Source organism: Cervus elaphus, chromosome X (genome assembly GCF_910594005.1).
Source record: "Cervus elaphus chromosome X, mCerEla1.1, whole genome shotgun sequence".
Lineage (NCBI taxonomy): Eukaryota > Metazoa > Chordata > Mammalia > Artiodactyla > Cervidae > Cervus > Cervus elaphus.
Window position 1 is genome coordinate 121,422,306 of NC_057848.1, and position 144,179 is coordinate 121,566,484.

Below are 144,179 nucleotides of genomic sequence, written 5' to 3' on the forward strand. Positions count from 1 at the left end.
AACAATAGATGGGAATAGCAAAGTGTATTATAATCCAATACTACATTATGTATTGAGGTGAGGTGAGAGATCCCACATAGGTCATCAGGGTGTGTGATCAGTTTTGTCTGACTCTTTGCAGTCCCATGGACTGTAGCCCGTCAGGCTCCTCTTACCTGCCAGGCTCCTCTGTCCACAGAATATTACAGGCGAGAATACTGGAGTGGGTTGCCATTTCCTACTCCAAGGGATCTTCCCAACCCAGGGATTGAAACTGTTTTCTTATTAAGATCAAGACAAAGGCAAATATTTCCACTCTAGTCACTTCTATTCAACATTGTACTGCAGGTTCTAGTGAGTACAATAAGACAAGAAATAAATAAAATGGAAAGAAAGAAGCAAAACTACCATTTCTTACAGATGACATGACTGTCTATGTATAAATGCTTACAGGATCAAAAATAGCTACTAGAACTTATAAATGAGCTTTGCAAAGTTATAGGATACAAGATCAACATGCAAAAGTCAGCTGCATTTCTCTATCCTAGCAAATAACTATTGGAAACTTTAAAATAACTAATATCATTTAAAATAATATAGACATATGAAATACTTATGAAATTTGACAAAATGTGTAAAATTTGCATACTAAAAACTAGAAAACACTTCTGAGAGAAATGAAAGAAGACCTAAATAAATGGAAAGATATATCCTGTTCATGGATCTGAACACTCAGTATTATTAAAATGTCAACTATTTCCAAATAGATCCATAGATTCGATTCAATCCCAATCAAAACCCAATCAGGCTTTTTATAGTAACTGACAAGCTGATTCCAAAATTCATTTGGAAATATAAAAGACTCACATATGCCTAAACAATTGTGGAAAAGAGTAAAGTTGAAGAACTTATACTATTTGACTTCAAGACTTATTATAAAGCTACAGTAATCAGTGATGTTATGATAATACAGAAGTTACAGTGCCAATAGTGGTACTGGCAGTAAGACAGACAAACAGAAACACAGAACTGAAGTACTTCCAGAGGGACTTCCCTGGTGGTCCAGTGGCTCAGACTCCGCACTCCCAATGCAAGGGTACTGGGTTTGATCCACAGTCAGAGAACTAGCTCACACTTGCCACAACTAAGAGTTTGGATGCCACAACTAAAGATTCTGCATGCCACAACTAAGACCCGGTGCAGCCAAATAAATAAGAATTGAAGTATTTCCAGAAATACAACCAATCAATTGATTTTAACACAAATGACAAGGTAATTCAATGGTGGGAGGATGACTTTTTTTTAAACAAATGGTTCTGGAACAACTGGACAGCCATATGCAAAACAAAATGAACCTAAACCCTTTCTTAAGACCATATACAAAATTAAATAAAAATGGATAGAACTACATGTAAGAACCAATATTATAAAATGTCTAGAAGAAAGCAAAGGATAAAATCTTAGTGACTTTGAAATTTGCAAAAATTTCTTAACAATGACTCAAAAAGCATGGACTATGAACGAAAGTATAAATACACTGGACTTAACTAAAATTAAAAACTTTTACTCTTCTTTTATTCAAATGAAAAGGCAAACTTGGGAGCAAATATTTGCAAAATATATATCCAACAAAGGACTTACATCTAGGATATATAAAGAGCTCTTACAATTGTGCAAAATAAAAGATACATCAACCAAGATGATATAGATTGTAAATAAGCACAAGATGCTCCATAGCATTATAGGAAAATGTAAGTTGAAACCACAGTGAGATACCATATCATTCTCACAAAAATGGCTAAAATTTAAAAGGAATAATTATACCTAGTGAGGGCAAAGATATGAAGCAAATTGAACACTTACATACTGCTGGTGGGAATGTAAAATGGTTTGGCACCTTGGAAAATAGTTTAGTAATTTCTTAAATAGCTAAATACACACTCAAAATATAACAAAACTATTCATTCCCAGGTATTCACACAAGAGAAATGAAAGCTATGTCCACACAAAGACTTGCATTCAAATGTTCGTATCACTTTTATTTGTAACAGCCAAAAACTAGAAACACCACGGATTTCTATCAACACATGAATGGATAAACAAATTTGGTATATCTATACAATGAAATACCACTTAGCAGTAAAAAGTAATTAATATAGACACATGTAACAACAAAAATGAATCACAAAATAATTATGCTGAAAGAAGCCAAACAAAACAAGGATACCTACAATATGATTCCATATATATAAAACTGTAGAAAATTCAAACTAATTTGTAATGAAAAACAGATCAGTGGTTGCCTGTGGATGGGGGGGAGGGTGTAGGAAGGGAGAGATGGGTGTCAAAGGGTCATAAGGAAATTGTTAGGGGTAATGGATATATTCATCGTTTTTATTGTAGTGATGGTTTTAATGGTACATACATACGCCAAAACTCACCAAATTGTACACTTTAAATAATTTCCATTTACTATATGTTATTATACCTCAATAAAGTTGTAAAATATATTTTGGAGACAGTGAGAGAAATTTGAAAATGGACTGGATATGCAATATCATATTTGATATCATATGAGAACTAGATTGATAATGATAATCTATGTATGGGGGTGAATGTCCTTATTTTTAGGATATGGATGCTCAATTATTTGAGTATAATGTTCTAATGTCTGTAATTTGCCATCAGTTACTCAGGAAAAAATTTATGTATACACTGTTGAATCTAGATGAAAGTTATGTGTTAATTGTACTGTTCTTTTGATGTTTGTACATGATTGAAAATTGACATAATTAAAATGTAGGGAAAACACAATATTGTTATATTGATTTATTGCCCATCCTCTTAGGAAGAGAGCCATGATCTTTATTACCCTAGAATGTAAGTAAATCTCTGTGAATGTCTCCAGGGAGGGAGACATCGTCTATCTTCATTGTCCTGAAATGTAAATAAATCTGAGCACACTGGCTATTAATGCCTAGACATTAAGAAACATGAGAGATTCATGGAGAAGAGCCAACCATAAACAACCAAAAAGAACAATGATATGAAATGAATGTAGAGCAGTATGAAATGGATGAAGATGACAAAGACACATTACATATGCACAACTGATGTCCATGAAGAAAAGATAGACCAGATTAAAAAGTTAAGCAAAACAATTCCCTGAAATAAAAGCCATGAATCATGATTGGAACAGCTGACTATAACCCAGTCAAAATCAGTTTACAAAAATCAAGACTAAGGCACACACTTCTAAAGATCCTTAACTTCAAGCATAAAAAAAGAATCACATGGCAGAAACATACAAGAAAAATAGCAGGTTAATCTAAGACTTCTCAATGGCACCACTCAATTTTAGAAGAGTGATGCTTACCAAGTTCTCAGGAAAAAAAAAGTGTAACATTAACAATCAGGGTTCATTTGGGGAAGTGGATTAATTATGAGTATAATGAAATAAGGAATTTTAAAATGTGAATTAGATCATGCACAATTGTGGGAGTAGCTGGGGAAGTAAAGGTATGGAAGGGGAAGCTGGAAGATTAGAGAAGTCACTAAACCAGTGTTTTTGAAACACTGGCATGGGTGGATAAGTCAGTGCTTGCAAGAAAATCTGAGAAGCCAGGCACATTCAGCTGCTTAAGTAAGACTGTGAAAGGGGAGCTGATGAAGAAGTCTATGAAGAGCTGTTGCCTTTGTGGGCTGCAGCCAGGCATTGACCGGCAGGCCGAAGGCCACTGTAGGTCAGCAGGGCTGGGAGACAAGTGAAAGTTGCTCAGTCTTGTCTGACTTTTTGCCAGACCATGGACTCGACTGGTCCATGAAGTTCTCCAGGCCAGAATACTGGAGTGGGTAGCCGTTCCCTTCTCCAGGGAATCTTCCCAACCCAGGGATTGAACCTGGCGTCTTCTGCATTACAGGCAGATTCTTTACCAGCTGAGCTACCAGAGAAGCCCTGGCTGGGAGATAGAAAGGGCTGAATACAGAGTGGAAGAGAGTGAAGAAATGTTAAGACCTAGGTATCTCTGCATTTGTCCTTCTCTGAATCTAATCTCAAACTTTTGGAGTAATGGTTGCTCCTTCATTTTGACCTCCCAAATCTCATGCAATTTCTACTTTTGGCTGACTCTAACTTGGAATCACAAAGGACTCTTGAAAACACATTTCTAAGTATAACCTAGACAATAGAGTAATGCAGCCCAATAGCCTAATATTTTTTTCTACTGGAAAAATTCTGTGGTCAAGTACCACCTGAGTTCAGAAATCCCTTCAAATTTGCTCAGTTGTTTTCCTTAAATTCACTTCTAAATAACACCACAGGTAATAATGACCTCCTTGTCACAAAATCCAAGAACCAGTTTTCCATCCTCATGTGAATTGACCTTTAGTCTGGAAAGTTCCTCCACTGAAACCTTTCTTGGAAACACTCTGTTGTCTATGAGTCACTCTCTCATCTGGTATGTTTTCTTCTCTCTGGCTGCTCCTTCCCATTATCCTCTATACATGAATCTTTCTTGGCCTGGCCCTCAAAATGTGGTAACAAGCCTTGGTCCTTGGCCTGCTTTTCCCGTCACTCTAAACATTTTCTTTAGGTAGTTGGAGACTAAGACACCACAGATAAAGCCCTCAAATCTTGCCCAATCATAGAGAATGGTAGGGGGACCTTGGCAGACTCAGGAAGTGGTGTCTATCTAGTATTCATCAAGAACTCCCCACGCTTTATATAGAAAAATGCATTAATTTATTTTGAGTAATTGTGTACCCCCAAAGATATGTTGAGGGGCTTCCCCAGTGGCTCAGCAGTAGATTCCACCTGCAATGCAGAAAACGCAGGTTCGATCCCTGGGTCGGGATGATCCCCTGGAGGAGGAAATGGCAACCCACTCCAGTATTCTTGTCTGGAGAATCCTGTAGACAGAGGAGCCTGGTGGGCTACAGTCCACAGGGTACACAAAGAGTTGGACACAACTGAAGTGACTTAGCAGTAGCAGCAGCAAATATATGTTGAAGTCCTAACTGCCAGTACCTCAGAATGTGAACTCACTTGATAACAGAGTCTTTACAGAAGTAATCAAGTTAAAATGAGGTCATTAGTGTGGGCCTAATCCAGTATGACTGTGTTCTTATAAAAAAGGGAAAGTTAGACACAGAGACAGACATGCAGAGGGAACACGACGTGGAGACACTCAGGAAGAAAATGGCTGTGTGACTGGAGTGATGCATCCACAAGTCAAAGAATACTTGAGACTATCAGAAGCTAGGAGAGAAGCAGGAAACAATTCCTTCTCTAGTGCCTTCAGAGGAAGTGTGGCCCTGCTGACACCTTGATTTCAGACTTCTGGCCTCACAATACATTTCTGTTGAAGCCACTCAGTTTGTGGAACTATATTATAATAGCCCTAGGAAGTTTATACTCATCTCACGTTGAAACTATGAGATATGTACTACTGTGAATATCCTTTACAGCTGAATAAATCAGTACAGAGAGATTACTAACTTGCTTAAGGTCACAGAGCTAGTAACTGGTAGAGTCAGGATTGAAACCCTAGCCATTGGTTCCTGAGCCTATCTACACAGCCATTATGAAAACTGCCTCTTAATATTTTAAACAGCATTGCTAAGTTGAAAAAGGGGTGTATAAATAAATCTTAATATGCAAATAGTTGAATAAGTTATTGCATATCCACCCTGCAAACTATGATGCAATTATTCAAAAAAGTTATTATTCAGTAATAAAGCAAGCAGAGATAATTGTGTGACATGATCCCATATTCGAAAGTCAAAGAAGAAAACAATCCTTATATAGCTTTTATCTGATTATAAGCATGTAACATATGTTTATCTATATATAATTTATATGAGCACAGATTAAAACATGAAAGCGTTCATAGTAGTTAATTAGTATTTGTTATCTGTTCTGGATAAATAGTGGAGGAAAGTCAGTAAATAATAAATGTATTAGGTAGCTTTTTCTGGGTAACAAGCCTCCCAAAACTTAGTGGCTTAAAACAATAAACATTTTAATCAATGATTCTGTGAGTTGTCTGGGATCAGTGGGGTCGATGGCAGACCTTTTCTAGTCTAAAAACAGATTGCCCTAAAATTCAGCAGCTTAAAACATTTACTCTCTTGTGGTTTCTGTGGGTCAGGAATTCAGGCAAGGCTCAGAAGTGTGCCTTTGGCTGAAGGTCTTTCATGAAGTTGCAGTCAAAGTGTCAGCTAAGCCTATGGTCATATTTGAAGACCAGATTGGGAGAATATGCTCCCAAACTCACCCACATGGGTCTTTCCATAGAGCTGCCTCATGCTTCCCCTAAGGTGAACCAACTGAGAGTGAGAGCATCCAAAATGGAAGCCCCAGTCTTTCTGTAACCTAATCTTGGAAGTGACATCCCATTACCTCTGCCTCATTCTATTCACTAGAACCAAGTCATTAGCCTGGTGCAAACTCATCGGAACAGAATTATACAAAGGTGTAGATACCAGGAGGTGGGGATCATGATACAAGGTCGTCCCAGAGGCTGCTGACCACAGCTGGCTTGACCATGGTTACATGGATATAATGGCTTCATTCACATATCTTGCAGGTGAAATCTAGCCGGTTTAGGGTACTTCAATTGGGATGGCGCATCTCTGCTCCACTGCTGCTCCATAAGGTCTCTCATAGCATAACTCAGGCTTTTCCACACTTGGGCTCAGGATTTCAAAGAGCAGCAATAGTGGGCAAACCTCAATGTGCAAGTACTTCTCAAGCCTCTGCTAGTGTCATATTTGCTAATATCCCGTTGACCAAAGAAATGACCAAATCCAGTTTCAAGGGCTGGAGAAATGGACTCTACCTCTTGGGTAAAGTGGTAAAGTCATGTGGAAAGGGGGCATATATTCTGATAGTAGCGGCCAAAGGAGACCATCCAGACATCTGGATTCTGGATAGAATGCAGACACTTGGAAAGAGCTTAGCTCCCATTCTTACAATTAGAAAAAAATCCTGGTAATCTACAAAATCATAACTTTCCTTGAATTCATCAGGGAGCTAATGTCATAGGGGAACAAATTAGTTTGATATATAAGACAAATGCCTCAGAGAAGGCAGGAAGTTATCACTGGGTTATCTGTGGCAGAGCAGGAAAGAAGATGGGTCCACCACACCAGAAGTAAGAATTCAGCAAGAATCTTAAAGAGGATATCAGAGCTCTGAGAGCTGGGGACATAGGCCCCCACTTGCAGGTTCTTCTCCATAGACCTCCACTGGTTGCTCATAAGAAACATCAGGGGTAGGGTGGGAGACTGGAGAAAGCCTATCTCAGTGGTGTAGGCCTTTAGGGGCACAGCTGCTGATACAGAAATGGCCAAAGCCCTGATGGGACCCTACTCCCTCACAGAATAAAAACCTTAAGCCACTGGGTGAAGTGCAGCAAACCTTGTTGCCCCCAAGACATAGTTAAAGATCTACTGTAGCTAGAGGAAAGGAAAAGGAAAGGGCAGGAATCCTCCCTAGGTTCAGACCATTTAAAGCCTTCTATTAATACTAATGGGAAGGGCAGGATCACTGAAAAAGCTTCACCTTCCAAGATCTAGGGATATAGGGCCTGTCTAAGACTGAGGCTGGCCCCAGACAACTCCTGCCCTCCCACTTATCAGGTCACCAAGACCCAGGTAATAATAAAAGTCTGCTACTAAGGGAGAGGCAAGAGGTAGAGAGAGAGACTCTCCACGTATAAGCACATTAAGAAAGGCCTAAAGGCAAGGGTGGTGCAGTAATACTGAGATAAATTATCTGGAAAATCAGTGCCTACTGGAAGCACAAGGTAACACTAGAGAAGTTTGAAGTCATTGATACATTGCAGGTAAAGAGAGCAATAACAACACCTAAACACCAGAACAAATCCTGACTAGCTGGCCTCAATTCCCCTATGCCAATGACCTATAAGGAAAGTAACATGTCTACTCCCAGGAATTAAATATTCACCTCAGTTTCTACTATCCTACATATAACATCTGGCATTCAGCCAAATATTACATGCAAAACAGCAAGAATAAACAATCCACTGTCAAGAGACAAAGCAATCAACAGATCCAGGTTCAGTTGATCTAGTTGTTGAAACTGTCAAACAAGGAGTTTAAAATAACAATGATTAGTATGTTAAAGAGGGTAGTGGAAAATGTAAACAACAGGTATGAACATGTGGGGAATTTCAGCAGAGATGAAAACTCTTTCAAATTCAAATGGACAATCTAGAAATAAAAAGAAAACATAACTGAGATAAAGACTGCCTTCAATAGGTTCATCAGTAGATCTGACAGAGCCAGGGTAGAGGTTAAAATCAGTGACCTTGAAGATAGGTTAATAGAAATTATCCCAACTGAAACACAAAGCAAAATAATGACTGAAAATAGGCATACATATAGGGATGGAAAATTGTAGTATTTTCTATCACAGTCTCTCTTCCGATAATAAATTATTTACATTATCACACCAGGCAAAATACATTCACCCCCATTCCAAGACCTCTAAGACTTCTATATCAGATTCAGATATGGTTGAGGTTCCTTGGGTGCAGATTCTCAGTTTTTTTAATCCAGAGACCTGTGAACTAAATGACAAGTTATATGACCGCCTCCCAAACCCAACACACACATACTCACACACGTGCATACACATAAATATAAATACAATAGTGAGATAGGGACAGGATAACTGTAACAGATACTTCCATTCAAAAAGGGAAGGAAAAAGAGGCATTTATCAATCACTGTTCAATAATAATTCTGAAATCCCACAGAGCAAATACTGTCAGGTCTCTCTGCTCCAGGGGCAAAAAGTGTTTCTTGTTTAGGTCATAGTTCTGCCTGGGAATGGCTTCCCAGTCCATTTTAGTACACTGTTCTTGGATCTTCTCTCTGAGACGGCCTTCTTTTCCCATAAGAAATGGCCCATGTTTGCAGCTGAGTAACTTTCACAGCTTGCTTCCTGTTCACAGAAGTTAAGAGAGGGGAGTCCATTTTTCACTTTGGACTTTTCCAGTCTTTTTAAGTCCAACCTGGAGGTAGTTTTGTTAGTAAAACTCTGTTAAAAATGTTGCAAGTTTTCTATGAGTCTGGTTTGTATTTACTATATGTCCCAAACGCAACATCAACAATTTTTTTTAACATGGGCCCCTCTCTACTTTGAACAGTGAGTCAGGCTATTGGGACACTGTTGACAAGTTTTTAGGAGATGTTTAGCTTAGCTGACAGGGTCTCCCAAACACCAACTTAAAATATTTTACACATTTTATCAAAGGGTCTTAGAGCCACATCTATGATTTGATCTCTACTCTGGAGGTCACTTTTTCACCTTGAGAATATTTTGATGGCTGGAGAGACTGGAGATGTGAGACAGTTATTTTCCAACTCAGCCAAGTCCTGTTTTTTTGGGTGTTTCTTCTGAACTCTGATTGCAAATGGAACAGTTATTTACTTAGTTCATATTTTTCTTTCTGCATTTTATCATATGCAGCTAAAAGAAGCAAACAGATACTTCAACATTCTGTTGGAAATCTCTTTAGCCCGATCCACAAGTTCATTTGGTATATTCTCTATCTTTCCACAGAGTATGGTAGCTGTTTTGTTATTTTTTCCCTTGTTAGACAACATGGACTGCCATCTTCTGCAGACTTTCTTAACAGTTTTCCTCATTGCTTTTCCAGTCTCCGCCTGCTGCCCAGGCCCAAAGTTGATGCCACATGTTTTATATTTTGATACAACACCCCCAGTAGGTGTACACTTTTATGTATTACTCAGCATTTGCTGTGTAACAGACTACACCAAACTTAGTAGCTTAAAACAATAATCATTTTATCTATCTCATAATTCTCCAGGTTGGTTGGGATGACTAGTATGGCTCTTCTGGTGTGGCCTGGCATGGCTGGGGCTGGAGGTTGAAGAAGGCCTTACTCCCACATCTGGCATTTGGTCTAAGGGGCTTCATCTGGGTTGGTTCATCTCTGTTCCATGTGGTTTCACATCCCTTAGTAATCTGAGCTTCTTCACATGAAGGTCTCAGAATTCCAAAGAGCGGCAAGAAAGGGTAAGTCTCAAGGCAGGCTTTTCACACCTCTCCAGCATCTTCTTGAATCTCTTTGTTAATGTATATTGGCCCAAGCAATTCACATGGCCAAACTCAGAGTCAAGGAGTAGAGAGAGAGCTCTGCCTCTTAATAAGAGAAGCAACAGTAATATTAAAAACAGGGGTGCATAAAAGGATGGGAGAGAGCTGTGGTTATTTTTGCATTGTACCACAATGAAGGAAGATAGAAATATGATGTCACGGAAATCAACATATATGACATGATTATATTTATGTGTTTGTGTAAAATTATATCAGCAGACGAGTGTATGTATAAAACCTTAATGAATTTAAAACTGTGGATTCACATGAGCAAAATATTCAGTAGCAAACATATTTGATAGACACAAATACATTAAATAAAAAAAAGAATTTCAACTCAATTATTCCTCCCATTGTGCAATGTGTTTTGCTACAAACAGATCTGAGAGCAGGTCTACACATCAAATATATTATTTTGTTGCCCTACCTTTCATTTTGTTGTCACTTTAAATTGCTTAATACAACACAATAAACATTACTGTCATTTATATAATTTTTCATAATCTATAAAGAATTTGGTAATAATTTGCCTTATAATACTTTCTACAGGAAGGCTTTTCCTAATCTCTCAAACTGATAACATTTTCCCCAGTATGAATTCAATTATATTTTGTGAGGCTGTGCAAATATGGAAATTCCTCATCATTCAATGCATTCTTAGAGGGTCTCTTCTGAATAATTTTTCTCATCTCAGGTGAAAGAGCCTGACAAATTCTTTTTATTATGCAATGCATTCAATATATGATCTGTCTTGGTTAAATTTTATAATACACACTTAGACCTGATTTCTGTGATAAGGCTTTCTCATTTTCAAGAAACAGGGTTACTTTCATGTATGAATATTGCGATGCATACTCAGAACTGATTTCTGAGTGAAGCCTTTTCCACAGTCACTACATTTATAGGGTTTATCTCCAGTATGAATTGTCTGGTGTTTATTGAAATTTGATCTGTCTGTGAAAGCTTTCCCACATTCTGCACATATATATGGTTTCTCTCCTGTGTGAATTCGCTGATGTACTTTGAGGTGTGGTTTCTTTGAGAAGGATTTGTCACAGTCAGAACATTTATAAGGCTTCTCTGTAGTATGGATTCTCTGATGTGTAAGTAACTCTGACTTCTGGATGAAGGCCCTCCCACAATCAGCACAAACAAAGGGTTTCTCTCGAGTATGAATAGTCTGGTGTTTATTGAAATTTGACCTATCCGTGAAGGCTTTCCCACATTCAGCACATATATAAGACTTCTCTCCAGTGTGAGATTTCTGGTGAGTATTCAGATTTGACCTGTTGGTAAAGGCCTTACCACAGTCAGTGCATATGTAGGGTTTCTCTCCTGTGTGAATTCGCTTATGCATCTGGAGTTGTGACTTAGAAGGGAAAGATTTCCCACAGTCATTGCATTCATAAGGCTTCTCTCCAGTATGAATTCTTTGATGTGCAATCAAGTGTGCCTTTTGGATGAAGGCCTGACCACATTCAGTACATATGTAGGATCTCTCTCCTGAGTGAATTCTCTGATGCATTCTGAGTGTTGATTTTTGGGTAAAGGCTTTCCCACACTCACTGCACTTATGGTGTCTCTCTCCAGTATGAATTTTCTGATGTACATTTAGGGCTGAGTTCAGGGAGAAGCCTTTCCCACATTCACTGCATTGATAAAGCTTTTCTCCAGTATGAGTTGTCTGATGCCTTAGGAGAGATGACACTTGGAAAAATGATTTTCCACATTCATGACATTTATAGGGTTTTTCTCTAGTATGAATTTTCTCATGCATAATTAATTCTGAATTCTGGATGAATGCCTTTCCACACTCAGAACATATATATAGCTTTTCATCTCTATGAACTCTCAAATAAATACTGAGTAGTGGCTTCTGTGTAAAAACATTTACACATTTCCTAAGTTCATGAGGTTTATCCATAGTATGAATTCTCTGAGGTGCAAAGAGTTGTGACCTCTGGGTGAAGATCTTCCCAAGTTCAGTACACATATTTGCTTTCTCCCCAACAGGAAACTTCAGATTGTGACGGAGTGCTTGTTTGAAGCCGAAGACTTTTCCACACTGATTGCTGTCACAGAATTTCACTCCAGTGTGTGTATTTTCATGGTTAGTATAAGAAGAGCTCTGGGTGAAAACTTGACTGTGTCCAATAATTTTATCAAAGTTCTTTGTTGCATTGCTTTCACTATGAATATGTACATCTAAATTATGCTTTAAATTCTTCCCAAATGAGTTACATTTATGGGGTCTTTTCTGTGAAGGAATACAATTTGGGCCTGGATGAATAAATTTTCCACTGTTTTTATATTCATAATCCCACTCTGTATTCAATATTTTCTTATTGGTGAAAGCAGCATGACTCAGAGGTTTGTTCTGCTTTTCCTGGTAGCTTTTTATCTGTTCAGCATCTTGCCACAGTACTTCTAAAATGGAATACAATGAATCATCTTTTGCATCTTCACCTTCCATTTCACCATGAAATGAAACTTTTCCAGAAATTCTTTTTTGTAAGGTTTTAATCCCAAACTTTCCATCTAAAAAGAGAAAAAAAGTAAAATGACACAAAGAATACATAGCAGAAGATTAAGAGGTACACTTAGGTTAATCCAAATTGGTCACAGAGAAACCAGTAAATCTGATGATGATGAGGATGACAATCATGACAATAACAGAAAATAAATAAGTAGCACTTATTATGTGCTAAGCGCTTACATTATTTGGTGGTACAGGCATTGTTCTACAAAATATATACATATCAACTCATTTAGTCCTTTCAAAAGTCTTATGAAGTATCTTATACACCACTGTAGATAAGGAAAGTGAAGTTCAGAATAATTACACATATATTCAGTATTGGAGATTGGAGTTCAACATAAGCAATCTAGCTCTGTTTTGGCGGGGATATCAAGTAAGGTGGACTGAAGATTAAACAGAGAAGGGTTTTAAGGGGAAACATCTGTGGAAAGCCTAGGCTTGAATGGGTAACTGAGTCTAAGTCCTCATTAGCTTTCCATTCTAAATTCTCACTAATCTCACTGCTTCTTGCTTATCACCATCAATATCAAATTAATGTGATAAAAATAGTTAAGTTTGCTAAGAGAGTAGATCCTACAAGTTCTCATTACAAAGAAAATCTTTTCCTTTTCATTTTTGTATCTATATAATATGATGTTAACTAAACTTACTGTGGCAATCATTTCACAATATATGTATGTCAAGTTATTATGCTGTACACCTTAAACTTATACAATGCTGTATGTCAATTATACCTCAATAAAACTAAAAAATTAATTTATTCATGTCTATAGGAAAAATACTGTGGTCATAGCCATTTTGACCCATACAAACAATAAATGGATGTCTATACTCCAACTCTCCATCCAAGTGTAACAGTTTCCTTGGAAATAAAATTAAATATATTTAATAAGAAGTACAAAATGAGAGTGATGAAAAGCCATCTGTGGTAGAATGAAAGCTGACCACTACAATCTGTTTCACCATTCTTTTGCATTAATGGATTAGTAACCAGGAATATGGCTGCCCAGTCATATGACATTTCTCAGCCTCCTTTGAAAATTGTGACCAGGTGACAATGTTCTCCACAGAATATGAGAGAAAACGTTGGGTGCCACCTTCAAACCAAAGCATTGAAACAGTAGGCATATTTTCTCTATACCTTTTACCTTCATGCTTACTAAAACCTGGATTTGAGAGCAACATGGATTCAAACATGCAGATGTCACAAAAATTCAAGAGATGGTGGAGCTGAGTAATGGATTCATGAATAAGCAGAAGCAGCTAGGTTTTCCAATGGCCTGTGATATTAGAGACTTTATATGTAAGAAATAAAATTCTATACTTAAGTCATTATATCTAATGCTGTCTTTATTACTGTGAATTAACACTGTGTGAATTAACACAATTAATACACTATTCTTGCCAAGAGTGAATCACAGATTTTCCATTACCAATATAGTTCATTATTATATTATATTCTCAATAATATATTGAGAATATATTATAATATATTATTCAATAATATATTGAGAATATATTATATATATATATTGAGAATATAATATATTATTCAATAATATATTGAGAATATATTATATTCTCAATAATAACTGAAAAATGGAAGAACTGTACACTATCTCATCAGCAAGAGTTTTTAGATATTGAGAATGCTCGGAGTCATCAAATCCAGTTTTCCCCTGTTAGTCAGTTAGATACTGTACTCTCAATATATGTCCAGTCCAAAAATCTCATCCTCTTATTCTTAAGTTGCATTGTATTCTCATATATTTGGCTTTAATTTATTTGGAAGTTACTAACCCCTGGATTCCTAGGCTAGATTTCAGACGTGGTTTTACTTTTCACTTTATTAAACACTTAAATGTATATAAAATGTCTAAGTTGTAAATAAAACATAACTTCTAACCCATTGCTGTATTGGACAACAGTTAGATCACCAGTACCAATATTCATCATAAACATTTGCTTCTGCAGTGAAAAGCTTCCTGAGCCCTTTACTGAGCCCACAGATTCAGTGAACCGTACAGAAATGGAGAGTCATCTGTTTAGAAAGAGCTGAGCATGCAAGCTAGCATTCTCACTGCCACTCAATAAAATGGCTCACAAAAGTCCAGTTTATTCTCAAATAAAAGGAAAGGTTAATATCCTCTTCCTCCACTCCTGCTTTTATCTTTTGTGTCATTTAAAAATATCTGTGTGCTTAATTAAATGGTTTTGTTGTTGCTGTTCAGTCGGTAGGTTGTGCCCGACTCTTTGTAACTCCATGGACCATAGCACATCAGGCTCCTCTGTGTTCCACTATCTTCCAGAGTTTCCTCAAATTCATGTCCGTTGAGGCAGTGATGCTGTCTAACCATCTCATCCTCTGCTGCCCACTTCTCCTCTTGCCTTCAATCTTTTCCAGCATCAGGGTCTTTTCCAATGAGTTGGCTCTTCACATCAGGTGGCCAAAGTATTGGAGCTCCAGCTTCAGCAACACTCTTCCAATGAATATTCAGGACTGATGTCCTTTAGGACTGACTGGTTGATCTCCTTGCAGTCCAGGGGATGCTCAAGAGTCTTCTCCAGCATAATTCAAAAGCATTAATTCTTCATTGCTCAGCCTTCTTTATGTTCCAACTCTCACATCCATACATGACTACTGGACCATAGCTTTGACTATATGAACCTTCGTCAGCAAAATAATGTCTCTCTGTTTTAATACTCTGCCTAGGTTTGTCATAGGTTTTCTTCTAAGGAGCAAGTGTCCTTTAATTTTGTGGCTGCAGTCACCATCCACAGTGATTTTGGATATCAAGAAAATAAAATCTGTCACTGTTTCTAATTTTTCCCCTTCTATTTGCCATGAAGTGATGGGACCAGATGTCATGCTCTTAGTTTTTTTTTTTTTAATGCTGCATTTCAAGTCAGCTTTTTCACTCTCCTCTTTCACGTTCATCAAGAGGCTCTTTAGTTCCTCTTCACCATCTACCATTAGAGTGGTATCATCTGCATATCTGAGATTGTTGATATTTCTCCCAGCAATCTTGATTCCAACTTGTGATTCATCCAGGTTGGCATTTTGCATAATGTACTCTACATATAAGTTAGATAAACAGGGTGACAATATACAGCCTTGTTATACTCCTTTCCTAATTTTGAACCAGTTCATTGTCCCATGTCTGGTTCTAACCATTGCTTCTTGACCTACACACAGGTCTCTCAAGAGACAAGTAAGGTGGTCTGGTATTCCCATCTCTTTAAGAATTTTCCACAGTTTGTTGTGATCCATAGTCAATGGCTTTAGTGCAGTCAATGAAGCAGATGTTTTTCTGGAATTCCCTTGCTTTCTCTATGATCCAACGAATGTTGGTAATTTGATCTCTGGTTCCTCTGCCTCTTTGAAACCCAGCTTGTACATCTGGAAGTTCTCTATTCATGTACTGTTGAAGCCTAGCTTGAAGGATTTTGAGCATAACCTTGCTAGCATGTGAAATGAGTCCAACTGTACAGTGGTTTGAACATTCTTTGGCATTGCCCTTTTTTTGGGATTGGAATGAAAACACCTTTTCCAGTCCTGTGGCCAATGCTGAATTTCCCAAGTTTGCTGACATATTGAGTGCAGCACTTTAACAGCATCATGTTTTTGACAATTATGATAATGCTGATACGAACATTCCTGTACATTTATTTTAGTGGATGTATGTGCTCAGTTCAGTTCAGTTTAGTCGCTCAGTCGTGTCCGACTCTTTGCAGTCCCATGGACTGCAGCATGCCAGGCCTCCCTGTCCATCACCAACTCCCGGAGCTTACTCAAACTCATGTCCATCGAGTCAGTGATGCCATCAAACCATCTCATCCTCTGCTGTCCCCTTCTCTGCCCACTTTCAATCTTTCCTAGCATCAGGGTCGTTTCCAGTGAGTCAGTTCTTCATATCAGGTGGCCAAAGTATTGGGAGTTTCAGCTTCAGCATCAGTCCTTCCAATGAATATTCAGGACTGATTTCCTTTAGGATTGACTGGTTTGATCTCCTTGCAATCCAAGGGACTTACAAGAGTCTTCTTCAATACCACAGTTCAAAAAGATCAATTCTTTGGTGCTCAGCTTTCTTTATAGTCCAACACTCTCATCCTTACATGACTACTGGAAAAACCATAGGGTTGACTAGACAGAGCTCTGTTGGCAAAGTAATGTCTCTGCTTTTTTTTTTTTTTTTTGTCTTGTTTTATTTTGTTCTCCACTTCTTTTTTTTTCATTTATTTTTATTAGTTGGAGGCTAATTACTTTACAATATTGTAGTGGTTTTTGTCATACATTGACATGAATCAGCCATGGATTTACATGTATTCCCCATCCCGATCCCCCCTCCCACCTCCCTCTCTACCCGATCCCTCTGGGTCTTCCCAGTGCACCAGGCCCGAGCACTTGTCTCATGCATCCAACCTGGGCTGGTGATCTGTTTCACCCTAGATAATATACATGTTTCAATGCTGTTCTCTCAAAACATCCAACCCTCGCCTTCTCCCACAGAGTCCAAAAGTCTGTTCTGTACATCTGGAGCCCATTATACAGAGTGAAGTAAGCCAGAAAGATAAAGACCATTACAGTATACTAACACATATATATGGAATTTAGAAAGATGGTAATGATAACCCTATATGCAAAACAGAAAAAGAGATACAGATGTACAGAACAGACTATGTCTCTGCTTTTTAATACGCTGTCTAGGTTGGTCACAGCTTTTCTTCCAAGGAGCAAACGTCTTTTAATTTTATGGCTGCAGTCACCATCTGCAGTGATTCTGGAGCCCCCCAAAATAGTCTCTCACTGTTTCCATTGTTTCCCCATCTATTTGCCATGAAGTGATGGGACCGGATGCCATGATCTTAGTTTTTTTAATGTTGAGTTTTAATCAAACTTTTTCACTCTCCTCTTTCACTTTCATCAAGAGGGTCTTTAGTTCTTCTTCACTTTCCGCCATAAGGGTGGTGTCATCTGCATATCTGAGGTTATTGATATTTCTCCTGGCAATCTTGATTCCAGCCTGTGCTTCATCCAGCCTGGCATTTCACATGATGTATTCTACATATAAGTTAAATAAGCATGGTGACAATATACAACCTTGACATATTCCTTTCCTGATTTGGATCCAGTCTGTTGTTCCATGTCCAGTTCTAACTGGTGCTTCTTGACCTGCATACAGATTTCTCAGGAGGCAAGTAAGGTGATCTGGTATTCCTATCTCTTTAAGAATTTTCCACAGTTGTTGTGATCCACACAGTCAAAGGCTTTGGGATAGTCAACAAAGCAGATGTTTTTTCTGGAACTCTCTTGCTTTTTTGATGATCCAGTGGATGTTGGCAATTTGATCTCTAGTTCCTCTGCCTTTTCTAAATCCACCTTGAACATCTGGAAGTTCATGGTTCACATACTGTTGAAGCCTAGCTCAAAGGATTTTGAGCATTACTTTGCTAGTGTGTGAGATGAGTGCAATTGTGCAGTAGTTTGAACATTCTTTGGCATTGCCTTTCTTTGGGATTGGAATGAAGTTGACCTTTTCCAGTCCTGTGGCCACTGCTGAGTTTTCCAAATTTGTTGACATATTGAGTGCAGCACTTTCACAGCATCATCTTTTAGGATCTGAAATAGTTGAACTGGAATTCCATTGCCTCCAGTAGCTTTGTTTGTAGTGATGCTTCCTAAGGCCCACTTGACTTTGCATTCCAGGATGTCTGGCTCTAGGTGAGTGATCACACCATCATGGTTATTTGGGTCATGAAGATCTTTTTTTGTATAGTTCTTCTGTGTATTCTTGCCACCTCTTCTTAATATCTTCTGCTTCTGTTAGGTCCATACCACTTCTCTTAAATAAATGCCTAGAAGTGACATTCCTGAGATACAGAATAGCTATACATTTAGCATTAGTACATACTGCCAGTTTCCCAAATTGACTGAAAGAATTTACATTACTACCATCAATGCATATAAATTCCAGTTGCTCCAAAATCTTGATAACACTTGATATTGTCAGTCTTTTACATTTTAGCCATTGTTCTGTTTTATTTATGTGTGTAGGGTTGTCTGATTGTGGTTTTAACTTACATTCCCCTGATTAATAATGATGTTCAACCTTTTCATATACACAACTATCATGCAGATACCTCTTTCTAAAAGTACCTGTTCAAGTCTTTTACCCATTTCTTTTTCTACTGGGTTGTCTGCCTTTTTCTTTTTGACTTCTACAAGTTCTTTATATATTCTGAATGTAAGTCATTTCTCAAATCTAGGTACTGTAAATATCTTCTCCCAGTTTGTGGCTTGCCTATTCACTTTCTTAATGATATCTTTTGGAGAAGAATATATTTTTTTTACTCTAATATAGTTCAACTTACTATGAAATGAGGTATAAAATGTTATTTTTTTGTTTTTGTTGTTATCCAAAAGAACTTCCCTGGTGGTCCAGTGGTTAAGAATCCACCTTTAAATTCAGGGGGCATGGGTTTGATCCCTGAATAGGGAACTAAGATTCCAATTCCACATTCAAGATTCCAATTCCACAAACCACGGGGCAACTTACAGAGAGCCAACACACCACAACTAGAGAAAGCCCACATGCCACAATGAAGACCCAGCACAGCCCAAAATTTTTTTTAAAGTACTCTTAATAAAAAATAACTTGTACAATACTGGGATTCTTTAAATGACAGGAAGGATTCACCAATGAGGAGAGGTTTTAAATTAGAGGTTAAAGTTCTTTAATGGATAAAAAGATCGCTAAAACTTCTCTGTTTTTGACATTTCTTGTAATTTTTGTTTTTCTAGGACTGTGTCCATTTCATCTCAGTTATCAAATTTGTTAGCATAAAGTTGGTCATGATATTTTCTTAATATTCAGTGGTGCAATTACCCCTGGTCACCAGAAACAGGTGCTCCAGGGGTATCCCCTGTGTGGCCTGCATGTACCCACCTATGGTGGTTGGGCCATAATTGGTGTGAGAATGCTGGTGGATGGATTGGCCCCCTGGAGCAGGAGCCACTTTTCAGGGGGCACTAGGGCCAGACAAGGCAGCTCACTGGGTGCAGTGTGATGTGTCTTCAGAGGAATACTGGATGCATGGTATTAGTGAGGCTGGTGGAGAGTGGAGAGTGACAGAAATGGTACCTGCCAGCACCAGGCCAGCTAGGTAGAAGGAGAGTGAAAAAATGGTGCCCACTAGCACTTCTGTCCCTAGAGAAAGTTTCACCAGATCCTTGCCCCTCTGGCACATGCTCTAAAACTAGTCAATGAATCTCATTCTCATATAGCCCAGGCACTTCCAAGCTGCTGCCTTTGGGACTCAGAGAGAGAAAGTCTGTATGTGAGCTCATCAAGAGTAAAATCTTAGTTTCTGACAATCATCCAGCTCTCCCAGATGTAAGTGCCACTGGTTTTCAAAGCCAGATGTTGTAGGGATTCATTTTCCTAGGGCAGGTATTCTGGGCTGAGAGGCCCAACATGGGATTCGAACCCCTTGCTCTTCAAGGGGGACCTCTGCAGTTATGATATCCCTCTTGCTTGCAGGCTGTCACACTGGGTGTGTGGGTTCTGAATAGACTGTGTCTCTGCCCCTCCTACATATCTCAATGTGGACTTTTCTTTATATCCTTAGATGTGGAAAATTTGTTCTGCTAGTCTTCATGTCATTTTCAGAGATAGTTGTTCTCTATGTAGTTATAGTTTAGGTGTGTTCATAGGAAGAGAAAGTGTTAGTCACTCAGTCATGTCTGCTCTTTACAACCCCATGTACTGTAGCCCATGGAATTCTCCAGGCAAGGATACTGGAGTGGGTAGTCATTCCCTTCTCCAGGGATTTTCCACACCCAGGGATCGAACCAGGGTCTCCTGCATTGCAAACAGATGGGGGAAAATGGAAAAATGGCAGATTTTATTTTCTTGGGCTCCAAAATCACTGAGGATGGTGACTGCAGCCATGAAATTAAAAGACACACACTCCTTGGAAGAAAAGCTATGACAAACCTAGACAGCATATTAAAAAGCAGAGACATCACTTTGCTGACAAGGTCTGCATAGTCAAAGCATGGTTTTTCCAGTAGTCATGTATGGATGTGAGAACTGGCCCATAAAGAAGGCTGAGTGCTGAAGAATTGATGGTGCTGGAGAAGGTGCTTGAGAATTCCTTGGACTGCAAGGAGAGCAAACCAATCCTAAAGGAAATCCTAAAGGAAATCAATCCTGAATATTCATTGGAAGGACTGATGCTAAAGCTGAAGCGCCAATACTATGGCCACCTGATGTGAAGAGCTGACTCACTGGAAAAGACCACCTGATGCTGGGAAAGATTGAAGACAGGAGGAGAAGGGGACAGGGAAGTCTGGTGTGCTGAAGTCCATGGGGTTGCAAAGAGTCGAACACGACTTAGTGACTGAACAACAAATGGGAAGAGATGAGCTCAGGATTTTCTCTTGATCTAAAGCAATAAATTTCTATCTGGGTGGTACTTCATCCCACACGTTCTGATGTGTCATACTTTCACTATCATTCTGCTCAAAATATTTCCTAATTCTATTATGGATTTTTCTTTGACTTATGGGCTATTTGTATATATGTTGCTTACTTTCAAAACATTCAGGTATGTTCTAATTATCTCTCTGTTCAGAGATTTGATTTATTTCAATAGTAATTACAGAACATATAATGCATGATTCCAACCCTTTGAAATTTGTTGCCATTAGTTTTATGTCCCAAAATACGGTCTATTTTTGTTAGTGGGCCACATGCACTTGAAAAGAATGTGTATTCTACAGTTGTGGGATGTAGAGAACTATGTATGTCAATTAGGTCATACTGGTATATCATGTTCAAATCTTTACAGATTCTTTTGTCTGTAAACAGACAAAAATCAGTTACTGAGATAGGAATGTCAAAGTCTCTGATTATGAATATGTATTCCGTTTTTCCTTCTGTTAAATAAATAAATAAGTATTTAAATAAGTAAAATGATAATACAGGAATATTATGAGACAATTAAATGTTAAATATTGACCACTTAGATAAAATGCACAAACCTCCTGAAAGAAAAATTATCAAAGCAAGAAGAAATACGAATATCCCTAGATCTAGTAAAGAAACTGAATTTGAAATGATAGTCCCATAAAGAAAACTTGAGACCCAGATGAGTTCACTGGTAAATTTGTTACTAAAACTTTCCCATCAAGAAAATTTGAGGGCCGATTGTTTCACTGGTGAATTTCATGAAACAGTAAAAAAGAAGTAAAAATCTTCCACAAACTATTTCAGATAATAGAGAAGGGAACACTTCACAACTCATTTCTTTATGGCCATCATAACCCTAATACCCAAACCCGACAAAGATACTGCAAAAAAAGAGAAAACTACAAACCAATATCACCCATGAAAAGTGCAAATATTTTTTTAAATATCAGTAAATAGAATCCAACAATATAATAATAAGGATAATAAATCATAATCAACTAGTATTTATCTCAAAAATGTAAGGTCAATTTAAAATTATTTATTGAAATAAAAAATTTCAATTGTTTATTTATTGAAATAAAAAATAAATACACATATTAACAAAATAAAAGCAAATAACTCATATGATCGCTCTAATAAGATGAAGAAAAAGCACTTGATAAAATCCAACAAATAACGATAATAAGGAAAAAACCTCTTAAAAATTCTAGGATTAGAAAGGAACTTACATAGCCTGATAAAGGGCAGCTTCAAAAAGTTACAGCTAACATCATACTTAATGGTACATTTTTTTTGCCTCAAATATCAGAACAAGGCAAGCATGTCCACGCTCACCACTTCTATTCAACATTGAGCTAAATAAAGGTCTTTGACTGTGAAATAAGGAAAGGAAAAGAAATAAAAGCATGAGATTAGAAAGGAAGAAGTAAAAGTGCCCTTAAAGTGATGCTTACTTACATGAAAAACCCCAAGGAATCTATAAGAGAATTAATAGGTGGATTTAGAAATGACTGCTAGTGCAGGAGACACAGGTTCACTCCCATAAGGAACTAAGATCCCACAAGCCATGGGGCAATGAAGCCTGTGTGCCACAACTACTGAGCCTGCACCCTAGAGCACACGACTTGCAACTACTGAGCCCACACACTGAAACTACTGAAGCCCGAACACTCTAGAGCCTGTGCGCCACAACAAAAGAAGCGACAGCTACAAGAAGCCTGCGAGTAGCAACGAAGACCCCACACAGCCAAAAGTAAATAAATAAATTAATGCCTCAGGATATAAAGTCAATGTACAAAAATAAATCTCTAGCAATTTATACTAGCAATAAATAATCTGAAAACATTTTAAAATGCTATTTATAATAGTATCAAAAACATTAAATGCCTAGGGGTAAATTTAATGAAGGATACATAAAACTTTTATATGAAAATTATAAAACATTGCTGAAAGAAATCAAAGATCTAAATATATGTAGAAAGTTGCTATATTCACAGATTAGAAGGCTCAATATTGTTAAGATGTCAATTCTCTTAAAACTGATCTTAGAATTCATGCCAAACCAAATCCCAGCAAGTTTTTTTCCAAAAAATTAAAAACTGATTATAAAATTTATATGCAAATGCAAATGACCTAGAAGAGTCAAAGTAATTTTTTAAAAAAGTCAACCTGGAGAACTTACTCTACCTGACTGCAAGACTCATTATAAAAGCTATAGTAATAAAGTATGGTGGAGGACGAGGAAGCTTGACGTGCTGCAGTCTGTGGGGTAGCAAAGAGTTGGATATGACTGAGTGAATGAACAACAACAATTAAAATAGGGGTCTGCCAAAAGGACAGTGTGTTAACTATATTTTCTTATTTTCTGTATTCTTGATGCTCTAGCATCTGACGCCTAGCTGATCCTGGAGAGACTGCCTCTCCCAGACCTAGTTATTTCCTAGAGACAGCAAGTGACTTCCCTGTAAGTATACCTACTATATGCAAACCAACAAATCCAGAGCCCATATCCACCAACTATCTCCTTTTTCAAGATCTCACAGGTTGAGCCACTAGACCCCTGCCCTAATCACCTCAGGCTGGGTACCAGGCAACTAAGGATAGTCTCTACACTACACCCCAGAGTCCACTGAAATTACTCAAACTAGCTAACTCTAAACCTTTCCAGCCTGCTTATTCTACCTCACCCATCCTTTCCTATGAAAATCATAATAAAGGCTGTTGCCCATGCTTTTCCCCTACAACTTCTACCTCCTGACTGACTTTAGTGCTCCCTGGTGTGACTCTGCATGGTGTGGTATGCCTTTTCCTCTTGGAAGCTGTTACAAACTATTTTCAATGGCAGTTGTCTCCAGATATGTTGGCCTCACCATACCTGAATAATAATAAAACCTTCATTTTAAAATAGAAATGGCTCAGTGGTAAAGAATCTGCCTCTCGGTGCAGGAGACACAAGAAACTTGAGTTCAACCCCTGGGTCAAAAAGATCTCCTAGAGGAGGAAATGGCAACCCACTCCAGTATTCTTGCTTGGAAAACGCCATGGGCAGAGGAGCCTGGCAGGCTACAGTCCTGTAGCCCATGGGGTCACAAAGAGTGAGACATGGCTGAGTACAAGCACAAGTTGAGCTGAGTTGAACAGCTCAATTAAACAGAACAGAAAGTCCAGAAATAGGTTCACATATGTGAAATCAATTGATTTTTAATAACTGTGCCTAGGAAATTCAGTGGGAAAAAAGTCTCCTCAACAAATGGTTCTGGAACAACTGAATGTCGTATTGAAAAAAATGAACATCAACCCTTACATTAAACACAAAAATGGATCATAGACCTAAACTTAAAAAGCTAAAATGATAAACTGCATAGAAGAAAATATGAGAATATCTTTGTGACCTTGCAATGTTGTTCAGTCGCTCAGTCGTGTTAGACTTTGCGACCCCAGGGACTGCAGCACGCCAGGCTTCCCTGTCCTTCACCATCTCCTGGAGCTTGCTCAAATTCATGTCCATTGAGTGAGTGATGCCATCCAACCATCTTGTCCTCTGTCATCCCCTTCTCCTCCTGCCTTCAATCTTTCCCAATATCAGGGTCTTTCCTAATGAGTCAGCTCTTCACATCAGGTGGCCAAAGTACTGGAACTTCAGCTTCAGCATCAGTCCTTCCAATGAATATATAGGATTGATTTCTTTTAGGATTGACTGGTTTGATCTCCTTGCAGTCCAAGGGACTCTCAAGAGTCTTCTTCAATATCACAGTTCAAAAGCATCATGGCACTCAGCCTTCTTTATGGTCCAACACTCAAATCCATACATAACTACTGGAAAAACCATAGCTTTGAGTATATGGACCTTTGTTGGCAAAATAATGTCTCTGCTTTTTAATATGCTGTCTAGGTTTGTCATAGCTTTTCTTCCAAGGAGCAAGGACCTTGCAGTAGGCAAAGATTTATTAAATAGATGATAAAAAATACTAAAACCTTTTTTAAAGATGATAAACTAGACTCTATAAAAATTAAAATTTTTTTCCTTTGATAGGCACCAGTAAGAATAAAACTGTAAGGTACAGATTGCAACAAAATATTGGCAGTACATATATCTGGCTTAGAACTTGTATCGAGCAAATATAAAAAACTCTAATACCTCAATAAGAAGAGGACACACAACCACCCCCCCCACCAAATGGGAAAGATATTTCAATAGACACTTCACAAAAAATGTACAAATGATAATAAGCACATGAAGATACTTAACATTATTACTCATCAGAGAAATGCTGCTTACATTCATAAGATACCATTACATATCCATTCTAATAGCAAAGTTTAAAGAGACTGATGATAACAAGTATAGGCAAGGATTTGGGGCAATAGAATTTCTCATGTATTGCTGTTGGGAATGTAAAGCCATTTTGGAAGACAGTTCGGCAATTCTATGAAATTATAAGAAAGGTAAGCAAACACTGATTATAATATAAGAGCAACGCTAACCCTAGGCATTTACCCAAGAAAAATGTAAACATATGTTCACACAAAGACAAATCAGAATGTTTACTGCAACTTTAGTCCTAATAACCAAATAATGACCACTTGTCATTAACAGGCATAGAGATAAAAAAATTATAATGGAACAGTATTCACTATTTAAAAGGAACTATTTAATAGTCATACCATGGAATAGTATCCACTATTTAAAAGAAACAAACTAGTGATATACTCAATAACATGAATGAATTGCAAAATCATTATGCTGAACAAATAAAGCCAGACCCAAAAAGGTACATATGGAATGATTCCATTTATATGCAACCCTAGTAAAGGCAAATCTAGTCTATAGTGACAAAAAGTAACTCAGTGGTTGCCTGGGGCCGAAGTGGTGTTGAGTATTAACTACAAGGGGCATGAAGGTGCATTTTTGTGTGATGGAGTATCACAACTGGGGTGGTGCTTATACCAGTGTGTACCTTTGTCAAAACTCACCAAACTCTACACTTAAAATGGATACCTATTATGGTATGTAAATTATACCTTAATAAAGTTGATTTTAAAAGAAAATGCTAGGTGACAGGGATCATAAAGTGAGAAGATGGAAGACAGGCATGGAGATTAGGGGAGGTGAAGAGAAGTAAGGAATCTGAAAGCAATATCTACGAAGAGAAAAGGAGGTGGGGCTGGTTGTAGATGACAGTTTGTTGATATCTTGGAGTAAGAAGATGAAAACAAGAGAGAAAAGAAGCTGAAAGGGAACCAGGTAGAACAGGAGTGAGGCAACCAACTGATCTTCAAAGAAGGCAAATCCATTAAAACCTGAATGTATACAATAAGGATCTAAGACCTTGGGAGTGGGGTTTCAGTACTAAAGCATAAAAATATGATGGAAGGAGAAAACATCCAAGAAAGCCAGATCCATAGCGAGGAAATCTGGCATATGATCCAGAGTATAGGTACTGTAGCAATTCTCCTGGAGGGAAACTAAGCCAAGAAGACAGTTGATAGCAGTAAGGGAAATACAGGGAAGAGCAGTTCGGTACCTCAGAGGTCAAGGAGTTTCTAAAGTTTTGAACCTTCAAGAAGGGCAGCAATCACAGCATCTTAAAGGTATTGGTCTCAAGTATTTCCATGTCTCCCTTCTGCCAGGATCACACTCACCTGAGCAGCTGTGATGTAGGGTTTTTTCCTTCAGTGCCCAAGGCTCCTCTCCTTGCTCCAACTTGAATATGACCTCTGGTTTGGGAACTTCATACCCTGTTAACAGGAAATGATAGAAAATGGGGTCCAGCTAATTGCTTTCCATGTGTTCCTTGGAAAAGTAACATTTCATTGGAAAAAGAGTAATAAGCATGAATGGGCAAAGGGACCAAAGAATCTCCGGCAAATCAAGGACGACACCATCACACACTTCAGATGTCCCAGAGCACTTAGCAGCTGAGAATGGAAACAACCTCACTGAGGTTCTGTGTTAGTTCCCTGGGGCTTCTGTAAGAAAGTACCAAAAACTCCCTGGAGAAAGAAATGGCAACCCACTCCAGTATTCTTGCCTGGAAAAGTCCATGGACAGAGGAGCCTGGCGGGCTGCAGTCCATGGGGTTACATGACTGAGCATGCGGGCATGAGGGTGGAGGGAGGTGGGTTGGTAGCAATAAACTGATAGAACTTAAAAAAAAAAAAGAAAGAAAGTACCAAAACCCCGGTGACTTTAAACAACAGAAATGTATTATCTGACATTTCTGGAGGCTAGAATTCTGAAATCAAGGGGTTAGCAGTGTCATGCTCACTCCAGCAGATATAGGGGAGAATCCTTCCTTGCACCTTCTAGCTTCTTCTGTCTGCCAAAATCTCTGGTGTTCCTTGGCTTGTAAATGTATTTTAATCCAGTCCCACAGCTATCTTCTCCCTGTGTGTCTTCTTACTGTCTTTCCTCTATGTGTGCCTATTTCTGTGCCCAAATCTCCCTTTTTTTAAAAACAAAAGTAACGATACCACTCAGGTTAGGGCCCACCCCAATGACCTAATTTTAATTTGATCCCCTCTGTAAAGATACTACTTTCAAATAAAGGCACATTTTCAGGTACTGGGGGTTAAGATTTTGACATCTTTTTTTGAGGGGGCACTATTCAACCAAATAAGAACATGCCCCTTGATTCCCCCAAATTCACATCTTTCACATATATAAATACATTAACCCCATACCAATATCCCCCAAAGTCTTAATTATCCCAGCATCAACTCTTAGGTCTAAAATCTCATCTAAACATCAACCCAGAGTCTCAGATCTCATCATCTAAATCATCTGAATCTTATGGGTAAGGCTTGTGTATGAGTCATTCTGGGACAAAATTCCTCTCCATGCATATCTATGAAAGCAGATACGTCATCTGTTTCTAAAATATTCCAAACACAATGGTGCCACAGGCATAGGACAGATACTCCCATTCCAAAAGGGAGAAATTAGAATTTAGAAAGGTATGGCAGGTCTCAAGCAAGTCTGAAACCGAGCAGGGCAAATTCCATTAGGTTTTAAGTGAAAGCGAAAGTCACTGAGTCATGTCTGACTCTTTGCAACCCCATGGACCATACAGTCCATGGAATTCTCCAGGCCAGAATACTGGAGTGGGTAGCCTTTCCATTCTCCAAGGGATCTTCCAAACCTAGGGATTGAACCCAGGTCTCCTGCATTGCAGGCAGATTCTTTACCAGTTGAGCCGCAGCTTGACAATAATCCTCACTGGTTCAATGCTCTGTCCTCCAAGCCCACCAAGATGGTAGCCCCATCCCCTCAGCCCTGGGCCAGGAGTGGCACCACTTACTATCACTCCTAGTGGCCCATTAGCAAAAATTGTTTCCTGTACTGGCGATCTTATGCTCTGCTGTTCCACATGCCTTAGTTCCAAAGGGAGGAATACTTCTACCAAGAGACACAACACTGATTCTATTAAACTGGAAGATAAGTCTGCCACCTGGACATCTTGGTCTTTTCATGTCTCTGAATCAACAGGCAAAGAAGTGAGTTACCGTGCTGGCTGGGGTGGTTGATCCTGACTACCAAGGGAAAACTGTGGCCTGCTATATCACAATGGAAATAAAGAAGAGTATGTCTTAGTGCTTGTTTCAGCAGTGAAGTGAAAGTCACTCAACCATGTCTGCCCTTCAGACTTGCCAGTCCCCACAACTGGGTGGACTGGTTCCTTAAAATAAATCTCTCTCCCCTACTTTGTCTTTATGTACACACATGCATGCACAAGTGTGTGTATTCTCTCTATATGTATATACCTATATCCTATTGGTTCCATTTCTCTGGAGAACCATAATACAGAGTTTGATACTAAGGGTGACTCTAGAGTAGTGGTCCCCAACCCTTTTGGCACCAGGGACTGGTTTCGTGGAAGACATTTTTTCCACGGATGGGGGTGGGGGGATAGTTTTGTGATGATTCAAGCGCACTAGGATTTGCGCTCTTATGAGAATCTAATCTGACAGGAGGTGGTGCTCAGGTGGTAATGCCAGCAATGAGGAGCAGCTATAAAGACAGATAAAGCTTCGCTTGTTCGCTGCCTCTCACCTCTTGCTCTGTGGCCCAGTTTTTAACAGCAGGCCATGGACCAGTACCAATCCATGGCCTGGGGGTTGGGGACCCTGCTCTTGAGGAACAGAATCTCAAGTATGAGTTTTCTGAATTGGTTATGGGATTTCTGGAATTGATTCTTTATTCTGATTAAATTCAAAAGCACTAATGACTATTTCCAGTAGTAAGGAGAGAGGTGTGACAGGACAAAAGAGATATGCAAACTATCCAGAGGGATCCGGTGGAGAGGGAAGTGGGAGGGGGGATTGGGATGGGGAATACATGTAAATCCATGGCTGATTCATGTCAGTGTATGGCAAAAACCACTACAATACTGTAAAGTAATTAGCCTCCAACTAATGAAAATAAATGGAAAAAAAATAAAATTAATTAAAAAATTTTAAAAAAAGAGATATGCAAACTATCAACATTGGATACTCCTAATTGAATGCTCATAAGAGGTGAGGTTCTGGATGACCTTGTATTTGACACTTGGAAATTTTGTCAAACTTACAAGTATAGTAAGATTGTCTGGTTGCTCCTAATTGCACTGGACAAAGTGGGGAAAGAAAAGGATGAGCTCAGGGGTCTGATTTTCCAGATCAAGCATAACATGAATGACCTAAAAATTTCTGTCTGTCCTGAAAATAACTGTTAGCTTCTGGAGCTGCAGAGCTGAGCTTACTGAAAACCAAACCCAGAGTCTCAACCTGTGAGTGGCTAAATTACAACATAAATTGAATCCCCAACCTCACAGGGTGTCTGCTGTTAAAGGAAGGCATTGATGAGGAAGGAACAGGATCCTGAAAAGTGGAATGGGAACATATGAGGACACTGAACCTCTAAATTTTGATGAGTCTTTGCCAGTAGAAGCAGCCCTTCCACCTTCAACTGAGAAGTTAAACCCCTGTCTGCCTGAGGAGCCTGCAATGGCCTCCCCTGAGGGACTTGCCTTGTAAGGCACTGTTGATTCCCCTCAGGACCTACGACACCACCTGTCTTTGCTTCTAGACCTATAACTAAACTTAAGTTCACCAAGCCCCAACTCAAGGAGATCAAACCAGTCAATCCTAAAAAAAGAAAAAAATCAATCCTGAATATTCATTGGAAGGACTGATGCTGAAGCTCAAGCTCCTGTACTTAGGCCACCTGATGCAAAGAGCTGACTCATTGGAATAGACTCTGATGCTGGGAAAGATTGAGGGCAGGAGGAGAAGGAGGCGATGGAGGAGGAGATTGTTGGATGGCATCACCAACTCAATGGACATGAGTTTGAGCAGACTCCAGGAGACAGTGAAGGACAGGGATCCCTGGCATGCTGCAGTTCATGGGGTTGAAAAGAGTTGGATATGACTTAGTGACAACAACAAAGGCCCAAAGGGTAAGGTACAAAGTGTGACCCAGGAGGAGATATGAGATACTCCAAAATGATTGCATGATTTGTCCATTATAAGGACAGAAATCTGGGTGATATGTGTGGGATAATGGAAGGAACAAAGTTGGATCAGACTGAAATTTTTAATATGTGCACACTAAGCAGATTCTGAATTTCATGTTGCCACTTGAGGGGTTAGGAAGGGTACAAACAGTATATTTGGATGGTTGGCTGGAACACAAACCAAATTGCAGCCCACATAAATGCAGCTGGAATTCCAGGACTGCTTTGGTGTACTACAGAGAAAGGTATCTGAAGGCTTAGGGAGATTGGAATGTTAAGAGTAGATTTATCATGAAACATGTGCTCACTCACACCAGGATGGTCCAGAGACACACCAGTCATGACAACTGTGACAAATAAATTTGTTAGGGGGCCCCTGATAATCTATGATTGTTCTTCACTGTACGTCAGAAATTTCAGTGGGAACTGCTGCCACTGAACTGGAAAACCTAATTGCAGTGGGAGTAATTGGAACCTTGGGTGAAGTGAAGTGAAATGAAGTGAAGTGAAAGTTGCTCAGTCATGTCCGACTCTTTGTGACCCCATGGACTATATAGTCCATGGAATTCTCCAGGCCAGAATACTATAGTGGGTAGCCGTTCCCTTTTCCAGGGGATCTTCCCAACCCAGGGATTGAACCCAGGTCTCTCCCATTACAAGCAGATTCTTTACCAGCTGAGCCACAAGGGAACTTCAAACCTGGTGTGGCATGGGCCAAATGGAGGCACTGGATTGCCAAATACAAGGTGGATGTGGTTAGCACAGGGTCAGAGTAGTAATCAGAACAGTCCAATTCACAAATAAGAGTAGGAATTTTTATAATACTGTTTTAATTCATGCTACAACTCATTAGACTTCAAACATCTTTCAAAACAAACCTTTACCTTGTGTGTGTATGCTAGGTCACTTCAGTCATGTCCAACCCTTTGCGACCTCATGGACTGTAGCCCACCAGGCTCTTCTGTCCATGGGATTCTCCAGGCAAGAATACTGGAGTGGGTTGCCATACCCTCCTCCAGGGGATCTTCCCAACCCAGGGATCAAACCCCTGGGTCTCTTACATCTCCTGCACTGGAAGGTGGGTTCTTTACCACTAGCACCACCTGGGAAGCCCAAATCTTTACCTTGGTGTTTCATTATTTAAGAGATAACGTTCTTTGAAGCCAGCAGAGTTAGGACAGTCTAAGAAAAGCAGGGCAGAAACAGTGTATGAACATTTGCAAAGGACAGTTTTCAGATATTTAAGAAACTATGCTACACACCCATATATTTATGTGTTATATGTCTATACCTCTCTCCTTCTAACACTATATGAGAATGGGGGGATAGCATTAAATATAACACCTGTTTCAGAGTGGTTCACCTGCTCACAGACATGCATATAAACAAATTAACAGCAAAAAAAAATAAAAGAATATTGAGTATTTACTATACACCAGACACTGCCCTGGGCACTTTAGATGAATTAATCCATTTAATCTTCAAACCAACTCTCCTCTTATTCCCTGTAGCAGTCAAGGAAGCTGAGCCTTGGAGAGGTAAAATTCCAATCACACAGCTAGTAAGTGGCTTAGTTATTCATACAACAAGTGGCCAGTAAGAGATTTAAACTTCTTTCTCTTATGCTATCCTACTACCAAACAGGAAAAAAAGTGTACATGTCTTTAATATATATTAGATATGGATGAACCAAACCTTCTGTGCTGTCAAAAAGGTCTGATTCACAGAGACTTGTGAGTTTGGCTAGTTGATCATGATTTCCATAGGAAACAAATAAGTGGGCAATCTACTAAAATCTTACTTGATCTGTACAAGGAAAAGAGTTCTAGGTCAAGTGAAAAGAAGTCTAACTTGAAACATACAAACACAGAGTCCCAGCTCCTCAATCAACTCTCAGACTTGAGTCAGTTTATACACTGAGAATGAACACTTCTGAATGAAGGAGAGGCTGGGACCTTGGAGGAACGAACACATGACACTGCCAAAAATTTACACCACTAATATTTCTCCCAACTTTTCCTAAAAGGACCTATAGCCCTTTACCAGGGTACCTCTGCATTGGGGAAAAAAGTAATGAGGCTTTCCAGATATTACCAGACAGGACACTGGCTCTGATCTGACACTAATTCCAAAAGACCCAAAACATTACTGTAGCTCACCAGACAGAGTAGGGGCTTATAAAAGTGAAGTGATCAATGGAGTTTTAGCTCAGGTCCATCACACAGTGAGCTCAGTGGATTCCTAAACCCATCTTGTGGTTATTTTCTCTGGTATAGGAATGCATAATTAAAATACTCAGCAACTGGCAGTATCCTCATGTTGGTCTCCTGACCTATGGAGTGAGGCCTCTTGTGGTGGAAAATACCAAGTGGAAGCCATTAGAACTGTCTCCATCTAGGAAAACAGTAAACCAAAAGCAGTATTGCTTTCCTGAGGGATTGCAAAGGTTAGCGTTATCATCAAGGACTTGAAAGATGCAAGGATGGTGATTCCACTACATTCAACATGCCTATTTGGCCTGTGTAGAAGACAGATGGATCTTGGAGAAGGACAGTGGATTATCATAAACTTAACCAGGTAGTGTCTCCAACAGCAGCTGCTATACCAGATACAGTTTTGCTGCTTGACCAAATGAACACATCCTTTGATACTCGGCATGTATATATTTATCTGGCAAATGCCTTTCTTAAAAACAGTACTGTTAGCAAAGACCAACAAAAGCAGTTTTCTTTCCATTGGCAAGGCCAGCTATATACCTGCACTGTCCTGCCTCAGAGGTAGCTCAACTCTCCAGTCCTATGTCATAATTTAACATGTAGGGATCTTGGGCAATTTTCCCTTCCACAAGACATCACATCACATGTCTGTGTGCTCAGTCGCTTGTTATATCCGACTCTTTGAGACCCCATGGACTATAGCCTGCCAAGCTCCTCTGTCCATGGGATTCTCCAGGTAAGAATACTGGAATGGGTTGCTGTGACCTCCTCCAGGGGATCTTCCCAACCCAGGGATCGAACCCATATCCCTTACATCTCTTGCACTAGCAGGCAGGTTATTCACCACCAACGCCACCTAGGAACCCCACACTGGTCCATTACATGGATATTATGCTGATTAGACTTAGTGGACAAGAGTGAGAAATTACTCTAGACATATGGATAAGACATCTGTGTGTCAGGAGATGGGAAATGAATCTGAAAATAAATTTAGGGGCTTTCTATCTCAGTGAGATTTCTAGGGGTTCAGTGGTGGGGGGCTTGTGGAGATACTCCTTCTAACCTCTTGAAGAATAAGTTTTGCATCTGGCTTTTCTATAAGTAAAAAGAGGGCCAACACCTAGGGCCTTTTTGGACATCAAAGGCAACACAGTCCTTATCTGGATGAGCTACTCTGGCCTATTTACTAGGTGATTCAAAAAGTTGCCATTTTGAGTGGAGATCAGAATAGGAGAAGGCCCTGTGTGACACGTCCAGACAGCCATACAAGCTACCCTGCCACTTGGGTCACATGACCCATCAGATCCAGTAGTGCTTGAAGCGTCAGCGACACAGGGATGGAGCCTTTGGCAGTTCCCCTGAGATGAATCATAGCACAAGTCCTAGGATTTTGGAGTTAAGCTCTGCCATCCTCTGCTCTCCCTCTGAGAAACAACTTTTGGTTTCCTATGAAGTCTCAATTTACTCACAGAATTTAAGAATTTTAGTTAGTGGAGGAAAATAAAACTTACCCAGGATTCCCTCAGTAATGGTGAGTGAACACAGAAGAAGGCAGTGCTGACAGAAAATGTGGCAAATGGTAGACCTGACTTCCAGTGCTGCTTGTAAGGGGCCCAAGTTCTTCTGATGGAGGCTCAGCCTATGGATGGTGTGAGGCCAGGAGCCACCCTTGGAGCACTGAGACTGGGTCTTCCCAGAGTTTAATTGCTTGAGAATGTGCCCAAAGTGGGCAGTAAACTCCATGTAATCTAAATATTGTTGTTGTTTAGTTGCTAAATCATGTCTGACTCTGTGCCCACGGACTGTAGCCCGCCAGGCTCCTTTATCCATGGGATTTCCCAGGCAAGAACACTGGAGTGGGTTTGCCACTTCCTACTCTAGGGGATCTTCCCCACCCAGGGATAGAATCTGCATCTCCTGCTTGGCAGGTGGGTTCTTTACAACTGAGCCACCAGGGCTTGGTGTAAGGCTAAATAAAAGGAAGCAAAAGTGTTAGTCGCTCAGTTGGGTCTGGCTCTTTGAGACCCCATGGACCTGACAGGTTCCTCTGTCCACGGAATTCTCCAGGCAAGAATCCTGAAGTTGGTAACCATTCCCTTCTCCAGGGTAATCTTCCCAACCCTGGGATCTAATGCCAGGTTCCTGCATTGCAGGCAGATTCTTTACCATCTGAGCCACCAGGGAAGACCGAAAGCTAAATACTGGAACACAACTGATAGTCAACAAGTACCATAAGGGAAAGCTGAAGATAGAGTTCAACAGAGCATGTCACTGTTAAGAGATGTGACCTCAGATCCTATGTGGTGACCTTACACCCTCAACCCTGGGTGGTGGCCTTGCCCTCTTAGCCCTGGAATCAATTGGGTGGCTCACCTTCTGGAAGCAAAGAGGTGACAGCTTGTCACCCTGCATCTTCCTAGGCTATGCTCTCTGGGCCTGTGGTGGCAGTGAGAGCTCTGCTGGCTTCTGAACCATTTGGAGGGTCACTCATCGCTTTTCTTAAAAGATATTCACAGCCAAATAGCTTTCTTTACTGGCCTGTTTCCTGGCTGGAGAATCCCAGAAACCCAGCCTTCCTTCCTTCCTTTTTCCTGCCTCTGCCCTGTTCATCCCAAGCTGGCAGTGTTTCTGCTGAGATGGCTGACTGGATCTACAAGTCACATGTCTAATCATTTTAGCAACTGGTTCTACAGCCACACACTCGGTGCCCTTTCCAGAGTACATCTCGCTTTTTGCCATATGGATAGGCTGAAAATTTTCAAAATCTTCATGCTATAGTTCCTTTTTACTAACAATTCCTTCTTCAAATTCTCTCTTTCCTCTAGCATTTTACTATAAGCATTAAGGACAAATCAAGTCTCGCTTTTAATACTTGGCTTAGAAATCTCCTCAGTTAAATATCCCAGTTCATCACTTACAAGTTCTTTCCACCAAAGAGAACAAAATTCAGGCAAATTCTTTGCCACTTTATAAGATTTACCTTTATACCAATTTCCTACAACATATGCCTATCTTCCATCTGGCAGTGTGTGTGTGTGTTCACTTGTATCCAAATCTTTGTGACCCATGGACTGTACCATCTGAGATCTCACCAAAAACACCTTTAACATTCCTACTTCTACCACAGGTTTCTTTGAGGCAATCTAGACTTTTTCTATCAAGTACCTACAAATCTTTCCAGCCTCTACTTGCTGCCCAATTCAAAGCCACTTCCATGTCTTTTTAGGTGTTTCTTATAATATCACTCCACTTCCCAGTAGAGAAAGTTGCAGTTTCCTAGGGCTATTTAACAAAGTACCACAAACTGGGTGGCTCAGAACAACAGGAATTTCTTGTCCTGCGGTTCTGGGGGCAGGAAGTCCAAAATCAAGGTGTCAGCCAGGTCATGCTCTTTCTGAAGGTGCTAGGGAGGGAAACGTTCCATGCCTCCCTCCTCGATTCTGGTGGCCTCAGGCACCTCTTGTCCTATAGATGGATCCCTCCAATCACATGGTCATCTTTTCCTTGAGTGCCTCCGCACGGTCTCTCTTGAGTGTTTGTGTTTGTGTCTACACTTCTCTTTTTCCTAAGAGTGCCAGTCATATTGGTTTAGGGCCCAACTAGTGACCTTGTTTTAGCTGGATTACTTCTGGGAAGATCCTATTTCTAAATAAGGTCACAGTCAGAGACAGTGCGGTTTAAGACATTAACATGTTTTCTTGAATGGACAACACTTTACCCATAAGGTTCCTCGCAGATTCACATTCTGGCTAGGCTTACCCAGTGAGAGGAGGTGGCTGTAGATTTCCAACATCACATCCTGGTACAGGCGCCTCTGTGCAGAGTCCAGATGCTGCCACTCCTCTCTGCTGAAGTCCACAGTCACGTCCTCAAAGGACACTGACACCTGTAAACACAATCCCATTCAGGGTGACCGAGTCAGCATGGGGGGATAGGGGAAAGAGGAAAATGCTTTTAGGATTTTTACCATAATACCCCATAGGCTATGCCTTTAAAATACGTACTTACGTGTAATGTATAGAATAAAAATATCTACTCATAAATTTCTGCCACCCATTGTATATGAGCCTTTCATTTTAAAAAATGAATTTTCATTAGTTTTCTATAGTATCATATAACTACTTATACATAGTAGTGTGTATAGCTGATTCACTTTGCTGTACAGCAGAAACTAAAACATTGCAAAGCAAATATACTCCAATAAAAATAAATAAAGTGATCAAAAGGGGAAAAATGATAATTTTGTCTAGGATTTGAAGTTTATCTTATTTAATTGCTTATTTAATGGGAAGTTAGTGTTTTATTGCTTTTTGAAGGTGGCATGTATGTTTGTGCTGGGTCTTTGTTCCTGTGTGGGCTTTCTCTAGTTGTGGCAAAGTGGGGGCTACTCTCTAGTTGTGGTGCAAGAGCTTTTCATTGCAGTGGTTTCTCTTGTTGCAGAGCATAGGCTATAGAGTACACAGGCTTCAGTGGTTGGGGTTCACAGGCTCAGAAGTTGTGTCTCCCGGGCTCTAGAGCAAGGGTTCAGTAGTTGTGGCGCACAGGGTCAGATGAACGCGCTCCCCTGCCTTGACTAGCAGACTATTAACCACTAGACCACCAGGGAAGTCCAGCATGTACACTTTTTTCTCACTTTACATAGCTCCCTGTACTACTGCTCTCATTTAGCCTTCAAAAATATATGCATTTTCTCTTGATGCCCTTTGTTTGATCAATTTTAATTCCACAGTTGTCAGAAAACACACACTGTATGATTTCAACATATGGTCTATCTAGAAGAATGTTTCAGGTGTCCCTAGAAAAGAATATATATTCAGCTACTGATAGGTTCAGTGTTCTCTAATATTTAAATCAACTTGATTGAGTGTTGTTGGTTTTATTTTTACTCATTTGTCTTTACTCATTTGTCTTCTACCTCTTCAACCAATTATTTGTCAACTTTTGTTAAAAACTGAAACAGAAATGTTAAAAGTTTATATGGCTATGCAAAGGAACTAGAATACACAAAGCAAGGATTAGCTTGGAGGATTTATACTATGTAATATTAGGACTTACTATAAAGTTACAATAATTCAGACAGAATGGTATTGATGTAAGTAGAGACACATATATCAATGAAACAGAACAGAGGGTCCAGAAACAGATTTGCACACATATGGACAACTATTTTTTGACTAAGGTGCAAAGTGCTTCAATGCAGGAAAGGAAAGTCTTTTTTAAAAACTGCTGGAACAAATAGGTATAATAAGTTTTGGAGGAAAACACAAACCATGATCCACACTTCACACCATATACAAAAATTAACTCAAGTGTTCTCACCACATTCACAAGCACACACACACAAAGTAACTCTGTGTGGTGATGGATGTGTTAACTAACTTGATTGTGGTATAAAAACAGACATACAGATCAATGGGACAGAAATAAACCCACACATTTACGGTCAATTAATTTATAAGAAAGGTGCCAAGAATATAAAATGAGAGAAAGAACAGTGTCTTCAATAAATGGTTTGGGAAAATTGGACAGCCACATGCAACAAAATGAAACTGGAACATTCTCTTATACCCCCACAAAAGTTAATTCAAAATGGATTAAAGACTTAGCCATAAGACCAGAAACCATACAACTTCTAGATGATAACATAGGTGGTAAGCTCCTTGATGTAAGTCTTGGAGATGAATTTTTGGATTTCACACCAAAAGCAAACACAACAAAAACAAAAATAAACCGTGGGAATATGCCAAACTAAAAAGTCTATGCACAGCAAACAAAGCCTTCCACAAAATGACAAGGCAGCTTATTGTCTGGGAAAAATATTTGCAAAGCCTATGTCTGATAAGGGGCTAATATCCAGAATATGTGGGGCTTCCCTGGTGACTCAGATAGTAAAGAATCTGCCCACAATGCAGGAGACCCAGGTTTGATATCTGGGTTGGGAAATTCTCCTAGAGAAGGAAATGGTTACCCACTCCAGTATTCTTGCCTGGAGAATTCCATGGACAGAGAAGACTAGTGGACTACAGTCACTGGGGTTGCAAAGAGTGGGACATGACTGAGTGACTAACACAACAACAACAACAAAATTCAAAATATGTAAAGAAATCATACAACTCAACAGCAAAAAAAAAAAAAAAAATCTGATTAAAAAGCAGTAGAGGATCCGAATAGACATTTCTGTAAAGAAGACACACAAGCCCTACCTCTCTCCTCATCCCTTCCCCTGCTGCTGCAGCTCTCCACGCTCATATTCCCGACATTAACTCCAAGGCGGCAGCGCACAATCACTGGCCCACTCACTCGCCGAGCACTCGGGGTTTGGTCTCACTACTCCAGTGAAATGGTTCTTCTCAACATCACCAGCACAAAAACAGACTCCCATCCCAATTAGATGTCTTCGCTGCTTAATGCAGACTCCTGCCCTTAGTGTACCTAGTCCTTTTCCTGCTCAGTGGAGCGTCAGGACTGCCAGAGTCAGAAATAAAAATGGAAGGAGGAGCCAAGATGGCGGAGGAATAGGACGGGGAGACCACTTTCTCCCCAACAAATTCATCAAAAGAACATTTGAACGCTGAGCAAACTTCACAAAACAACTTCTGACCGCTAGCAGAAGACATCACGCGCCCAGAAAAGCAGCCCATCATCTTCGAAAGGAGCACACCTCTCTCCCCACAGCACGACTGAACAAGCGAACCTAAACAAGAGACCACCTCCGCCCGCCTGTGTCAGGGCGGAAATTAGACACTGAAGAGACCGGCAAACAGAAGCCAAATAAACAAAGGGAACTGCTTCAGAAGGGACCAGTGCAACAGATTAAAATCCCTGTAGGTAACACCGATTACACCAGAAGGGGCCTATAGATATCAAGAAGTGTAAGCTGGAACGAGGAGCTATCTGAAACTGAACCGAACCCACACTGACGGCAACAGGTCCAGAGAAATTCCTAGATATATTTTTACTTTTTTTTTTATTAAAAAAAATTTTTTTCTTTTCTTTAATTTTTTTCTCTTTTATTTTCTTTTAAAATTCCCTAATACTCCCCCATTACTCCTTAAATTTCATTTTCATATATTTTTACTATTTTTTTTAATTAGGAAAAAAATTTTTTTTTGTTTTATTCTTTTTCTCTTATTTTCTTTTAAAGTCCTCTATTACTCTTCTATTACTCCTTAATTTTCATTTTCATTTCACTATAACCTTGCAAAAAAAAAATAAAGGGAGAAGCCCTATTTTTAAACTGAACTTCACATATATTTCTAAAATTTTTGTGTTTTTGTTTTTAATATTGTATTTTTAAGAGTCTAACCTCTACTCTAGGTTTTTAATCTTTGTTTTTTAGTTTTTGATATCAATTTTGGACATTTAAGAATCCAATATTCAGTTCCCATTTTTACTCAGGAGGGTGTTGTTACTCTCTCCCACTTTTGACTCTCTGTTTTCTACCTCAGAACATCTCTGTTTCCTCCTTTCCCCTTCTCTTCCCAATCCAATTCTGTGAATCTCTGTGGGTCTCTGGGCTACGGAGAACACCTTGGGAATAGAGAACTGCATAGATCTGTCTCTCTCCTCTTGAGTCCCCCTTTTTCTCCTCCTGCTCATCTCTATCTCCCTCCTCCCTCTCCTCTTCTTCATGTAACTCTGTGAACCTCTCTGGGTGTCTCTCACGGTGGAGAATCTTTTCACCATTAACCTAGAAGTTTTATTATCAGTGCTGTATAGCTGGAGAAGTCTTGAGACTACTAGAAGAATAAAACTGAAATCCAGAGGCAGGAGACTTAAGCCCAAAACCTGAGAACACCAGAATGCTCCTGACGACACGGAACATTAAGTAATAAGAGACCATCCAAAAGCCTCCATACCTACACCAAAACCATCCACCACCCAAGAGCCAATAAGTTCCAGAGCAAGACATACCACGCAAATTCTCCAGCAACGCAGGAACATAGCCCTGAGCATCAACACACAGGCTGCCCAAAGTCACACCTAATACATAGACCCATCTCAAAACTCATTACTGGACACTCCATTGCACTCTAGAGAGAAGAAATCCAGTTCCATGCACCAGAACACCGACACAAGCTTCCCTAACCAGGAAACCTTGACAAGCCAATCGTTCAACCCCACCCACTGGGTGAAACCTCCACAATAAAAAGGAACCACAGACCACCAGAATACAGAAAGCCCACTCCAGACACAGCAATCTAAACAAGATGACAAGGCAGAGAGATACCCAACAGGTAAAGGAACATGAAAAATGCCCACCAAGTCAAACAAAAGAGGAGGAGATAGAGAATCTACCTGAAAAAGAATTTAGAATAATGATAATAAAAATGATCCAAAATCTTGAAAACAAAATGGAGTTACAGATAAATAGCCTGGAGACAAAGATTGAGAAGATGCAAGAAATGTTTAATAAGGACCTAGAAGAAATAAAAAAGAGTCAATTAAAAATGAATAACACAATAAATGAGATCAAAAACACTCTGGAGGGAACCAACAGTAGAATAACGGAGACAGAAGATAGGATAAATGAGGTAGAAGATAAAATGCTGGGAATAAATGAGGCAGAGAGGAAAAAAGAAAAAAGAATCAAAAGAAATGAGGACAACCTCAGGGACCTCTGGGACAATGTGAACACCCCACCATTCGAATCATAAGAGTCCCAGAAGAAGAAGACAAAAAGAAAGGCCATGAGAAAATACTTGAGGAGATAATAGCTGAAAACTTCCCTAAAATGCGGAAGGAAATAGTTACACAGGTCCAAGAAACCCAGAGAGTCCCAAACAGGATAAACCCAAGGCGAAACACCCCAAGACACATATTAGTCAAATTAACAAAGATCAAACACAAAGAACAAATATTAAAAGCAGCAAGGGAGAAACAACAAATGACACAAAGGGATTCCCATAAGGATAACAGCTGATCTATCAACAGAAACCCTTCAGGCCAGAAGGGAATGGCAGGACATACTTAAAAGTAATGAAAGAGAATAACCTACAACCTAGATTACTGTACCCAGAAAGGATCTCATTCAGATATGAAGGAGAATTCAAAAGCTTTACAGATAAGCAAAAGCTGAGAGAATTCAGCACCACCAAACCAGCTCTTCAACAAATGCTAAAGGATCTTCTCTAGACAGGAAATGCAGAAAGGCCGTATAAACGTGAACCCAAAACAACAAAGTAAATGGCAACGGGACCATACCTATCAATAATTACCTTAAATGTAAATGGGTTGAATGCCCCAACCAAAAGACAAAGACTGGCTGAATGAATACAAAAACAAGACCCCCATATATGCTGTCTACAAGAAACCCACCTCAAGGCCTCCCGATTCTTACCACAGGCTGTGTTCTTACACTGACTGTATAGAAAGAGGAGGCAGAGTAAATCCACCCCATATACACCTCAGCCCAGGCAGGCCCTTTACCTGGTCTGTATTGTGAATGGGGAGACATGGAGGTTAAAAAAAAGAAACCCATCTCAAAACAAGGGACACATACAGACTAAAAGTGAAGGGCTGGAAAAAAATATTTCACACAAACAGAGACCAAAAGAAAGCAGGAGTCGCAATACTCATATCAGATAAAATAGACTTTAAAATAAAAGGCTGTGAAAAGAGACAAAGAAGGACACTACATAATGATGAAAGGAACAATCCAAGAAGAAGATATAACAATTATAAATATATATGCACCCAACATAGGAGCACCACAATATGTAAGGCAAATGCTAACGAGTATGAAAGAGGAAATTAATAGTAACACTATAACAGTGGGAGACTTTAATACCCCACTCACAACTATGGATAGATCAACTAAACAGAAAATTAACAAGGAAACACAAACCTTAAATGACACAATGGACCAGCTAGACCTAATTGATATCTATAGGACATTTCACCCCAAAACAATCAACTTCACCTTTTTCTCAAGTGCACACGGAACCTTCTCCAGAATATATCACATCCTAGGCCATAAATCTAGCCTTGGTAAATTCAAAAAAATTGAAATCATTCCAGTCATCTTTTCTGACCACAGTGCAGTAAGATTAGATCTCAATTACAGGAAAAAAATTATTAAAAATTCAAACATATGGAGGCTAAATAACACGCTTCTGAAAAACCAACAAATCATAGAAGAAATCAAAAAAGAAATCAAAATGTGCATAGAAACGAATGAAAATGAAAACACAACAACACAAAACCTATGGGACACTGTAAAAGCAGTGCTAAGGGGAAGGTTCATAGCATTACAGGCTTACCTCAAGAAACAAGAAAAAAGTCAAATAAATAACCTAACTCTACACCTAAAGCAATTAGAGAAGGAAGAAATGAAGAACCCCAGGGTTAGCAGAAGGAAAGAAATCTTAAAAATTAGGGCAGAAATAAATGCAAAAGAAACTAAAGAGACCAGAGCAAAAATCAACAAAGCTAAAAGCTGGTTTTTTGAAAAAATAAACAAAATTGACAAACAGTTAGCAAGACTCATTAAGAAACAAAGGGAGAAGAACCAAATTAACAAAATTAGAAATGAAAATGGAGAGATCACAACAGACAACACTGAAATAACAAAGGATCATAAGAGACTACTACCAGCAGCTCTATGCCAATAAAATGGACAACTTGGAAGAAATGGACAAATTCTTAGGAAAGTATAACTTTCGAAAATTAAACCAGACAGAAATAGAAGATCTTAACAGACCCATCACAAGCACAGAAATCGAACCTGTAATCAGAAATCTTCCAGCAAACAAAAGCCCAGGGCTAGATGGCTTCACAGCTGAATTCTACCAAAAATTTAGAGAAGAGCTAACACATATCTTACTCAAACTCTTCCAGAAAATTGCAGAAGAAGGTAAACTTCCAAACTCATTCTATGAGGCTACCATCACCCTAATTCCAAAACCAGACAAAGATGCCACAAAAAAAGAAAACTATAGGCCAATATCACTGATGAACATAGATGTAAAAATCCTTTACAAATTCTAGCCAACAGAATCTAACAACATATTTAAAAAATCATACACCATGACCAAGTGGGCTTTATCCCAGGAATGCAAGGATTCTTTAATATCCACAAATCAATCAATGTAATACACCACATTAACAAATTGAAAGATAAAAACCATATGATTATCTCAATAGATGCAGAGAAAGCCTTTGACAAAATTCAACACCCATTTATGATTAAAACTCTCCAGAAAGCAGGAATAGAAGGAACATACCTCAACATAATAAAAGCTATATATGACAAACCCACAGCAAGCATTACCCTCAATGGTGAAAAATTGACAGCATTTCCCCTGAAATCAGGAACAAGACAAGGGTGCCCACTCTCACCACTACTATTCAACATAGTTTTGGAAGTTTTGGCCACAGCAATCAGAGCAGAAAAAGAAGTAAAAGGAATCCAGATAAAAGAAGTAAAAGGAATCCAGATAGGAAAAGAAGAAGTGAAACTCTCACTGTTTGCAGATGACATGATCCTCTACATAGAAAACCCTAAAGACTCTACCAGAAAATTACTAGAGCTAATCAACGAGTATAGTAAAGTTGCAGGATATAAAATTAACACACAGAAATCCCTTGCATTCCTATACACTAACAATGAGAAAACAGAAAGAGAAATTAAGGAAACAATACCATTGACCATTGCAACAAAAGGAATAAAATAATTAGGAGTATATCTACCTAAAGAAACAAAAGACCTATACATAGAAAACTATAAAACACTGATGAAAGAAATCAAAGAGGACACAAACAGATGGAGAAATATACCGTGTTCATGGATAGGAAGAATAAATATTGTCAAAATGACTATACCACCCAAAGCAATCTATAGATTCAATGCAATCCCTATCAAGCTACCAAAGGTATTTTTCACAGAACTAGAACAAATAATTTCACAATTTGTATGGAAATACAAAAAACCTCGAATAGCCAAAGTAATCTTGAGAAAGAAGAATGGAACTGGAGGAATCAACCTGACTGACTTCAGACTATACTACAAAGCCACAGTCATCAAGACAGTATGGTACTGGCACAAAGACAGAAATATAGATCAATGGAACAGAATCGAAAGCCCAGAGATAAACCCATGAACCTATGGACACCTTACCTTTGACAAAGGAGGCAAGAATATACAATGGAAGAAAGGCAACCTCTTTAACAAATGGTACTGGGAAAATTGGTCAACCACTTGTAAAAGAATGAAACTAGAACACTTTCTAACACCATACACAAAAATAAACTCAAAATGGATTAAAGATCTAAATGTAAGACCAGAAACTATAAAACTCCTAGAGGAGAACATAGGCAAAACACTCTCCGACATAAATCACAGCAGGATCTCCTCTATGACCCACCTCTCAGAATATTGGAAATAAAAGCAAAAATAAACAAATGGGACCTAATGAAACTTGAAAGCTTTTGCACAACAAAGGAAACTATAAGCAAGGTGAAAAGACAGCCTTCAGATTGGGAGAAAATAATAGCAAATGAAGCAACAGACAAAGGATTAATCTCAAAAATATACAAGCAACTCATGCAGCTCAATTCCAGAAAAATAAATGACCCAATCAAAAAATGGGCCAAAGAACTAAACAGACATTTCTCCAAAGAAGACATACAGATGGCTAACAAACACATGAAAAGATGCTCAACATCACTCATTATCAGAGAAATGCAAATCAAAACCACAATGAGGTACCATTACACACCAGTCAGGATGGCTGCTATCCAAAAGTCTACAAGCAGTAAATGCTGGAGAGGGTGTGGAGAAAAGGGAACCCTCTTACCCTGCTGGTGGGAATGCAAACTAGTACAGCCACTATGGAGAACAGTGTGGAGATTTCTTAAAAAACTGGAAATAGAACTGCCATACGACCCAGCAATCCCACTCCTGGGCATACACACCGAGGAAACCAGATCTGAAAGAGACACGTGCACCCCAATGTTCATCGCAGCAGTTTATAATAGCCAGGACATGGAAGCAACCTAGATGCCCATCAGCAGACGAATGGATAAGGAAGCTGTGGTACAGATACACCATGGAATATTACTCAGCCATTAAAAAGAATTCATTTGAATCAGTTCTAATGAGATGGATGAAACTGGAGCCCATTATACAGAGTGAAGTAAGCCAGAAAGATAAAGACCAATACAGTATACTAATACATATATATGGAATTTAGAAAGATGGTAATGATAACCCTATATGCAAAACAGAAAAAGAGACACAGATGTACAGAACAGACTTTTGGACTCTGTGGGAGAAGGTGAGGGTTGGATGTTTTGAGAGAACAGCATCGAAACATGTATATTATCCAGGGTGAAACAGATCACCAGCCCAGGTTGGATGCCTGAGACAAGTGCTCGGGCCTGGTGCACTGGGAAGACCCAGAGGGATCGGGTTGAGAGCGAGGTGGGAGGGGGGATTGGGATGGGGAATACATGTAAATCCATGGCTGATTCATGTCAATGTATGATAAAAACCACTACAATATTGTAAAGTAATTAGCCTCCAACTAATAAAAATAAATGGAAAAAAAAGAAAAAGAAAAAAAAAAAAAAGAAGACACACAAATGGCCAACAGGTAGTAAAGTGCTCAACATCACTAAGTATCAGGAAATGCAAATCAAAACCACAGTGAGCTATCACCTCACACTTGTTAGAATGGCTATTATGAAGACAATAAATAACAAGTGTTAATGAGAACATAGAAAAAAGGGAACTCATGCACTGTCAGCAGAAATGTAAAATTGGGCTTACTGGGTGGTTCAGTGGTAAAGAATCTACCTGCAATGAGGGAGACCTGAGTTTGATCCCTGGGTCAGGAAGATCCCTTGGAGGAGGACATGACAATCCACACCAGTATTCTTGCCTGGAGAATCCTCATGGACAGAGGAGTGTGGCAGGCTACAATACAGTCCACGGGGTTACAAAGAGTCAGACACAACTGAGCAACTTTCACTTTCATTATGCAGAACAATACAGAGCTTCCTCAAAGATTAAAAACAGAACCACCATATGATCCAGCACTTCTACTTCTGGGTATCTACCTAAGAAATGAATACATTAACTTAAAAAGATAAATGCACTCTCATGTGCATTGAAGTATTATTTTTTTAAAGATTGGGTTTTATTTATTTTGGTTATGTTGGGTCTTAGTTGCATCATGTGGGATCTTTGTTGCATCATTCAGGATCTTCCTCAAGGCATTTGGGCTCAGTAGTTGTGGTGCATGGGCTCTCTAGTTGTGGCAAATGGGCTTAGCTGCTTTGCGGCATGTGGGATATTAGTTTCCTAACCTGGGATCAAACCTGCATCCCCTGAATTGCAAGGGAAATTATTTACCACCACACCACTTGGGAAGTCCCTACAATATTATTTACAATAGCTGAGATATAAAATCAACCTAAGCATCCATAAACGGAGAAATGGATAAAGAAAATGTGGTATACATACACATACACAATGTTATTTAGCCATAAAAGAAGGAAATCTTGCCATTTGCAACAACATGGATGTACCCTGAGAGCATTATGCTAAGTGAAATAAGTCTGTTCAGTCGCTACGTCATGTCCAACTCTTTTCCAACCCATGGACTGCAGCACGCCAGGCCTCCTTGTCCTTCACTATCTCCCAGAGTCTGCTCAAACTCATGTCCACTGAGTCAGTGATGCCATCCAGTCATCTCATCCTCTGTCACCCCCTTCTCCTTTTGTCTTTAATCTTTTCCAGCATCATGGTTTTTTCCAATGAGTCAGCTCTTCTCATCAGATGTCCAAAGTATTGGAGCTTCAACTTCAGTATTGGAACTTCAGCATCAGTCCTTCAGTGAATATTTAGGATTGATTTCCTTTAGGATTGACAGGTTTCATATCCTTGCAGTTCAAGGGACTCTCAAAGAGTCTTCTCCAGCACCACAATTTGAAAGCATCAATTCTTTGGCACTCAGCTTTCTTTATGTTTCAATTCTCATTTCCATACATGACTACTGGGAAGACCATAGCCTTGTCTATATGTACCTGATATATGTGGTCCACTGGAAGAGGCAATGGAAAACTACTCCAGTATTCTTCCTACGAGAACCCCATGAACAGCACAAAGAGGCAAAAAGATGTGACACTGGAAGATGAGACCCCCAAATCCATAGGACCCTTTGCTACTGGGGAAGACTGGAGAAACAGCTCCAGAAAGAATGAAGAGGCAGGTTGTGCATGCATCTGGTGGTGAAAGTAAATAATGATGCTATAACAATATCACATATAAACCTGGAATGTTAGTTCCATGAATCAAGGTAAATTGGAAGTGGTCAAACAGGAGATGGCAAGAGTGAACATTGATATTTTAGGAATCAGGGAACTAACTAAGATGGACCAGAATGGGAGAATTTAATTCAGATGACCATTACATCTACTACTGTAGGCAAGAATCCCTTAGAAGAAATGGAGTAGCCCTCATAGTTAACAAGAGTTTGAAATGCAGTACTTGAGTACAATCTCAGAAACAACAGAAAGATCTCAGCTCGTTTCCAGGGCAAATGATTCAATATCACAGTAATCCAAGTCTATGCCCCAAACACTAATGCTGAAGAAGCTGAAGTTGAATGGTTCTATGAAGCCCTACAAGACCTTCTAGAACTAAAACCAAAAAAAGATGTCTTTTTTCATCACAGGGGATTGGAATGCAAATGTAGGAAGTCAAGAGATACCTGGAGTAACAGGCAAATTTGGCCTTGGAGTACAAAATGAAAGCAGGACAAAGGCTAACAGAGTTTTCTCAAGAGAACACACTGGTCATGGCAAACACTCTCTTCCAGGAACATAAGAGACGACTCTACACATGGACATCACCAGATGGTCAATACTGAAACCAGACTGATTACATTCTTTGCAGCAAAAAATGGAGAAGCTCTATATAGTCCACAAAAACAAGACTGGGAGCTGACTGTGGCTCAGAACATCAGCTCCTTATTGCAAAATTCAGACTTAAACTGAAGAAAGTAGGGAAAACCATTAGAGGCCATTCAGGTATGACCTAAGTTGAATCCCTTATACAGTGGAGGTAATGAATAGATTCAAGGGATAAGATCTGGTAGACAGTGTCTGAAGAACAATGGACAGAGGTTTGTAACACTGTACAGGAGGCGAAGACCAAAACTACCTAAGGAAAAAAAAAATGCAAGAAGGAAAAGTGTTTGTCTAAGGAGACTTTACAAATAGCTGAGGAGATAAGAGAAGCAAAAGGCAAGGGAGAAAGGGAAAGATACCCAACGGAATGCAGAGTTCCAGAGAATAACAAGGAGAGCTAAGAAGGGCTTCTTAAGTGAACAATGCAAAGAAATAGAGGAAAACAATAGAATGGGAAAGACTAAATATCTCTTCAAGAAAATTGGAGATATCAAGGGAACATTTCATGCAAGGATGAGCATGATAAAGGACAAAAACAGTAAGGACCTAACAGAAGCAGAAGACATTAAGAAGAGATGGCAAGAATACATAGAAGAACTATACAAAAAAGGTCTTAATGACCTTGATAACCATGATCGTGTGGTCACTCACCTAGAGTCAGACATCCTGGAGAGTGAAGCCAAGTGGGCCTTAGAAAGCATTGCCACGAACAAAGCTAGTGGAGGTGATGGAATTCCAGCTGAGCTATTTCAAATCCTAAAAGATGATGCTGTGAAAGTACTGCACTCAACATGACAGCAAATTTGGAAAACTCAGCAGTGACCACAGGACTGGAAAAGTAGGGCAATCCCAAAGAAGTGCAGTGCCAAAGAATGTTCAAACTACTATACAGTTGCAATCATTTCACATGCTAGCAAGATAATGCTCAAAATTCTTCAGGCTAGGCTTCAGCAGTATGTGAACCTAGAACTTCCAGTTGTACAAGCTAGTCTTAGAAAAGGCAGAGGAACCAAATATCAAATTGCCAACATTCACTGGCTCATAGAGAAAGCAAGAGAATTCCAGAAAAACATATACTTCTGCTTCATTGACTACACTAAAGCCTTTGACTGTGTGAATGACAATAAACTGTGGAAAATTCTTAAAGAGATGGGAATACCAGATCACCTCACTTGTCTCCTGAGAAACTTGTATGCAGGCCAGGCAGCAACAGTTAGAACTGGACATGGAACAATGGACTGAATTAAAATTGGGAAAGGAGTACGAAAAGGCTGTATATTGTCAAAACTTTGTTAACTTTTGACTCCTTCCCCTTTTGTCCACCACCTACTCTTGCCTCTGGCAACCACCAACTGTTCTCTGTATCTCTGAGCTCTGTTTGTCTTTTGTTTTTCTTAGTTCCACATAAAGTGAGATCATATGGAATTTTCTTTCTCTGTCTGACTTATTCCAAAACAATCAATTCTTCAGCGCTCAGCCTTCTTTATGGTTCAACTCTCACACATGACTACTGGAAAAACCATAGCTTTGACTATGCGGACCTCTGTTGGGAAAGCAATATCTTTTTAATATTTAATATGCTTTTTAATATGCTGTCTAGGTTTGTCATAGCTTTCCTCCCAAGGAGCAAGTGTCTTTTAATTTCATGGCTGCAGTCACTGTCTACAGTGATTCTGGAGACCAAGAAAATAAAGTCTGCCACTGTTTCCCCATCTATTTGCCATGAAATGATGGGACCGGATGCCATGATCTTAGTTTTTTGAATGTTGAACTTTAGCCAACTTTTTCACTCTCCTCTGTCACTTTCATCAAGAGGGTCTTTAGTTTTTCTTCACTTTCTGCCATAAGGGTGGTGCATATCTGCAGATAACCTCATCTGCATATCTGAGGTTACTGATATTTCTCCAGGTAATCTTGATTCCAGCTTGAGCTTCATCCAGCCCAGCGTTTCTCATGATGTACTCTGCATGTAAGTTAAATAATCAGGGTGACAATATACAGCCTTGACGTACTCCTTCTCCTATTTGGAACCAGTCTGTTGTTCCATGTCCAGTGCTAACTGTTGCTTCCTGACCTGCACACAGATATCTCAGGAGGCAAGTCAAGTGGTTTGGTATTCCCATCTCTTTCAGAATTTTCCACAGTTTATTGTGATCCACACAGTCAAAGGCTTTGGCATAGTCAATAAAGCAGAAATACATGTTTTCCTGGAACTCTCTTGCTTTTTTGATGATCCAGAGGACATTGTCAATTTGGTCTCTGGTTCCTCTGCTTTTTCTAAAACCAGCTTGAACATCTGGAAGCTTATGGTTCACATACTGTTGAAGCTTGGCTTGGAGAATTTTGAGCATTACTTTATGAGTGTGTGAGGTGAGTGCAACTGTGTGGTAGTTTGAGCATTCTTTGGCATTGCCTTTCTTTGTGACTGGAATGAAAACTGACCTTTTCCAGTCCTGTGGCCACTGCTGAGTTTTCCAAATTTACTGGCATATTGAGTGCAGCACTTTCACAGCATCATCTTTTAGGATTTGAAATAGCTCAACTGGAATTCCATCACCTCCACTAGCTTTGTTCGTAGTAATGCTTCCTAAGGCCCACTTGACTTCACATTTCAGGATGTCTAAGTTTGCTAAGCAACTGACCTTAAAACAAGGAGATTGTTTGGACTGTCTGGGTGGGGGCAATGTAAAGAGTCCTTAAAAGTGTAGGAGTGAGACAGGAGAGAAGTTTAGAGTGATGTAGCATGAGAAGAACTAACTGACTTTTGTTGTTATTAAAGATGAAGAGAACAATATCAAGGAATATGTGTGGCCTTTAAAAGCTAGAAAGAGCAGAGAAATTGATTTTTCCCTTGAGCCTTCAGAAAAGAACCCATCCGGATTTCTCTGGTGGCTCAGTGGTAAAGAATCTGCTTGCCAATGCAGGAGACAAGGTTCAACCCCTGATCTGGGAAGATCCCACATGCCCATGTGCCACAACTACTGAGCCCACGCTCTAGAGCCTGGGAATCACAACTACTGAGCCCATGTGCCGCATATAAGGAAGCCCACACACCTGAAGCCTGTACCCTGCAACAAAAGAAGACTCCACAATGAGAAGTCCACATACTGCAATGAAAAGTAGCCCCCACGCACCCCAACTAGAGAAAAGGCAACACACCAACGAAGACCCAGCACAGACAAAATAAATTAAAAAAAAAAGGAACCCATTCCTGTCAACATCTTGACTTTAGCCCAGTGAGATCCATTTAGGACTTCAGAACTACAAGATTTAAAATTTCTGCCACTGACTTTATGGCAGTTCGTTACAGCAGTGATAGAAAACTAACAGAGGCAAATTAAGAAGATTTGAGAAAAGTCTTTGGAATCAGTAGTGGAAATGTTAACCAAATTGTATGTTCAATAAATGATCCTTCACTTTATTGCCAGTCAATGAGGAGAACACTGACTTGATGGACATGAGTTTGAGCAAGCTTGGGGAGTTGGTGATGGACAGGGAAGCCTGGCGTGCTGCAGTCCATGGGGACACAAAGAGTTGGACACAACTGAGCGACTGAGCAAGAATAACATCTCCATTACAGCTTTTGTGTACTGCTACATTGCCAGTGAGCAGTAATATTATGAAAATAATCTTTTCTGAGCAATAGTTCTCAACAGTGGACTTAAAATATCCAGTAAACCATGTTGTAAACAGATGTGCTGTCATCCAGGTTTTGTTTTTCCACCTACAGAGGACAGGCAGAGTAGATTTACCATAATTCTTAAGAGCCCTAGGGTTTTCAAAATGGTCAGTGAGCACTGGCTTCTTCTTAAAATTACTAGCTGCATTAGCCCCTAAAAAACAGCCAGCCTGTCCTTAGAATCTTTGAAGTCAAGCATTTCTCTCCAACTATCAAAGTCCTAGATGCTGTCTTCCTCTGATATAAAGCTGTTTCATGTACAGTGAAAAACTGCTGTTTGGTGTAGCCATCTTTATTAGCTTTCTAACTAGATCTTCTGGATAAGTTGTGGCAGCTTCTACATTAGCACGTGCTTCTTCATCTTGAGCTTTTATGTTCCAGAGACAGCTTTCCTTAACCCTCATGATCCAACCTCTGCTAGTTTCAAACCTTTGTTCTGCAGCTTCCTTCACTTCTCTCAGGCTTCACAGACCTGAAGAGAGTTATGGCCTTGCTGTGGATTAAGCTTTGGCTTAAGGGAAAGTTGTGGTTGGTTTGATCTTCTATCCAGACCACTAAAAGCTTCTCTGTATCAGCTAAAAGGCTGTTTCTCTTTCTTATCACTTATGTGTTCACTGGAACAGCACTTTGAATTTCCTTCAAGAACTTTTCATTTGATTCACAACTTCAGTAACTGGTATAAGAGGCCTGGTTTTCAGCCTGCCTCAAATTCTGATGCACCTTCCTCACTAAGTTTAACCATTTCTAGCTTTTGATTTAAAGTGAGAGACTCTCCGTTTCAATTGAACACTTAAGAGGCAACTGTAAGTTTATCAACTGGACTGATTTCAATATTATTATGTCTCAGGGAAAGAGAGGCCTGAGGAGAGGAAGAGAGACAGGAAGCAGGGCAGTTTGAACACATATTAATCATTTAAGTTTGCCATCCTAGACTCATGGATTGATAGTAACATCAAAGATCACTGATTACAGATAATCAAAACAATTATAATAATAATGAAAAAGTTTGAAATATTGCAAAAATTACTGTAATGTGACACAGAGACAGGCAGTGAGGAAATGCTACTGGAAAAATGGTGCCAGCAGACTCGCTGAATGCCAGATTGCCCACAAACCTTCCATTTGTTAAAAAAATAAAACACAATACAGAAGCAGACACAGAATGCAAACTTAATGGCTACCAAAGTGGGGGAGGTTAATTGGGAGTATGGGATTAACAGATGCACATACCATACCTAAAATAGATAAACAACAAGCACGTACTATATAGCACAGGGAAATATACTCAATATCTTGCAATAAACTATGATAGAAAAGAACTGAAAAAAAGAAAAGCTCATTTTGAACTCTGTGGGAGAAGGCGAGGGTGGGAGGTTTCGAGAGAACAGCATGTATATTATCTATGGTGAAACAGACCACCGGCCCAGGTAGGATGCATGAGACAGGTGCACTGGGAGGACCCAGGGGAATCGGGTGGGGGGGGGAGGTGGGAGGGGGGAATCAGGATGGGGAATACATGTAACTCCATGGCTGATTCATGACAATGTACGACAAAACCCACTGCAATGTTGTGAAGTAATTAGCCTCCAACTAATAAAAATAATTGAAAAAAAAAAGAAAAGCTCACAATATCTGCAAAGCACAATAAAACAAAGCACAATTAAAATGAGGGATGGCTGTACTAAGAGTTGGGGAAGGTCAGAAATGGTTTGCAATACTTACTCAGAGAATAGTTTCAGAGGTGAGCATCCATACACAGGGCAGGGGGAGAGAAACTCATGACCAGTATGAGCAGAAGCCAGGCACATGGTTCCAGCTTTGGCTGGATGGTTGAGCAAAGAGCAGGAGGGGATGAGAAGCTTGTTGCAAAAGAATGGGAAGAACTGATATGTCTTACGGCTCAGTCCCTCTACAGTCTATCATGCCTACCTCAGATCCATTGAGAAACCACACCAAAGGACTCAAGAGGTTTTCTGCAGTAGATCCTGCAAGCTATAATTCCAGTTTCTTGGGGAGATTTCACCAAGACAAACTTCTGTAGGAAACCACAGATGAGGCAGTGACTGGCATCTGGGCTCTTACGGTCCTATTTGGATCTATAACGCTGATGAAGACGACCTACTGCCAAGTGAGAAACTAATCCAAAATATTCTAGATAAATTTTTTGTTCGTTTTAATTTGTTTTTAATTGAAGGATACTTGCTTTACAGAATTTTGTTGTTTTCTGGCAAATATCAACATGAATCAGCCATAGGTGAACATATGTCCCCTTTCTCTTGAACTTCCCACCCATCTCCCCTTTTGAGATCAGCCCCACTGCCCTGAAAAATTTCCGTAGACCTTATCTTAAAAGTGAGCAAAAACTTAAGATACAGTATTACAGATGTGTTTCAGGATGTGTGACCCCCAAATATGCACCTTGTTATATTGAATACTTTAAAATGAAGGACTTTGAGAAGACAGTAGAAGCAGTGAGGTCACTCTGACCTTTCCCCGTGCCTTTCTTCCCTGAAACAGGTCATTAAACCTTTATGTGAAAGGTTCCCTGCTTACACTGAGAGGAAAGGAGCATCCTTATCTCAGAAAACCAAAGGGACCCTAAGAAACACTTTGTGCTAAGTCTCTCCCAGTTTATTAAACTTCCCTCACACTCTCTGACTTATCATATTCCTCCACAACCATCCAGTCTTCACCAAATCCAGCCCATAACTCCTGAAGTCTAACTGTTTCTTTGTGTCTTCCTTTTCTTATGAAGGCTCCCGTGTCACATAAAGCTTACAAACAAATGTGTATGGTTTTCTCCTGTTAATCTGTCTCTGTCAGTTTAATTTTTAGATCCTGCCAGGGACCCTAAGAAGGTGGAGAAAGCCTTTTTCCTCCCCCATTATCATGAAAATGGGTAGCAAATGTCCCAAATTAAAGTGAACAACTTTAAAGGTTGCCATTGCAATAGTTCCCCTTCATGGATCACAGCCTTGAGAGTCCTTTGGACTGCAAGGAAATCAAACTAGTCAATTCTAAAACAAATCAACCCTGAATACTCATTGGAAGGACTGATGCTGAAGCTGAAGCTCCAATACTTTGGCTACCTGATGTGAAATGTTGACTCACTAAAAAAAGACCCTGGTGATGAAAAGATTGAAGGCAGGAGGAGAAGGGGACGACAGAGGATGAGACGGTTAGATTGCATCACCAACTCAATGGACGTGAATTTGAGCAAACTCTGGGAGATAATGGAGGACAAAGGAGCCTGGCGTGCTGCAAACTATGGAGTCACAAAGAATGGGACATGACTACAGCAACAACTGCACTAGTAATGCCTAAGCTAGCCAATGGGTATGACTAGAAAGCAATATGGCCATGGCTACAGAATCAATAGATCAAATTGCCAACATCCAATGGAGCATCAAAAAAGCAAGAGATGCCAGAAAAACATCTATTTATGCTTTATTGACTATGCCAAAGCCTTTGACTGTGTGGATCACAATAAACTGTGGAAAATTCTGAAAGAGATGGGAATACCAGACCACCTGACCTGCCTCTTGAGAAACCTGTATGCAGGTCAGGAAGCAACAGTTAGAACTGGACATGGAACAGACTGGTTCCAAATAGGAAAAAGAGCACGTCAAGGTTATATATTGTCACCCTGCTTATTTAACTTATATGTGGAACGCTGGGCTCGAGGAAGCACAGGCTGGAATCAAGATTGCTGGGAGAAATATCAATAACCTCAGATATGCAGATGACACCACACTTATGGCAGAAAGTGAAGAAGAACTAAAGAGCCTCTTGATGAAGGTGAAAGAGGAGAGTAAAAGAGTGGGCTTAAAGCTCAACATTCAGAAAACTAGGATCATGGCATCCGGTCCCATCACTTCATGGCAAATAGATGGGGAAACAGTGGAAACAGTGGCTGACTTTATTTTTCTGGGCTCCAAAATCACTGCAGATGGTGACTGCAGCCATGAAATTAAAAGATGCGTACTCCTTGGAAGGAAAGTTATGACCAACCTAGACAGCATACTGAAAAGCAGAGACATTACTTTGTCAACAAAGGTCCATCTAGTCAAGGCTACAGTTTTTCCAGTGGCCATGTATGGATGTGAGAGTTGGACTATAAAGAAAACTGAGCGCCAAAGAATTGATGCTTTTGAACTGTGGTGTTGGAGAAGACTCTTGAAGAGTCCCTTGGACTGCAAGGAGATCCAACCAGTCTATCCTAAAGGAAATCAGTCCTGAATATTCGTTGGAAGGACTGATGCTGAAGCTGAAACTCCAATACTTTGGCCACCTGATGCGAAAAGCTGACTCACTGGAAAAGACCCTGATGCTGGGAAAGATCTTTGAGGGCAGGAGGAGAAGGGGACGACAGAGGATGAGATGGTTGGATGGCATCACCGACTCAATGGACATGGGTTTGGGTGGACTCCGGGAGTTGGTGATGGACAGGGAGGCCTGGTGTGCTGCAGTTCATTGGGTCACAAAGAGTCAGACATGACTGAGTGAACTGAACAGAATCAAGGCATCCTCAAATCTGAAAGAGATGGCATCAGTCACAAGGACCTTGCCATCTGATACAGAGCTTTGGGCATACTGAAAACAAGAGATCCTTTGGTTGAGGCCCAAGCAACTGTTGCATTGTTGTAAACTAAACATAAAGACGTGCCTTCTGGCCTGTAGCCGCCCTCTCACTCAACACCTTGTCCCTCCCTTCCCTTGTATTCTGAAATTGACTGCTTTGAAGAAATTATTGGGGTGGAGCAGGGGGGTCCCTGTTCCCAAGAGGGACCAAAGGCCACGCACCCCCCCCCCGAGTATGTTGGAGAACTCTGGAGAAGGGAGAGATCAGACTTTTAAGGCTCTGTTGGATACAGGCACCTAAGACCATTTTATCTGATCTTGAGAAGGTGAGGGAGTACCCAGACTCAGTTCATGGGGTTTAGGTACAGATAAGTGTAAAGTGTCCCTGGGGGTTGAAGTGGCCTGTTAAGCCAATTTAATGTACACTTGACCCTTGACCAACATGGGTTTGAGCTGCACGGGCCCACTTATAGATGGATTATTTTTAAAAAATCTATTGAAAAAAATTCTTGGGATTTGCAAGAATATGCAAAACTCACAGATGAACCTTGTAGCCTAGAAATATCAAAACGTTTAGAAACTGTTAGCTATGTCCTGAATTCATCAAATATGTGTAGATAACAGTCTTTCTTGCTATTTACTATCATAAAATATACACAAATCTATTATAAAAAGTTGTAATTTATCAAAACTTATGCACACAGTTACAGTAATACATGCGACTGTTCACAGTCAAGAGAAATGCAAGCACATGGAAAAAGTCAGCAATAAATTATAACTGCATAAATTTAACTGTCATCCATACTGTACAACTGCAATCATTTCATACCCACCTCCTTTTGCAATTTCGATGAGCTCAAGTGATGCGGGTATCTGCTTAAAATACCATGTGATATGTGTGATATGTGTAATCGTCTCTGTGTGAGCAGTTTGTCTCTCCAACAAATTGTGTATTGAAGTAACAAGTCATCTTCTGTGGTTCTCATGTATTTTTCATTGTGCTTAGTGCAATATTGTAAACCTTGAATAACACCATGAACCAAACCAAACCACTAGTGATGCTGGAAGTGCTCCCAAGAAGCAGAGAAAAGCCACTGCATTACAACAAAAAGTTGAACTGTTTGATATATGCTATAGGTTGAGGTCTGCAGCTGTGGTTTCCCACCATCTCAAGACAACTGAATCCAGCATAAAGACTACTGCGTGTTTTTTTTAAAGAAACTGATGAAGCTGTCACTGTAGCTATACCAACAGGCATGAAAACCTTGCACATTTTGTGAAACACCTTATCTCATCTTGAAAATGTAGCTTTAATGTAGATGCAGGATTGCTCTGAGAAAGGCATACCAAAAGCCTCTCTATACGATTCAAGGAAAAGTAAAGTCTTTCTACAACAACCTGAAGCAAAAGGAAGGTGAAGAATCTAAAGCTGGAGAATGTAATGTCAGCAAAGAAAGGTCTGATAATTTTAAGAAAGAGGTTTGTTTGGCTTTTAAAATGTTAAGATAAGAGAAGCAGCTTGTATCCACCAGGGGGCAGCAGATGAGTTCGATATCATGTAGAAAAATCACTGAGGAGAGGGGTATCTGCCTGAAGAGGTTTTGAATACAGACAAAAGTGCCCTATTCTGCCGAAAATATGTGAAAAAAGACATTTATTAGTAAGGAAGACAAGCAAGCACCAGGACTGAAGGCAGGGATGTCAGGATTGACTGACGGATGCTCAGTGGTGTCGGACTCTTTGCGACCCCATGGACTGTATAGTCCAAGGAATTTTCCAGGCCTGAACACTGGAGTGGGTAGCCTTTCTCTTCTCCAGAGGATCTTCCCAACCCAGGGATTGAATCCAGGTCTCCAGCATTGCAGGTGGATTCTTTACTAACTGAGCTATTAGAGAAGACTTAAAATGTCAAGATGAGGGGAGAAGCAGCTTGTACCCACCAGGGGGCAGCAGATGAGTTCCAGATACCATGTAGAAAAAACCACTGAGGAGAGAGAGGGATACCTGCCTGAGCAGTTTTTGAATACAGACAAACGTGCCCTATTCTGGGGAAAAAACTCCAGAAAGGACATTTATTAGTAAGGAAGAGAAGCAAGCACCAGGATTTAAGGCAGGAATGGATAGGCTAAGGCTATTGTTTTGTTCAAAAGGAGCTGAGTTTATGAACAGGACTGCCCTTAGCTAAAAAGATGCAAATCCTGAGACCTGAGTGTGTTAGTCTCAACTCTTTGAGATCCCATGGACTCTAGCCCTCCAGGCTGCTCTGTCCATGGGATTCTCCAGGTAAGCATATTGGAGTGGGTTGCCATTTCCTTCCACAGGGGATCTTCCTGACCCAGGGATCTAACCCGTCTCCTGCATTGCAGGCAGATTTTTTTACCATTTGAGCCACAAGGCAAGCCTTGATGGGAAAAGATAAACACCAGCTGCCAGTCTTTTGACTGTATAATAAGAAGGCCTGAAGAACCAGATCTCTTTTCCTGGATTGGTTCCATCGATACTTTGTCTCTGAGGTCAGGAAGTACCTTTCCAGTGAGAGACTGCCTTTTAAAGTTCTTTTGACCTTGGACAATATACCCTGGCCACCCAGAACCCCAGGTGTTAAACCTGAAGGCATTAAAGTGATTCAAGTGCCCCCAAACAATATATCTCTAGTTCAGCCTCTAGATCAGGTGGTCATAAGAATTTTTAAGGCTCATTACGCACAGTCCTCTATGGAAAGGATTGTCAACACTATGGAAGAGAACTCCAGTAGAGAGGACATCGTTAAAGTCTGAAAGGATTACATTATTGAAGATGCCATTGTTGTTATAGAAAAAAACACAAAAGCCATCAAGTCCAAAACAATAAAATCCTGCTGGAGAAAATTGTGCAGATGTTGTGTATGACTTCACAGGATTTATGACACAGGCCATCAAGGAAATCAGGAAGTTGTGGATGTGGCAAAAAAAAAAGGGGGGGGCAGAGGATAAGGATTTCAAGATGTGGATCTTGGAGAAATTCAAGTGCTAACAGACACCACACCAGAGGAGTTCACAGAAGACTACTTGATGGAGATGAGTGCCTAATTCCCAACCAATGCCTGACAATGAGGAGGAATAAGATGATAAGACGTAGAAGAAGCAGAGTTAGAAGACAAACTGACATTTAGACAATCTGGCAGACTCAAAACTGCTTTTGACTTCTTTTATAATATGGAATCTTCTATGATACAGGCACTGAAACTAAAGCAAATGGTGGAAGAAGGGTTGGTACGGTAAAGAAACATTTTTGGAAGAAAGAAAAAGCAAAAAACTCAGAGATCACGATGTGTTTCCATAAAGTTATACCATGTATGCCTGCATCTTCTGCCTTCCCTTCCACTTCCTTCACCTCTGCTGCCCCGGAGACAGACAGATGAACTCCTTCTTTTCCTCTTCCTTCCCAACCTACTCAACACAAAGAGGAGCATGAAAACCTTCATGATGATCAACGTCCACTTTAGCAAAGAATAATCAGGCCTTATGGTTATCAAACATATCTGTTGTGTATGTGTTTTGCATGTCTTCATGTGAAAAACTAATAACTGTATGACAAGAACTGTATGGGATGTTTTTTGGCCATTCTCATCTTCTAGGTATGCATCATATAGAATATTGTGTGCAAGATGTATTGCAGTGGACAGCCTATCCTTACATAGGCAGAAGATGAGTGATATTCAATATAAAATTATTACTGTGTTAGTTTTCTTACTGTTTTACAACTTTGCTCTGAAAGAATTACATTATTGTATGGTAGACCTCACTCTCTCTTGTAAATGGGAAAACTACATATAAGCCAGTCATCAGACTTGTTTTTTAAAGTAAAAATGCTTCTGATACTGATTATGAATACGACTATAATACTGTATGCCACAAAGATTTTATAACAATTCACTCATTAGCGTATAGGCTGAGCTACCATAAAGCAATCATACTGCTGTTTCTTCATTATCAGAGCATGAATCATAACTGTAAATAAATATGAATTTCTTTTTCATGTTATCTTTTGTCATATCTAGTGTTAATAAAACCACTACAATATTGTAAAGTAATTAGCCTCCAGCTAATAAAAATAAATGAAAAAAAAAATAAACTGCACTCCACTAAAAAAAAAACTATAATGTTTGTATCACATAAAACAATACTGATGTAGCTACTGACAAATAACTCCTCTTCTAAACAGATGACATAAACTTACAGTATCAACAAATACAGGACAGTACTGTGAATGCTTTTTCTCTTCCTTACGGATTTTTTTTTTTTTGATACTGCCTCGTTTCTTTATTCCAGGCTACTAGAGGGACAGTGATGGCATTTCCTGGCTTGACAGAAGGTAAAAACCTGGTCTAGAAAATAAAGACCATCCTAACTGACACTGCAAATCCAAACAAGACCTAGTTCCCTTAGAGGGACAGAATATCCAAGCACCTACCATGGCTTCTGGAGGCTTCTGTGTAGCTTCCCTGAGACAGGGCTGGAGGAGAGGTACAGGGTGGGAATGGCCTCTTTCCTGAGCTGTGGGGGTGGCGGCTCCAGTCCCCTTCTGCTCTTGACTGCTTTCCCAAGAGGCCAAAAATACTCTCCTGCTGGCGGCCATGGTGCATGGAGGATACTCCCCGACCCAGCCTCAACACAAGACAATCTTGCAGGGGTGGCTTCTCTAGCAAGAGCACTTGATCGCCCTCCCCACCCCCAGTGATGGGAGACCAAGGTTTTGTACTACTTTATTCGACAACCTATTTCACACATCCACTGTCTTATCTAGCTGACTCAGTGGGTTAGTGTGTCAATACCTGGAATTGTCTCAGGGTCACATGGATCCTGGTTTCCAAGCATCTAAAAAACGGCTACAGACACTTGGGTTGTTCACCACACACCTGTGTCCTTGTGCATGATTTGTGAGGCAGAGGTGACCTGCAGTTTGAACTCAGAAACTGTGAAAATCAAACCCCAAACCAACCAACCTATTAATAGCTCTTGTTGGGTGGGAAGCGGCTGGCAAGCCCACCCCTTCCGTATTTGGCTTGCTCCTGGTTTGGAAAATGACTTCTCTTTCTAGTGAGAATGGGAAGTTGGGCGGCACAAGGGAAAGGCGAATGAGTCAAGTGTTCAGAAACATACGGTCACCCTTGTTTGGGGGACTGTTACTTCCTGAACTCCTCACAAAATATAGCTCACTCTTGCTGGCCGAGGCAGTCTCAGGCAAGATAAAACTTTGCTGCATGAAATGAACTTAGGGAGCCTGACACCAAAATCTTTTTTAAAAAGTGGGAGAGGGAGGTGGGAGGAGGGTTTGGAATGGGGGAACACATGAACACCCGCGGCTAATTCAAGTCAATGTGTGGCAAAACCACAATATTGTAAAGTAACTAGTCCCCAATTAAAATAAATTAATTAATTTTTAAAAGTGTAGGGCGGAAAAACCTCCTGCACCACACATGTAAGCTGCCAATGCTGGTGTGTGCTCAGTCCTCTTGGACTCTTTGCGACCCCATGGACTGTAGCCCATCAGGTTCCTCTGCTCATGGGACTGATTCTCCAGGCAAGAATATTCGAGTGAGTGGCCATTCCCTTCTCCAGGGGATCTTCCCGACACAGGGATCGAACACACATCTCCTGTATCTCTTGCATTGCAGGTGGGTTCTTTACCAGTTAGCCACCGGGTAAGCACCAACTCCCCTCCCCCAAGTAAATAAACAGAACACCAAGCCACAAAAGCTACCCAAGGGGCTGGTGGCTCGGGGGCAGAGTCCAACCCACAGCAGGGCAGAAGGAGCAGGTGCAAATGTGCCAGAAGGGTTGATTCTCCCACTTTGCCCCCTCAGGGCCTCCAGTTCTAATACTGCCCTGGGTGGCTGGGTCTATCTGGTTTGATACATAAAAGGTAGAGGCCAAACCCAACTCTCAGTTTCTTGTGTTTCTAGTAGGGGAGGAAGGCTTCAATCCCTCTGCCCCAGGGCAGAGGCAAGATTCTCTGAAACTCAGGCAGACAGGACGTGTGGGAGGTTGAGCATCTTCTCCTTATGAAGCATGAGTGTGCTAACCCCTATAAAGAGTCAGTTCTCTGAGCATGTGGTCTGGAAGCTTCTACCACCAACATCGCATTAATTCTTGTCCGCTCTCCCTGATAAGGGGAGGGGGCCATGGAGGCCCATGAGCTCTTCCCTGGTTTCCAGCCACGAGAAGTAGTCTCCAGAGACAGGGTGGGGACAGGTGTGGGCTCTGCCCCTCCTGGGTTCTCCTCCCCGACCCCTTTCAGTACAGCTGGATGAAAGCCTCTAGCTCTTAGGGAATGAAGCCCTTGCAAGGGATCTTGTTCTTGTCCAGAGTGCAGGCTGAAATGCACTACAGGGTCAAATAGTTGAAGGGCTGAATGGTGCTCTTGGCCAGCAGCTTCTCATGCAGCAGCTCGCAGGCTGTTTTCTTAAAGGCGGTGGTGGTGTCCATGTGGGCCCCCGCCTCTATCAGGGCATTCATGATCCCCAGGCAGTTGTTCTCCTTTGTGATGTGCACTGGGGGTGTTGTCAAAATCGTGGCTGTCTGGGTCGGCCCCACAGTCAAGGGCACCTTGACCACCTGGATAGAAGGGAATCTGCCCACTTAGAAGTGAATCACGTTCGTGGTTGGTGTCCACCGCCATGTGCAGGAGTGAAGACATTCTTGCTGTGACGGGCACACTTAAGCAGTAGCTCTGGTGCTTCATGTCTTCCTGGTTGGGCTTGCACTCCACTTTCTCCAGCAGGTAGAGCAGGTGGAGGGTGATGGCCAGGGCCTTGGTGAACTGGACTGAGTCCCTGGCCTCCTTGGGCCCGCTCAACTTCCCAGACCTTTGCACAGCACCCACATTAGATCTGCAAAGCCAACTGGTGTACTCAGGCTGCCCCTGGGCCAAGTGGTTCTGGGGCACTTAGGAGAAGAGTTCATCAAAGGATAGGAAACTTCTGGCGGTCTGAGGCTCCAGGTTGTTCTCCTGCATGTCCAAGGTGTACTTCCACTAGTGGATGCAGCAATAGACACTGTCCGAGTTGGCCTATACCACATCCTGGTAGCGCATATAGTGGGAAGTGTCGGGTGGGAGGGACCAGGACCGCTCTCAGGTCAACAGTGCCTGCATGTGCTTCTCATCCCCCTGCGTGATGAGCGCCTCCAATTCCTCGGTGGTGTTCACCTCCCTGGAATAGTCAGAGGCGAGGACTCAGGTTTAGGCAGATACGTGCCCCCTGGTGACGCAGCTCCATGGCCCCTACCAAGAGTTTCAGGACCCTGAGCAGATCCTGCTTCTTGGCCATGCAGGTGGCTCCCAGAAACTCCAAGGCTGCTGGGCAGCTTCCCAGCTGGTGCTCAGGTGTTCCTCCTGGGAAGAGCTGCAGCAGCAAGCACGCTGGGGCGGCACACATGCCTGGCTGGTGGAGGGGCCTTCTCAGGCCATCCCTGGCCGTGTCTCCTCCCCAGCAGGCTGCTCCTGGCTTAGGTCTTCCACGATGCTGATGTGGTCCATCACGTGGGCAGCCAGAGGTGGTGTCATGCCATAGCCATCCCATTCCCTGTGAGCCTGGCACCCGAATAGCAGCTGTAGGACACCCGGGCTGCCGGCCTTGGTGCAGTCATGCAGGGCCACATTGTCCTTGATGCTGCACAGGTTCACCTGGGCGCCCTGCAGTATTAGGTAGCAGGTGATCTGGCGGGGGCCTGTGTAACAGGAGATCATGAGGCATGTGTGCCCGCACCGGTTGGTCACCTCCAGGTCCACCTGGTGTTCACCTGCTGAGTAGTGCCCCACCTCCACGTGCCCACTGAAGCAGTCAGTGCGCAGGTGCTTTGTGCACGTGTGCATGGTGCAGCTCACCAAGGCCCCACAGCACAGCAGGCTCTGCACCACGTCCCAAGGCGTCAGTGGCCGAGGTGGCCCAGGGCAGCTGCGCATCCTTGATGGTCTTGTCATTGAAGTGTACCAAGCCGCCTGCCTCCAAGCTGGCGCCGCACAGTCCACTTTACTCAACCACATCTAGATGGCTGTAATGGGAGGTGATGACAAGCGGCGTCCCCACCTTAACCCCCCACCCCTGTCCCCCACTGGCCAACTCGCCCGTCAGCTTGTCCAGCTCCTCCCTGTCCAGCCACTAAGCAGCCTCTGAAGCATCTACCACAGACTGCATTGTATATGGTGGTGTGGAGGTCCACCATCTGGGCCTTCGCCAGGATGTGGGCTGCCACAGGGAAGGTTGGAGGGACAGGGGACTGAGGGTTGAGCCCAGAGGGGCAGGCTGCAGCCTTCACCATCTCTCCTGCTGCCATCCTAGATGCATCTCCTTATCAATTTTCTTAATAACATTTTTTTTCTCCAGCTAACCTTAAGAATACAGGATATAATGCATGGGTGTGAGTGTGTGCTCAGTCGTGTCTGACTTTGTGGTTCCAGGGAGTGTACCCTGCTAGGCTCCTCTGTCCGTGGAATTTTCCAGGCAAGAATATTGGAGTGGGTTGCTATTTCCTTCTCCAGGGGATCTTCCCCATCCAAGGATAGAACCCACCTACGTGGCCCATCTACTACACTGGCAGGCGGCTTCTTTATTGCTACCACCCAGTTAATGCATATAACATACAAAATAGGTGTTAATCAACTGTGTTAACCGTAAGGCTTCTGGTCAATAGCAGACTTAGTAGTTAAGTTTTGGAAGAGTCTAAAGTTATACTTGGATTTTCCACTCAGAAGGGGGTTGATGTCCCTAACCCCCATGTTGTTCATGGGGCAGTGGAACTGTCATTGCTGCTTCCACGACCTCATACTTCACTGGGACAGTGTTTTGCATGCTTGTTCTAGGAATGCTGGATAAAGACCAAAGGGAATTCTCCGACTAAGGGACTGCCACGTGCAGAGAGATGACAGCAGAGTATGCAATTGACTCCCCAACCTATCTCCCTATCCTCTCTCAGGTGTCTGAAGAGAAACAGCAGAGAATCCCTGGAGGACAAAGAAGTCACGGCCTTGATTAGGACTAAAATGCAGCAGGTAGATGACAACAGTAAAGCATTAATACAATGGCCCAGTATGGCCAGTGGAAAAAACTAGCACGGGGTGCAGGCTCACTGTGGATTACCGCCAATGGAACGTATGTTGCTCCAGTGGCCCTGACCACTGGAGACTTTGTGGCTGTAAACGAACGGACAGCACAGACTGACGGCACTGGGAGTGCTGTGTCACTGCCTAGGCCTTCTTTTCCGTCCCACTGGACTTGGAAGACACTCCTCCATGGGGCGCTTGTGCTCCTACACATCTTGCTGAGTGTGACAGGAAAGCAAGGCCCCGAGTGCTGTTTCCCTGGCATGTCTCAGGTTTGTGCTTACAGCAAATGACTTGAAGGCTGGTTTCCAGGCTGCTGTTAGGCAGCAGGTTGCCCAGGCTCAGGGGTCTTTCCTGTAATGCAACTCAGTGCACATGCAGGCATTTGTCAAGGATGATCTGAGTCACCCCTGTGGGAATTTGGGCTTAGGGAACTCATAGCCTATAAGGTTAAAGAAAAAGGAACCTTCCCTGTTGATATAAGAGAAAGAGACCTTTTCCTCCTTCACTTTTCTTAGAACATTTCCTTGAGAAAACTGGTATTTGTAAACCTTCCTCTGCCCCTTGGATATGTATGTAAATTTTAAAAGGGTAAATAAGACTTCTGTCAGCATTACAACCCAGGAATATTTTTCTTATGGGCCTGGGAGCCATCTCCTTGAAATATAAACACCAAAGAAGACAGTGCTCTGTCTCACTGTCATCCTGGGAGCTTAGCCTCGGGGCCTGGCTCTAAGCTGGAACTACCTGCTTGTAATAAAGAGACAGGAGAATTCTGATTTGCCTTTGGGTAAAGGCAATTAACCTGGCTTCCCAGGTGGTGCTAGTGGTAAAGAACCCATCTCCCAATGCAGGAGCTGTAAGAGACACAGGTTCGATCCCTGGGTCGGGAAGATCCTCTGAAAGAGGGCATGGCAACCTACTCCATCCAGTATTCTTGTCTGGAGAATCCCATGGACAGAAGAGACTGGCAGGGTAAGGTCTACAGACTCTCAAAGAGTCAGACAAGACTGAAGTGACGTAGCAGGCAAACAAAGGCAATTAACTAGCACAGAAGGCCATTCCCATTACTAGCTGATCTTAGGATGAACTATGAAAGAATGTAGAAAAAACAGTGCTCTCAGGTCCTCTTACAGGACCACTAGTTGTCATTCATCTTAAGAACATGCAGGTACTAGACTGTATCTGCTCAGTTAAACAAATAGTTAATTTCTTGCTGTCTTTGCAGTCTGGTTAGCAGGTTGCCCATGATGCCAATTACTGTCTGGTTTAATACTCAGTAATGAAATCATTCTGTTTCTATTCTGTATTTGTGGAGAAGATGTCCTGCGTTGTCAGGAGATTGTATTTTTAATTTTCTGCAACAGTATGCTGATGAGGATGGGATGGCCTTAAAGTTCCTGAACTGAGCAGACCAGTGAAGGTGAATTATCAAATGCCTCCCATTTAGCGCTTTGCTCTTTTCAAATACTACCTGGATGGATCTCACTCTCCAAATTCTAGATTTTCTTTTTGAGTAAGCATGCATAATACAGGACCTAAAAATCCATCAGGGTCACCAACAGCTTTAGGTGGGAAAGATGGGAAGCCCAGATGTTGCCTGCAGATCTTCTCTCTTGAATGGCCCATACAGCTCTATATGACATTTGGAAGGGAATCCATTTGAAAGGAAAACGCAGGCTTATATTGGCCTGAGAATGCTTTCTTTAATTTGCATGAATTAACACATAACAGTGGTTTTTATTAGGACCTCATTCTCAGGATTCCCTGATGGCTCAGATGGTAAAGAATCTGCTTACAGTGCAGGAGACCTGGGTTCGATCCCTGGGTCAGGAAGATCCCCTGGAGAAGGGAATGGCAACCCACTCCAGTATTCTGGCCTGAAGAACCCCATGGACAGAGGAGACTGGCAGGCTACTGTCTTTGGTGTTGCAAAGAATTGGACATGACTGAGCAACTAACAATTGCACTTCATCTCCAGCAAAGGAATTACTCATGTTTATAGGATGAATATCATCCTAAGAAAAAGGTTAAAAATCATTTGGGAAGATGGAGGAAATGGGAGAATTAAAGTCACTTTCTCTTTCAACAAACCCTCCTCCTCATTTCTCTACTGTCTCCCCTCCTTTTGCTTCCTTTCCATGGCAGTTCTTCATCTTCACGCCTCAATCTGACCCCTAGTAAGGGTGAAGCTATGATCTTCGAGATGGGCTGTTAATCAGATTTCCCTGCAAAGAGGGACAAGGAGGCAGTAATGAATTATCTGCCCCATGTGAGGTGTGTGTGTGATGTCATGCTCTAGCTCTGATTCTATTCCGTGCTTAGCCTAGATTTTGACCTTCAAGATTATTTTCTTATCCATGAACTGTATAGCTAGGAAAGCAGAGATGACAAAGCAATATTATCAAGGAATAACTGGGACTTGGATAAAAGAATGTGTCCCCCCCCACAACCTCCCATGGTGGCTAAAGGATGGAGAGTGTTTGCAGCAGTCACTTAGAATAGACAAACAATAAAGGTGCTAGGCTGAAATATACAGTATGGGAAAGGAAATCCAACAGTCATCTAATTCTACATTTTTCCTGACTCAATGACAAGACAGCTGACCCTCCCTAACCACTTTGCCAATAAAGCTGATGCCACTAAGTAGTTACCCAGACTTGAAGCAGAATGTATCTACATGCCCTTCAACTCTCCAAGATTCTTCATTGAGGCCTTCTTTTCCTGTGCCCAGGGAAGACCCACAGAAGTTTGCACAAGAACTTGGCAGTGTGTTTTCAGTTTATAGCCCCACACATGGGGATGTGCCCTGGTTGCTACACAGAATTCTGCAACCAGCAGGATTTGGTTGTTTGATTCAGCAGCAGGCATGTCAGGACTGGAAGGTGACCTATCACATCAGAGGGAATTGTGGCCAAAAGACTCTGACTATATGCCACCTCCCACAACCATGGAAGAACTAATGTCTTGAGGGGCCCACTGAGAGGGCCTGCAAATGGCCATACTTGAAGTCTTTCTGCTAAAAGTGAGCTGGGAGAAATCACAGCAGTATACTTGGAAGACTAGTGAGTTCCCTGTTGATTTTCATCGGCAGTTTGTTGATACTTTCTCAAGATTTATCAGCATGGATCCAGGGCAGTGTTCCTATCTACTTTTCTATTATATATTACAGTCTATTATATATTACAGTCTATTATATAAAACTTAGCAGCAGCTGCTCAATTTTGGGATAATCTAGAGAAAGTGGAAGAAGAAAAGAAGCAGTTAAACATCTCTTTGTGATCCCATGGACTATAGCCCAGCAGGCTCCTCTGTCCATGTAATTCTCCAGGCAAGAATACTGGAGTGGATTGCCATTTCCTACTCCAGGGGATCTTCCTTACTTCAGGGGATCTTCCCAACCCAGGGATGGGACCCAGGTCTCCTGCACTCCAGGTAGATTGTTTTTCATCTGAGTTCTGGGATAGGCATGTTTGGCACTTGGTTTTAACTATTTTTCAAGGGAAGAACCCCTACTCTGGACAACATGTGAAGGGGGCTGAGGTATGTGGAAAACCTGTATGCCATTATTACATGAGGCCAAGACACTTAAGAGGGGCTGTAGAAACAGACTCCTGAGAATGCAGACCTTGCAGGAATAAGGAATCAGGAAAGGCCAGGACAAATCCCTCAGCTAGGGAATAACAGTCAAAAGGCTCAAAATTAACTTATTGAAGGAATCTTGGAGGTAGAAACTGGTGAACCACAAGTTTCCATACCTTGCCCTCAGGTTAATCTATGCTTGCCTTTTCTGATAAATATCAGTGCTGGAAAAGACTCTTGAGAGACCCTTGGACAGCAAGGAGATCAAACAAGTCAATCCTAAAGGAAATCAACCCTGAAATGTCATTGGAAGGACTGATGCTGAAGCTGAAGCACCAATATTTTGGCCACCTGATGCAAAGAGCTGACTCATTGGGAAAGATCCTGATGCTGAGAAAGATTGAGGACAAAAGGAAAAGGGGGCAGCAGAGCATGAGATGGTTAGATAGCATCACCGACTCAAGGGACATGAATTTGAGGCAACTCTGGGAGATACTGAAGGCCAGGGTGGCCTGGCGTGCTGCAGTCCATGGAGTCACAAAGAGTCAGACACAACTTAGCAACTATACAAAAACAATTGGTGCTGTTTATTCTGCAGTTTCCTGAGAAATTTGTCACTTTCCATCTAGTGGTGAAGTTTGACATTTCAAATCAGCCTTCTACTCGCTCCTTTTCTTCCAGTTTCCCACAAAGACAGGTCCTCTGATGACAAGTATGCTTTCTCACCTTCTCCTGTAAAACTACTAGCAAGAGATCTGCTTGCAAATTTTCTGTGCAAGATAAAAGCTACCATATTCTGTAATCTAGATGGAATGCTTATGGCTATCCCAACTGGTCTGGTTATTTATGTGCCTTCAGAGAGGAAAGGGGCATGGAAAAGAGGGTTGTGCTAGAAAATTACCCCAAATGGAAACAAATCAATATATGACTTTGGGCCCTAGAGAACAACAATACTGGTTTAATTCAAGATACAGAAGCTTAAAAAAAAAAAGATACAGAAGCTTACTAAAAGGATAAGCTATGGCCATGTGTAAAACAATATCCTTTGTTGAAAGCCCAATTCAAGGGAATAAAATCAGTTATAAAAGAATTAGAAAAGCCAGGAATAATTTTAAAAAGGGAATTCACCCTCTTATTCACCCATACTTCCAGTAAAGAAGGAAGGTAAATTTGATGAAGATGGACAACCACCATGTAGATTCATAGAGTTTAGAGAAGTAAATAAACCTGTTGCTCCATTAACTGCTTCAATTTCTAGCCCTACAAGTTATTCTGACTTTGGGACCATAGTCTGTAAAGTTTTTCTCAGTGTTTTGCTCTTTTTTATGTTTCTGTAGCTAATGAATGTAAGTTCTTATTTACTTTTACTTAGTAATATGTGCTAAGTTGCTTTAGTTGTGTCCAACTCTTTGCGGACAGTCCTGTGGACTGTAGCCCTGCAGGCTCCTCTGTCCATGGGATTCTCCACGCAAGAATACTGGAGTGGGTTAACATGCCCTCCTCCAGGGGATCTTCCCAACCCAGGGATTGAACCTGCGTCTCTTACGTCTCCTGCATTGGCAGGTAAGTTTTTGACTATTAATACCACCTGGGAAGCCCTGACTCCATTATTTATGGCAAAGAATTACTTGTGGGTTCCAAGACTCTCTATTGTTTTCTCTAGCCACTCAGAGGTGAATCTGGCTCATGGAGGGATATCTATAATTATTCATTATGTAGATGATTTTATGGTAGCCTCCAAAACTGAAGAGTAACACAAAGCTGGCATTTTGGCTTTGTTACAATTCCTTACTTCAGTGAGGCACAATGCCTCCCTAGACAAATTCAAATACTGCCAAACTGAAGGAAAATACTTGTGCTATCTGTTGTCAGGTAAGGCTGTAATTTAGTAGATCAAGGAGCCTACTACAATAAAAAGACTTAAGACAATTTGGGGCACAGGTAGGGCATTGCAGACAGTGGATTCCAGCTTCTGCAGAGAGGGCAAAACTTTTGGTGGAGTACTAACCTAAGGCTCTGATTTGGCCCCTAGAATTTGAAGAGATTTCTGAACAGCTGAAACTGGCTACAGTCTCTCCCCCAGCTTTGAGGATTCCAAATTTTGAAAAACCTTCCCACTTGTTTTGTCATGAAAATAAAGGCACTGCTAGTGGAATTTTAACTCAAAAGGTAGGATTAGACTATAGACCAAAGACACCTTTCTCAGTTCTTCTGGAGACTGTGACACTGTGAGTGCATGGATGCCTCCAACTGGTAGTAACAGCCACCACACTTAGTGAAAAGACACACACCCTTGCCCTGGGTCACTTACTTGTACATCTCACAGGCTGTGACAGCTATCCTACAAGTGCCTAAGATTCAGCAGTTATCACTATGCCATTTGACTAACTGAATAAGCATTACTATCCAATCTGAATCTTGTACTTGGAAGATGCAATCTCTTTTTTTATATTCCTTTAAAAAAAACTTTATTAAAGTATAGTTGATTTACAGTGTTGTGTTAATATCTGCTGTACAGCAAAGTGATTTGGTTATACACATATGTATTCTTTTTCATATTCTTCTATTATGGTATATCACAGAATATTAAATATACTTTGCTGTCTTATACAAGAGGATCTTGTTGTTTATCCATCCTATATATAATAATTTACATCTGCTAACCCCAAACTTCCAACCCTTCTTCCCTCCCCACTCCCACCCCATTGGCAACCACAGCTATGTTCAAAAGATGCAATCTCCTAAACCCTGCTACTCTATTACCAGCTCCTAACCAAAGAAACGACCACAAGTGTACAATGGTGGGTCTGGCAGTCCAGTGGTTAGGACTCCAAGTTTCCACTGCAGGGGGCATGTGTTTGATCCCTTTTCAGGGAACTAAGATCCCGCATATTGAGTAGTATGGCAAACATACAAAAATCCAAAAGACAAACAAAATAAAAAAAGACCAAACAAGCGTACAATGATAGTAGCAGAAGACACTAGGCAGCAAGTAAATTTTTCTGATACTCCTGTTCAAACTGCATACATGAGGGAATTCCCTGAGGGTCCAGTGGTTAGGACTGCGCTCACACTGTGGGGGGGGTGGGGGGGCAGGTTCAATCCCTGGTTGGGTAACTAAGATCCTGCAAGATGCGTGGTGCAGACAAAAAAAATTGCACACTTGATAATGTTTACTGATGTGCCACACATCCAAGATGAAAAGGGTCCATCTTGAGGCTTCATATGCTGGGGTGACTGCTCAATAAATCTTGGAAGATTACGTTTTGCCTAGAATTTAATCTGCACTAACAGCCAGGTTAATTTGCAGCTCTAGGGCTGCAAATCTTGGTTCAAGACCCAAAGAAAGCCTACATACTGATAGTAAATATGTGTTTGGTGTCTGTTGTGTAATGAGACAAATTTGAAAAAAAAGGGGGGGGGGATTCTTGACTTCAGTGGGAACTAAAATATCTCATGGAAAATCAATATCCAAGTAATTAGCAGCTTCGAAGCTACCTGTTCAGACATCAGTAATCCATTGTAGAGTCCACATAGGGCAGAATGACCAAATTTCTAAAGGCAATGATCTTGCTGACAGAGCTGCAAAAGTCACTGTTAAAACATAGCCAATTCAACTTAGAAACCCCACTTCTAATACAACAAGAAACTTTCATTCTGTTTTAAATAATATGCTTTCTGAACCTGTTGAGCTTGCAAGTGCAGGGGGTGGGGCCCCATGGCTTCCCCCTATGTCTCCAGGCCACCGACCTGTGGAGTTCAACCCTGACTTCATAGTGCGCATGATACTCAAAGTGGAGTGGGCGGCACTTCTGGAGGTTGTGGACACCCTGCATCTGATCGAGGTGCCTAAAGAGCTGATTCAGGGATACGAGCATAACGAGGAATTTCTGAGAAAGATGCACCACGTGCTGCTGGAAGTGGAGGTGTTGGAGGGCACCCTGCAATGTCCAGAGTTGGGACATCTACTCCCCATCAGCCGTGGGATCCCCAATATGCTGCTGAGCAATGAGGAAACTGAGACTTAAACTGTGCCAGGCACCAGTTTTTCACTCTATGCTTGTGTGTATCTTTGTTTATACATATCTTGTTTGCTAGTCCTATCCTGTGTATCCTTAACCCTTGACAGTGACACACCACACACACTGTTTTCGAGCTCGATATTATATTTTTTTCTCATTAAAGGTTCAAAACCATAATAATAATAATAATAATAATAAGCCTCCTAAAAGGAAATGAACAAATGGGTTAAGAAAAAGGCTAAAAAGAAGTTTGACTATACTATGGAAAGTACCTAACAATATAATTCTTATTCCATGGTCTGTATACTTGGCTGGTATCATTGTGTCATCAACAAAATCAGTTAAGTAAGAGCAATTTTAAAGGCATGAGACTCTCACTACAACTATCAAAAAGATGAACTTACTCAAAATGTATTAAAGAGATGTGTTATCTGTCAGCAGAATTCTGTACAAGCTACTCCCATGGTAAGCACCAGACGCTTCCCCATGCAACTTAGCCAACAGGAACTGCTAGTAGCTGGAGTTCATAGAAGCGATGCTGGCAGAAGGTTTTGTCTACCTATGATGTGTATGATGTCAGAATCGCCTGAAGTTTCCCTTTCTTCAAAAAGACAATGCTCAAGCAATGGTAAAGATTCTCTTAATAAATATAATTTACACCTTAGGGATACCAGGCATATTGAATCAGACAGAAAGTCACTTTATTTCCACCGTTGTTCAGGAATTATAAAATGTTTTTTTCAGATTTCTATAAGCTATCATATACCCTATCATTCTTAATCCTGTGGACATGTATTAATACAACAAATGAATCTAACTCTGAAGAAACTTACTGGCCAAGATTCAGCAACCAATTAGGGTAAAAAGGCCTACAACTTTACCACTAGCTTGTTAGAAATTAGAGCACCCTTGCCAGCAAGCATGAAATCACTCTCTTTGAACTTATAAATAGCAGGTCTATAGATTTTGGTCTGAGACCATGTCCTGTGCCTAATTTAATCGAATCTTCCCATAATCACACTCAGGTCTTAACAGGGTTTCTCTTCCTCAGAAACTCTGAGACACGAAGTCATAAAAACCTGGAAGGACTCCCTGGAAAAAGTCTGCCACATCTATCAAAAAGGAGATCTCATCTACATAAAAGTGTCCCAGGAAAAGACAGGCTGTCCTCACACTGGGAGAAACCTTTCCAAGTGCTCATTCCCCATGTAGGCTGTCCAAGTTAAAAAAAAATGGATCCATGCTTTTCCTGTGAAGGTAGCACCTCAGGAGGACTGGACTGTTGCTCCCACAAAGGACTTGAAATTTAAGTTTTCTAGAGTGATTCATACTGGTGTTGAGCTCAACTGAAAAGAGGTTGAAGGGTAGCAGAATACGCCACTTTGGCATAAGGATTATTTTGAGCTGAATGCAGTTGAGAAGAAGCAGGTACAAGAAAAGCTCCCTGCCCTCCCATTTGCCTAAAAGCAAGATAAAAATTTTCATGGGAGACTGGGACTCACATATATACACTACTATTTATTTAGAAAATAGATAACTAATAAGAACCTACTGAATAGCACAGGGAACTCTACTCAACATTCTGTAATGACTTATATGGAAAAAAAATTTCAAAGATGGGCATATGTATGTGTATAACAGATTCACTTTGCTGTACAGTAGAAACAAACACAACATTGTAAATTGACTATACTACAATAAACATTTTTTAAAGATATAAATTTTCAACAATGTCTCTCTTCTCTACCAGGAGGACAAAAGTTAATCATGGAGCTCTATGGTGACCTAAATGGGAAGGAAATCCAAAAAAGAGGGGATATTATGTATATGTATGGCTGATTCACTTTGCCACACAGCCAGAAATAACACATTGTTTTTGCAACTATATCCAATAAAATTTTTTAAAAAAGAAAAAAAAAGTTAATCATGGGAGGCAACTTTAGATCCTTTCAGCCTGGAGATGGCACCTACATAACAAACTTTATTAACTAGCCTTTATTTACCATTAGTCTCCTCCCATATATTTACCTTCCCACTGTATGCTGCCCTTGGAAGATTAAAACTGCTTTGTTTTGTCCTGTCATGTCCCCATAAATTTACTGTTTTTTGTTAAAGATGCTATATGAGCAAGCGTTGTAAACCACAGCTTTGAGTTACTACTCATTGTTCCCTGGGTAACGGCCATGTATACTTGAGGTATATAAGTTAATAAACTTGTTTTCTCATATTAATTTGTCTTTTGTTAAAGAGCTCTCGGCCAAGAACTTAGAGTGGAAAGAAAATTATTTTTTTTCATCCCCTACAAGCAAACATTACTATTCTCATAGATGCCTTGCTGTCCTTGTCATAGGAGGATTATTTCAATTACCTAAGAATCAAATTTTACTAGAAAACATATATCACACTGTTTTTTTTCTATGCTCCAACTAATGGTCTCCACAATTACATATTTCTGATAAATTCCATACTGTAATCCTAGAACAGACATAATCTGGACTTAAAATTTAGAACAACCCAATTATTGGCAGAGTAAAGGTGGAACCATCTTCATGAGTAATTTTTGATAATACCAAAGCAAAGTAACTAATATGAATCAAGATACTCCAGCCCTAAATTTGACACAAAAATGTTTTTGCTAACTACTTTGATTGGAAGGATCTTTGTAGAAGAATTCTCTTAACTATACTACAATCAAGAGAACTGTTGCTCTCTCACCTTTACTACTGTAGGAGATTGGTTCAATAAAACTACTGATAGCTTGTAAAGACAGTCATAGTAAATTGCTTGTCTGTGCTAAGTCTCTTCGTCGTCTCTGACTCTATGCTACCCTATGGACTGTAGCCCACCAGGTTCCTCTGTCCATGGGATTCTGCAGGCAAGAATACTGGAGTGGGTTGCCATGCCCTCCTCCAGGGAATCTTCCTGACTCAGGGATGGAACCCACATCTCTTGTGTCTCCTGCCTTGGCAGGTGGGTTCTTTACTCCTAGAGCCACTTACCTCATACAAACTGGTGAGAAACCTACCAACATACTCATACCTATATCTATATCTACATATACATATATATATAAAAGAGATCTCCCTACTACGTATGGAACATGGCAATGCCCTGAAGCCTACTTTAGTAGCCCCGCAGGATTATTGGTGGATAGCTTCTCTTAATATATCTGAGGCTACTACCAGTCTTCAAAACAAGACATGTATCTCTTGAGCTCTCTCATTATGAAGTCTGTGTAAGGGACCTGTTTGGGGCTGTACAAGAGCAAAAGGAGGCTTATTAGAATACAATCCTGGAAGAAACAGGAACAGGCACAGGTACAGCTAACTCTTTGGACAGTAAGACTTTGAATAATAAACTTAAGTGTTTTGGAATAATTAAAAAAGCATATAATACAACTGCAAACTGGATGGAATCATGTCATGCAAAATGTTTAAAAGCTGTGGAACCTCAAGTCAAATAAAAATTGAAAACATATGGGAATTGGACTCTTTGGAATGATGTAATAATAGAGCAAAAATCACCATATAGGTCTCAGAGCCACTCAACTGGACAGTCCAGAAGCAGTTAGTTATCAAATAACTCCAGAATATCATCATTAGTTCAGAATTATAGCACTATTCATATTCAAAGGAACAAACACTCAGTGAATTAGTGTTAGACTATGGCTTTACCAGTAGGGATAGAAGGATGGTGTGAAATCACCCAATTAATAGACGAACAGAAATCTAGCATTTATAGCTGGCAATTGCAGCAGATAGGTCTTATGACACTGAATTAATTTTAGGATGCATGTTCTCTCCAGTCCTGGTACGGATAAACAAAAGAAGATGCCTATTATTCATGGAGATTTGCATGCCTGTTACTGATTTGGACTAATGCAAGCAATGGCTCAGAGGCTGGGTTCTTCCTCAAGACTTAAAATAATTAAGTGAAAGTGAAAGTCACTCAGTCATGTCCAACTCTTTGTGATCCCATGGACTATGCAGTCCATGGAATTCTCTAGGCCAGAATACTGGAGTGGGTAGCCTTTCCCTTCTCCAGGGGATCTTCCCAACCCAGGGATCGAACCCAAGTCTCCCGCACTGCAGGCAGATTCTTTACCAGCTGAACCACAAGAGAAGCCCAAAAATAATTAAAGCCAAATACATTAAGCACTGAAAGTTCAATCTGTACCCTTCAAAGAGTGTTTCATAATAATATACTAGAAATGACTATGGGTGTCTTTGTGTTTTGCATCTGGGAAATATTATCTGGGGAGATGGAACCATTACTGCATTGCTAAGTTATGTACGTGTGATGCTGATTATTGAAAGACAAGAATTCAGGAGAAATTCATTGGACCTTATAAGAAAAAACTCAATTAAAAATTAATTATCAGGCCTCCAGAGAGCTACTCCTTGGGCTTGGATTGGGTACGACTTCATAAGTTTTATTTTTTTTTTTTAGTTGTTCAGTCATGTCCCACTCTTTGTGACCCCATAGACTGTAGCCTGCCATGCTTCTCTGTCCATGGAATTTTCCAGGCAAGAATACTGGAGTGGGTTGCCATTTACTTAGGAACCCTTCAAAGGAGTGCTTAAGGAATGCAAAGGAGTGCTTTAGGAACTACAAAGTAGTACTTAAATAAGTAATCATTTGAAAGAATAAGCAACAAAGATAACATAACAATTTATAAAAGTAACATATGAGTAATAGAGAACTTCTTCACAATTGCTAATCAAGAATGTGCTATAACCACTGGTAAGACATATTTAAAGGTTTTTTCCTCCAACATGTATATTGCACTTTGTAAAAAATTGCGGGACAGTTGCTTTACAATGTTGTATTAGTTTCCTCTGTACAACAAACTGAATCAGCTATATGTATACATATATCCCCTTCCTTTTGGACCTCGCTTCCACAGCCTTCCCCCAATCCCATCCATCTAGGTCATCACAGAGCACCGAGCTGAGCTCCCTGTGCTATAGAGTAGGTTCTTTGCACTGACTTTATTTTTTTATTCCCCCCCTCCCAGTGTAAACTTTATTATACAGCTTTGCTCCTTACACCTAGTTGACACCTGCAATATCTGTAAACAAAAACCTTAGTTAACAAAGATAGGAGTGGACAGACAGTATTGTACCATAAGCTATCGTAGTGGAGGTCCCTTCAAACATTAGACATATTTGTGCTGTCAGAAGAGAACATGATGTTTCTGATCCTTGCAGCTGTTGGAAGAGAGGTATCAGGAGGTGCAAAGATGCCTTAGAAACGTAAACTTTCTCTCTGGTCTGTCAACTATTTTCAATCTGAGAAAGGTAAATGGTCTCTCTTGTCTTTCTTTTTCTTTTCTAAATTTATTTATTTTAATTGGAGGCTAATACTTTACAATATTGCAGTGGTTTTTGCCAAAAATCAACATGATTCAGCCACGGGCACATATGTGTTCCCCATCCAGAATCCCCCTCCCACCTCCCTCCCCATCCCATCCCCCAGGGTCATCCCAGTGCACCAGCCCTGAGCACCCTGTCTCATGCATCAAACCTGGACTGGTGATCCGCTTCACATATGATAATATACATGTTTCAACACTACCCTCTCAAATCATCCCACCCTCGCCTTCTCCCACAGAGTCCAAAAGACTGTTCTTCACATCTGTGTCTCTTTTGCTGTCTCACATATAGCGTGATCATTACCATCTTTCTAAATTCCATATATATGCATTAGTATACTGTATTGGTGTTTTTCTTTCTGACTTGCTTCACTCTGTATAATAGGCTCCAGTTTCATCCACCTCATTAGAAATGATTCAAATGTATTCTTTTTAATGGATGAGTAATATTCCATTCTGTATATGTACCACAGCTTTCTTACCCATTCGTCTGTGGATGGAAATCTAGGTAGCTTTCATGTCCTGGCTATTGTAAACAGTGCTGCAATGAACACTGGGGTACACGTGTCTCTTTCAATTCTGGTTTCCTTGGTGTGTATGCCCAGAAGTGGGACTGCTGGGTCGTATGGCAGTTCTATTTCCAGTTTTTTAAGGAATCTCCACACTGTTCTCCATAGTGGCTGTACTAGTTTGCATTCCCACCTACAGTTTAAGAGGGTTCTTTTTCTTGGCACCCGCTTCAGCATTTATTGTTTGTAGACTTTTTGATAGCAGCCATTCTGACTGGCATGAGATGGTACCTCATTGTGGATTTGATTTTCATTTCTCTAATAAGGAGTGATGTTGAGCATCTTTTCATGTGTTTGTTAGCCATCTGTATGTCTTCTTTGCAGAAATCTCTGTTTAGATATTTGGCCCATTTTTTGATTGGGTGATTTATTTTTCTGGAATTGAGCTGCATGAGCTGCTTGTATATTTTTGAGATTAAATCTTTGTCAGTTGCTTTGTTTGCTATTATTTTCTCCCATTCTGAAGGCTGCACTGACTTTTAAAATTCATCCTATGGTGATTTTCCTAACTGCTTAATTATGCTATTATATGGACTTGCTACATATTTAGGTGGCCGCACACTGCCCAGACAAAGGTAGAAATTACAATGGAGATAATTAGAAAAGTGTGTTATTATTATAAAAGGGAAAGTGCAAGGATTTTTAAAAATGGAATTTTCCCTGTTACTGAAAAAGATCTTCTGCCTTTTCTTAGAGTATTTCCTTGAGAAAACTGGTATTTGTAAATGCTTCCTCTGCCACTTACATGTATATCAAAATATATGGAAATCTTTTAAACAGTTAAATAAGCCTTTTGTCAGCATTATAACCCAGGAATGTTTTTCTTAAGGACCTGGGATTTTCTTAAGGGTCTTCTTAAGGGCCACCTCACTGACATATAAACATTAAGGAAGATGGTACCCTATCTTCCTGTCACCTTATTCTAGGTGCGTGGCTCTAAGCTGGAACTCTCTGATTGTCATAGAGAAAAGAGAAGTTCAATTTTGCCTTTGGATAAAGGCAATTAACTAGCACAGATAGCCACTCCCGTTATCAGCTGAACTTAGGATGAACTATAAAAGAAGGTAGGACAAATCATCCTGTTAAGTCCTCTTGCATGAGGACTCGATAAATTATCATGTGTCTTGAAAACTAGCATGTAATGGAATCTATATGCTCTGTCACAGAAAAGGATGAATGAGATTTCCTTCTGTCTGTGCAATCTCTTTAGCTAACTGCTTGTGATGCACACTGTGGTCTGCTTTGATGCTTGTGTGCTGGGCTGTGTTTAGTCTCTTAGTTGTGTCCAACACTTTGTGACCCCATAGACCGCAGCCCATTAGGCCCCTCTGTCCATGGGGAATCTCCAGGCAAGAATACTGGAGTGAGATGCCATGCACTCCCAGGGGATCTTCCCAACCCAGGGATCGAACCCAGGTCTCCAATATTGCAGGTGGATTCTTTACCATCTGAGCCACCAGGGAAGCCTAAGAATACTGGAGTGGGTAGTCTATTTCTTCTCTGGGGGACTTCCCCACTCAGGAATCGAATGGGGTCTGCTGCATCGCAGGTGGATTCTTTACCAGTTGAGCTACCCAGGAAGCCCTGCTTTGATGCTTATTCAATAACAAAACCATTTTCTTTCTATTTTATATTTGAAGAGATTTCATGGGTTGCCAAGAGCTTTAACTTTTTTTCCCCTAAACTGCAAACATGCTGACTATGGCTACTGATTTTTCTGCAACTATGAAGTATCTCATCACTGACTCAGGGGTCTCATGGCCTCTGTCAACATACTTGAAACTGTGGCACACCAGCGTGTTAGCTTAAAATCTCAGCCCCTTCACAGTTCTTCACACCAGCACCATGACGAGTTGGCATTCACATGGCAAGACCTTCCATACACACTGGCAGTGCTTTCCCAGGGGTAATGAGAGCACCATCAGTGAGTGGGTCAGACTTTAGCAAGACTGCCTCTACCCTCTGCTGTCCAACCTTTTCACTGTATAGATGAAGTCTTGGTTAGCCAGTCAGAAGCCTTAGTCTCACTGGCTCCACCCTTAGTATTATCATGCCTTTGCCACATCAGAGGTGGCTGGTAAGCCCTGACAAAATGCAAATAAATTGTCTGGGACCTCTGGATGGATTCATGATGCTCTGTTCCTCTTGCAGTCAAAGAAGACCTACCTCTTTGAACCTTACGCAAAAAAAGGAAGTCCAGCACCATCCTGGGCTCTTTGGGAAAAGGAGACAGTATGTGCCTTGCCTGGACATTCTACTAGATCCTTCATATTTGCTAAACTGCGATGTCCCTTGAGTGAGGCCAAACCAATGGGCCAGTGTAGGACTATCCGGCATGCTGTGGCACATTCTCTGCTCTCTATCTTCAGGGTCCTCAAAGCCTCAATGACCCTGCTGAGTTACCAGTCTGTGTAACTGACGGTGTTGCCTGTTGGGGCCAGTAGCAAAGGGAAGCCCATCTGGAAAAGCTCCTTAGGGTACCAGCTTTTCTTCTTCCTTACACAGCTACTACCTACACCCCTTATGAAAAGCAGCTATTAGCTTTCCACTGGGCCCTTGTCCAAACTGAACACCTGACCCATGGAGTCCATCTAGCCTGACAGTCCCATCTGGGGGTAGGTCAATTCAGACTCGATGACTGACAAGGTTGGAAGGACTCAACAAGCCTCCATTTGTCAAACGGAAAGAGTATATTCAAGAGCACAGCTGGCCCAGCTCCAGCAGCATCTTGGCTTCAGAGGAAAATGGGACAGCTATCCCTTTGGGGGAAAATTTATTTCCCACTCTGCCAACCATAGAGCAAGGCTGCTGGGCTTTGTGGGGCACTTGATTCATAGATGATTCCTCAAATGCCTGAACCTGATCCACTAACCACTGGACTTAGCTGGAATCTAACATTCTCTTCAACCTTAGCAGAACTGAGAATAGATGTGGGCGCTCCCTTCAGCAGGCAGAACTCAAGGCTATTCTTATAACTCTGGCCAATACTCCCTTTGATAATCTACTGACTCTGAAGCTGCAGCCAATGTCCAGTTGTTCAGTCTCCCACTTGGAAGACTACCGGCTGGGAGGCTGGATGGCCCTCCTTAGTATGGTGAGTCATGGAAACAAATCGAGGCTGCTAACTGAATGGTCTGGATCACCTATGTAGGTCTCATGGTAAGGGTCCATTCTCTGATACCATTGACTAGCAGCATACTGTTGATGGAGCTCTCAGGGCCCAGATCACTGCTATTGCTTTTCTGCATCCATCATCACGTGGACATGGCAACAAACACATCCATCATCACAGAATGGGCACAAATTACAAGACCATATCTTACTGATGCAGAACTTACCATGGCCGGCCAAACTGTGACTCCTTCTAAAAAAATGGTCTGTTGGGATGAGGAAGAGCACATTGCATGAATTGTGGGCCTGCCTGCTCCTGGCACACAGCATCGCATCTCAAGAACCCGTTCTCAGGGATTTCACTGTATGCTCTTGCATACAACTGTTGATATTTTTTCACGTTGAAGTGTTGCTATTTCAGTCTGCTCAGCTGACGCCAGCCACTCCACTGTGGCCCTTAGAATTAATCAGTGTCAGGTATTCAGGATCCTGGACTATTTACTTGCAGCCTGAGAGTGGTATGCCTTTTACTGCAAAAGTCACGCAATGACAGGCTGATAGTCAAGGTATCTGACGGACTTCCACACTCACTACCATCCAGTGGCATCTGGTATGGTCAAGCACTGGAACGGCCTCCTCAAAAATGGACTCAAATTAGGAACTGATCAATCAAACCTATGTAGTAGGAGCCCTAAAAACAATAATTGGTACCCTCAGGAGAAAATATGGCAGCCCAGACAGTTCAGTGTGACTAAATGCTGCCTTAGGGGATACTAGAAATGCATAAAAACAACACAGTGCAAATGCCAGTGCTAAAACAACACAGGACAGAATAGAGCTCTGATTCAGTGGGTTCCTGTTAAGGGGAACACAGGAGGAAGTTCAGCATCCATAAACCCGGAGCCTGGCTGGGGGCAAGCCCCTTGAGCTTTTTATCAGTTAAAGAAAAAGGGAAAATACAGCTAGTTGATGAGAGAAAGTTCTTCTTTATAGAAACATTCCAGCCAATAAATCCAGAAGGAATGACAGAATTAGAATATTATGATTTTGTAACTCCTAGTGAATTAATGATCTAGGCAATGATAAAAATCAATCATCAGATAAAAAACTAATGAGGAACCTAATAAAGAATGGATCAGGCTAACAACCTCTAATATCACAGAAAGAATCAACCAAACGTTTCCTGGAAATTTTCAGATAATTCTTTGGCAGACTCTCCAGGATGAGATTACAAAGAGGCTCTTACTTTCTATGTATTATTAAGCACTTTTTGCAATAATAATGATCATTGGAAAAATAAACTTTCTATGTTTAAAAAAATTTTTAAATGGACTCCAAAGGATTTCAGAGTCTACCACCCTTACCTGCTTCTGGTTCATACACCCTATTATGGCAGTTGGGTCAATGAATATGGCTGGAAAGGAATCAGCTCTTTTCAGCTACTCCCTGGGTAGGTAACTAAGATCAGGGGTAAAGGGACATATTTTGACAACGTGGGATCCCCTGTTGAACATCCTGGATATAATCTTTCTTTCACCGAGTGACCTAGACCAGCCTGGCTGCTAACCCTCTGGATGGCAGCCCAGCCAGCAGTGGGGGAGCCTGAGAGACTGAAATTTAATTCTGGTTCAGCTACCTGGATTCTCCCGTTGGATGGACACTGTCCTAGATCGAAAGACTAATTACTACTTGGTTCAGTACACTGCTTACCATGTCCCCCTACAGCGACCCACACAGGCCAAAGTACACAACCTAACGGATCTCTGTGAATTCATGAAAAATGTCCTTGTCTCTCTTGTACATGATCCATTCAGATAAATGGTCTGGTAAGTAGTAGGAGAAAACTGGGGGGTTAGGTGAATTCATAGCTACGAGAATGGGCCATCATGATTTTGTGTCAGTAGAAGACGAGCAACAACACAGAACCTGAAGAGGAAACACCTTAGACCTCAGAAGTACAGGAAAGTGAAAGGCATTAATGATCTTTGCCTTTCAGAACCACCCCCTGGAGCCTTCCTCACAAAGAAGAATGTCCTGGCACATCTCCCCCAAATTGCAAGAGCCTTAAAGTTAACTGACTGTCAGGTCTTCCAACACCTATGACTGGGATATTATCACCATTCCCCTTTATCTTGCTAAGAAGTCTGTCACAAACAGCAGGGAGGGCCCCAGCTCCTGCATCGAACACTCAGAACACCTGTGAACACCTCCAAATGTCTTCCTGAACCATTGCCACTGGCCATCGCTCAGCAATTCTATGGGGCAGAAGAATGCCATGTGTCTGATGGCATGGACATCTAGGACTAGACTCAAGTTTTCAGACAGAACTGACAACCTGTGACAATGCTGAACTTCACCTAAGCCCCCAAAACAGTGACAGTCAAGAAATCCTCACCCCTCATCTGTGTTCCTTTTTCAGAAATGACTTACCACAAAGAACCATTCTTCCCACATGACTTAGGTCAGCCTGGCTGTCCACTCTCTCCCATGACCCCACACAACTTGGAAATGACTCCCTTGTTTACCTGTGACAAGGCCAAATGCAGAGCTTTCTCCTTGTGCCTGAATCTGTGGACAAGGCCAGACACAGACCCTTTAACTCCCCATTATCTGTCTCATGAATGATTAACTGAGATTAGGCATTTGGCTCCCTTACATATTTACAAATGATGCGACCAACAAGGGCTTAATTTCCAAAATAGCCAGACAGCTCATACAACTCAGTAACCAAAAAACAGACAAAAAGCCCAAACAAAAATAGGCAGAAGACCTAAACAGACATTTCTACAAAGAAGACATACAGATGGCCAACAGGCACATGAAAAGATGCTCAACATCACTATTAGAGAAATGCAATCAAAACTACAATGAGGTATCACCTCACACCAGTCAGAACGGCCATCATCAAAAAATCTACAAATAGTAAATGCTGGAGAGGATGCGGAGGAAAGGGAACCATAACTGTACGCATGTTTCTCTAACATGCGTAATATAGATAGGTCTAACTATATTGTTCTCCTCAACAACAATAAGAGAACCATAGGATTCTTCACTTTTCCTTTAACTCACTCTCCAACTACCTCTTATGTGTCCCTCTTCATTTTAGTTCCAATTTGTAATGATATACATTCATATACATTTGCATTGTAATTTTTCATTTAGATAACAGAAACAAGCACTGAGGTCAAAAATATACTTGAAGAAAACTTTATCACGCTAATCGAAAATGCAAAGATTACTTGAAGAAAGTACAGACATACATTGTACTTTAGTAATAAATCTGAATTATTAGAAAGAGACAAATGGCCCTCTTAAAGTACAAGATTAATACAAATTCACTGACAACAAGAGGATTCTTATTAAATTTGGTAAGCAGACTATAAATTGTGTATGGAAAATAAAACAGTCAAGGAAACAGTAAATTTCTGAAAAAGAAGAGTAATCAGAGACTTAGCCCACCTATTTATTAGAATAAACTATAAATGCAAAGGAATTAGAATCATATAGACTATGACCATTAGATCAATAGAAGAAAATAAGGTTCATAAATACACACACAATTATATATTATAATGTGTGTATATATGATGAAGTGCAGCACGTTAGTGGGGAAACTCTAGGTTATTCAACAAATAGTGATGGGACAAACGTGTAACCATGTTGAAGAAAATGAAGACTGATCCCCAGCTAAGACTTTACAACAACCATCAAAAATCAAGACTGTCACAGAAGTAAAAGCAAAACCAAAGACATGAAAGCACTAAAAAGAAAATGCGGAGGACTTTCCTGGTAGCCTGGTGGTTAAGATGCCCTGCTCTCGATTCATGGGGCACGGGTTTGATCCCTGGTCAGGGAACTAAGATCCTGCATGCCACATGGCATGACCCCCCCCAAAAAATAAGACAGAAGGAAAAAAAAAAGAAAGTTGCAGTAATTTTATTTTTAAATATAGATGAGCAATAGGGAAGGCCATCGACTTATGGCACAAAACTTGGAGGACACAAAAGATTGATCAGCACAATTTTGTGAATCGCATGAGAAAACATCAGAATTTTTCTTTTAAAAGGCAATTGAGAAGTTGAGGGAAAATATTTGGGACGCACATAAAAGACAAAGAGCCACTGTCTTTAATATATAAAGAGCAACAACCTAATAGAAAAATGGGCAAAGGAAATTTAAAATCAGCTTAGAAAAAATAATATAAATAGGTCTTTAAACACAATTACATGTATTCAACATCAGTCATGATACAAGACATGCAAATTAGATCTGTAGTAAGATACCACGTTTTAACCTATTACATGGGCCAAAAAGAAAAATATGACAAGATGCTGTTCTGTCTTGAGTATGCTGAAAACAGGCATTCTTATACAATTGAAAAAACCCACAAAGAAGGTCATTTTGCTATAACAATCAAAAATCAACCCAGGGATGGAACCCAGGTCTCCTGCATTGCAGGTGGATTCATTACCATCTTAGCCACCAGGGAAGCCTGGAAATGTCTTAAATGTCTGTTAACAGGGGGCTGGTTATATTGTGATATATCCATATAACTGAATAAGATTCATCCTTGAAAAGAATGAGGCAACTTCTTACATCTATTTATTTAATTATCTATACATTTAATTATCACTAAGACATTAATAAATGAGAAAACTGTTAGAAGTTTAGAAATGGATACAGCTCTGTGTGTGTGTGTGTGTGTGTGTGTGTGTGTCCTTGTAGCTGCCCTTGGAAAGGGTATATGGGAGATTAAGGTCAAAATTGGAGGGCATGTATTCTCTTTCAAAAGATTTTTACAAAATATAATATTCACACAAAAATCCAGCAACCTAAATATTTGGCCTAACTAATTATTCAAGGCAAATACCTACCTAATTCCCACTCTGGTCTGGAAACAGAACATTGCCAGCTCTTTGCCCAGGAGCCTCCTCATGCCTGAGGTCAAAGAGTTGGACACGACTGGACGACTGAACAACAACAACCTGGTACACTAGCCAAGGATTTCTCTTGGGTATTTTCTAGAAGAGTTTCTTCATATGGTCTACACATGCTTTGATGAAGAAAGCTAAAATGTTTTCCAAAGAGACTGTACCAGTTTACACTCCCACCAGCAGTCTATGGACTGCTCATATGAGCTAATACATCAGCAACTATATGTGCTGAGATGACTATATGAGCTACTGATACAAACCCTTATCCTTGCTAACAGTTGTCATTGTCAGGCTTCTTAATTTTAGCCATTCTGGTGGAGGTATGGTAGGATTACATTGTGGTTTCACTTTTGCATTTCCCTGATTTCCCTGCATTTCCCTGAGTACCGTCTCAGGTGTTACTAGCCATTTGGATTTCTTCCTTTGTCACACACCTATTCAAATAACCCCTCTGACTACAGGGTCATCTGCTTTTTCTTACTGTTCTACTGTTCTTTATGCATCCTGGGTACAAGTCCTCTGTTGTCTGTCTCTTCTTCCACTCTGCGGCTTGTGATTCTCTTTTCAATGGAAATAAGTTATCATGGAAGTCAGGACAGTGATTACCTTTGGAAGTAGGGAAATTCTGGAATGCTAGCGATGGACATTTTCTAGACCTACACAGTGAAAAATTACTGAGCTGTACATGTCTGTTTTGCACACTTTTCTGTACGTATGTTATATTTCACAACAAAAATATTTTTTAAAAGATAGGATCTAGGACCCACTAACTCCATCCCTATTGTACAGTCAAGAGAGGGTGGACACACAGACATGACATGAACAAAAACGTTCATGGCAGCATGGTTTATAACTCACATTCTATTTTACCAAAAGATTTAAAATGACCAAAAACTGATAAGAATTTGTTTTATGGGATACCTTTCCTGAACTAAAAAAAGAAAAAATAACAGTGTGCGCTCAATGGCTTTTACTTACATAAAGAAATTCATGCAGAGAAAACTAATTTGGTTATATGTATTAAAGAGAGGTAAACAGCGAGTTCCCTGGTAGTCCAGTGGTTTAAGACTCTATGCTTCCACTGCAGGGGGCGTGGGTTCAATCCCTGGTCAGGGGACTAAGATGCCACATGCCCTATGGTGCAGCCAAAAACTAAATAAAAATAAAAAATAAAGAGATGTGAATAGATAGGAAAAAGAAGAATTTAGACTGTATATAGCTTTTCATGTTTTAAAATGTTATATAGATTTAAAATTTTGTTTTTGAGCCATCTGACTATATTGTCATTTAAAAATTAAATTTAAAAACTATTATATTAGTAGTTGAATAATAATATTAGTATATTAGTAGTAGAATGATAAGATACTAAACAAAAATTCTGAAAAGAAAAAGAGCTATTTACAACAAAAACATGGGCTTCCCTGGTGGCTCAGTGGTAAAGAATTCACCTGACATTGCAGGAGACATGGGTTCAATCCCTGGTCCAGGAAGATTCCACATGCCACAAAGCAACTAGGCCCGTATGCCACAACCATTGAGCCTGTGCTCTAGAGCCCAGGAACTGCAGCTACTGAAGCCCATGCACCCTAGATCGCCTCCTCCACAGCAAGAGAGGCCACTGCAATGACAAGCCCGAGCACTGCAAGTAGAGAGTAGCCCCCACTCACTGCAACTACAGAAAGCCCTTGTAAAGCAACAAAGACCCAACACAGCCTAAACAAACAAATAAATAAAATTATAAATATATAAACATATGTATAGTTGTTATCATAATAGAGGCCATCTTGGGCTTCCGCACTGACCCTGCCTAGGGCTATACTGTGTAGTAAGTCTCTTCTCTGTCACCAAGGGCTTTGCATGGATAGTTAATAGATATTGCTTAATGATCAGTAGATCTTGTGGCCTCTAGGCTCTATTAGTCTTTAAATAATAATGAAGACCTTCACTGAGGTATTCCCAGTGCCCATAAGACTACTTGCCCATTCGTAAATCTTGACTTAGGAATGCACGTACCCCACCCAGACCCTGGGTTAACTGTGAAATTGTCCCAATCGTCCCTCAGCTATATAGGAGGCAGTTGTGAATGCTTCTGGTTCATCGACCCCCTGATCCCACCCTGTAAGTTACCTATAACAATAAACGGATCCATTGATTATAATATATAGAGTTGCCTGCCTCACTTTTCAGTCTCAAGATACCATCCCAGTATCTTGAGTATTCCTCCATCTTCCAAAAATATAGAACAGCATTAATGAGAGACACAGAGATGACTTGCGAGATAGTTAAAAAAAAAAAAAAAAAACTTTGAGGAAGGAGAGCAAAAGAGAAAGAAATGGAAATCAGTAGAGCAAAGAATTTAAAATATGGAGGATCAACAACTAAAATAAGAGATTTTGAAAAGCAGAAAAAAATGTGTGTATGAGTGGGAAAAGGACTAGACTTGAAACAGGTTTGTAAAATTCTACACAAAAATGATTTCCAACCTAGAATTCTACACTCAGCCAAAAAGATAAATTTATTATCAGGGCCAAATAAACATATTTCCATGGTATTTATTACTTTTTATTTTTATAAAGGTATTTATACTGTTGGTCCTTTATTTTTTTTTCTTTTCTTTTCTTTTTTCCATGGACCGGAACCTGGTGGTCTGGAGAATTAGAGAGAAAGAGGCTGACATCCCCTGGTTTACGCGGAAAGCCAATAGAGTCCTGTTCTTAGGGCTCGCGCTGCTGCACGTAGGCACCGGGCGCCCTCTCCAGTGGGTGAAGGCACAGTGCGCCTTCTCGAGAGGGTCTTAGAAGCCCTGGCAAGAAAGGGAGCTGAACGGGCCTCCTCGCTCCAAGGAATTAGCCAGAAATAGAGAGAGAGAGAGACGAAAGAAAGAAAGAAAAGACAGAAAGACAGACAGACAGAAAGAAAGACGGAAAGAAAGGAAGGAAAGGAAAGGGAGGGAGGGAGGGAGGGAGGGAGGGAGGGAGGAAGGAAGGAAGGAAGACACGGGGACCAAAGCTCTGATGGAACAAAGGTGTTTTAATCAACATGGCATGGGCATATATACTGTCTTACAAGGTGGTTATTCTCAGCAAAGACAAAGATTAAAATTCCAGGCTTACAAAACATAAGATGATCCCTATCAAAGAGAGAGTTGCAAACAATCACCTTTTACCATTTGGCTCATAAAAAGGAAGAGGGTAAAAAAAAAAAAAAAAAAAAAAAAAGGAAGAGGGTACTTATCACTGTAATGAGAAATGCCTGGATTCCTCAGCCCCGGGAAAGGCGTGCCTCTCCTCTTAATTGCTGAATATTCAGGAATCAATAAGGGCCAGAGGGTTCCTGACAGATCCAAAACAGCACACAGGAACCCTCTTGTTAAATGCTTCCTGACATTATACAATTATATATATTACCTAACTACATTTTACATGACATTTTCAGATATGCAAAGCTTTGTAAATTTCACTTGTCATGCATCCATTTTCAAGGACGTACTGAAGGATGTACCCCACCCCCCAAATTAGGGGGTAAACCAAGAAAGAGGAAGACACAGGATCTAGGAAACGAAGGAAAAAACTGTATTCTCAGGGAAGGGAATCTGATACAAGACAGAGGTAAAAAGGATTTCCTGATAGATGGCGAACAGTAGACACCAAAATCATAGCTGTGCGTGAAGGTGAGAGAGCAACCAGACCAGCCTTCAGCAAGTCAACAAGGTCCAGGAGAGATTTTTTTCAAAGAGAAGACACTGATACCCAGAGTTGAGATAGCACTCCCCACTATTACTTGCTGTGTTAACTTGGGCCAGATAGTTCTTCTCTATGCCCCAGTTTCCCCTTGGAGAAGGAAATGGCAATCCACTCCAGCATTCTTGCCTGGAAAATTTCATGGAGAGAGGAGCCTGGGGGGCTATAGTCCATGGAGCTTCAAAGAGCTAAATAAACCACAGCAGGATCCTATATGACCCACCTCCCAGAATATTGGAAATAAAAGCAAAAATAAACAAATGGGATCTAATTAAACTTAAAAGCTTTTGCACAACAAAGGAAACTATGAGCAAGGTGAAAAGACAGCCTTCAGAATGGGAGAAAATAATAGCAAACGAAGAAACAGACAAAGGATTAATCTCAAAAATATACAAGCAACTCCTGAAGCTCAATTCCAGAAAAATAAATGACCCAATCAAAAAGTAGGCCAAAGATCTAAACAGACATTTCTCCAAAGAAGACATACAGATGGCTAACAAACACATGAAAAGATGCTCAACATCACTCATTATCAGAGAAATGCAAATCAAAACCACAATGAGGTACCATTACACGCCAGTCAGGATGGCTGCTATCCAAAAGTCTACAAGCAATAAATGCTGGAGAGGCTGTGGAGAAAAGGGAACCCTCTTACACTGTTGGTGGGAATGCAAACTAGTACAGCCGCTATGGAGAAGAGTGTGGAGATTTCTTAAAAAACTGGAAATAGAACTGCCATATGACCCAGCAATCCCACTCCTGGGCATGCACACCGAGGAAACCAGATCTGAAAGAGACACGTGCACCCCAGTGTTCACCGCAGCACTGTTTATAATAGCCAGGACATGGAAGCAACCTAGATGCCCATCAGCAGAGGAATGGATAAGGAAGCTGTGGTACATGAACAGAATGGAATATTACTCAGCCATTAAAAAGAATTCATTTGAATCAGTTCTAATGAGATGGATGAAACTGGAGCCCATTATACAGAGTGAAGTAAGCCAGAAAGATAAACACCAATACAGTATACTAACGCATATATATGGAATTTAAAAAGATGGTAATGATAACCCTATATGCAAAACAGAAAAAGAGACACAGATGTACAGAACAGACTTTTGGACTCTGTGGGAGAAGGCGAGGGTGGGATGTTCTGAGAGAATAGCATTGAAACAAGTATACTATCAAGGGTGGGGCAGATCACCAGCCCAGGTTGGATGCATGAGACAAGTGCTCAGGGCTGGTGCACTGGGAGGACCCGGAGGGATGGGATGGAGAGGGAGGCAGGAGGGGGGATCGGGAAGGGGAACACATATAAATCCATGGCTGATTCATGTCAGTGTATGGCAAAAAACACTGCAATATAAAATAAATAAACAAATAAAAAAGTAAAGGTAGGAAATAAAGTGTTATTAATTTTTTAGAAAAAAAAAGAGTTGGATACAACTCAGCAACTAAATAACAAACAACAGTTTCCCCTTATATAAAATGAGAATAAAAATGGTACCTACTTCTCCAGATTGTAACAAAGATGACTTAGTAGATGTAGTGTGTGTTTAACAGTGCTGGGCTCATAGTAAACATGGTATGAGTATTTATAAGTGATGTCACTATGTGTGTGCCTGACTCTTTGCAACCCCATGGACTGTAGCCGCAGTGGGTTGCCAGTCCCTTCTCCAGGGGATCTTCCTGACCAAGGAATTCAAAGTGAGTCTCACACTGCAGGCAGATTCTTTAACGTCTATGTCTGAACATACAGAGAGGAGATTTAAATAACTAGAAAGAATTTGGAGTTGATTTATTGATATGTATACAGTAAAGCAAAGAAATGATCAATCCATTGAAAAATAGTTAATTCCAGGGAAAAGTAAAAGTTGTGAAGAAACAGTAAGCATGGATACTACATGACTCAACCATAAACAGTCACAATAATAAACACGATAGATCTAATCAGAATAGTGATAGAGGCAAATGTGTATATGAGTAGAGGTGCACGGAAAAGCTAAATCTCTACCTTTCATAGTGGAAAGTCAATAGATAATGTTCAAAACGAAAAAGAAATCCATTAAAAAGTTTAAGAGAGCTTGCTTCTAGGGAGCTGGAATCTGGGCGAAACAAATCAGGGAAGAGTCATTGTTTTAAGAAGACTTTGAGAACTCTTTGGCACCTTTTGTCACTTATAACTAAACTAGAGGCTAATTTCAAATTACAAAGTGGCAAAAAATATTCACAGAAATATTGGGTTAACCAAAAAGTTCATTTGGGTTTTTTTCATAACATCATACAGAAAACCCCAAACAAACATTTTGGCCAACCCAATATATGAGAATGATAAAAGTTTATTAAACTTACTCTTCAAAAAAACTCTGTAAAAATCCTTAAGTTAATATAAATAAATCAACAATGGACAGAAAGAAATTCACATACATAAATCAGCAATAAAAGTCCCCTGATTATGTTGCTTGATTAAAAAAAAAAAACTCATACAAATTAAAATAATGAGATATTATCTTTCATTCTGGAGAATTTCTGTCCCTGGGTGCCTCTTCCTACTCCTTACCTCACAGGAGTTGTCACGTCCCCCTGTAGTCAGGGTCAGGGACGGCCCAGCAGCACTCCGATTGCCTGGCATCTTCCTGCTGGGCTTTACCCCCAGGTTCTCTTGCTGACAACTCTGCCCTTCCCAGGAACCCGAGGTCAGGTGGGCACCTGTGGACTTAACCACAGCTGCTGATGCTGGAAATGGAAGATCTTGCAGCCTTCACCACAGGGTCTGTCCCAAGGGCTAAGCAGAGATTCCAAGAAACCTGGAAAGACAGTGTTCACATGATCAGTTATTCTGCATTCACCCCACAAGTGCTTCCTGAGAGCACCAAAGTATTGTTATGGCACGGAATACTGTGGAGTAGACAGTCACATCAACCTATTCAACCTATTCACATCGACCTATTCAAGTCACTCATCAAAAGGGAATATGAGTGTGACCATGAGACTTAGACTAAAACTAACAAAAGCTTCATTTCTAGCTCTGTCATCCTTTAGCTATATGAATATGAAAATGTTTCTTCAGGTTTTCTTTTCCCTAAAACAAATCAAAAATATTTATTTCAAGGGACTGTGAGAATTAAATGAGTTGATGTTTTTTAGGAACTCAGCAACAGACTGGCCCAGATAAATATTTAATTCATATTAGCAAGTATGGTTATTACAAGGAATCATGTAATATGAAGAAGGAGGTATCTCATTTAGTGTGTACATCAATCACATTATTTGTGTCCCGCTGTAATTATTATTATCTCACAGTATGCATATAGAAACAGAGGTTCAGTGATGTTCAATTGAAGTCCGTCTACCTGGCTTCAAAGCTCACATTCTCAATGGTATACCACATGGTACTTATATGTGGGAGGCTCAAAATAAACATGGTTCTATTATTAAACAGATGTTGAAAACATTATAATTTGGAAAAAATTATTAAGTAAAGTTCTTAAGCCAGAAGATATATGCCATAAGGAAAGTACTAACAGTCTGGGACTAAAATTTTTAATTACCACAATAACATCCAGAAGGAGAAACTGTTTCTCCAGTTGAGGGAACTAGGGAGGGGAAGGTGTCTCCCTGTCCAAGCTGAGGTACAATTTCATTATGATCAACTAATCCAGGCACGAAAGATTTAGTCATCCTTGTTGGGAAAGGGAAAGTACCACATAAAATGAGGAGGAACTTAAGATAAGAGAAGTTAAGAAACAAGATGAAAAAGAAACAAGAAAGTAAACAAAATAAAAAGTAAAATAAAATGAAAAGTATGAATAGGTTAAATTTTAAACACGTAAAGAAGACGTTGTGTCAGAGAAAGAGAGAATATGCTTTCTTTTCTTATGCTTATAGAACTTTTTACACAATTCTATCAAATAACATAGCCAGAAAAAAAACCTGGTAGATGTCTGAATGTTATAGTATAAGATGTTATACTGTAGTATATACTTATATACTATATGTATATACAGTATATATAAGCATATAGTACGTAAGATGTTATCTTCTAGTATAAAATGTTCAACGTCATTATGCCTTAGGAAATACAATCAAAACCAAAAATGTTCTATTCATTAGCAAACCATTTCAAATACACTAGGATGGCTAAAAAAAAAAGACAGTAACTAACGCTGGTGAGATGTGAATAAACTTGAGCTCTCAGACATTACTGGTAAAATTTTAAAATGGTAGCCACTCTGAAAAATAGGCTGGCAGTTCCTCAAAATGCTACCCATATACAGTCATCATATGACCCAGCAGTTCTACTCCTAGTATCTACCAAGAGAAATGAAAGGCCATGTCCACTCCAGAACTTGTGCACAAATATTCACAGCAGTATTAGTCATAGTAGCCAAAAAGAGGAAACCACTTAAATGTCGACCAACTGATGAACAGATAAACAAAATTTGCTGTGTGCATACAATGGAATATTATTTGGCAATAAAAAAGAAGTACCAATACATGCTGTAACATAAATGAACCTTGAAATCATTATCTTAAGAGAAAGAAGTCAGTCGCAAAAGACCACATATTTTATGATTTCATATATATGAAATGTCCAGAATAGGCAAACACATGAGACAGAAAACTGATTAGAAGTTCCCTAGGGCTGGGGATGTAGGGTGGCATGAATGATGAATGTCTGCTAATGCGTGAAAAGTTTCTTTCTGGGGTATTGAAAACATTCTAAAATTACACTGTGGTGTTGACTAAACAATTCTGTGAATGTACTAAAAATCACTGAACCGTACACTTCAAATTGATGAATTTTAAGGTACTGAATATATATATATATATATATATGTATGTCTCTTTTATATAACTAAATAAATAAATCTGCTTTAAAAGAAAAAGAAAGTGAAAGTCGCTCAGTCGTGTCCAACTCTCTGCAACCACATGGACTATCCAGTCCATGGAATTCTCCAGCCCAGAATACTGGAGTCAGTAGCCTTTCCCTTCTCCAGGGGATCTTCCCAACCCAGGGATCAAACCCAGGTCTCCCACATTGCAGGCAGATTCTTTACCCACTGAGCCACAAGGGAAAAAGAAAAAAGAAAAAGAACACTTTCCTAAATAACCCAGGATCAAAGTCAGAAATCAATACAAAGGCTACACAATTTTTACCAGAAGTCATGGAACATGCTAAAGTTGTATACAGAGTGAGATGTATATATTTTAATGGCTTTACTTTTAATTAAAAATAAATATAACAGGTGCAGATGGCGTCACCTGGAGCTTGAGCAGCTGCATGAGGGTCTTTGATACCCATGGCCATGGACAAACCAAGAGGGCAGAAGTCCAAGAATGTATTCCATAGAGCAAGGTAAAAAATACAGCAAAACCAGTTACCACTAATTTAAAGAAAATACATATTGTGAGAGATGAAAAATCTAATAGAGTGGGAAAATCTTCTGTAGGTATACAAAAGGAACTTGCACATTTCTCAAAAAGTTTTTATCTTTAATCTCTATAGAAACAGCTGATTTTTCAGCAGTGTCATAAAAATGAACCAGTTAACAGTGGTGAAGCTACAAGATTAATGGCTCAGCTGTAATACACTGGTGATGTATCAAATTGCCCCCAAAGACCAACAAAGTAAACATTCTATACAAATAAATAGATAAAACAAAAGAGAGATAGATACATGTCTTTTTCAACCCTGGTTTCCTCAGGGTATATGAGGTGGATGAACCTAGAACCTATTATACAGAGTGAAGTGAGTCAGAAAGAGAAAGATAAATATCGTATTCTAACACACACATACAGAATCTAGAAAAATGGTTCTGAAGAATTTATTTACAGGACAACAGTGGAGAAACAGACATAGAGAACAGACTTAAGGACATGAGGAGAGGGGAGGAGAGGGTGAGATGTATGGAAAGAGTAACATGGAAACTTACACTACCAGATGTAAAATAGATAGCCAACGGGAAATTGCTGTGTGGCTCAGGAAACTCAAACAGGGGCTCTGTATCTACCTAGAGGGGTGGGATGGGGAGGGAGATGGGAGGGAGATTCAAAAGGGAGGGGATGCACGTATACCTATCTATGGCTGATTCATGTTGAGGTTGAGGTTTTCTCATGTTGAGAAAACAACAAAATCCTATAAAGCAATTACCCTTCAATAAAATAATAAATAAAAAAATGAACAAGAACAAAAGAGAGCTAAGTATTCACTCTAAAACATAGAAAAAAAAACAAGGGGAGGGGTGCAAAAAAAAAAAAATTAAGCAAACCCCCGCCAATGGAAAACAGTAACTAAGAAAAGCCTTAAATAAATCAAAAGAATATAATAGGAGTTAAAAGAAAACAAAGAGCTGGTCCTTTAAAATGACCAATGTCATAGATAACTCCCTAGCAAATGAAATAAAGAAGAGTTAAAAGACATATATATTCTCACACACACACACACACAGGCACACACAAACACATATACAGAGAGGGAAGACAGAATGAGAATCATTCCCAGATAAGGCAGTGTTTCAAAGTAGTTATTGTAGGATATTATGCATAACTGTATAGCAACATAGTTTGTATTGATGTGAAACAGGTGCTTCCCTAGCAAAATTTAAATTTACAAACTTAATACAGGAAAATACAGATGGAACAGAATAATGAATGTGGAAGAGACCGGGGAGGGGGGGCGGGGGAAATGACATAACAACAAATACAAATAGAAAGATTCAAAGTTAAAAAGAAAAGGCGCGGTCCACAGATCTCAGGGCCTAAGGAACACGGCCTTGTAGTGAGTTTCCTGGGTTTCCTTTTCCCTCACATGTATCACAAACAGGCCACTAGAGAAGCTTATAACTCAGAACCATCAACAGGCACAGACAACAAAGCTCTAGGAAAAGCCTGCACCCCTTAATCAAAGGACCAAGAAAAGAGTCCTAACTGAGCATATCCATCCTACTCCAGCCAAACACTAATAGAATACGCATTCTCTTCAAGCACCGGTGTGACACTATCCAGGGTCACAAAACAAACTTTGACAAATTGAAATCATACAGCTTATGTTCTCTGATTATAACAGCATCAAACTAGAAATCAATAACAGGTAACAGGAAAGTTGCCAAACTTTGGAAATTAAACAACACATTTCTATATAACCCATGGATCAAAGAGGAAGTCTCAAGGGAAATTAAAAAGTAATGAATGAAAATGAAAATACAACATATCACAATTTGGGATGCAGATAAAGCAGCGTTGAAAGGTAAATTTATAATCCTAAATGTTTAGATTAGAAAAGAATTAAGGTATTAAATCAATAAGGTAAGCTCCCACCATAAGATACTAGAAAAAGAAGAGCAAAGAAAACCCAAAGCAATCAAAGGAAGCAAGTCATAAATGTAAGAGTGGAAATCAATAAAATTGAAAATAGAGAAAGATCAATGAAACTAAAAGCTGGTTTGTTGAAAAGACAATCAAATTGGTAATCCTCTAGCAAGACTGACAAAGATAAAAAGAGAGAAGACACAAATTACCAATATCAGAAATGAAACAGGAGATATAACTATAGATTCTGTAGTCACTGAAAGTAAGGGAATATCGCACACCACTTTATGCATATAAATTCAACAACATGGATGAAATAGTCCAATTTTCTCACAAAACATAGACTCCTACAATTTACCCACTATTAAATATGTAGGTACTCTGAACAGACACTAAATAGATAACCTGAACAGTTATTTAACTACTGCAGAAATTGAAGCCATAATCAAAAGCTTCCAAAAGGAAATCTCCAGGCCCAGATGGTTTCACTGGAGAATTCTACTGAACATTAAAAGAAAAAATATCATCTACATAATCTCTTTCAGAAAACAGAAGAGGAGAGAACACTTCCTAACTCAGTTACTGAGATAAGTATTATCCTTATACTAAAACCAAAGACAGGACAGAAAAAGAAAACTACAGACCAATCTCTGTCACAAACTTGGACACAAAAATCCTCAAAAAAAGCATTAATTAATAATTCCTGCAATATATATAAAAAAGAATTATACACCACAGGCAACTGAAGTTTATTCCAGGAATGTAAGGCTGGTTCAATATTCAAAACTCAATAAGGGGATTCCCCCATATTAACGGGCTAAAGAAGAAAAACCATATAAATTCACATGGTATTGACAAAATTCAACGTACATTCACGATAAAAGCAAACAGACACATAGACAAATGGAACATAACAAAGAATCTAGAAGGAGCTGCACAAAAGTATGGCAAATTTATTTTTGACAAAGGTACCAGAGGAGTCAGTGGAGGAACTGCAGTCTTTTTCACAAACAGTGCTTAAGGAACTGAGCATCAAATATATGCACCTCGATCTAAGACTCACCGCTTCATACAAAACAATTCAAACTGGATCATGGACAGCGGAAGAAGAAATGAATAAAATCCTTATCACAGTGAAGACTTAATCTCGCCTTTCTCTGTAAGAGAATAAGCAAACAAAAAAGTACAAATTTTGTACAACACAAGTGATAGCTAAACAATTAAATATTATTTTCAAATTATACATGGAACATTCATTAAAAATTCACCAAGGACTAGGCCATGAGTCCCCTCAGATTTCAAGAAATGAGCTTCATGCAGACATTTTTCCAACCAAAGAAAACTTAGAAGTCTAGTAAAAAGATAAACTTTTGCAAAATGAAAGCACACTTCTAAATAACTCATGGACCCAAAAAAAAAAAAAAAATCCACTCTTAGAAAACACTTAAAATATAAAGCACCCAACCCTGTGGGTCTCTGAGTGAACTTTAAGATCTTAACATTGATATGAGAAAAGAGGAAAGCCTGAAAAATAAAAGACGAATCATCCAGCTATATCCAGACAACCGACTCCATCACTGACCAGACAGAATTCCCCAACACTCACCCTCCCCGGGTCCCCTTTACCTTCACACCGCTAGGACACAGAGCACCGGGATCCTCTTCACAACAACTATCAAACCGCGGCCGAAAACTGCAGGCGCTTCCGGTCACCACCCCTAGCACCGCCCCTTCTCGGGCTTTGGGTGGGAGGTTCACACACGAAGGGGCGTGGCTCTGCACAGGCGCAAAACCGCGTTCGAAGCCGCAGTCAACCAACAGTCAACATCGCCATGTTACGGAGTCGAAGTTTTGGGGCATTCAGTGCCCATCGGCAGCGTGGTCAGGCGGGGAACGTGGCCGCGCCAGAGGTGCGATTCCCCGTGGGGTACGCCATGTTGGAGGAGTGTCCATTCCGTACAGAGGATGAGGAAGCCTCTACTCACGTTGCGGAGCGGTGGCCCTGCCTCACAGGTGGTGGGGAGCAAGAATGGGGGCGTTTCTCTGGCGGGCTTCTTGGAGAAAGGGTCTTTGGCTCTGAACTCTATGGATCTGTGTAATGATGTTCAGAGAAGCTGAGAGGCCTCTGGAAAGACACGGAGATGCCAATGGCTATTATCTCCTGGCAGATAACAGGGGATGAGAAGTCGGACTGCTTGCAGGCTCCTCCTGGAACATACCACGAGGGGCGAAAGGGAAGAAATCAGGGACCTATAGGCCCTCCTAGGATATAGCACTGGAGGAAAAGGGGAAGGAGTCAGTGTAAGCTTCCCCTCTGCTGGGCTTGTGGGGTTGGCTGTGGGATTTGGATGCTCCCAAATCGACATTATCGACATACCCACTCCAGCCACCCCAGCTAAAAGAAGTTAATACCAATTTTTAAAAAATTTTCCCTTACTCTAATACAATATGTCAATAAAAATATTTTAGGAAAAATTGCTTTTATTTTTTCATAAAATAAAATGTATATAGTAATAGTGCCCTTACTTTGCAAATGTAGCTTTAAGCCAAGACCGTCGGGTGGAGAGGGAGGTGGGGGGGGGGGGGGAATCGGGATGGGGAATACTTGTAAATCCATGGCTGATTCATGTCAATGTATGACAAAAAACACTTCAATATTGTAAAGTAATTGGCCTCCAACTAATAAAAATAAATGGAAAATAAAAAAATTAAAAAATAAGACAAGACCGCTTCTGCCGTTGAACCTGTTTGTTGCCCCTTGTCACCTCCAGTAAGGAAATCCTGGAGATGCCCTTGCCCTCTGGGAGATGTCACTGGGGCAGATGAAGAAGAAGTCATGCTGCCTTTCTCCTGGGAATGCCTACGTATTTTTCAAAACCAAGTTCCAATATCTCCTTCATGGAATCCTCCTGACAGAGGTAGAGGACTCTGTATCCCACTGCAGGCCCTTCTGAATCTTCAAGTATGGAAGGTGTTTGGAGGAGCTCAGGTGTGAACTTGCTGGATGCGTTCAGTCTAGTGACATTCCATCTGGGCCTCGGTTTAACAATCTGGAATATACGGGTGTCCTATTCCAATTATCCTAAGAACATCTGGGATTAATCTGTAGTCTGACAAATTTATCAGTCAGTGAGGGAGACCATACACCAGAGGAACCAAGGAGTGGTTCACTAAACAAAAGAAAAAATGGAGTTATGAAATTCTGAGGAATGGTGAAGTTCAGATGAAATGTGAATGAAGCAGTGTTTTGGTAAACTCAAAGCAAAGCAGGGCTGTATGTGGACTATAAAGTGAATTCAGAATCCTGTTTCCTTGGCAACCATAAAGTTAAGATAGATATGGAAGTTTCTATCTAGATACCCCCTGTCTCTGCACTGGGGTTGGAAACCTTAGCTGCTCTTTTGTGTGTAAGTGACTTAAAATCTTCAGCAAGAGTGGGATGTTTTATCTATACTGATATCAAACAGTTTCTGATACTTTATGATTGTAGAGAACAAAGTTTCTCAGTGAGTGAAAAAGCAGCAGTCCCTCAAAGCAGGAGTTCTTTATGGCATTACAGATACAGGACATCCTTGAAAGAAATAATGTTTCCTATTAATTTTCATCTGACTTTATCTGTGTCTGTTCCCCCAGCCTTATGAATGGCAGAGCATACTTTTACATTCTTAGCTAATTTTTACTTTCTTAGATGGTTCGAGTCTCTGATTATCCCATATTCTCTTTCTGCCCCTATAGTCTTGGTCTGGATGTTTGTTGAATGAATACATGAAAGAAGAAATGGAATCAGTGGAAGCATGTTTGGTATGCATACTAGTCTAATAACAGCACCAGGAATCATTGTTAATGTCAGTGTCATAATAGTACTATGGTTATGTTTTTAAAAAGCTAAGTCTATTAGACTATTTCAGAGAAGAAAGGAGCCAATAATCATATGAAGAGATGTTCAAAGTCATCAGTGATCAGGGAAATACAAATAATGAGGTAACATTTAACACCCATTCAACTTGCAAAAATTATGTCTGACAAAACAGACTGTTGGAGAGGATATATAAATACAGGATCTTCTTGCCCTGTTGAAGGAATATAAATCAGTGTGACCACTTCAGAAGATAGTTGGCATTTCCTCCTGCAGTGAATATTTACAGTCCTCACATTCTATCCTGTCCGTGCTCAGGAGTATATCTAAGAGAACCACTTGCACATGAAACATAGAATATGCATGGTATCTTGTTCACGATAGCAAAACCTGGAAACAAAAGTGAATGGAGTCAAAATGAATGAACCAGAACAGTACCCAACAATAGGGATGAATTTTAAGGGGAAAAAAAAGAAACTGTGATTCCCGAAATAGTATAAAAAGCGTAACACACTTCTATAAAATTAAAAAGAATTATTTAGCATGTTGTATAGTTGTGATAAAATTATATTAAAAGGAAATAAAAAATCAGTGAACTTGGTATTTAGGATGATGTTTACCTCAGTTGAGGACAGGCAGAGCCAGGAATTGAGGAAACACGTGGTTAGATGGAATTATTGTTAAGGCCATACCTTTTCTTTTGGGTGGTAGGTGCATCAGTGCTAATCATATTATTAAAACTAACTTAATGTTTCAGTTAGTCTGGAAAATTAAACTGTGGATGGTGAGATGGACAGGGAAGCCGGGAATGCTGCAGCCCATGGGGTCGTGAAGACTCAGGCACGACTTGGTGACTGAACAACAACAACAAACTTAGATAAATATCTAAATGTAAAAAGAGAAAATCTGCATGGAGAAAAGTACAGTCCTGTCCTTGAATGGGCTAAGAAAATCTTTGGCCCCAGCCCAGAGACGCCACCCAGTGGTGGGATGACCAAGAAGGCAGGCACTCCATGGCCTTGACACTTACTGTGGCCCCTGCCAAAGGTGCTCTGCCTCTAAGGCTCACCCCGTCACACCACTCATGTACTTGCTCAAATGTCTTTTTTTCTTTTTAAACAATTTATATTGAAATGCAGTTGATTAGCAATGTTGTATTAGTTTCAAGTGCACAGTAAAGTGATTCAGTTATACAGTCATTATTTTTACATTCTCTTCTATTACAGGTTATTACAAGATACTGAATATAGTTAGTTCCCTGTGCTATCTATATAGTAGGTGCCTGTTGTTTATCTATTTTATGTATGGTAATGTGCATCTGCTAATCCCATACTCCCAGTTAATCCCTCCCACTTCAAAAGTGAAAGTGAAAGTCACTCAGTGGCGCCAACTCTTTGCGACCCCACAGACTATACAGTCCTTGAAATTCTCCAGGCCAGAATACTGGAGTGGGTAGCCTTTGCCTTCTCCAGGGGATCATCCCAACCCAGGGATCAAACCCACGTCTCCTGCATTGCAGGCGGATTCTTTACCAGCTGAGCCACAAGGGAAGCCCTCCCACTTTGGTAGCCATTAATTTTGAATCACCTGGTAAATAGGCCAGAGTAGCTCATCCAGATGAGGACTCTGTTGCTTCTGATGTCCAAAGAGGCCCTAGGTGTTGTCCCTCCTTTCTGCTTATGGAAGAGCCAGATGCAAAACTTATTCTTCAAGAGGTTAGAAGGAGTATCTCCACAAGCCCCCCCACCACTGGACCCCTAGTAATCTCACTGAGATAGAAGGCCCCTACATTTATTTTCAGATTCATTTCCCGTCTTCTGACACACAAATATCTTATCCACAAGTCTAGAGTAGTCGCTCACTCTTGTCCATTAGGTCTAATCAGCATAATATCCATGTAATGGACCAATGTGGGGTTCCCAGGTGGCGCCGGTGGTAAAGAACCTGCCTGCCAATGCAACAGATGTAAGGGACGTGGGTTCGATCCCTAGGTTGGGAAGATCCCCTGGAGGAGGTCACAGCAACCCGCTCCAATATTCCTACCTGGAGAATCCCATGGACAGAGGAGCCTGGCAGGCTACAGTCCATAGTGTCACAAAGAGCCAGACATGATTAAAGTGACTGAGCATGAAGACATGTGATGTGATGTCTTGTGGAAGGGAAAGTTGACCAAAATCCCTACAAACTAAATTATGACATCGGCCTGGAGAGTTGATCTACCTCTGAGGTAGGACAGTGAAGGTATATAGCTGGCCTTGCCAGTGGAAGAAAACTGCTTTTGCTGGTCTTTACTAACAGTACTGGTTTTTAAAAAGGCATTTACCAGGTAAGTATCTACATGCCAAGTACCAAAGGATGTGTTCATTTGGTCAAGCAACAAAACTGTATCTGGTATAGCAGCTGCTGTTGGAGACACTACCTGGTTAAGTTTTTGATAATCCACTGTCTTTCTCCAAGATCCATTTGTCTTCTGTGCAACGTGACAAATAGGCACATTGAATGAGGATGTAGTGGAACCACCATCCCTGCATCTTGTAATAACATACAATGGAAGAGAAGGTAAAAATAATGACTATATAACTGAATCACTTTACTGTGCACTTGAAACTAACACAACATGGCTAATCAACTGCATTTCAATAATTTTTTTTAAAAAGAAAAAAAAAAGACATTTGAGCAGGTGCATGAGTGGTGTGACGGGGTGAGCCTTGGAGGCAGAGCACCTTTGACAGAGGCCACAGAAAGCGTCAAGGCCTTACTTTTCTCAATTGCCTTCCTCTATTAAGAAATAAAAGCTGTCTTTATTGGTGAAAAAAAAAAAGAAGAAGAAAACAGAGAAAGAAACTGTCAAGGCCACGGAGCACCTGCCTTCTTGATCATCCCACCAGTGGGTGGAGTATCTGGGCTGGGCCCAAAGATTTTCTTAGCCCATTCAAGGACAGGACTGTACTTTTCTCCATGCAGACTTTTTCTTTTTACATTTAGATATTTATCTAACAGTTGTCATTGTTCAGTCACCAAGTCGTGTCCAAGTCTTTACTACCCCATAGACTGCCACACACCAGGCTTACCTGTCCATCTCACCATCTAACAGTTTAATTTTCCTGATTAATATAGTAGAGCTTTGTTCTTTATTTTACTTATGCTTTGTGTATAATTTAATCTCCAACTTCCAATTTAACCCTCTTCCCCACCTCCCTTTGGTAACCATAAATTTGTTTTCTACCTCTGTAAGTTTATTTCTGTTTTGTAAATAAGTTCATTCGTATCATGTTTTTAAAATCCACATAAAAGATATTATCACTCAAATGCATTTTCCTCAGATGTTTTTCTTCCCTGACCTACCCCACAACTCTCTAACTCCTCACTATGCATTTGCTTTCTTCATAGCCTTCCTTTTTATCTGACATGATCTTATTCATTTCCTGTTTGCTCATTTCTGTTCATGCTGATACTGCAGTGATTTCTGCTTCTCACATATGTATTCAGATGCTTTATTTTTAGTATCTTTACCACACACGTAGAGTGCAACAAAACTCTGTATGTGCTGTATTCATTTTGTTAAAAGATTAATTATTCCCTCTAAAAGACTCTGCGAGCATCTCTGGATGACACGACTAGTTATAAATTTGATTTTGTAGAGTAATGCAGAAAATACTAGAGATGGAGAACTTCTCAGTATATAGGACCCTATTTATTCATTCAACAATAATCTGTTGATCACCAGTCACTGCTCTTGATACTTAATGTTTGGTTGAACAAAGCAACCCCCAAACCCCTAACTTCCTGGACCTGACATTCTGATGAAGAAGAAAGCCAATAAACATTGTTAAAAGGTGATAACTTCTAAAGAGAGTTGGATAGGACAGAGTGATGTGACTTGAAAGTGCTGGAGAACTGCCACTTTAAATAGGAAGAGCAGTCTCCTCTTACACTCTACCGCCGGCTGCCCTGCATTCTGGAGCAGGCCAGTCTCAAATCTTCACGAGTATGTGGGCATCTAGTTGAAACCAAGGACGAATGCAAGGTCAGAATATTTTCACATCTGCAGCTAAGGATGTAACAATGAGTACCTTTTTGTCCTACAGTAGATGCAAGGAGTGGGCTTATCCAATGACTCAGTGGTGAAAAATCCACCTGCAGTGCAGGAGACGAAGGAGACTTGGGTTCGATCCCTGGGTCAGGAAGATCCCCTGGAGGAGGAAATGGCAACCCACTCCAGTATTCTTGCCTGGAGAATCCCACGGACAGAGGAACCTGGTAGGCTACAGTCCATGGGGTCACAAAGACTCAGACACAACTGAGTGACTGAGTACACACACACACACACACACACACACACACACACACACACACACACACACGCAAGGAGTAATACCCAGTCTTCTGATCAGTCTTGTCTTGCATGCCTTCCTTTAGTAGGTGGAAAATATTTTACAGTATTTACTGAGCAGGGTTTCCTGGTGGCTCAGTTGGTCAAATATCCGCCTGCATTGCAGGAGAACGCCTGCAGTGTGGGAGACCTGGATTTGATCCTTGGGTTGGAAAGGTCCCCTGGAGCAGGAAGTGGCAACCCACGCCAGTATTCTTGCTGGGGAACCCCATGGACAGAGGAGCCTGGCAGACTATATTTCATGGGGTAGCAAAGAGTCAGATACGACTTAACAACTAAACCACAACCACTGAGCAGGGACCTCTGAACCAACAGCTACGATTATTTGCATGTGTCAGTAGATACAAAGCAATGATAGTTTATTTAATTTACACCCAGATTTCTAATGGAAAAATTTCACACTATTATTGGGTAGTCACAAAGTCCAGCCCTCTACTGCCCAGAATGTAGAACTGGGGCCCAAAACAGATGTGACTGGTCTCAGGGCACAAAGGTATAAAGAACACCAGAGCACAGGGCCAGATCATTTCAAATAGGATAATTATTAGATTTCATTTTATGAGCAATTATGAATAATAAAATGTCCTAGAAGATGTTTTTACTGACACATTACATTAGACAGAGAAAACATCCATTGGTCGTATCAATTTATAACCAATTTTGGGGGAGGTCCCTGGTGGTCTTGTGGTCAGAATTCCAGGCTTTAGCTGCCATAGTCCAGGTTCAATCACTGCTTTGGGAACTGAGATCCCACAAGCCACACAGCGGGGCCAAAACATAAATAAATAAACTAACTTTTGTTGATAGCACTTAACTATTTTGTTTGGAGGGACTGGTGTTGATCTTGGCGAGGCAGAAGAGAACGGTGGCATGAAGTGAGATCTTAATTCCCTGCCCACGAATTGAACCTGGGTAGCCTGGATGAAAACCAGGAATCCTAGCCACCAAACCAGCAAGGGCTAGAGGCTAGAAGCTAATTTTCCCTGGATCTTTGTCCCCAGTGGAAAACGCGTTTATCACGGAGGCAGAAACTGTAAATGCAGGTGCAAAGCTTATTATTAGAGACATAGCACACAACAAGTGGGAGAGCACATAGAGAAACAGTTTGTTTATTTGAGCTAGAAGCAAGGCAGAGATGCATACCTGGAGAGAAAGGGTGTGGGCGTCCCCCCTAGTGAGGAGAAGCACAGTAAAGAGGTGGCTAAGTCATTTATATAGCTCAGTTCTTCTGGGTCCTTGGTCTTCCTTCAGGCCAATTACCTGGTTCCTTTTTTCACACCTGAGGTACCCTGGAACCCTCTTCTGGGGTGTGCACATACCCCTCAGCCAAGATGGATCTCGAAGTGAAGGCTTCTGGAAGGAGCAAGACTCATTATGGCCTGTAGTTATCCCCCTGACTTTTGACTTCAAGGAGCCTTTCTGCGCATGTGCAGTGTCTCCCTTATCCTTTACTCAGAAAGGGATTTTGCCTCACTTTGTCCTTGCCAAAGTTTTTCATGAGAAACGCTGGGCTGGAGGAAGCACAAGCTGGGATCAAGATTGCCAGGAGACATATCAATAACCTCAGATATGCAGATGATCCCACCCTTATGGCAGAAAGTGAAGAAGAACAAAAGAGCCTCTTGATGAAAGTGAAAGAGGAGAGGGAAAAAGTTGGCTTGAAGCTCAACATTCAGAAAAACTAAGATCATGGCATCCGGTCCCATCACTTCATGGCAAATAGATGGGGAAACAGTGGCTGACTTTATTTTGGGGGGCTCCAAAATCACTGCAGGTGGTGATTGCAGTCATGAAATCAGAAGACGCTTACTCCTTGGAAGGAAAGTTATGGCCAACCTAGAGAGCATATTAAAAAGCAGAGACATTACTTTATCAACAAAGGTCCGTCTGGTCAAGGCTATGGTTTTTCCAGTGGTCATGTATGGATGTGAGAATTGAACTATAAAGAAAGCTGAGCGCCGAAGAATTGATGCTTTTGAACTGCGGTGTTGGAGAAGACTCTTGAGAGTCCCTTGGACTGCAAGGAGATCCAACCAGTCCATCCTAAAGGAGATCAGTCCTGAATAGTCATTGGAAGGACTGATGCTGAAGCTGAAACTCCAATACTTTGGCCTCCTGATGCGAAAAGCTGACTCATTTGAAAAGACCCTGATGCTGGGAAGGATTGAGGGCAGGAGAAGGGGACGACGGAGGATGAGATGGTTGGGTGGCATCACCGACTCAATGGACATGGGTTTGGGTGGACTCCGGGAGTTGGTGATGGACAGGGAGGCGTGGCGTGCTGTGGTTCATGGGGTCGCAAGGAGTCGGACACGACTGAGGGACTGAACTGAACTGAACTGTCCTTGCCATGATTGTTCCCTGGAGATGTTTACAGGAGACAAAGACTGGCTGTTTACCCCATTTCTGTTGCTTCCTTTTCTTAGAGCCAACAGGGGACTGATTGTATAGTCCTCAACTGGAGCCCACCTAACTCTTGCATCAGGAAACGCAAAGAAGAGACTGGCTGAATATGAATTTCCAACCTGGTGCGCATCAATCTCCTACCTCAAATCTCCTACTTCAGTGTGGGGGCAAATTGAGATCAATGCCAATGCTCCCACCCTGACTTCTCTCCTCTCCCTTCTTGATATGGGGGTGGGGGAAGGCCACAGTACTGCTCCTACTATCCCTTCTACAACACTCCATAGTATAGCCCAGGGGAGGATACCATCCTGACATATTTCCCCTTAACTCCAGTGGTATTGTTGCCAAAATCCCAGCCTCTGTTTGAGAGAGTCGATTCCTAGGCAGGTTGATAAGAAGTCCCGGGTCCCCGAGGAGGCGAAAGGGGTCTGGGGCTCTCAAAGTGGAGATAGGGGTCTGGAATTCTCAAGGAGGAGGAAAGGACAAACACTTGTTTTTTTCTCTACATTCCTTAGTCTTTAGTCACATAAAACATTTTTTTTTCTTTAAGCCCAGAACTGATGATTACACAACAAACAACTCAGTTTAAACTCTGTACTAAGGATTATATAACAACAGTGTATCCTGCTTGAGGATAGTTTCTCCTTCCTGGTGGGTCTAGTAAGATCTTTACAACCTGGAGAGATTCTTTTGATTTATTGGAATAACTAATTTTAAAAGTATATAACTCCCTTGCTAACACTAGCGAGGGGGGCACTCTGTCCCCCTTCTGATGTCTGTGTCAGAAGATTTCTCTGTCCCTTCTCATACTGTCGACCAAGAGAAAAAAAAAAGGTGTACAACTTGAGGGTTGTGAGTTAAGTTTTATCTGGGGCAAAATGAGCACCACAGCCTGGGAGGCAGCATTTCAGATCGCTCTGAGAGACTGCTCCAAAGCGGCAGTGGGGGAAAGTCAATCTATAAGGTTTTGGTGAAGGGGCAGTTCAATGCCGTGAGGCACTCATTTTACAAAAGGTTTTTGTTAGTCATGAGGATCTGATGTCACCACGAAGGGATTTACTGCTTCTCTAGATATGAGGAGATGGAAGGATTGAGATCATAAAATCTGTTCCTAAAAACATCCAACTATCTAAAGACCTGTCCCACCAGATTCCCTGGAGCACAGTGCCTCACTCCACCCTGACCTCCCTCAGGGGTTGTTGAAGGTCAAAAGCTATAAGCAGCACCGGGTTCAATCTCTGTAGAGGCAGATGGCAAATGCGTTTGTTGTTCAGTCATTGGCAATGCTCTTGGTCAGTGCCAATTTGTAGTTGACAATACTTTAATAAAAACTCTGCTACACAAAAGCTCTTGAGTGATCAAGCCTGGTCCCTGGTCCCGAAGCTAAATCTTCTTCAGAGATCAAGAATCCGACACCATTCACCATAAGCTATCATCTTGGGGGCTCGTCCAGGATCTTCAGGACAAGGTAAGAACACTCAGAGTTCTAGCCTCTCTGCTTTCTCAGTACACACGTGTTCTGCTTTACTAAGTCAATGGTGTGCTTGAGTGAATGAATGACACTCCCTGTGTGAAGCGAGCATTGAGCCTTGCTCTATGGTTTCACAAGGCCTCGTAATGACTGAAGGCAGCACCCCAAAGGGGAGACTTATTGGGGTTTTAACCGACCTGCCAATGCAAAGAGACACCCAACATCCCTGCGAGGGGAGCAGGCAGAAATGGGCGAAGCATGTGGACCGAATTTTCCTTGCTTGGTCAGCTTTTCCTGGTCTCTTTGACCACTTCATAATTGCATGGGGAATTAGAACTACTAAGCTAATCTGTCAGATCGTAGACTTTCAAGGGACTTGTGATCCATGCTATTATTGTGTACTTTTACTTAGACCCCATGTATGGAAGCACTTACCCTTGCTAGACTAGGCAAGCCTTGCTAGAAAGGTACTAGGAGCATGTATGGAGTGAGGTGGAACTCTAGCTCCAGGAATGTCTTTCAGGCTGGAGATTACTAGTTTGGCTGCCTGCCCCAGGGGCCAGCGACCTGAAAGTGAGTCTTTGTCATGGCTGTGCCTCCTATCTATATGGATAGAAGCACTGTTGGTGACCATGAGGTTTTTGAGGGCACAGATTGGGAACTGCAGGATCTGTTCAGGTGGGAAGTACGGTGGGCTTCTTCCGTTGGTAGCTCTAGCTCTTAGTAGACCAGAGGAGGCTCTCTGGTGGCTTTTGTCTCAACTCCTTAGATATTCTTTTGTGGACTCTGTGGAAATGAACTGGAAGGATTGCTAAGACTTTAAACTATGCTGAGTTTGCTGACATAGACCAGGGAGAGAAGGAAACTCCTGATAAACTCCTAGTTTAGACTATGGGAGGCTCCCCACAAGTTTACTGGTGTCAATCTTGAAAGTACAGAAGGAGGAATGATCTTAAAAGATAGATTTCTCACTCAGTCAGCTCCAGATATCGGCCGTAAGTTACAAAAACAGGTGTTTGGATCAAATCAGTCTTTAGAAACACTGTTACAGCTGGCTCAGACGGTATATTATGGTAGAGAATATAAGGGGGAAAATAAGAAGCAAAAAAGAACCAGGCAAAAGACTGAAGCCCCAACAATGGCTGTTAGATCTGCTCTGAGACAGCCTGAAGAAAAATGCCCAGAGGAACCCAGGTGAAAAGGGGAAGACTTGTTATTACTGTGGAAAGGAAGGGCATCTCAAGCTGGATTGCCCTCAGGCATCCAAGCGGCCCCTGGCTTCAGGTCTGGTCTGCAGAGGACCATACTAGAGAAGAGACTGCCCTCCGAGGTGTAGGCCCGAGGGGTCGGACTCTCAAGACAATCTGGACTGAAGGTGCCAGGGGGTCCCCACACAAGCTACCATCCTAATTACACCTGAGGAACCCTGGGTATTAATAACTGGTGGGTCAATCAGTTGACTTCTTTTGGACACCGGGGCAACTTTCTCTGTGCTCACTGAAACCCCTGGCCCGCTTGGGACTGTCTGGGTGAGCCAAACATTATTATGTCAGTCATCCTAGGACTCTGTGCTGTTTTCTCACGAGTTTCTAATCGTGCCAGAGTCTCCAGGTCCAGGCCTCTGTTTTCATGGATATAGAACCAGCTCTTTTAATGGAACAAACTGTAAATCCTAGAGTGTGAACTGATGGAAAAACTGTGGGTGGAGCACAAAATGCTGTTCCTGTCTTTATCAAGCTCAATGACCCTCACCTATTTTCACATCAAAAGCAGTATCCACTAAAGCTGGAGGTTACTGAATGGGCAAAATCTTACTGCACTGACTCCTCATGATGTAAGTGGGATCTTAAACTCTAGAGTTCAGAGCAACCATGCTCCACCTTTAAAGCTGCTGTATAACTCAAGGGGTGTTGAAAGCTCTAGGAATAGACTATCACTTACACTGTTCCTGGAGACCCTAACCTTCGGGAAAAGTAGAAAAAAAGCTAATGCATAAGCTAACTCAGGAAACACAAGACAATTGGTTTAAAGCTTTACCCGTAGCTTTAATGAGGATGCAAACTGCCCCTAAGAAGAAAGGACTGTAACATCTGATCTGTCCCTATGACAGACTGTTTTTGTGCACAGATACCGTGATAGATCCTGAAGCCTTAAAATTAACTATGTGACTCAGCGTTTAGCTTTTCAACAGACATTACCAGGAGGTTGACTCCTGACCCAGCCTTTGAGTCCATCAAGCCCCTGTTTGAGCCAGGAACCGAGATGGGCCCGAGAATGCAGATGGGCTTGCTTCTGCTGACTCCAAAAGTCCTGAGTCTGCCGTTTGATTTTCAAGAGAGTGCCTTCCTGTCCTGGACTCATCCCTACGTTGCATTCCACAATCAGTCTAATTGCTGGGTCTGCTGAGCACTCCCCTCCTCATCAATTGAAGACTTCCCATGGTGGGTTTCTCCACTTCAAGGAAAGGACTTTCTTCAACTCTGAGAATACTTTGACCAACAATAATCATATGTGACCCCTCTTCTTGATCAGATGACATCTAACAATCCTAAGATGGACGGATGTAACTATGGACATAACGTAACTTTTAATTTTGATTATGTTTTAACTTGGTTTAGACTATTTTATTGCACATAAGAAGGTAAGTGGGTCTAGACCTGGTGGTTTTCTACCTGATGTTGATCAGATACGGGATGAGGTCATATGGCTAACTCCTAAAAAGGGATACCTACTATCTAATGCTCCCATATGCTGGGGCAAAAATAGAGCCATCCCCAGAAGTTCGCCGACAACTTAATTATAATGATTGGACGCAACTGGGATGTTTGCCTCAAGAAATATACAGCACAATCATTCCTGTGTTTTCCAATCCTAGCTTAGGTCCTCCTTTTGCCTGGCCAGGAACCGATGGGGATTGGATCCCTCAGTCACACTGGTTTACTCCAAATGGGACCTACTGGATATGTGGCTCTTACCTGTGGGTGTGGCTTCCCCCTGGCTGGATAGGAAGATGTACCCTAGGTCTAACTTTTACCCATGGCTTCAGTTTTCAGTGAAGGTGAACGTCACATCTGTATAATCACTGTATAGTCCATGGAATTCTCCAGGCCAGAATACTGGAGTGGGTAGCCTTTCCCTTCTCCAGGGTATCTTCCTGACTCAGGAATGGAACCGGGGTCTCTTCCATTGCAGGCGGATTCTTTACCAACTGAGCTATGAGGGAAGGAAATGGCAACCCACTCCAGTACTCTCGCCTGGAAAATCCCATGGACAGAGGAGCCTGGTAGGCTACAGTCCATGGGGTCTCAAAGAGTCGGACACGACTGAGTCACTTCACTTCAGTTTTCAGAGAAGCCTACTAATTTGCTACACCTTAAAACTCACTGGGCAAGATCTGTATTTCACTGGTATGATTATCTGGCTACAATATTCGTTTCCTCTCTGGGAACTACAGATCAGATGTTACAATCAGCTGATGCTTTGTCTAACTTTCAGCCCTTAATACTGAACAAATACAAATTAGAAAGGTGGTTTTTCAAAACAGATTGGCCTTAGATATTCTGACGGCTGCACAAGGAGGAACTTGAGCCATTATTCATACCCAATGTTGTACATATATACCAGATATGAGTACTAATGTTACTCACTTTACTAAACACATGAACAAGATGATTCAGGCTATGGATTCTCCCGAAGCCTCAGTCACCTCACTTTGGGAAACGTTAACTAGCTCCCCATGGTGGAAAACAATCTTAATCGTAATCATTCTAATTGTTTTGTTTTTCCTGTTTGCTCCCTGCATCTGTAACTGTGTAACTGGATATGTTTCTAACTGTTTGAAAGCTTTTACATTACAAATGATTGCCCAGGCTCCTACCAGTGCCACAGCCTCCTCCAACTATTACTTGGAGTCCCTGGGTCAGAAACCCTCAATATTAGGGTTAGGAGAATATGTTGCCTCAACAATTTAGGGACCGTGCCCCTCAACAGCAGGAAGTAGTTATGGAATGAAAACGATGCCCCTTTCCCTTGGCAACATAATTCTCCTAAAGGAAAAGGGGGGAATGAGAGGGTCAATTCCTAGGCAGGTAAGTCTGGGGTCCACAAGGAGGAGAAAGGGGCCTGGGGCTCTCCAACTGGAGATAGGGGTCTGGAATTCTCAAGGAGGAGGAAAGGACAAACACCTTTTTTTTCTTCCTCTCTCTACATTCCTTAGTCACATAAAACGTTTTTTTTTTTCCTTAAGCCCAGAACTGATGATTGCACAACAACAACAACTGGGTTCAAACTCTGTACTAAGGATTGTATGATAACAATGTATCCTGCTTGAGGACAGTTTCTCCTTCCTGAAAACCTTCTGGCTAATCCTGTTATCTTAAAATGTAAATTACGGGAGTGGGTATAGTAAGATCTTTACAACCTGGAGAGATTCTTTTGATTTATTGTAATAACTAGTTTAAAAACTATATAACTCCCTTGCTAACACTAGCAGGGGGCCACTCTCTGCACTCCCCCTTCTGATGTCTATGTCAGAAGCTTTCTCTGTCCCTTTTCATACTTTAATAAAACTCTGCTACACAAAAGCCCTTGAGTGATCAAGCTGGTCCCTGGTCCTGAAGCTAAAATTTCTTTGGAGATCAAGAATCCGACACCGTTCACCATAAGCTATCACGTTCTCCAATGCCGAATAGAAATGCAAAGACAGACTTTTGAGTGAAGTAGAAAAGAGTAGCTTTTATTGCTTTGCCAGGCAAAGGAGGCCACAGTAGCCTGGTGCCCTCAGGACTGTGCCCTCCCTTGGGAAAAATAGAAAGGGGGTCTTATAGTTCAGGAGGGGAAGGGAGTGCTGCAGGCAAGGAGTAGGGCAGATGCAAGCTTGCATTCTTCTTTCCTCTTGGAAAACTTCTTCATGGTCAAAGTTGGTGTCAGGCAGTCTTGGGTGGGTTTTGGTACACCTTGAAGCTGTCACTGTTGCCACTGTTTTCCCCATCTATTTCCCCATGAAGCTATGGGACCAGCTGCCATGATCTTAGTTTTCTGAATGTTGAGCTTTAAGCCAACTTTTTCACTCTCCTCCTTCACTTTCATCAAGAGGCTCTTTAGTTCTTCTTCGCTTTCTGCCACAAGGGTGGTGTCATCTGCATATCTGAGGTTATTGATATATCTCCCAGCAATCTTCTTTCCAGCTTGTGCTTCTTCCAGCCCGGCGTTTCTCATGATGTACTCTGCATATAAGTTAAATAAGTAGGGTGACAATATACAGCCTTGACGTACTCCTTTTCCTATTTGGAACCAGCCTGTTGTTCCATGTCCAGTTCTAACTGTTTCTTCCTGACCTGCATACAGGTTTCTCAAGAGACAGGTCAGATGGTCTGGTATTCCCATCTCTTTAAGAATTTTCCACAGTTTATTGAAATAGATGGGGAAACAGTGGAAACAGTGTCAGATTTATTTTGGGGGGGCTCCAAAATCATGGCAGATGGTGACTGCAGCCATGAAATCAAAAGATGCTTACTCCTTGGAAGGAAAGTTATGGCCAACCTAGATAGCATATTTAAAAGCAGAGACATAAATTTGCCAATAAAGCTCCGTCTAGTCAAGGCTATGGTTTTTCCAGTGGTCATGTATGGATGTGAGAGTTGGACGGTGGAGAAAGCTGAGCGCTGAAGAATTGATGCTTTTAAACCGTGTTGTTGGAGAAGACTCTTGAGAGTCCCTTGGACTGCAAGGAGATCCAACCAGTCCATCCTAAAGGAGATCAGTCCTGGGTTTTCATTGGAAGGACTCATGTTGAAGCTGAAACTCCAATACTTTGCCCACCTCATGCAAAGTGTTGACTCATTGCAAAAGACCCTAATGCTGGGAAGGATTGGGGGCAGGAGGAGAAGGGGACGACAGAGGAGGAGATGGTTGGATGGCATCACCGACTCAATGGACATGGGTTTGGGTGAACTCCGGGAGTTGGTGATGGACAGGGAGGCCTGGCGTGCTGCGATTCATGGGGTCGCAGAGAGTCGGACACGACTGAGCGACTGGACTGAACTGAACTGAAGCTATCACACTGTGACTTTCTTTCTGGAATAAAGAATGCTTACCAAAGAAGGGAGTGTTAGGGAGTGCTTTCTCAGAGAAGCAAACACCAGCTGCAATGTACAGCTCTGGTTAGAAATAATCATTTTCAAAGAATGTAATTAAGTGAAAAACAGAAACAGTTCCGAGAAAATGGCTGAGTGGGCTTAAAAGAATAAGACCTAGCATATTAGAAGCAGCCTTTATCAATTTCTGCTATAATAGTATCTCCTGGACTTATTCTGGGTTATTCTTACTCTTTTCATTAGTAATGGCGCCCCTCTCACCCATGGATTGCCTTTAGCAGCCCCTCAGAGCCTATCCCCAAAGACCTTCCTGCACCAGGAAGTCTACTCAAATAAGGGTAGAGTACCTTCTCCCAGGGCAGCCCCACTGGCCTGCTGGGTGAGACTGGAGGCAACAGCTTCTTCCACTGTAGTGCAAGGACACCCTTCCATGATGGCGGTCCCTAGGAAGCAATGACACTTGAGTGTGGTCATATTAGAAGCCCAGCAAATCTGCAAAGGGTAAAGGAACTCTAGTGGAGCGGCCTGTTGACTGGGGAACATGGCTTCCCAAGTGCTCTTGAGCATGAGCCTTCGCCTTACCCTGCCTCTCCACTAAATACCAGGGTGTTAGAGGTTGGAACTCAGAAGCAAAGGAGTTGTCAGGGGTTGCAGGTTAGCGCCGGTCAGGGGTGATTTTGAGAGGGTTTGGTTGGCTACTCTGAGCTGAGTGATGGGGGGAATCTACCTTGGTGTCGGGGCTACTGTGGATTCAATGATGGGATTTTTTACATCAGATGCCCCGTGAATTATTAGTCAACCCCTCCTTTTCTAATTTAAGCCTTAAGGTTAAACATTTCCATCTAAGACCCACAAGATATATTGTATTGTATTATCATTATTGTTCATTAATAAGTATTTTAAAATTTCAGTTATGATTATTTTTTTCATTTCACCTGTGTAACCACTTTGAAGCACTTTTCTACTTTGCAATAAAAAGTGAATCCTTTTTAAAAAATTGATTTCTAACCTAATTTCTCAGCGGTTAGATACTATGGTTTGTGTCATGAACGTTCCTGAAACCCGGAGAATCTTGACCTTATACCAATGCTATGCTAATTCTATGCCTTATTATTTTATGTTTACTATTTATATTAGTTTCTACTTTCTTTTTTCTGTTCTTAGTTTTGATGAGTTAATGCAGGTATGATCATTCCTACCCTTTCTCCCCAATCCACTTACTTTTTAAGTCAGGGAATTTTAACTTGTATAAAACCTTTAAAGGTATATCTTCCCTTTTCTATCAAGCATGATTAAATTTATATTTTCTTCATATGCATCTCTATTCCTGCCCTGGAAATAAACATAGAGAATGGACATGTGGATAGGGGGGAAGGGAGGGTGGGACAAATTGGGAGATTATGATTTAGATATATACACACCGTGTGTGTGTGTGTGTGTGTATGCATGAGTGTGTGAACACGTGCATGCGATCAGTCATGTCTGGCTGTGACCCCATGGACTGTAGCCTACCAGGCTCCTCTATCCATGGGATCTTCCAGGCAAGAATACTGGAGTGGGTTGCTATTTCCTGCTCATCTAGGTCATCATAGAGCACCAAGCTAAGGTTCCTGTGTTTTATAGCAGGTTCTCAGCCATAGCTATAGATGGTTGACGGGAACCTGCTATAAAGCAGAGAAACCTCAGCTTGGTTCTCTGTGATGACGTAGATGGGTGGGATTAGGGGGTGGGAGGGAGGTCCAAGAGGGAGGGGATAGATGTATACATATAGCTGATTCGATTCATTGTACAGCAGAAACTAATACAACATTGTAAAGCAATTATATTAAAATAAAAATGTTAATATTATCTCTATTATTCCTTTAGAGACATGCCCTCTCCTTTTAGTTTTCTTCAGCAAGACAAACAGTTATACTTCTTGACCTTTCAAGATAATTTTTTATTATGGGCCATTTATATTTTCTTTAGGTTTCTGCTTAAAAAGACACCTAGTATTTTTAATTTAAAATTCCCAGTCATGTTTTCTTCCTCTCTTATGATTACACACACACTTACATATATATGTTTCCTGTTGTTTTCAAAGATCTCATGATGACAAAGTGAACTCGTGTCTGTGTGTGTATATATATACCCATTGTTTTGTTCTTTTGAGATCTCACTTCTGATTCAATTTTCTTTTTATTTAAAAGCTTCCTTGAATGTTTTCTTTCAATATGGTAAATCGATGAAACACTTCAAATTATTTCACGTCTAAAACTAACCTTCTTTGACTCTGGCTGAGAAATGGGGTATCTTTGGGAAGGATATAGGCTGCTAACATTGAATTCCTTTTCTCTCCATGGTCCATAAATGTTAAATGACTCTGGATTCCAGTGTTGTAAGAGAAGTCTGATACTGAGAAGATGCATGCAAGAGAAAATCAAATTTAAGACTGGATCCTGGGCTTCACTGGAGGTTCAGTGGTAAAGAATCCTCCTGCCAGTGCATGAGATGTAGGTTTGATCCTTGGTCCGGAAAGATCCCACATGCCATAAACCCCATGTGCCACAACTGTTGAGCCTGTGTTCTAGAGCCCGGGAGCCACAACTACTGAAGCCAGAGCGCCCTACAGTCCATGCTCTGAAACAAGAGAAACCACTGCAGAAACCCTCACACCACAACTAGAGAAAAGCCCAAGCAGCAGCGAAGACCCAGAACAGCCAAAAATAAAATTTAAGATAAATTAATCATCTGAGAGTGGAGGATAAGGTTACCCAACATTAAGGAAACCAAAATTGTAGAATAATAATGAAAGCGGAAGTGAAAGTCACTCAGTCGTGTCCAACTCTTTGCGACCCCACGGACTATACAGTCCACTGAATTCTCCAGGCCAGAATACTGGAGTGGGTAGCCTTTCCCTTCTCCAGGGGATCTTCCCAACCCAGGGATCGAACCCAGGTCTCCTGCATTGCAGGCGGATTCTTTACCAGCTGAGCCACAACCACCATTCTAATACTCCTATTGAACATAGGAATTCAATAATGGCTTGATAATGACAAAAAGAATGGCTCCCACTCCTCTCAATGCATCAGAATCTCTTGTAGAGTTTTTACAAACAAAGATGCCTGGGCCCGCAGATACTCAGTTACACTTGTTCAGGAGCGGAACTCTGCATAAGCATTCTTAGAAGATCCTAGCAAAAAAAAGAAAAGAATAAAATAAAATTTAAAAAAAAGAAGATCCTAGCTTGATACTGATGTGTAGGCATAGTTAGGAACCACTGATTTCAGGCCTAATGGTGTCAGTAACGGGAAGTCCTGCTGGGTTACTAATTTGTCACCAGTCAATTTGCATTTGAGGGAACTCTTAGCAAACAATACTTGGGCATTTTGGCAGGGAAGTAATGACGTCTCTTTGGAATTGTTGATTGTAGAAGTTAGTGATTAAGGCCTCTGCAAGGTAATGATTGAAGGGCTGATGTGGTCAGCGAGTAACTAAGAGCATTGGAGCTTTAGCAACTGGAGACTTCTGAGGGGTCTTATTTTGAAAATACCTGGGATCAGTGATTTGGGGTCCTATCGGTATCAGGAATTGTGACCATGTGGAGGAAGTTAATTGGGGCTTGGAAGATCAGCATCTGGCCTCTCCTTGAGTCCATTTCAGATACTGTAAGGATGAGTTATGGGCTGTCTAGACAGACCAATGATTGGATTCCTGGTGGGAGTATGTTATTGGAATCGTGTGCTGGGGATTATTTGAGGGGCCTTTGAACGCCAGGCTAATTTCCCACTTGCAAAAGAAATTTACAATCCACATGAATTAATATTAAGAGCCTAGGCCCTGGTGATGTTTGCTTAGTTTTGTTAGATTTTCAGTAGCACTCTGCATTTGATGTGGTTCAGTCAGTCACTGGTGGCTTGTGCTATCAGCCAGAGGTAACAGTGACATGCTCTCAGGGATCTGGGACCTCAGGTAACCAATTATCAACAGATGAGAGCAGGTGAGGGACTGGACATTTGATGCAGTATTACACAGTGGCTGAGACTGTGAACTTTGGAACAGATCTGGCTTGCATCCTGTCTTTCCACGTGTTTTGCGATGTTAGTGCACATGCAGAGAAGGCAATGGCACCCCACTCCAGTACTCTTGCCTGGAAAAATCCCACGGACAGGGAGCCTGGTGGTCTGCAGTCCATGGGGTTGCTAAGAGTCGGACTCGACTAAGCGACTTCACTTTCACGCATTGGAGAAGGAAATGGCAACCCAGTCCAGTGTTCTTGCCTGGAGAATCCCAGGGACGGGGGAGCCTGGTGGGCTGCCATCTACAGGGTCGCACAGAGTCAGACATGAATGAAGCAACTTAGCAGCAGCAGCAGTGCACATGACTTTAAAATCACTAAGTCTCTATTTTCTTATCTGTAAAATGGGTAGAATAATAATAGTTGGAACTAATTGTCAGAATTGTGAAAGTTAAATGAGTAGCCTTGATATGTGCCTTTTAATTGTGATTTAATTGACCAGTAATTGCTAATATTTAGTCAATGCTTAACTTTGACTGTGTGAAGCACAACAAACTCTGGAAAGTTCTTAAAGAGATGGGAATATCAGACCACCTTACCTGCCTCCTGAGAAACCTGTATGCAGGTCAAGAAGCAACAGTTAGAACTGGACATGGAACAACGCACTGGCTCCAAATTGGGAAAGGAGTTCAACAAGGCTGTATATTGTCACCCTGCTCATTTCTTCCCCAGGAGAAATATCAACAACCTCAGATGTGCACATGATACCACCCTAATGGCAGAAAGCGAAGAGGAACTAAAGAGCCTCTTGATGAGGGTGAAAGAAGAGAGTGAAAAAGCTGGCTTAAAACTCTACACTCAAAAAACTAAGATCATGGCACCTGGTCCCATCATTTCATGGCAAATAGATTGGGAAACAATGTAAACAGTGACAGACTTTAGTTTCTTGAGCTCAAAAATGACTGCAGAGGATGACTGCAGCCATGAAATTAAAAGACACTAGCTCCTTGGAAGAAAAACTTTGACAAATCTAGAAGTGAAGTGAAGTGAAAGTCACTCAGTCGTGTCCGACTCTTTGCGACCCCACGGACTGTACAGTCCATGGAATTCTCCAGGCCAGAATACTGGAGTGGGTAGCCTTTCCCTTCTCCAGGGGATCTTCCCAACCCAGGAATCGAATCCAGGTCTCCCACATTGCAGGTAGATTACTTACCAGCTGAGTCACAAGGGAAGCCCATGACAAACCCAGAAAGTGTATTAGAAAGCAGAGACATCACTTTGTTGCCAAAGGTCCATATAGTCTAAGCTGTGGTTTTTTCCAGTAGTCATATACAGATGTGAGAGTTGGACCATCAAGAAGGCTGAGCACTGAAGAATTGATGCCTTTGATATGTGGTGCTGAAAAAGACTCTTGAGAATCCCTTGGACTGCAAGGAGATCAAACCAGTCAATCCTAAAGGAAATGAACCTTGAATATTCATTGGAAGGACTGATGCTGAAGCTGAAGTCCCAATACTTTGGCCACCTGATGCAAAGAGCTGACTCACTGGAAAAGACCCTGATGCTGGGAAACATTCAAGGCAAAAGAAGAGGGTGACAGGATAAGATGGTTGGATGGCATAACCAACTCAATGGACATGAGTTTGAGCAAACTCTGGAAGATAGTGAAGGATAGGGAAGCCTGGCATGCTGCAGTCCATGGGGTCACAAGGAGTCGGACATGACATGACATGAATAACACCACACCCATTACCATTACAAGTACATTTCATGTACTTAAAAAAATTTTGTTTTGATGTAGACCACCATTGAAGTCTTTGTTGACTGTGTTTCCATATTGCCTCTGTTCTTTAAAAAGATTTACTCATTTTCTTATTTGGCTGTGGTGGGTCTTCATTGCTGCATGCAGACTTTCTCTAGTGGTGGTGACTGGGGGCTACTCTCCAGCTGTGGTGTGACAGCTTCTCATTGCAGTGGCTTCGCTTGCTGTGGAGCACAGGCTCTAGGTGCATGGGCTTCAGCAGTTGCATGGTGGGCTCAGGAGTTGCAGTTCTCAGACTCTAGAGCACAGGCTCAGTAGTTGTGGCACGCGGGCTTAGTCTCTCCAAGGCATATGGGATCTTCCCCGACCAGGGATTGAACCGGTGTCCCTCACATTGCAAGGCAGATTCTTAACCACTGGACCATCAGGGAAGCCCTTGCTTCTGTTTTATATTTTTTGGTTGCAAAGCACCTGGGATTTTAATTCTCTGACCAGAGATTGAACCCACACCCCTGCACTGGAAGGTGAAATCACAACCACTGGATTACCAGGGAAGCCCCCCATGTACTTTATTTCACTCCTTAAGATATGCATGTTTTCTTGGCTTTAGAACTTGTGTCAACAAGTAACTTCTTCATAGTCTCCCAGCTAACATGTGAGAGTCTTGGGATTCAAACCTTCGCTAAGTTTTGTCCAAATTTTATAATCTTCCCTGTATTCCACCTTGACTATGAAGCAGAGTGGTTTTTTCCTCAAAGTTTCTCTTCAATAGTATCCAATCTAGTTAGCTACTCCTTAGTGCCTGCACGAAGTGTTTGTGGGGTGAATGTTAAATAGCTGAGCATGTGGGCACTGTCTCTCCAGGTTTCTTGGGGTCTCTGCAGAGCCCCTAGGCCAGACCCCATGGTGAAGGCTGCAGAATCTCCCTTCTGGCCCCAGCAGTTCTGGTTGAAAACACAGGTGCCCACCTGACCTGGGGTTCCCAGAGTTGTCAGCAAGACAGCCTGGGGCCTGGAGCCCAGCAAGAAGATGCCAGCCAACTGGAGCAGTCCCCAGTGGTCCCCAGCCCTGGCTACAGAGGGACAAGGCAGTGTGTGTGAGGTGATGAGGGAGAGGGCTCCAGCGACAGGAATTCTGTAAGGAGATGACCCTGACCTGGCACTAGGGACTCAGGGCAAGGGCAGGTGGGGCAGATTCCAGACTTGCTGCCCCTGAGATTCATCACCGTCCCCCTGCTGAGGGTGAGAAACACATGGCTGGTGTCCCACATCCATTTCATGTCTTTTCCTATAAGGGCACTAACTCTATTCATGAGGACTCCAACCTCATGACCTAATTACCTCCCAAAGGTCCCATCTCCTAGACCATCACCTTGAGGGTAAGGATTTCAATCTATGAAATCTGGGGAGGGGGAGACACAGACATTTAGTCCACAGTACCCAGTTTCACCCCAGTGGTAACATCTTGTCAAACTATGATCACAACCAACATACTGACATTGATAGAAAACACTGCTCTTATTCTTATGTTCCCATTTTTACATGTATTCATTTGTGTATGTGTGTTTGGTTTCATTCTGTTTTTGCCCCCTGATGTCCAGCACTCCCCACTGGCTCTGTGCACATGCTCAGCTGATCGCCACCAGAGCTTCCTTTTTCCTGCTCCTTGGGGATTTGCTGACTTCCCCTCTACCCTGATCTAGGGCAGAAAAATCCCATTTTGGGGAACTTAGAGGATGGCAGGGTAGTAGGGTGAGCACAGTCTCTAGGGCCCTTCTAGTTCTTCCTCGTCCTCCTAAAAATGAATTAAATGGCCTGAGAAGGTACATGAGTTGGCAAGGTTTCTGGGCTTGTAACAGTAGTGGACTGGAGCCAGGTCTCCTGACGGTGTCCTCTACCCTCCCCACACTCCAGCCAAGACCAGCTTTCCCGCTAAAAGTTCCCCTTGAAATTCTGTAGACAGAGGAAGACGAGGGAGACTGCCCCTGCCCCACAGCTCCCTCTGCTGACGGTCCTGAGTCTGCTCAACGCCAGACACTGGCGATTGTCACAGGGGCTCAGCTCAGTGAGAGAGTGAGTATATATTACAAAACTGCATTACGTTAGTTTTGTTTACTATACGGATATGGAGTAGTTAAATGTGTTTTATATTTTTATATAGAATCATATATGTATATAAATATATAAAATGTTTATTTATATATATGGATATATTAAAAAGTTTTATATTTGTAACATAGAGTGTAACATTGGTAACTTAGAGTGTAAAGTTCTCTGCTCTAAGTAGAAAGAAGAAACTTAAAATGACCTCTAACTCTAGAACGAACACCCCCAAAATACGTCCTTTTCATTACAGGGGACTGGAATGCAAAAGTAGGAAGTCAAGAGATACCTGGAGTAACAGGCAAATTTGGCCTTGGAGTACAGAATGAAGCAGGGTAAAGGCTAATAGAGTTTTGCCAAGAGAACGCATTGGTCATAGCAAGCACCTTCCTCCAGCAACACAAGAGAAGACTCTACACATGGACCTCACCAGATGGTCAATACTGAAATCAGATTGATTATATTCTTTGCAGCCAAAGATGGAGAAGCTCTATACAGTCAGCAAAAACAAGACCTGTAGCTGACTGTGGCTCAGATCATGAACTCCTTATTGCCAAATTCAGACTTAAATTGAAGAAAGTAGGGAAAACCACTAGACTCTTCAGGTTTGACCTAAATCAAATCCCCTATGATTATACAGTGGAAGTGACAAATAGCTTCAAGGGATTAAATCTGATAGACAGACTGACTGAAGAACTATGGACGGAGGTTCCTGACATTGTCCAGGAGGCACTGATCAAGACCATCCCCAAGTAAAAGCAATGCAAAAAGGCAAAATGGTAGCCTGAGGAGGCATTACAAATAGCTGAGAAAACAAAGAGACGCTAAAGGCAAAGGAGAAAAGGAAAGATGTACCCATTTGAATGCAGAATTCCAAAGAATAGCAAGGAGAGATAAGAAAGCCTTCCTCAGTGATCAATGTAAAGAAATAGAGGAAAACAACAGAATGGGAAAGACGAGAGATCCCTTCAAGAAAATTAGAGCTACCAAGGGAACATTTCATGCAAAGATGGGCACAATAAAGGACAGAAATGGTATGGACCGAACAGAAGCAGAAGGTATTAAGAAGAGGTGGCAAGAATACACAGAAGAACTATACAAAAAAGATCTTCATGACCCAGATAACCACGATGGTGTGATCACTCACCCAGAGCCAGACGTCCTGGAATGCGAAGGCAAGTGGGCCTTAGGAAGCATCGCTACGAACAAAGCTGATGGAGGTGATGGAATTCCAGTTGAGCTATTTCAAATCCTGAAAGATGATGCTGTGAAAGTGCTGCACTCAATATGCCAGCACATTTGGAAAACTCAGCAGTCCCCACAGGACTGGAAAAGATCAGTTTTCATTCCAAAGAAAGGCAATGCCGAAGAATGCTCAAACTACCGCACAATGGCACTCATTTCACATGCTAGCAAAGTTATGCTAAAAATTCTCCAAGCCAGGCTTCAACCGTGAACTTCCAGATGTTCAAGTTGGATTTAGACAAGGCAGACGAACCAGAGATCAAATTGCCAACATCTTCTGGATCATCAAAAAAGCAAGAGAGTTCCAGAAAAACACCTACTTCTGCTTTATTGATTATGCCAAAGCCTTTCACTGTGTGGATCAAAACAAACTGAGGAAAATTCTCCAAGGGATGGGAATACCAGAACACCTGACCTGCCTCCTGAGAAATCTGTATGCAGGTCAGGAAGCAACAGTTAGAACCGGACATAGAACAACAGACTGGTTCCAAATAGGAAAAGGAGTATGTCAGGGCTGTATATTGTCACCCTGCTTATTTAACTTATATGCAGAGTACATCATGAGAAATGCTGGAATGAAGATTCATCATGAGAATGAAGCACAAGCTGGAATCAAGATTTCCGGGAGAAAAACATCAATAACCTCAGATACACAGATGACACCACCCTTATGACAGAAAGCGGAGAAGAATTAAAGAGCCTCTTGATGAAAGTGAAAGAGGACAGTGAAAAAACTTTGGCCTAAAATTCCACATTCAGAAAACTAAGATCATGGCATCTGGTCCCATCAGTTCAGTTCAGTTCAGTCGCTCAGTCGTGTCTGGCTCTTTGCGACCACAGCACGCCAGGCCTCCATCTCCATCCCCAACTCCCGGAGTCCACCCAAACCCATGTCCATTGTGTCAACGATGCCATCCAACCATCTCATCCTCTGTCGTCCCCTTCTCCTCCTGCCCTCACTCAATCTTTCCCAGCATCAGGGTCTTTTCAAATGAATCAGCTCTCCACATCAGGTGGCCAAAGTATTGGGGTTTCAGCTTCAACATCAGTCCTTCCAATGAACACCCAGGACTGATCTCCTTTAGGATGGACTGGTTGGATCTCCTTGCAGTCCAAGGGACTCTCAAGAGTCTTCTCCAACAACACAGTTCAAAAGCATCAATTCTTCGGCGCTCAGCTTTCTCTGTAGTCCAAGTCTCACATCCATACATCAGGAAAAATAAAGTCAGCCACTGTTTCCACTTCATGGCAAATAGATGGGGAAACAGTGGAAACAGTGGCAGACTTTATTTGGGCTCCAAAATCACTGCAGATGGTGGCTACAGCCATGAAATTAAAAGACACTTGCTCCTCGGAAGAAAAGTTATGACCAACCTAGACAGCATATTAAAAAGCAGAGACATTACTTTGCCAACAAAGGTCCGTCTAGTCAAAGCTACAGTTTTTCCAGTAGTCATGTATGGACAGAAAACACTGGTATGGTTCTTACTACATGCTATGTACTTAAATAGCTTTTAGGACATGCCAGGCACTGTTCTAAGTGACACAGAAGTATGTACACACATACAAACTCATTTAATTCTCCCAGAAACCATATGTGCTAGATACTGTTATACCTATTTTTAAAAGAGAAACTAAAGCCCAGAACAGGTGTATAATTTTCCCAAGATGGAATGGGTCATATGCAGGAGAGATTAAAACAAGACGGCATATCTCCACTTACATAGACGATCTGGTACCCATTTAGTTCCTCCAGCAGCTCATCTTTACCCTAAGCAATGTACCAACTCAGCTGGAAGGGGAAATCACTGATGCTTTGTACAGAAGATGAAATACAATTGGTTTATAATACTAAGTAGAACGAATAAGCTATGCTATTATCCCATTATACCAAATTTTAAAATACTGAGCCTGATCAGATCATGAAATCCAGTTTGTTTTCTTCCTTTGGTTAGGCTAAAATAGTGAAATCTAGAACTTTGCCTTATCTCTGCCAGACTTCACTATTCTTTCACTCCTATGCTATGCTCTGTATATCCACAAGCCTCATTTCATTTATTCTATAGGTCTTAAGCATCCTGATTCATAGGCATGGATTGAGAACTTCTTCCAACTTTCTACTTCATTTAGTATATGTGTACAAAATTCACTACAGCCAATAATATTTAGTTACAGCTACCACTATTCAATGTAAAAAGTTAATGCCTGTGCTGAAAATAATTATCTTTAACATTTCTGAGCCCACAGACTTCCTTATCAGCACATAAATAGAGTCATCAGTCTGGAACCATAGCTATGGATGTGAGTTTGCATTCTACTAGTCATGAACATGTCCTCAAAAAAAAATCCAGCATATTCCCCAATCCAATAGTTATTCAATACACTTCTTCCATCAATTTGGCTCTTTCTGCTCTGTTGTGCCAGTTCAAAATATATATGTGATTCACAGATCAGTTAAGCGCACTCTGCTCTGAAAATTAGTCCAGTCTCACCACAACTTTAGGGAGACGTAATTTTCTCTGAATTTTGAAAGAAGACACTATGCTGCCCACCTTGATGCTTTCTGAGTGAGAGTTGTCTGCCTCACTAGAGTGATTAATGAACAAGGCTGAATTTCTGTTTTGTTCTCAAGCCATTTCACCCCTTCCTACTAACAATCTGATTCTTTGAACTCTCTTTGACACACTTTAAAAAGAAAACCCACTGAAACATCTACACAAAACTATTAATGTCAGTACTTGACCTGGTTTCTCCATGTTTCCACTGGAAAATTTAAGAATAAAATATTATTTTTCTATTCTTAAAGATTTTTCATAGATATAGGATGGAAAATAATCATATACCAGACAATCTAAAAGCATTACTTGTAAAGAAATACATCTGGAAAGAAAGTAAAAAATGATTACCATTGGCAGTCCCCAGGGAAGAGAACTGGGGAGTAGATGTGAGAGTGAGATTTTTTTACTGTGTACTCTTTCACACTTTCTGAATTTCAATCTTTGTGAATGTATCATCTCTCCAAACGTTTTCAATTAAAAATTAAAATAAAGGGGGAAAAAGTTTTTATTTGTTCTGAGTTTCTATGGGATGGTGGGGGTGAGAAAAGGAAAAGAATATTAGATACTGGAGAGATTAAGGGCCCGATTTTACGGAACAGGTGAAGCCTGTATCTAAATAGAGCCCTAAATAATCAATAGCCTAGACACAGAAATTTCCTATGTAGGAAGCATTACGAAAACTGGAGCTAAACATGAGTGTTGGAAGATAAGTTTCTTTTGGAAACAACGGGCCTGTTGTCATTAAGAGGAAAGTTTCATTATCATGTACTACATAACTGGGAGTAACTGCAATTTCATTTCATAAGGCTAGTACAAGACAAATGTCATGGTTTAGGTAATGAACACCTAAAGTGAACTTGTTAAAAAATGGAATCAGTTAATCCCATTAGGAACAGAATCATCCAGGATAAAGCATGGACTTGCTTTGTGGTGACATAGATGAAACTTAAAAAGCGGGGGACATTTAAATAATTTCAAAAAGAGGAAAAAAGGAGGAATTGCAGGGTGAAGAATATTGGAGGAAAATATCTGATTTGGGCAACGATGATTGCAGTCAATAATATCCTGAGAATGAAGGAAGTGCACAGCTGTGAGAACTGTCACTCTACACAGGTAAATTCCGGTACTAGGGTACAGTCGTAATGCAAGGACTGAGGGCATCACTATATGAGTCAGTAGAATAGGAAAATAAAACGTGTTCAGAATGGATGGAAGATTCCCTTAAGGAAGGGAAGAGCAGAGGACAGTAGACAGGGCCCTTCGGTTAGAGGGAATGGAAGGAAAAAAGCTTGCAAAAAGAAAACAAGGTATTCATCAACAAGGAAAACACAAAAACTCTACAGTTACAAATGGATAGAACAATAAGAACAAGCACCTCAAAGAATGGAATGCCACATGGATAACAAAGACAATTAACATTCAAAGTAGCTGATTATAAGAGAAACTGAAGCACAAACACCAGGAAGTTAGCAACTGAGGATGAGACATAGGGTGATGAGCAAAGAGTATAGAATCTGATGTCACTCTTGACATATGTGAAATGAAATGAGACTGGTTCTAGATGACAGTTGAGAAGCTGGAGAGGAAATGGAAAGGGATTGGCAGGAGCAAGAGCAGGAATTGGTCGTTTTGAAAGGAAGCAGATATATGGATTCCCATTGCATAAGGACAAAATCTATGGCGGGGGAGGGGCAGGCAGGACAGAAGAAGCACAAAATATTAGGGAAGGAAAAAAATAACTAAGAAAGCAAGGTGCTTGAGACGGTAACACCTTGATCGAGACTACAGGGATGGGGGAAGGGCAGATAGCTCTCCTGCCAGAAAAGCCAGGCAAAGAAGACAGTGGATATTGGCAAGGGTCATACTAGGAGATGGCATTTAAGTATCAAAGGGGCTTCTGTTAACCCTGTCCAAGCAATTCTAAAAGTTGAGAGCTTACTTTTTGTTTTTAAAGAAACAGTTAACAGTTTTTAATGAATCTGTAAACCAAAAAGCTTCCATTTCAAAATAAAAACAAATCCCAGGTCATGTTGATGTTTACAGTGACTACGTTTATGTAAGCAACATATATACATGTTCAGTTTAAGATGTTAACTAAAATTCTGTGACAAACACGCGTTTTTTAAATACCAAGAACATTATAGAGTTGACGCCGAGTCCTGAGGATAATCTAGTAGTCCCTAAGTTTTTCTTAAGTCTTCACTTCAGAGGCTGTTATTTCCAGCTCAAGTAAGCAAGCAGAGTCGTTCATATGCTCAAACTTGGAATCTTGATTACGACCATATCAGCTGGCTTGCAAACAAGAAGTCAACCATGTTAAGAATGTTTTAAGTGAACAACCTGCAAACCCCAGGGATGGATAAACCTTCAGAATGCATTAACAACCATAGCAACTGTACAGGCTATTCTTCTGAAATGAGATCTCTCAAAGCAGTATAGTTCAAAATAAAAGAATTTAGTTAAAATTGGCATAGGCACAATTTCCCCACCAATTTTGTGTGTGTCAAGCGTTTAGTGAACTTTTCCACTTGAAAAAGTGAAATAGAAAACTGGATACCATGTTTCACTAATGACAGAGCCTTCAGCCCAGAGGAGACCATCTCTGCTGACCAGAGCCAGTTTAGAGGGAAATGAATTTGCTGCTCGAGTCTCCTGTTCTGTGTCCTCTGTTCCTTGATTCCTGCTTATGAACCTTTCACTTCACTCTTGATTTTGTCAGTCTGATTGCCTGTAGGTGTTTGGGCCGGCTGACCCTGCCCACTTGAAGAGGCAGCCTGCTGTGCTGCTTTCTGCTGTAGCACTATCCAATCAAATGCATAGTCATGTTGGTAATTCAGGGTCCTGAAAAGAATGCGGAATAGCTGCCTCAGGTATGTGTAATCCGGGGCTTCCTCAAAGGACAGCCCACGACAATGCTTAAAGTACATGGCAAATTCTACAGGAAATCCGTTACATAAAACATCAACAGGTGTGGCCATCTTCATTTCGCTAATCTTTTCACATCTTTGCTTCATCGTTGCAGCCTTTAGTCCTTGCCATGGCAGGCTGGCTCTATTAAAATACATCAAAACATATCCTAATGATTCCATGTCATCTCGGCGACTCTGTTCAATACCAAGATGTGCACGGATGCTAGCATAGGGAGGCGTGCCAGTGAGACTTTTACCCTTTCTGTACGATATGTGTTGCCCTGTCCTGCTGTCTCTGTACTTCTTAGCCAAACCAAAATCAATAAGGAATAACTTCTTCCACTGCTGCCCAGTACCCATTAGGAAGTTATCCGGTTTAATGTCTCTGTGTATCAGATTCTGTGTGTGCACATATTCGAGTCTACTGATCATCTGTTCAGCTAACATAAGTACAGTTTTCATCGTGAACCTCCTTGAACAGAAATTGAAGAGGTCTTCAAGGCTGGGTCCCAGAAGATCCATGACTAGCACCTTATAGTCCGTTTCCTGACCATACCACCGTATCTGGGGGATGCCAACCCCACCTTGAAGAACATTATAGAGCTCCTTCTCGTTTATCAACCGGGGCTGCCTCGCACTCTGTGATTCTAGTTTCACTGCCACTTCCTCGTGGTTGGTGAGGTCTATCGCCAAATAAACGTCCCCGAAGGAGCCACACCCGATCTCCCGTACCAGTTTGTATCTCCCTCCGACAATGAAATCGGCCTTGGGTCCGCTGCTGCTCGCCATCCTGAGAGACAAAGATGGGGTTGGGGTTAAGCTCCGACACCTCTAAGGGGACGATGGACGCCCCTCGGGCTCGTCCACGGAGCAAGGCCGTGAAGGCAGGCAGGAAACAGAGAACGCTGGCTGTTTCTCAGCGTTACAGGGCCCAGAATCCGCCAAGGGGACCCTGACCACCGCTACTGTCTGGTTTCTTTTCACCAGCCCACCGACCGTTGAGGGGGTTCTCACCGTTAGCCGGCTGAGCCTCTGGCTTCTGGCGGCGGCCGCGGCCTCGCTTCCGCGGCGACTTCGGGGGCTGGTAAAGGGGAGCCGTGAAGTTATGGCGGCGATACCACTGCCACCAGTGCCGCCGGCTCCCGCCAGGAGGAACCCCTGGTCACTCCGCCGGCGCTGCCAACACTTTGTTATAACGGCTGCAGCCAACACAAAGTGCCCCGAGCTCCAGGCGGGCGCTTCGTGGCGCGGAGAACTCTGGGAAAGGAATCACGGGCGCTCTTAGAACCTTCCAGACAGATTACCTTCAGAGCCTTTCAAAGGCATCAGCTCCTAGAAAAGCAGATCTACTCCACGTCCCCCAGCTACTCAGGTCACACATCTGAGCAGCCGTGATGTGGGCTTTCCTCCTCCAGTGTCCATGGGCCCTCTCCTTGCTCCAGCTTGAAGATGACCTCTGGTTTGGGAGCTTGGTTCCCTGTGAACAGGACACGATACAGGATTGGGTCCACTAAATTGGGTTTCAGGGCCTTTCAACCACGCCCCTATTTGCTCTTCAGGAAAGTAATCCCATTTCCCTGGGAACAGAGTAATAATCAAAGAAGTGTAAAAGGACTGAAGTATCTCGGGCAAATCAAAGAGGACACCATTACACACTTCAGATGCCCCAGAGCATTCAGCAGCTGAGAACGGACGCAGCCTCTCTGAGGCCCCTGGAAGGTGCAGAGGGCAGCTGTGCTTACTGACCCATTGCGCACAGTTGGCTGTAGGTCTCCAGTGTCACATCCTGGTGCAGGCACCTCTGTACAGGGTCCAAGTGCTGCCACTCCTCCCTGCTGAAGTCCACAGTGACGTCCTCGATGACCCCTGTTACAATACAGTCCCATTCAAGGTGACATGGTCAGCACTGGGGGTTGGATGGAAGAGAACTAGGAAGTTAGTTGTCTTTAATGATTTTCGCCATGATACGCTATGCTTATTAAACACCTAGTTATACCTAACATTGTGCAGGGTGAAAATATCTAAAGCTATTCATGTCTCTTATTCATCATGTGTTAAATTCAATCAGTAAATCATTATTCAGAAATTAAGATTAAATTAGCTTTTCTAAATCTTCTAGTTCTTTTAGGAAATACCTAGAATTCATTTCTCAAACAGGTAGGTACCAGACATGCTAGGTTCTTTGGCCAGTGCTGTGTGCTAATTGGCTTCAGTCCTGTCCCGACTCTTTGTAACCTTATGAACTGTAGCCTGCCAGGCTCCTCTGTCCGTGAGATTCTCCAGGCAAGAAAACTGGAGTGGGTTGCCCTTTCCTTCTCTGAGGGATCTTCTTGACCCAGGGATGGAACCGGAGTCTCCGGCATCGGCAGGAGGATTCTTTACCACTAGCGTCACCTGGGAAGCCTATCTGAGACCTCAGCAAAAACACAGTTATTCCTATTTCCCCCACCAGTTTCCTTGAGGCAATCTAGACTTTTTCTGTCAAGCATCTACAAATTTTTCCAGCCTCTCCCCACTGCCCAGTTCCAAAGCCACTTCCATGTCTTTTTAGGTGTTTCTTACAATAGCACTCCACTCCCAAGTACAGAAAGCTGTTGTTTCCTAGGACTGTTGTAACGGAGTATCACAAACCGTGTGGCTCAGAACAACAAGAATTTCTTGCCTTGCGGTTCTGGGGGCCAGAGGTCTAAAATCAAGGTGTCAGCCAGGTCATGCTCTTGTTGAAGGTGCTAGGGAGGGGTGTGTTCCATGCCTCTCTCCTGGTTCCTGGGGGCCTCAGGCATCTTTTGTCCTATAGATGCATCACTCCAATCACACGGTCATCTATTCCTTGTGTGCCTCTGCACAGTCTCTCCCGTGTGTTTGTGTGTCTCTGTGTCTACCCTTCCCTTTTTTGTAAGAATGCCAGGCATATTGGATTAGGGCCCACCTAACAACCTCGTTCTAGATTGATTACTTCTGGAAAGACCTGAAAGGTTACTGCTGTGAGCCGTGTGCTACGCCGGGATTCGTGGCCTCTGGAGGAGAGGACTTTGATCCAGGGCAAGAGACGAGGCTTGCCCACTGGAACATTTTGGGTAACAGAATTTTATTAAAGTATAAGAGAGATAGAGAAAGCTGCTGACATGGACATCAGAAAGGGGCAGAAAGAATGCCCCTTTGCTAGTTTCTGGCAAGGTGTTTTATGTCTGTTAGCAAGTTTATTAATCAGATAAGAGTGACACCTCAGGCTGAGGGAGTTTCACCAGGACCCTCTCCCACAATATGCATTTTTGAGATAGAATGGCCCAAGGTGTATCATCCCCCTGCCATAAAACAATTGACATGAATACTGTTTTGTTGAGCCATTATCAGCCCAAGGATTGAGAAAAGGGGGGGAAAAAAAAGTTAGTCTTAGGCAGAACCATTTTGGAGAAAGGCAGGTTCCAAAGCAAATACATGGTTTCATTAACATAGCTTAAGAAAAACGTTTCCATAAGAAAAACTTATTGGTTAGCTCAAGGCAGAACTAGGTGTCATCAACACATATAGAGAAGAGGAAGAAACTTCTGCCAATTGCACTTTATTTTCTCCTGCCGCTCTGGGACTTCTGGCCTTCTTACCTGTTACCATCTCAGGCCCTATTTTTAATTAAGGCAACATTCAGAAATAGTGGGGGTTAGGACGTCAACATATTTTCTTGGATGGACACAATTTTACTCATAACAGGGTCCTCATAGATTCACAGGGTAGCTGTGCCGGCCCAGTGAGAGGAGGTGGCTGTAGTTTTCAGCATCATGTCCTGGTACAGGAACCTCTGAGCAGAGTCCAGGTGCTGCCACTCCTCTCTGCTGAAGTCCATGGTCATGTCCTCAAAGGACACTGACACCTATAACAAACACCAAGGACACTGACACCTGTAAGCACAGCCCCATTTGGGGTGACCAGGTCAGCACAGGGAGATAAGGGAAAGATAGGAAACTGTTTTCAGTGATTTTTACCATAACACCCCATAGGCTATGCCTTTTAAAGGCCTACTTACACGTAATGTATAGAATAAAAATATCTAGTTATAAATTTCTGCCATCCATTGTATATAACAGTTTCATTTTAAAAAATAATACTTTTTATTTGTTATCTATTTTATACATAGTAGTGTGTATACCTGACTCAGTTTGCTCTAGAGCAGAAACTAACACAGCAGTGCAAACCAACTATATTCCAATAATAAATAAATAAATAGAGTGATTGAAAGGGGAAAAAGTAATAATTTTGCCCAGGATTTGAAGTTTATTCTACTTTGTTGCTCATGTTAGTGGGAAATTTGTGTTTATTCCTTTTTTAAGGAGGCATGTATACTTTATTAAAATGTATTTATTTATATATCTTTGGCTGTGCTGGGTCTTTGTTCCTGTGCATGGGCTTTCTCTAGTTGTGGCAAGCAGGGGCTACCATCTAGCTGTGGTGTGAGGGCGTCTCATTGCAGTGGCTTCTCTCGTTGGAGAACACAGGCTCTGGAGCACACAGGCTTCAGTGGTTGGGGTGCACAGGCTCAGGAGTTTGGCGCCCGGGCTCTGGAGTGCAGCCTCAGTAGTTTTAACGCACAGGGTCACGTGAACGAGCGGCCCCTGCCTTGACAAGCAGACTCTTAACCATTGGACCAGCAAGAAAACCCAGCATCTACACTTTTTTTCTCAATTTACATAGCTCCCTCTACTGCCGCTTTCATTTAGTCTTCAAAAATACAGGCATTTTTCTCTTGACACCTTCTTTCTGGGTCAATTTTAACTTAATTCCACAGTTGTCAGACAACGTGCCCTGTCTGATTTCAACACATGGTCTATCTAGAAGAATGTTTCATGTGTCCCCAGAAAAGAATGTACATTCAGCCAAGGATGGGTGCAGTGTTCTCTAATATAGAAGTCAACTTGACTGAGTGTTGTTGAAATTTCATATCACTTTACTCATTTGTCTTCTATTTGTTCAACCAGTTCTTTGTCAACTTTTTGGTGAAAACTGAAACAGAGATGTTAGAAATTTATATTGCTATGCAAAGGAACTAGAATACACAAAGCAGGGATTAACATGGAGGATTTCTATTATGTAATGTTAAGACTTACTCTGCTGCTGCTGCTGCGGCTGCTAAGTCGCTTCAGTCGTGTCCGACTCTGTGCGACCCCATAGACGGCAGCCCACCAGGCTCCCCCGTCCGTGGGATTCTCCAGGCAAGAACACTGGAGTGGGTTGCCATTTCCATCTCCAATGCATGAAAGTGAAAAGTGAAAGTGAAGTCGCTCAGTCGTGTCCGACTCTTAGCGACCCCATGGACCGCGGCCTACCAGGCTCCTCCGCCCACGGGATTTTTCCAGGCAAGAGTACTGGAGTGGGGTGCCATTGCCTTCTCCGTAAGACTTACTCTAACGCTACAATAATTCAGACAGTGTGGTATGGATGTAAGTACAGACACACATATTAATGAAACAGAATAGAGGGTCTAAGAAACAGATTTGCACACCTATGGACAACTGTTTTATGAAAAAAGTGACAAAGTACTTAAACGGGGAAAAGGAAAGCCTTTTTAAAAAACGGTGCTGGAACAGACAGATAAAACATTTTGGAGGAGAAAACAAACTGTGATCCACACCGCACACCATATACAAAAATTAACTTAAGTGTTCTCACCGCACACACAAACACACACACGCACACACAAAGTAACTCTGTGAGGTGAAGAGTGTGCTGACGAACTTGACTGTGGTATGAAAACAGGCATAGAGATCAATGGGACAGATGAGAAAATCCAGAAATAAACCCACACATTGATGGTCACTTGATTTTTACCAAAGGAGCCAAGAATATGAAAAGGGAAAGGACCGTCTCTTCAATTAATGGTTTGGGAAAACTGGACAGCCACATGCAATAGAATGAAACTGGAACACTCTCTTACACCACACATCAAAGTTAACTGAAAATGGACTAAAGACTTGATCATAAGACCCAAAACCATACAACTTCTGATGAAATCAAAGGTGGTAAGCTCCTGATATAACTCGTGGAGATAAATTCTTGGATTTGACACCAATATCAAAGGCAACAAAGGCAAAAATAAACACGTGGGAATATACTAAACTAAAAAGTTTATGCCCAGCAATTGAGACCTTCCACAAAATGACAAGGCAGCTTACTGAATGGGAAAAATATTTGCAAATTGTATGTCTGGTAAGCGGTTAAAATCCAAAATATGTGGGGCTTCCCTGATGGTTCAGATGACAAAGAATCTGCCTGCAATGCAGGACACCCTGCTTAGATCCCCGGGTCGGGAAGATCCCCTGGAGAAGGAAATGGATTTAAGGAAATAGAATTCAAATCCATAGATTTAAAATCTGTGGATTGGGTTGACAACACTTCAACACACCGAGAGAGATAATTATCAGGCATAATGTGCCATCTGGAGGGATGAATTAACAAGCATTCAATACCACTTCTGAAGTACGTTTGCCTAAAAATCGAATCTGTTTTGATCAAGCCTCTAAAATTATCAGTTCATATTAACATAGGGACATGGGAACTATGAAATAACACCGCAAGAATACAATTAGGAAATTCCAAAAGGTGGAACATAGTTCAGGGCAAGTGGCCCAGTTGCTTCAACAAAAACGTAGCCAGGCGTAGAGCCCATTACATCAGTTCCAGATTCAAAGGGGCTTGAGAGATTATTGGGAGACTATTCTCCACAAATCTCATATTTCTGTATATCTTTCAAGCAGACCGAAGATTGCCTTTTTTCCAAACTATCTTTTTGAATATTTATATCGTGAACAGCCTAAGATAGAGTCTCCCTCTCCAGAGCAAAGGGCAAGTTATACTGGAAATTATGCTCAAGATATCTCTTCCTCAAGGCAAGGATCAGGCAGGCTTACTACCTTTTATGAAAGACTTGACACCCATAAGCTAGGGGTGCTTCTCCTATAATGGAACCTAATGCACACGCAGGATTTATCTGGCCTTCTGCAACACCCTGTGGGGACTGAGGCTTAGGGAACTTGTGAAAATGGTGATACTCTGGCTGCCACTAACGCTGTGAGTATTCAAGTCCTTTGTCTCTGACCCAGGAGTCTCATGTTTTCTACCAGCAGGCATAAAACCATGGCCAGCTAACTTGTTAGCTTTCACGGAGGATAAAATTTTAGACTCTATGCCTCTACTACGGAAGCCCACGCACCTAGAGCCTGTGTTTGGCTACAAAAGAAGCCTCCACAGTAAGTCCGCACACAACAACGAAGAGATGCCCCTGCTTGCTAAAACTAAAGCAAAGCCTACACACCAACTGAACACCCAGCACAGACAAAATTAATGAAATAAAAAAAAAAAATAAACGAACCCATACCTGCCAACATCTTGACTTTAGCCCAGTGGGAGCCATTTAGGACTTCAGAACTACAAGACTAAAATTTTCTGTTGTTTTAAGCCAACGAGTTTATGGCAGTTTGTTACAGGAATGATAGAAGACTGACAGAGGCAAATTAAGGAGAGTTGAGAGAAGTCTCTGGAATCAGTAGTGGAAATGTTGATCAAAGTGTATGGTCAGTAAACGGTCCTCCACTTTACTGCCAGTCAGTGAGGAGGAACTGGAGAAGTTATTGCATATGAAGTACCCTGAAATAGGTTTAAAAACAGCTGCCTCAATAGTGTTACAGTTGGTCTTAACTCTTCCAGGTGGGGGACTTCCTCACCAAACTGGTCAGTCTCTAGTGTAACTAATTGTACACACTCTCAAGCCTCTTATTGTAACCACTAGTACAGGCATACCTCAGGGATATTGTGGGTATTCCAGACCGCCACAATAAAGTGAATATTGCAATAAAGTGAGACACAAATTTTTGGTTTCCCAATGCATGTTAAAGTATCCTTTATACCATATTGTAGTCTACTAAGTGTTCAACAGCATTGTATCTTAAAAACAATGTAAATTGATTAATTTAAAAAATTTATTCTTTAAGGGCTTCACAGGTGGCTGAATGGTAAAGAATCCACCTGCCAGCAGAGGAGACACAAGAGATGGCGTGTCGATCCCTGGGTCAGGAAGATCCTCTGGAGGAGGAAATGGTAACCCTCTCCAGTATTCTTGCCTGGAACATCCCATGTACAGAGGAGCCTGGCAGGTTACAGTTCATAGTGTTGCAAAGAGTCAAACATGACTGAGCACAGCACAGCACAGCACTTATGCCTAAATGAGGCTAACCATCATCTGAGTCTTAGGTGAGTTGTAATCATTTTGCCGATGGAGGGTCTTGCCTTGATGATGATGGCTACTGGTTGATCAGGATGGTTTTTGCTGAAGGTTGAGGTGGCTGTGGCAGTTTCTTAAAATAAGACACAAATGAAGTTTGCCTCACTGACTCTTCTTTTCATGAACGACTTCTCTGCAGCATCTGATGCTCTTTAAAAAAAATTTTTTTTAATTGAAGGATAATTGCTTTACAGAATTTTGCTGTATATTTCTGTGCTGACCTGCACTACCAAAGGAGTTCCTTAAGACAGAAGGCAAATGATACCAGATGGAAATCTACATCTACACAGAGGCATGAAGAGCACCAGAAATGGTAACTACATGGGTAAATATAAATATTGTTCTTATTGTTTGGATCTCTTTAAAAGATAATAAACTGTTTAAAATTAGAATATCAATGAATCATGCCATTTATAATATACTCATATTTAAATATACGACAACAATAGCACAGAACATGGGAGGGGACATGGAAGTATGTTGTTGTAAGGTTCTTGAATTATACATAAAATGGCATAATGTCACAAAGTTAAATTGTAATAAGCTAATGATATCAACACTATAAACCCTAAAACAGCCACTGAAATAAAACATGGCAGTATTTTTTTTTTTTTTATCTTTTCTCTCAGTCAAATGCCTTGCAGACATCTTTAAGGTCTTTTTTTTTTTTTTTAATTTATTTATTTATTTATTTTTTCAGTGGGTTTTGTCATACATTGACACGAACCAACAATAGATTTACACGTATTCCCCATCCCGATCCCCCCTCCCACCTCCCTCTCCACCCGATTCCTCTGGGTCTTCCCAGTGCACCAGGCTCAAGCACGTGTCTCATGCATCCCACCTGGGCTGGTGACCTGTATCACCATAGATAATATACATGCTGTTCTTTCGCAACATCCCACCCTCATTTTCTCCCACAGAGTTCAAAAGTCTGTTCTGTACTTCTGTGTCTCTTTTTCTGTTTTGCATATAGGGTTGTCGTTACCATCTTTCTAAATTCCATATATATGTGTTAGTATGCTGTAATGTTCTTTATCTTTCTGGCTTACTTCACTCTGTATAATGGGCTCCAGTTTCATCCATCTCATTAGAACTGATTCAAATGAATTCTTTTTAATGGCTGAGTAATATTCCATGGTGTATATGTACCATAGCCTCCTTATCCATTCATCTGCTGATGGGCATCTAGGTTGCTTCCATGTCCTGGCAATTATAAACAGTGCTGCGATGAACATTGGGGTGCACGTGTCTCTTTCAGATCTGGTTTCCTCAGTGTGTATGCCCAGGAGTGGGATTGCTGGATCATATGGCAGTTCTATTTCCAGTTTTAGAAATGCAATCAATTTTTGATAAATTGACCTTGAGTCTTGAAACCTTACTAAGCTTATTTATTAATTTGAGTAACTTTTAAATAAATAGATTCCATAAGGATTTTCCATGGAGACAATCATGTTTTACTTCACCCTTTCTAATCTGAATGCATTTTCTTTCTTTTTCGTTCTTGCTGCACTGGCTAGAATCTCTAATACAACGTTGAATACAAGTGCCAAGAGGACATCCTTGACTTGTTCTTGATCCTAAGGAGAAAACATTCAATTTTTCACCCATAAGTATGATGTTAGCTATAGGTTTTTCATAGATGCCCTTTACCAAGTTGAGGACATTCCCTTCTATTCCTAGTATACTGAGTTTTGTTTTGTTTTATTTTTTTAAATCAGTGTACTGACTTTCTCTAGTTGCAGCGAGTGGGGGCTACTCTTAGTTGCAGTGCATGGGCTTTGCATTGTGATGGCTTCTCTTGTTGCTGAGCACAGGCTCCACGTGAGCAGGCCTAAGTAGTTGTGGCACACTGGCTCTAGAGCATGGGCTCAGTAGTTGTGGCACGTGGTCTTAGCTGCTCTGGGGCATGTGGAATCCTCCCAGACTAGAAACTGAACCCATTTCCCCTGCATTGACAGGCAGATTCCTATCTACTGTACCACCAGGGAAATCCCTAACAACATTTAATATATTGTGTTTTCATTTTCATCTAGTTCAAAATACTTTTTAAATTTCTTATTCTTTAATGCATGGGTTATCTAGATGTGTGTTATTCAGTTTTAAGTCACTTAGGGGTTTTGCAATTGTCTTTCTATTGGTTTCTAACTCAGTTCTACTGTGGCTAGAGAACATGCTTTGTATAACTTGAATGTCTTAATACTTACTGAGATGTATTTTTATGGGCAAGACTATAGTCTGCTTTGTAAAAGTTCTGTGTGCACTTGAAAGGAAAGGAATGTGTATTCTACTGTTATTAGGTGGAGAGTTCTATAAAAGCCAATTAGGCCAACTTACTTAATAGTGTTGATCAGATCTTATGTATCTTTATTGATTTTCTGTCCACTTTTCTATCAATTACTTAGAGTATTGTTTAACTCTCCAATTATAAATGTTGACTTCTCTAATTCTTGCAGTTTTAAACAGTTGATTATCTTTTAAAGAGATCCAAATAATAAGAAAAATATTTATTGCTTCCTGAATTTTGCTTCATGTATTTTGAAGCTCTATTATCACATGCATAAGCATTGAGGATTAGTTTGGATTCTTTAGATTAGTGTTAGCATGGTACACTATGCTTTTTTGTAGAAATTGACTAAGATGATTCTAAAATTTGTATGGAAATTCAAAGCTTTTTTTAAAAAAACTTTTTTATTTTGTATTGAAGTATAGCTGATTAACCATCTTGTGATAGTTTCAAGTGAACAGTGGAGGGACTCAGCCATACATGTACATGTATCCATTCTCCCCCAAACTCCCCTCCCATCCAAGCTACCACGTAATGAGCAGAGTTCCATGTGCTCTACAGTAGGCCCTTACTGATTATTTATTTTGAATAGAACAGTTTGTACATGTCCATACCAAACTCCCTAAATATCCCTTTCCCCTGGCAAAGCCTGGTACATGTTTTACCATCCTTCTACTTTTAACCTAATCTTGTCTTTATATGTAAAGTGGATTACTTGCTTTTTTTTTTACCCACTTGAAAATCTACTTTCCATTTACATATAATAAGATTATAGATGTGGTTGTGTTTAAATTGTTTTCTATTTGTTCTATCTATTCCTTGGTCCTTTTCCCCTTTATTTCTGTCTTATTTTGAATTAGTTATTTTTTATGATTCCATTTTGTATTCTTTGTTATGTTTAAGAGCTTTAATACTGCCATGTTACCCAGCAATCCCACTCCTGGGCATACACACTGAGGAAACCAGATCTGAAAGAGACACGTGCACCCCAATGTTCATCGCAGCACTGTTTATAATTGCCAGGACATGGAAGCAACCTAGATGCCCATCAGCAGATGAATGGATAAGGAGGCTATGGTACATATACACCATGGAATATTACTCAGCCATTAAAAAGAATTCATTTGAATCAGTTCTAATGAGATGGATGAAACTGGAGCCCATTATACAGAGTGAAGTAAGCCAGAAAGATAAAGAACATTACAGCATACTAACACATATATATGGAATTTAGAAAGATGGTAACGACAACCCTATATGCAAAACAGAAAAAGAGACACAGAAGTACAGAACAGACTTTTGAACTCTGTGGGAGAAAATGAGGGTGGGATGTTGCGAAAGAACAGCATGTATATTATCTATGGTGATACAGGTCACCAGCCCAGGTGGGATGCATGAGACACGTGCTTGAGCCTGGTGCACTGGGAAGACCCAGAGGAATCGGGTGGAGAGGGAGGTGGGAGGGGGGATCGGGATGGGGAATACGTGTAAATCTATTGTTGGTTCGTGTCAATGTATGACAAAACCCACTGAAAAAATAAATAAATAAATAAATTAAAAAAAAAAAAAAAGACCTTAAAGATGTCTGCAAGGCATTTGACTGAGAGAAAAGATAAAAAAAAAAAAAATACTGCCATGTTTTATTTCAGTGGCTGTTTTAGGGTTTATAGTGTTGATATCATTAGCTTATTACAATTTAACTTTGTGACATTATGCCATTTTATGTATAATTCAAGAACCTTACAACAACATACTTCCATGTCCCCTCCCATGTTCTGTGCTATTGTTGTCGTATATTTAAATATGAGTATATTATAAATGGCATGATTCATTGATATTCTAATTTTAAACAGTTTATTATCTTTTAAAGAGATCCAAACAATAAGAACAATATTTATATTTACCCATGTAGTTACCATTTCTGGTGCTCTTCATGCCTCTGTGTAGATGTAGATTTCCATCTGGTATCATTTGCCTTCTGTCTTAAGGAACTCCTTTGGTAGTGCAGGTCAGCACAGAAATATACAGCAAAATTCTGTAAAGCAATTATCCTTCAATTAAAAAAAATTTTTTTTAAA

General features: G+C 41.1%; 2 protein-coding genes, 1 non-coding gene and 3 pseudogenes across 4 annotated transcripts; 3 read left to right on the plus strand and 3 right to left on the minus strand.

Moving 5' to 3' along the window:
- Positions 1–7,157: 7,157 nt before the first annotated feature.
- On the minus strand, positions 7,158–101,122 carry ZNF81 (zinc finger protein 81). 2 transcript variants are annotated; one of them, XM_043895192.1, is made up of 6 exons: positions 100,358–101,122; positions 99,815–99,908; positions 94,001–94,247; positions 36,612–36,738; positions 26,786–26,881; positions 7,158–12,667 (listed from the first exon to the last, which is right to left on the minus strand). In XM_043895192.1, exons 3-6 carry the CDS (start codon positions 94,070–94,072, stop codon positions 10,959–10,961), a joined length of 2,004 nt encoding a protein of 667 aa, XP_043751127.1. In that variant the 5' UTR covers positions 94,073–94,247; positions 99,815–99,908; positions 100,358–101,122; the 3' UTR covers positions 7,158–10,958. The 2 variants fall into 2 exon arrangements, with proteins under 2 accessions (XP_043751127.1, XP_043751126.1); XM_043895191.1 differs by having other exon boundaries at positions 100,378–101,120.
- LOC122691100 lies at positions 42,176–42,311 on the plus strand. Its single transcript, XR_006340337.1, has one exon. It is a non-coding gene; the product is annotated as a small nucleolar RNA SNORA51 (small nucleolar RNA).
- On the minus strand, positions 63,303–65,187 carry LOC122689077 (annotated as a pseudogene).
- On the plus strand, positions 73,366–73,718 carry LOC122689375 (annotated as a pseudogene).
- Positions 96,744–97,030, plus strand: LOC122689082 (annotated as a pseudogene).
- Positions 101,123–131,075: 29,953 nt separating the features above from the next.
- On the minus strand, positions 131,076–133,071 carry LOC122689080 (casein kinase I-like). The gene is made up of 2 exons (XM_043895199.1): positions 132,560–133,071; positions 131,076–132,335 (listed from the first exon to the last, which is right to left on the minus strand). Exon 2 carries the CDS (start codon positions 132,332–132,334, stop codon positions 131,321–131,323), a length of 1,014 nt encoding a protein of 337 aa, XP_043751134.1. The 5' UTR covers position 132,335; positions 132,560–133,071; the 3' UTR covers positions 131,076–131,320.
- Positions 133,072–144,179: the final 11,108 nt, after the last annotated feature.

What these genes read in the sequence shown, in the direction of transcription:
- ZNF81 (XM_043895192.1), bottom strand. Translation starts at nt 94,072, where the DNA reads ATGCCAGGCAATCGGAGTGCTGCTGGGCCGTCCCTGACCCTGACTACA. An exon ending in GACGTGACAACTCCTGTGAG is followed by an intron (nt 36,739 to 94,000) that starts GTAAGGAGTAGG and finishes TTGTGTTTACAG; the next exon opens with GTGTCAGTGTCCTTTGAGGA. An exon ending in CCTACATCACAGCTGCTCAG is followed by an intron (nt 12,668 to 26,785) that starts GTGAGTGTGATC and finishes TTCTCTTTTTAG; the next exon opens with ATGGAAAGTTTGGGATTAAA.
- LOC122689080 (XM_043895199.1), bottom strand. Translation starts at nt 132,334, where the DNA reads ATGGCGAGCAGCAGCGGACCCAAGGCCGATTTCATTGTCGGAGGGAGA.